Genomic DNA, 109712 nt, shown 5'->3' with positions numbered 1-109712 from the left:
AGTATCTGGAATAGCTTTCTGGGAAGCTAGTGGAGCTGCCACCATTAGAGGGCCTTAAAAAATACTTGGCCAAAGTATTAAGATGCTGTAGTTGGCCCCCAGATCCTGGCCAGCACCAAGATTCAGTAGTCCATAGATTCAGCAGTCTTTGATTCAATGGCTGGGTTTGGTGCAGCACAGTTCTATGAACTTGGCTCAACTGTGCGGACAAAATTGTTCCTGAGCTGTGAGAAGTATGTAAGTTAAAATCATACTAGATAAGAAAAGTGAAAATACAGACGGAATGAAGTTGATGAGAAAGTAATAGCTAAGAGGTCAAGCATTCAAGAGGAGTAACATGAAGTTGTCAGGAAGAGAGACAAAATCCTGGGATAAAAGTCAGAAATTGGAAGACCTCACCTCAGCAACATCAAGATTCAGCCCTCTGTAAGAAGCAGTGAAAACCAACCCATCTCCATCTGACTGACAACTATCTGGCCAGCAGAGACCTGGCCTCTTCAGGGTGGTAAGCTTGTTATGCTTAGCCTAGCAGCATGTTAGTCCCGGTTATTTAATACCTCTATTAACAACAAATAACTTCTGTGTGCTTTCAGGCTTGTGCATGTCCTGCCTGACGACTCTTATTGCACCCAGTAGAGGATGTCTGGACAGAAGTGAACCTGGAAGGGAAGGCTACAGTATAAACAGCTCATGAAGCCAACCTTGCATGGGTGGAGTTAGCAAATAATCAGATAGCAGGGGAAGCTGATGTTAGGTGTGTTCACAACAGTGGTGAGCCTAATGCTTTCTAGCTGGTGTGGATCCTCCTTGCTGAGAATTGCTGTGGAGGTGCAGAGTCCTTCCTGTTCCATTTGTGTCATGCTGCCTGCCTTGAGGCTAGCATGTTTACCCTGTGCTTTGTGCAAAAGGAAATAAAACTCAGATTTTTCAAGGATTATAATATTCTAGTGGGGATGGACCCTTCCTTCCCCATGGGAAGAGTTACCCCCAATCTGTAGATTAATCATGTAGTCCTATTATCACAGGCACTATAATAAATATGATAAATGGCTCCACCGGTTTCTTTCACGGGGGAGTTTGAAACAGTTGCTTGTTATCCCAAGAAGACACTGATGGAGGAGGAGGGTTTATGTCTACCAGAGGCATTTACCCAAGCATTGAGGTGAGATATCAGTGTACACTATCCCCCTTCCTGCATCCCAGCATCTGTCAAAAATAAAACTGGTTACAGGACCCAGAAGAGAGTTCTACCATGCCCAAACCAAAGGCTGGTCTGGATGACTGACAGACTCTAGCATTACAACATGCCAGGGTCCCACACAATAGTAGGTGAGAACACACATGGACAGAAATTATTAATGAGATACTATTGGATGTTAAGATATTAAGTGTTACAAAGACATCAGTATTTTCATCACACCTGTTTCCCTCTTTCATCCCACCAGGTCACAGCTATTAAGTTCCTTATCAGGTGTTCAGCTGTGACTCTGATATAATTGCCAGGTGGTTAACCAAAGTTCAGAAGTATCTTGGAGGAAGCAAATGACCAGTGTAGAAATAATGATATCTGCTCTTTTAAATGTGCCTGGCATGTATTTACTTTTGGGTTGCATATTCATAGTTGGGGAAATTACTTGATGGTCAGTAAACAATCTTGAACAGTGGCAGTTGTGCTTGTCCGGCCAAGTGCAATATAGTTCAAATGAAGAGCCTAACGCCATCACCAAAGTCTTGGTATCTTAAAACCAGATTCCCTTTCTAAAGAAGTCCATAATTTCTCTGCTCTATGCTTTGCCCCTAAAGGAAAGCAGGTATTTCACAAGGGCTGGATACAGCATAGCCAAAATGAAAACAGCAGCAGCTGTTCTGAATGTCACTGGGCTGCCTATGGGATCCCCATGGAGAGACCACAAAGCAAACTGCAGAGAGTATTGGTACAGTACATCTGTTGCTCTTACAGAAATAAAGATACTCCTCTGAGTCCACAGAATCTTCTACTTCTACAGGCAGCCCATCTGTGTGAAAGTGATTTCTGGGAGCAGATCCAGAGCACAGAAAGGACGTGCCTACGTGAAATCTCCCAAATTTTAGATCAAAGACCATTAGCTCCAAGAGGTCATCGCTTTGCACAACAGTATAGACCATTTTTAAGAAGCCCTAGACTCTTACAGCAAACCCTCCCCTCACACTGCAAAGGAAGCTAATTCTTCTGTGCAGTATTTGCTCTATTTCCCAGTACTTTGGGAAAGGAAAAATATTCATTACAAGGTTGCTATTCACATCTGAACTTTTCTGTAAGAACAAGGAGTTTTCCTATACTATTTCTTAGAAAGAAACTTCTACAAATACATAGTGTTCTGGAAATCATAACTCAGATATTAAAGATATGGTTCTTATTAACTGTGGGACTAAAACAAATTGTTATTCTCTGGAAAGCCATTGAAGCTAATGTGCTGACGAAGCCTATTGTTTTAATAACATCTTACTAAATAGTCTTGTTTACTCCTTAATGTGCATGAATTACTGGAAGTGAATGTCATACTGATAAAAGAGTGTCATAACATACCAGTAGAATGCAGGAACAGGACTTTAGTTGTAAAAAATATTTATATTTTTGTTAATATCACAATTGAAGAAAATGTGATATTTTCGCTATAAATTACTAAATAGGTTTTTAGATTTTTTTTGTGAGAATTAGCTTGCCATATTCACCACCAGAACCGTTTGTAACTTGGAGTCTGCATGCCCTGAAAGTTTTAGATATTTTGAAAAGAAAAGCAAGCTTTTGTCATGAAAACTAGAACTTTTCCTGTTAAAAGGAATCATCAGCTAATTTCTTTTCTCTAGAAGGAAAAAACAGAGCTTTTATTAATTTTTCTGTAATTGAAGCAGCCAAATGTCCAGACCCCAAACAGTCCCCTGCTAGAGTTCAGAAATCTAATAGTCCTTAGACCACCTGTCAGGACAGGGAGGGCTATCAAAACGGAAAAAAATTTCTGGCCCTGGGCTCCTAGCCGTTAATTATGTGGAAACTCTAATATAGTATGTTAGGAATTTGTCTGTTTTTTGTAATGTACGTTCCCACTTTGGTCACTACGAGAGATGTTGGGAATGTAGGCTGTTGCATATCTCTGTAAGCTATAAAAAGAGCAAATGGCATGCAGAGTCCTTTTCAACACACATTTCCTGAGAACTTCAGACTCACTTCTTGCACTGTGAAAAAAAACTCAGCACAACTTTTCTTCTTTCCCCTCACTAACTAAAACTCCTCTTCTTACACCTTTCCACCCAGCTTTCTCAAGTCCTTTTGGAAGGCATGCCTTTCCAGGAACCAAGCTGCTTCTCCTATCTATCAACCTAAAATGAGCTATTTGCTCTCTTTCATGGTCACCATGCCAACTCCTCTTGCATAATGCAGTTTCAGCATATCAATTGTTCACCACTTTCTTCACCAAACTCCTCATTTCTGTAGGATTCCACCGCAGAAAACAACCTATATGCAACTGTGGCCTGTAATTATCCCCAGCAGATCTTTACCAGGGCTACTTCACAGATTTGGGAGGTCTCTATGTATGAGAATTTGCTAGATACCCATAAGCAGCAGTAACGGCTTTTAAGATACAAGAGAAGCCCTATCCCATCTGCTTTCACTGTGTAGACTGCAATACAAGAAATCCACTACTATGCAGGAAGTCTGGCAATTCAGTACTGATGAAGCCTTTCACACTAGATAAACGCTTTTCAAAAACATGTATTTATTCAAGTTTTCCAAAAGTAGCTTTTTCTCTCCCCACCCGCACCCCCCAAGATGATTTTAGGCCCATGGACCTGATCTGGAAGGCAGCTCTCAGAGACAGCAGAGGCTAGGCACAAGCTTCCTCAAAGCCTCTGTGAGGTAGTTAACATGCAGTTAATCAACACCTACACTAGAAGCCTGAGTCCTCAGCGTGGACTCAGCCAGAAATGGAAGTCAATTAATGTCTGTTTGTTTATCTGAAAATATTCAGTCAGAAATATTCACCCTATTTTCATAGTCAATGGTGGAGCTTGCATGGTCTCCTGGTAAACTTCTGAGGACCTCAGCACCTGCGGGAGCTCCTGGTTTCAGGCACCCCACACAGGCAGACTGGTCAACCCACAGTCTGCTTTCAGAGCCCATGACCCACAGGCCAGTCACCCACACAACTGTTTCAGGACTTTTTGCTCTAAAGCTAAGAGCCTGCAGAGGCAAATTTACCTCAGCCTCCCATGTTAGCAGTATGCAGTAAAGTTGTGTTGGGTGACATGAGCAGATACATCTCCCTCTCCTTTCCTCACCAAATGACAGCTTCATCCCACTCCAGACACTGAGAGACATGCTAACAAACCCAGACCTGCCAGTCCAAAAGGATTAAAATGCTGGAAGTTTCACATATCTTGTGAAAATAATTGATAGATAAAAATCCAGTCAGTCTGTAGCAGTGCAATTGCTTTTGCACAATAAACAAAACCTTCTAAATAGCATGAGATCAGGCATCCTCTGTCACTATTGGGCTTGATATTGTTAGCCACTGATCTGCACTAGACATAGTTCTCAGAAAATTAATCTTACCTAAACACACTGAGTGATAAACTTCCACTGCTAGGAAGCTCCACTTTCTACTTCCTTGGAAAAGGTTCCCCATGCCTGGGAAAGACATCTTGGAGCCATTTTTGCATTTCTCTGAGAACAGCCTGATGTTCAGTAGCTGTCAAGAGGGCAAACAAATTGTTAGGAGTCATTAGCAGAAGCATAGAGCACAAAACACAAAACATCATGCTGTAACGTATCCTTATCTTGATCACTGGATGTAATTCTGGTCACCAATGACCAAAAGGATATTACAGCATGAAAAAGGTTAATGAAAGGAGCAGTAGACATCTCAGAGGTACAACATGGCTTCTCTATGAAGATAAACCAAAATGACTAGTAATCTCCAGCTGAGAAGAAGGAGGATTTTAGTACCAGGAAGAATTATACAGGGAATGATTTTTCAGTACTTTTCATGATAAAGGAAATAATAGGGAAATTATCAGGCACACGGTTAGTTAAAAGAACACTGCTCTTTCACACAATTAAAATGTGAAACTAATTGCCACATTAAGTTGTGAAAAGGACACATCTAGGGAGGAATAACCCTAGGCACCAGTACAGGCTGGGGGCTGAACTGCTGGAAAACAGCTCTACAGAGAAGGACATCAGAGTCCTGATGGACAACAAGTTGACCATGAGCCAGCAATGTGCCTGTGTGGCCAAGAAGGCCAATGGTCTCCTGGGGTGCATTGGGAAACATGTTGCCAGCAGGTCGAGGGAGGTGATACTCCCACTCCACTCAGCCCTGGTGAGGCCTCATCTGGAGTACTGAGTCCAGTTTTGGGCTCCCCACTACAAGAGAGACATGGAGCTACTGGAGAGAATCCAGAGTAGGGCTATGAAGGTGATCAGAGGGCTGGAGCACCTGCCCTATGAAGAACGGCTGTGAGAGCTGGGCCTGTTTAGCCTGGAGAAGAGAAGACTGAGAGAGGATCTTATCAATCTCTGTAAGTACCTTAAGGCATGTGTGTGAAGAGAATGGGGCCGGACTCTTTTCAGTGGTGCCATGTGACAGGCACAAAGTGGAACACAGGAAGTTCTACCTGAATGTGAGGAAAAACTTCTGTATTGTGAGGGTGACAGAGCACTGGCACAGGTTGCCCAGAGAGGTTGTGGAGTCTCCTTCACTGGAGATATTCGAAACCCACCTGGACGTGATCCTGTCTAACATGTTGTAGGTGACCCTGTTTGAGCACAGGGGTTGGACTAGATGATCTCTCTTCCAAACTCGACCATTCTGTGTGATTCTGTGATTCATAAAGGCATGATTTAAATTCAGGAGAGAGAGATACATTGATTGTTTAAAAAGCTGTTTGAGAAGCTACTTCAAATGGAGAATATCCATCCCAAATGACATCTCCAACATGAGGACAGAGGTGATCACTCAGGCAACTGCTGTTCATTGAAGATAATTGCTGAACCAGAGGTTTCAGCCCAGATAAGTGCCACTATAGCAGCAATTTGCAAGAACACCTTCCCTCATGAAAAATCCTTCCTTCATCAGCAGAAGTGGCGGCACACGGGACATGTCAATGAGGAGAGAGGAAGCAGCAGAGATCTCCAAAAGCAGGGCTATACCCTAAAATGGAGTATGGCAAAAATAAGTCTAAACTAATGGAGAGTTAAGCCAATGAACCCATATAATATAGCATCACACAGATTTCAAAGATTGGGCACAGGAATCGTCTAGGTAGCAGACACCATACCCCACTTACTATATCTTGGCCTCTGAGAAGACCTATTAACTTGGGCACAGCATAGACAGGCTATGTGCAAGCTTGTATCCACCCAGCAGGATATTACTTCTCTGCCACAGGGTGAGCAAGGCCAAAAACAACTTGTGCTGCCTCTTTTCCTCAGGCAGACACACAGTATGGGCCCAAGCTTCCTCTTCCGAGCCCCATCCTGTTCACCTCCACAGCAATGCAAAGCTTGATATGACGATTTAGGGAAGGAGTCCTTGTCCCTACCTTTCCCAACACTGCCTCACACAGTGAGGGGAGATTTTTCTCTTCCTGCATTCCACTCTCACCCTGTCCTTTCCCTCCAACATGCTAACAGAGAAAGACTACCTGCTTACACATGCACAGGTGTCTCCTTCCATACCTAAGGAACAACAGGGGATTGTTTTTGCATTTGAAGTGCCACAATCAGCCTTAGAGACAAGCTGCCACCCACGAAAACAGTTGTGCCATGAGTGCTGATGTATTACAGAGCTGTAGACATACCATGTTGTCTGTACCTCTCAGTAGAGCATGGTGGTAATACATCCTAGCTCACCTTGAAAGCAGAAACAGAACTAGAAACTAGAGCATTAGCACATCATCCCAACAAGCCAGTAAGACCTGCTTCTAGTGCAAAGCTTGGCAGGAGCACACAAGGATCTGTAGCATGGTATAGAGGCAGATTTGGCAGGAGCACATAAATGGTACATGCAGCAACAAAATATCCAAGTACACCATCTATATTGACAGGAAGGGATGATAGCAATCTTTTATATGCTTAGAGTAATGAAAAACCCTGTGTAGATACACTCAGAATGTCACCTTACTTCAAATGTATGTAACAGCATATGTATTTGTTGCCTTTTTTGTCAACACCTAGGAATGAAACATGAATAAAAACCCTAAATTTCTACAGCTTGGGTGCAAGAGGCAAGTTTAATGGCTGAGGACAATAACAGATTCCACAGTAACAAATTTCCATTCTAATATAATGTATTTCCGTTGTATTCAGAAAAACAGAAAAATACCTACAAGGGTCATTGAATTAATGGATTATGAGAGAGAAGAGCTAATTAAACTGACAGATGTTGAGTGTTGGGAATAAATACAAGCTGACAAGTTTTTGCCTTTTTAAGAGAAGAAACCTATTATCTTATTTCAAGAGATGGTTTCATATTCCAAACACGGTTTCACTGAAGAGTGAAAGTGACTTTGCAGTACAGTTTCATCTTTGTTATTTCTTATAGGCCAGTCAAGCACCATAGCTCTGAACTGTGGTCACACCCCACCTCAGTACCCGCTTCTCTCACTTGTCTAGATACTATTGGGTGTTCAGCACAGGAGCACATGAGCTACACTTCCAAAGCCGGGCATCTCCATCACAGGCACAGCATCACAAGCCATCACAGCACTTCTTTTTGGACTGGGCCCTCAGCACTGTGTGAATGCTAGCCAGTGCTCAATTTGCCATTGAAATGCAAAACCAAAGAGGAAAGGTCTGCACTGTGAAGACATTACACGGCTTGTCAGGGCCACTGCATCACCTGCAGACTCATTTACATTAAAGTGAAGAATTTGGGGAAAAATATACATACAAAATCAGAGACTTGGAGAATATCTGGGATGCTCCACTTCTGAGAAAATTACCTTTTAGTGTCAAAGATTAATGATGTTCCACCACCTTAATCTTTGTAAAAGTAATCAAAACAAGTTAGCCTAGAAGAGGGAAAATTCAAAGCTGTTTTGTTTGATTACCCACTGTGCATGCACATGTTGGCATATGTCAGGCAATGTGAACATCTCTAATGTAGGAGTATAAATAATTAATAAAGATAATGATAAAAAATTATTGAAGATGCACATAGAGATTGACAAATCACAGCATGTTAGCCCTCACATATTCATAGCTTCCACAGTGTCAGTGTATGTCACGTAATGAACTCCAAGCAAGGACCAGCAACCTCGTGTTGTTCTTTCAGACTAATGTATGCAAGTGAGTGCACCTGCCCCTGTCTACATTTAGGCTCAGCTTAATAACGACTTTGAGGCTCTGCATCTTCTGTATGTTGCCTGGCATTCTCAAGTGACATGACATACACTGACTGTGTAATGCACTAACCATAGACTAGGCCACTGCCCGAGCTGAGAAGGGTCCCTGGCCAGCTCTACATTGCCTCAGCAGCCATATGGCAGGCAAGCCCACACTGCCATGGGTGTGATCGGGCAGACAGGGTTATGTAGAGACAATGGACTCAGACACTGTACATGCAGACAGCAGTAAAATTTGCTGTTTTCTTATTTTAAAGAATTCTGGACTAACAGGAGATTTTCTTTCTTAATATCCATTTCCATTACCCAGAAAAGATTTTCTTAGTGCATTATAAAGGATAGAATTAGTTTGTGTTTTCTCCTCTGCTGCTCCCAAAGGCCATTTCAAGACCAGACGACATAGGCATGGCCAAAAGTTAGCTATCATTCACGCTCCAGCTGGCATGTATTTCTAGCTAAATATTGCGTGAATTGCAATTTAGACAATAAGACTGACGAATGCCCCAGGCAAAAATCCAATACGTTCAATGTCCTGCATTGCTAAACTCATTCTGGGTCTCCTCTATGCTTAAAATAGGTAATCTACACACTCTGGAAAGGTCAAGATTTATCTCCCATGTAAAATTGATTACAACTCAGAGTGAAACTAATCCACAATACCCAGACAAGTCTTTTGGTCAAACATTTTCTTAGAAATGGGAATACGCAACTCTTAAGGTCTCCAGAGCTTCCTCTGTCACCAAAAGAACTCTTCACCCTGCCCACTGAAACTGAGATGCTGAGTTTGGGGGATTATAAATCACGGGGAACACAGATAAGAGTGCATTTTATTCTAGCCCAATGTAGGAGTGAATATTATTAAGAAGTTTGATTCTGAGGCTCTGACTTCTCTTAAGCGGGTCAGGCTCCCTCATATCTACTTTCGACTAGCAGACCTGCACTACCAGGTACAAAACTGCCTACAGTAGGAGAGATGTAAAGCATCCCAAAAGGAATTCAGTGCCTTCAGGACACCAATTTGCTGCAGACTGTTCTAACTGCAAGGCTAGTATGAAAATGAAGAACTAGAGGGAGAAGAACACGACAACTGGCATTCATATTTTTGTATACCAGAGCTATTTGTGCTCCATTAGCATCTATTTTCAGAAGACAGATAGCTAGCTTACATCTTGACTTGGGGGTGGGATATAGCATTTCCTATCTATTCCCTATACAATCAACAGCAAGGGTCAACAGTGGCCAATTTAAGGCCTACAGCTTCTTCTGAAGGTCATAGAGGTCTTCACCCTGTGCCACTGACTAGACAGGAGTATTAGACTCCTACCTTAAGGCTCGAAGTCTGCTCTTTCCCTTTGGTGTAAGTTCAGGCAAAGCCATTATCCATAGGCACACACATTTCTAACCTTGCAGTGTCTCCTACTGTTGCCTCCATTCAGCTTTCAAGGATCCTAATTCATGCCAGCAAAATATAAGCCAGCAAAATATGTACTTACAACAGTGTTGAGAGACCTAAAAGTGCTGCAAGGTACTTTGGATCTAGCTCTTAGTGTCTAGTTCAGTCTATATTTTAAAAATAATGACCAACTAGGACTATGACTGCTTCCAATCTGTAAATTATAAGAGAGAGAGAGAGAGACATCACAGAAGTAGTTCTACATTCATGCAAATTAATTTATCCTAATTTGCCCAGATAACTGGAAGTCTTCTGAGTGAGAGTATTTGTGTGGAGAGCTCTCTCCACAGCCTTTCCTCCCTCTGCCATCTCAAATTGTATCTACACAGCAAAGTCAGCATAAAGTTTCTATCATCAGATTTGTTTTCTGCCTCAGCAAAACCTCAGGTGTCAGATCTGACCTTTGCTGCAAAGTTTGAGTTCTAAGAGATTAGCAGAAATGACAGTCAATCATAAAAAATAAAACCAGAAAATTGGTCTAATCTCTTCTTCACATCAGTAGCAAAGTGGCCTTTTTTCTATGAATTCATATGCCAAAGGATGGAAAGATACAGTTTAAAAGTAGTCATATGTAAAACAGCAGTTCTGCAGTCGATAAACAAATGAAGGAAACATGTCTGAAAAGCAATTGCTCCATTATAAACTCTTTGAAAAAGAGCCAAGAGATACCAAAGTCCTTGAGTAACTCTTCTCACTAAAAATATTCTGTTCAATTTGTGTTGTCTTTCTGGGGAAGAATATTACGAAGCTTCAGAAAATGTTACATTACACAGCAAGAAGGTGTCTGATGAGAAAATTTAAACCAAAACAAAATTAATTCCCTGTGGACACTTTAATTGTGGATAAAAACTACGTGCACATAGCAAAAGAAATAGAAAATGGACAAGATTGTGGCATGGTTTGCAGCATATTTAACATAACAGAAGATCAACACATCAGCCCATCATAACAGGCGCTCCATATACTAGCCACATGTAGACCTTTTCATGAAGCACTCGTGAAAGAAATGGGGGCACATCTCATTTGCAGATTTCAGAAGAGACTTCCAAATGCACTGCTAAGAAGTTTAACAAATGCTCTAAACCTCTTTTGTCCAGCTTTTGAACATGAAGGGGAATTAAATTATGTGCAGAAATGAAGAGCTGTACATCTCAGTGGGTGTAACTTTCAGTTACATTTCCTTTTAGTCAATGAACCGGCTGTCCATGTGTAACCATAATTTCTTCCATTAACTTCACCTCTTTCTACTAGTCACCTACAGGAAATACTGGAAATTCCATATGTCAACAAATATTTGGTATGTTCCAACTGAAATGGAATTTCTAATTCCTTATTTTTACGTCTTTCTTATTAGGGGAGGTGGCAGAGGGGGAGAAACAGGAAGCTCTCTTGAGCTGGACAATGGAAACCCTGGAATGGAAAGTCTAACACTATATAGTAACTGTACATCATTATTACCATCAATTCAACCTGAAAAAGGTGGAAATTGGAAAGCAGGTTCTAGCTAGTATTTGTTTTAAGTATTCACAGGTTCATATTAATTCTGGGAGAATTTCCATTCCAAATACAATTCTATAATTACATTTATGTCTACTCCAGGCATCTTCCTCTCCTCTCCCACATGCCAACAGAAAATTCTGTGAGCTTCCAGGTACAATTTGTTTCCTTGACTACATATATCAGAGCCAACTGAACTCATTGTAGGTTATGAAAGTTACTGTGTGTATATGCTCATTTGTACTTGAATATTACCATATACTATTTTTCCCTTTTGATCATTTGAATCAAATAGTGCCTGGAAAGAAGGAGTTACCATCTTATGATTGAAATTCTACTAAGTTCATGAGAGAGAAGCACTGAGAAGTTTTAGTCAAAACGTAATCTCTAAGAGGAAGTGGTAAAAGCATCATCTGCCTCATGAGAAAAAAGATATTGACTTTCCAAAGACCAAACTAATAAAATAGTGATTATGAAAGTACTAGAAGATGCTCTAGTAAAATAGTTCCAGATGGTTTTCATAAGCAGTATCCCTTCAGTGTCCCTTAATGGTCCATTAAATGTTGGAAAGAAAAAAATAAAGTTACTGCTCCAATCACTAGAAATCTTGGATTCTAAACCAACAAATAGCTGAATGGTGTAACTGAAATCATGGCAAAATGACAAATTTGCAAGATTAAAAGCAACTGTGTAGCCTCTTGTTACAATGTAATGGATAATGACTGCAAACTTTTGGGGCTGAAGTAACAGGCAGCAATAGGAAAAAGACTGTGGTGAACTGTGAAGACTCTACAATGTAGACAAGTCAATTCCTTCCAAGATCTGTCATTCATGGAATTCAAGCAACCATAAGGCCAGCAGTAGAAGAAAGTCTTACAGCAGCAATGTTAGCAAACTTTGATGGAAGGCACAAGTAAGCTGCTTGGTCAATGTAGCTCCAGCACTGTCACGTTTTCATAGTTCATGAACATGCTCATGTTCATAAGAACATGAGAAGAGCTGTACTGGTTCAGACGATCTAGCCTAGTATTTTTTCTGGAGAAAAATAAGGACTATAAGGAGTAGTGAAGAGTAAGATGCAGACCAATAGACACAGTAACTCCTCCTCAGATCGCTGCTGGCCTCCAACATCGTGCAGTACAGGGCGTTTCCTGAGCCAGTTATGGCTTGTCTGTTTATTCACCTCCTGTTGGATCTCTCTTTCAATCTGGACTCTGCAACACAGATAAATGTCATACTTCTGTAATATACTTTGGCAAGTAGTTCCACAGGTCTGCTATCCACTACTTTTTTCTGTTTAATGGATGGCCAGCACTGAAATTGTACTTGATAAAAGAATGGATAATAAGATGAAAAATGTTGTGCTATTTGCAGAAAATACCCCTCATCAGAAGCTGATGTCTCAGAACATGACCCTAGCTGCCCAGCATAGGACACAATCTCTTTTGCTCTACTCTTTGACCAAAGTAGCAGAAAGTCCATTGTTAGCTGCAAGACATGGAAAAATAAAAAACGAAAAATGAAGTAACCCAAGAAAATAACCTAAAAACACCAAAAAATAAACACCTGGTCATGTAAAAGAGACATTGTCCTAGGCAATGTATTCTTAGCACAGAACTGCAATGTGCAGAGGTGAATCCAAAGGACTCCACTGGAGTGCTGGAAATGGTACAGTCACTTTAACATAGAAAATCACCCAGCTGCTTAATCCTGCCAAGGCCATGTTTTGGAGCAGTGCTTCTCACATCATCTGAACTAGCCACACCTGCCTTTTCTGCCTCTCTTGTGCCAGAAAAGGCGTTTTGTGTTCCTAGATGGCATACAGTTCAGAAAATGGCTCTGCTTAACTGACAGAGATGAACAAAAAAGGCACTGTTATTTTTCAGCTTGGTTGGTTCAGCAGTTTGGTTCTTGGACCAGTTCGGCAAATGAGCGGCTGTGCTAGTACAACAGAAAAGAGCAGTCTTGGAGCAAGTGTGGGTGGATAGAGGGGGCAGGGAATAAATGTGTGTCAGACCATGCCAGAAGAAAGAAGAGAGAAATAGTGTCACACTGTTCCTGATATCCAGCTGCGCTGGATGTTTCAGCCAGACATGATGCCTGCAGACATATCCCTGGTAACTTCACGTTGCTTACTGTTTGTTAACCAAGAACCGATGAAGAATACTATGTGCTACCTTCAAGAGAAAGGTCACATTGTTTTAACACTTCTCAAGCTTCACAATCACTTAAATGGGGAAAGACAGCTCCATTTCTTTCTTGAGAAGGATGTGGTTAACTGTGTTATGCAATAACAGACCAACTCAGCATTATTATATCTGAATGCAAATAAGCTCTGCTCTGTGCAGTTTTGAAGGTTTACAAAACAGTGTTTGGGTTCTGACACCTCACCCCAGAGACTTTCTTTCCTACCAATAACAATAGACTTTGCAGGAGACACAAAACCTCTTTTACTCTTGAGAGAGAAAGTCAGCAGGCTGCCTGAGTCTAAGCATTTGGAGAGTAAGCACAGTTAAGGCATCTGTCTTTAAATATACAACTTCATTTGACACCTATTGCTACAGGCAGCACCAAAATACCATGAAAACCCAGAGCTGCACAAGCCAAAGAAACTAAACCAATCTTGCAGGTTTCACGTGGGTTTTTGCTTGTTACTACACAGGGGATAAGGCAAACAAAAAGAAACTTCAAGATTTAGACACCAGAATGTTATCCTGATCCCAGGGAAACCAGTACAATGCATCCATAGGTTTCAGAAGGGCTGAGATTCCACATCCTGAGTGCTGGAGGCAAAATCCATGTAGTCTGAATTAACCCTAGCCCAAGGACTGTAAATGTGTACAGCTTCCTACTGACATCTGTAGACAAACAGGCAGATGGGAGCCTGAAGTACCCTGAGAGCCCAGAGCACCCCGAGAGCTCCAGATGGGAACTCCCTGGGGCAAAGGGACCTCTCTGCCATCACAGGTCACACTCCAAGTGAAGAGACAGGAGGGGTAAAACTTTGCTTGCATTATTATGACAATTTTGCTCATTTTTGTTCAACCTCCACTACCTTTTGAAGCTAGCAAGAATAAAGCACGGCTGAATAGGCACAAAAGCCGTTACTCACTCTAGGTCAGGCCAACAGCCGTCAGCTTCAGGTCAAATTGGTTAATTTTTTTTTTATTATTATATGGATTTTTTTCACTTCTTTGCTTATTCAGTTGAGAAGGAATTAAGCTGCCAAAGAGGAAATCACATAGTTATTTTCAAAAATGACTTTTTCTTTTTCAAAATGTGTACTTTGATTTACCCTCCTGTTATGCTATTACCAGGTATTCTGATTTTCTTCCCTATGAAAGACTATCCTATCCCATCCACTAGCAACCTACTACATAAGTGGAAATATCCACCATCCCATATCCTTCCCACCCTGAGAGAAAAATATGCGGTGATTCCCTTCTCAGGCTATAGCTTGATTCCAGCTGTGGCCTGTTCAACAGCAGGTTCTTGTGAGAAGCAGGTGTAGGCCACAGAGCACAGAAGATGAGGCCAAGAGGAGGCTTCTTTTGGTGGGTTTGAGGGAAAAGGGAGTAAGAGACTGGAGAAAGAGAGAAAGAAGCGCATGATCTGATTCCCAAACTCCTGAAGCCCCACTGAAGCCAAAGTCCCTGACTCTCCCATAACTCCCAACATCCTCCAGAACACCAGTGACCTCTCAAAGTCTCTACACAGTTGGAGGAGAAAAAAAATCAGTTTTGATAGCACTGTACAATTGAGGGCAGCATAAGGCATGCCTGGGGCCTTTTTTTTTTTTTTAAGACCCCTCAGTCACAAAATGACCTTCATGATCTTCAGGTGTCCTAATACACACATTTCTGTAACACTTTAAGAACTACTATCTGAATGCTATCTACAAACTCCTACTGAAAGCTCTTTGAATTGCTAACAGTTTTAGCAACCACGCCTTCCTAGGCCCTCCGGGCTAATTGCCTGAATCATCTTCTGCAAAGTCTTGTCTTCTGGTGCTCAGAATCTACATTTTGCCTGAGCCAGGACAGGATCTTTTGATTTGACTGCATTCACTTATTAATTTTCTTATGAAAGGCATTAACCTAAGCATAAAATTTTGCTCCACTGAGGTTTTGGCAAAGGTTCTGAAATTTGTATAGAATTTGTAACCACTCAATCATTTTCACTTGGCAAACTGTCTTCAACTTAAAAATCATATGCTTATAGATTAAAAAAAAAAAAAAAAAAAAAAAAAAGTAACATCTATATTCCAATGAGGAAGAGGGGAAGAGGGCTTGCTAGGCCCTTTGACACCTGGGCAAATCTTCCTAGCAAGGATTGGCAAGTGATCATTTCAGGTGACAGAGACACTGCCCATTAATACAGACTCCCAAATTTTCAGAGCCAGGAAGAACTGGCCAGTGCTTTCTGCTCCCAGGGACATTGTGACATTCAGTTTCAGATGGTCTTCAAGTTTCATTTCAGCAGCCTTCCCTGGCTGTGGCCCTGAAGGCAGTCCTCCAGGACTACTGAATTTTTCCCACTGCATGTCTGTATCCTGGGGTTCCTACAACCTCTTCAGCATCCCAGATTCCAAGATTTGCTCATTGTGTGTCCTTTGCATCCATTTGTTCCCAGTTCAGTGGTTTAAGCAGGTAAATCAAGCACAAATTAAATTAGGCACAGTTCAGCATGTCCTGTAATCTGTGGGAACTCTCCATTGCCTGTGGAACACACAGCTGGCAAACGCCCTCTTAACATCTAGCCATCACACTTTGCTGGTCTGCTGGAATGAAGAACCCCAAAGAAATAGCCTCTGTTCATAGTCTTTGCCTTGGAAAAATCAGTGGGAAGCACTGCTCAACATAAAGTAATCAGATTTAACCAACACATGTTGGAGGCTTGTGAAGAAACATAGCTCACAGCTCTCCAGGCACAGAGTTAACAGAGGTGCAGACCTAAAGGTGAAAAATCTCATTTTCCACTAAATTCCTTGCTAGTTCCTACAAAGGATGGGAGAAGAATTAATAATTATAGTGTAATTCAGAACAATAGTTGTCAGAATACCTTTTTTGACTCTTCTTTCATTTTTTAATGTTGTGGTTTGGCATTATTAGTCATAAAATTTTGTTATAATCTTAAGTAAACAATGTCTTCTAAAATTTTAGTTTCAGCTCTGCTTTACTCTTAAGCATCACTAGGTGGAGGCATTGCACAACACAATGTTGATCACCCTCAATGGCATTACTTTCAGGAACAGGAAGAATTTTGTCACTTAATTTCATAGCTACTTTATATGGTAGAATTTTATTATTTCCTTGTCAGTTCTCATCATGGCACCCCTTGATCTTTTCCAGTCCTCAGTTTTTGTCCTTTTGGACATATCCCTTCTTTAGAAATAAACTAGTTCATCTCCTAATTTAGGCACCCAACTATATGACCAAACACTCCAAAAATGCCAAACATGCCAAAGTTACCAGGTTTTAAAAATGACAGCAGTCAGTGCTGGCACATTCTTGGCTCATTTAAATATATATAAAATTATCAAGTCATTCAGATTTGAGTTAAGGAGACGCATTTTTATGAAAAAAAAAGCTTGGCTTTTCTTGCAAAAATCAGCATGTGTTCCATTCTCATTAATCTCTAAGGAGAAGTAAGTCCTATCTACTCTGAAAATACAGGGATCAGAGCCAGGTAACTATCAGAACCAGATGTCACGACCCAGAAGAGAGAGTACACAGATGGTATGGGGACATATGGCACACAAATTCTTTCCCACTGCGAGTGTCCCTGTCAACAGAGCTCTTTCGCTTTTTCTCAGTATTCGTTCCTGTATGCAATATGTAGGGGAGTTAGCTGCCAATTTTTTTTTCTGTTTTAAAGGAGTAGATGAATCTTATTCTCTTATTCCTCACAATTATCCTGGTTATTCACCCTTTCAGAAAAGCAGGATTTTCTAACCTCCTTTTAGGTATCTGTAAATTCTTTTACTTCAGCAAAGATGCACTTTTCCCATTACTTCTCCTGTGGTTATGGCACACGCTTATCCAAAAGGTACAGACCTAGTTAATATAGTATGACTATCTTTCCATCTGAGGGAGAAGTAGGATAAGAGCAGACACGCCATATTTCTTTCTAAAAACAATTACTTGTGCAAGACACCCACTTTTACAGTGCAGGAGGAAGACTGAATTATACATATTTGAAAGAGAGAAAAAAAAAAAAAACACCCAAGAGGTATGGGTATCAGGAACAATGTGCTTGAAGAGAGGAAAAATACCTTTTAAGGACCACAAAGCAGCCCTTCCCAGCTCTCAGAGAATTTGTATACATTCATGTTACAAACTGAGCAAAAAAGTGTAAAAGATCAAAAATCATCACTACTGATCGGAGAAGAGATGAGGCAGCACTAGGGTGTGTTGCCATGGATAATGCAGGAAGAGGAAGCACTCCCCTAACACACATACTGGTGAGACAAGAGGAAAGACAGAACATACACTTTAAAATATGCCCACAGAAATTGCTTAATTTAGCAGGCTTAATTTAGAAAATCCAATGAGACAGTTTTCAAAATTCCCTTTCTACAACAGCTACTGTTGTGTCCAAAAATGTGAGGGTAAGATCAAATGAGTGAGTGGGGACAAAAAAACGAATCAGAAAAAGAATTTACATACCTAACTCACCTGATCTGGAACAATTCAAAACCGTCTTGGAACAGAAAATTCAGACTTCGTACCCAACATTACCTACATCATTTTGTGAGCTTTCTAACTTTCTTCGGGCTGAAATGCTGACTCCTGATAGTCACAGTATTTGCCAAACAGAGCTGTAATTCTAATTTAATTCCACAGCAACCTTGATGCCCTCTCAGAAAAAGTTACACATTAGTTGCACTTTATAATTGCTCATTTTTGCTTGTTCCCTAGTAAACACATCTGATCAGATACCTTTTTCAAATACATTTCAATAGGGGAAGTAATCCTAGAGTGGACTGTGGACAAAGGTGGATTGTACTACTTTCTATCTTACTTCTAGTGACTAGTATTTAGTTTGTCTCAATAAATTCATGAAGCCCTGGTTAGTATTAGCATATCTTGAAAGAGAACAAGCATATGCATCAAGTAGCATGCTTTACCTGTATTCTCCTGCTGCCTACATTGAAGTACTAATAAAGTACTGATGTTACTTGTATCTCTTCTGAGCTTAAATGATGTAATATACATGTTCCATAGGGATAAATGCGGATAAACACTTCTCCTTAGCCTAGACTTATATAAAAAAAAAATAACTGCATTCCCAGACTGCTTCATCTTCAAGCTAACTGCAGCTATGGAAGGATAGTAGTCAAACCACTATGGCCTCTGAACAAAATACAAGACATATCTAGAAGACAGACTGGGTCTCCTCAGTAGAATCTGAAGAGAACAAAATACAGGGGAAATGTGAAATCATCTTTATACTCTCTCTCTCTATATATATATGAAATATATATATTTTATCCTTGTAGGATACAATACACAGATAACTTAAAGGGAAAAAAAGAAAAAGTCAATCAATCAGAACTGTTTTGTCTAGGGCCACCGTGTAGATTCTACTAGGTTGTGTTAAGTCTGTCTGGGTTTGGGCTTAGAAACCATTCTCTTCGCCATCACATAGTCCATGGATTAATACAGTCACAGATATGTACATTAAAACATGAAGCAGGCCATATCCTTGGAATTAGTTAACATGAAGAAAAGTAGGCTCTGAAAGGGAAATTGAGAAAGGAGGAGGAACATCTCCCAGAAGTAAACAGAATCACTAGACACAGTGGAATTAGAAAACTTGGTAAATTGAGATAAATTAATGGTAAGGCAAAAAAAAAAGAAGGGCCAAAGCAGAATGCCAAATAAATCAACAGATACAACCCAATAAAAGAAATGCCATATAGTTCTGGTTCAAAAGTAGATGATGTTACATAGAATGCTTTTAATGTAGCTTCCATATAACATACAAACTCTGTCAGCATAAGCAGACTATAAACTGAAACATATCCACCACACTGTGGTGAAAAAATACTTCTTCCTGTATTATATTACATTTCCTTTTCCTTCTGAAGCTATCAAGTTTCCAGAAGCAAACATTTAGCCAACTAATTAATTTTTTATAAAGAGAAATCTGCACACCTCTCATTATGGAGATTCTTTTATTTGACTGCAAAAAGATGGACTGGTTTTTCTATTTGAGTTGCAAAAAAAAATTTCCAAGAGAAGAAAGCAGATACAAAATTCAGCTTCAAAATAAACTTTCATGATAAAAAAGGTAAGCACCTTCATATCAAGCTACATTCAAATAATTAGCTAACAATTAACCACAGCAACTGATACCTCTTTCCTATGCCTGTTTTCACCCAAGAAAACTAAAGCAATTAAATAATCATACAAAATTTGGCTGTCTTAGAAAAAAGACTGTCAGGTAGATTAATATTGATTCACATATCTTTATTTGAAGTCTGAGAGTCTACTTTAATGGGAGAATACTTGTCTCCAGTGTTGTTGTACCAAACCTGTGAAAAGAACTATGAAGAAGTTACCAGAAAACATCATAGCACTTTCACAGAAGAAACAGAAAACATGTTTATGTTGCTTTTAGAGTAAACTGTAGTTTTAAATGTTTTTCTGAGCAATTCTAAGTCTAGATCAGTTACAAAAAATTGACAGTAATGATTATCCAAACTATCCAGATTTTCTGTCTTTTTTAGAAGTTCCAGCCTACATATGATGCATTTCCAAAGAAGAATGGTCCACAGTCTGCTAGGAAAACAGTATTTGATTTGATGAATCTACCTTGATCCCTGTTTTCACGGCAACATCTTCAAAGAAGCCTCCAGTCAGTGGAAGCTGTGGAAAACCAAATTGCTCTGAACCACACAACCAGGCAAGTGGGACACTACCCATAAGAACATATATCTTTACACTCCTGCAAACAAAAATCTCCCATGATATGTTATTCTTTAACTTCAAATGTGCTAAAACTGCCTGGACCTTGCTTTTTCTCCCATCAATATAAATACAGCCTAAGAGTATATTCCACAGCATACACACTTCAGAGAACCAGCTGAACGGGCTTAAGCAACAGATTCCAGCTTGGCAAGTAGGCTCTGACATTATCTTTACTGCCAAGTTAGTTGTTTTTTTACACAAAAAGCAAGTAGAATTCACGTTTACATTCAGATGTCGCTCTTTAAGGCTAGAGAGTGAGAACCCCTGCCATTTCAGACCATCTTGAAAAGTAGCATCTTTTTTTTTTTTTTTTTTTTTTTTTTTTTTTTTTTTAACCGTAACGCACACAAAACAATGGACTGTGATCTAGAAATACCAAACTACTTCCAGATAGGTTGATATATCCACTTGCCTCTATTTTTTTTCCTTCCACAGGTAGGTAAGATATTGTTTCCTGTCATCAGTTCCTGGTCAGGTTTCAGAACTGGGATACTGAGAAAGCCAGATGTCTCTTCACATCATGGATCTTCACATCATGGATTGTCTAAGCATATCACTAATGCATATAGGGAAGAAGCTGGGTCTTCCAACATCACCAGGGCCCTCCTCACCAACCTCTCTGCCCTGGGAATTTTCTCACCAATCTGACAGCCAAGGTTCTTCACACCTTGGGACACTCTTACTTATACCAAAGCCTGGAAGTCTTCTTCACCATGTTTTCCTAATAGTTTTGTGAATATATGCATTTCCCTAGTCGCAGGCTGGGAAGGATGTTTGTTTTAACCCAGTGATGTATGTCCACAGTTTCTAAGGGAATTTAGTGATGGAAATAGCATCTTCTGTATGGACCACTTGTGACAACACATGGCAAAGCAAGAGTCTGCAGAAGAGGCACTTTGGGAGTGAGTTCAAAGTCCAAAGTCCAAAATACCATGATAAGCTAATGCTAGAGTTGATTGAAAATTTCAGAGCAAAATAATGTTTAAATGAAAAGTGTCCATTCAACAAGCCACTCATTTTATCTCACAGAACCACGCCTGGCTCCTCAGTAGGCTGCCTTATGTTTGGATACCTCATGCTTCCTGAGTTCACAATTTTTAGGGCACTGCAGCCAGACTTTCCTGATTTTCCAAATTTGTAGGCTCCCATGTTGTAGATTTTGGGCTTTCAGGATGCCAAACATAGTCCCTTAATGGATCCTCGCTTGTTTTCCTGAGTAGCAGCACAGCCTGGGAAGCTTCCGGTTTGCAAGAAATCTCAAATATTTTCAGTTTCCTGACCATGTCAAGAGACAAAGTTTAGAAACACCCCATTGACCAGATACTGCAGCATTATTTAATAGATGTGCGAAAGGTCGCAGATTCTACTCCATTTGCTTAAAACAGTTAGTAATCAGCTGTTCAGCTGATATACATTTAGTACTTCGAGGAGTTTTAAATATACCTGCTGTATCATGCATTTTCGCACTGCTTCAAATAGCAAGAATGAGGCCTGTTGCCCAAGAGAGAATCTCAAAGCTTGCAAAAGGCACATTCCCGTGGTAATGAGCAAGTCAGATTGTCACAGATGGGCAAGAAGAAGTGGAATGGAATGACTAGAAAAATGCAGATTTTGCAATCAGATTTTTATCAACTGCTGTTTCCATTAAAAAAAACAAATGGATATAGTGGATATTGCATTTATATGGACAACAGTCTACCACCATCAGCAACATTTATTTCACATATCTGCGTGAGACTAACACAACAAATTTTGTTGCTATCCATAGCCTGAACAGAAATAAAGTTGCCCAGTTTTTGTTTTAAGGTGTAATTTATAGGAGAGGTGGGTAGTTTGTACTCCTCAAGCAAAAAGTCCAGTCTGTAATACACAGAACTTGTGCAGGAAACATACATTTCAGAATTACCTTCTTAGTATTATTAAGCCAAGAACATCTTACTTTCTCTACAATGGAGAACTGTTTAAAGTTTGTGGCAAAAAATATACCTCAGAATAAGAGACACTTTTTCTGGATGGCATTTGATAGCGTACATTTTTCCAGAATCTTGTATATGCGGAACAAGATTTCTCTGAGAATTCTCCTTTCCATTGGATAGCCCCATGTTTTTGCTTGATGTATCTGATTGATTCTGGCATGCTGGTGTAGTCCTGTATTTTATCCATTTCTATAAGAATCACTTTAATCCCATCACGGATGAGAGCATTATACATAGTTAGTTGTTGTTCAGAGGCATCTTCTAACAGGCAGCAACCAGATGTTTCTGATCCCAGAATAATCATCAGTCTTCTGCTTTGCTTCAGGGTTTCATCAGCAACACTGACCAGAGCTGTAAGTTATGAAAGAATAACCAAAGTCTGCATAGAAACATTACAAATGATGCAAAATATTCTGTAATTTTAAAACTGCAAATATATGGAGGAGTGGCTAGCTCAGAGGATTGGTAAGTCCTTGGACCTCCTAATAGTTATTCATGGTTCAACTCCACTGCATGATATTACTGACAAAAATTGTTTTCCTCAGTCCCCAGGAGCAGATGCCCTTCAAAAAAATCTCAATAACGTAACTAATACTGCTGAATCCTCATTTATTTACGTTTAAGAAGAAAGCACTGACCCTTGCAACATCAGTGCCAAATGTTTGGTAAGGAAACATTCTCCTGTCCATTAAAAAATAAACATATATAACTTTATATCTGGTTTCAAAAACTAATTGGATTTTAGTTGTATGTAAAATCTTTTCCTAACCATGAAAGAACATGTAAGAAGACAACAGTTAAAACATACCTTCCCCTGGTAAATCATCCCTTCCTAATATAAAGAGATTATATCCACACTGTCGTTCCAAAACATCAGGTAGTATTCTAAGAACAAAGGTTTCCAGAGGATAGGAGCTGCTGCCTCCATTCCTTTTTGGATACAAGACATACGCATCATATATTTTCCCATCTAAAACAAACAAAAATATTCTATTAGAAAATAAAAAAACAGTAACATGCTTTATTACAAGGTTTAATTTTGGACTGTTTAAAAACAGCAATGGGAGGCAGATTCAGCTATCTGATACAGTAATGGCAAGACACTAAAATAATGTACAAATCAAAAGCTGAACAGCCACAGAACCCGACCTCTTTTCCCATCATGGGGGAGGAATCTGTCAGCAAGTAAGCTAGATGCAGGACCCTGGGACCTGCAGGAAAGATCCCCCAACCCCAGAGGTGCCAGGACATTAAAAAAGCATGTGTCTTGTTGCAGGACTTTCTTTAAAGCCTCTTCTGAAGGACACCGAACAGCAGTTATCTCCACTTTTGCCTATCCAGAGCAGGTGTAAAATGCAACTTTTTCATAATCATTTGTGAGGAGTCAGCTAGGCAGAGAGAGGAAAGGGCCTCAATAGGGCCTGAGGTTTTAAGAGTTAAAATTGTATAATAAACAGGAATGAAGCAAAGAAAACAAAGTAAAATCAAATCTAATTCAACCAGTTCATTTTAGCTGAACAAGTTACAAAGCATAGCATCACTGATTTTTTCATTAAACTCTGTTAATGTTTTCGGGAAACCGAAATTTTAACCAAAAATACATATATATACACTTTATATTGAAATTATTTTTCTGGGAAAACATTTCACACAGCCATGAATAAACGTTAGCTATCCCTATGCAAGTAATCCATCTTCTTTCAAGCTCTAGGGAACTTCAGCCAGTCTAGGTCGGAGGTGCTACCACAGCACTCACAGAGTGATACAGTAATGCTGCACTTATTCCCATTTTTTCACACCTGTCCAATGTATTGTCTAGACCACAGCAATAAAAACACAAAACAGAAATCACAAAATAGAGAACTGGTAGCACTTTTTCTCTTTGGTATATAACTATCATAGTTTGCAAGAATTAGAAGGGTAAATGAGGGTAATGGGTAACAGGTAACAGAGAAGTTACCGAAAAAAATCTCTGAGAAAATGAGAATCTGATTTTCAATAAGAATACTTAATGTAAATTTATAACCACCTAGTCTACAGGATGTAGCTCTGCTGACACCTATTGATCACCATTAGAGTGACCATAATCCACATGCAAAGACACTACTTCACAGAAAAGCAAAGAGCATCATACTAATTTCTTTCTGACCTATCCTCAACATGACTGCTGTGGGTATCGTGTAGTGTTTACTATCTGAACTATGGCACATATTTCATATATAATGACTAGAAAAAAAAAACTTAAAAATCTTTCAGAGTTTATCTGAAAATTTCTCTAGAAAATTTCAAATACATTCTATTAAATAACCACAATATTCCTGACAAGCAATGGTAATCAAAAAAAGATGGATGCTTACAGTGTCATACACTGTCATACTTACATACCTTCCTTCCTTACAAAAGCACAACCTGAATTACGATACCAAAGTACAATGTCAATCTTGAAAATCTTGCAGATTATTAAAATAATGACTGTTATAAGCAATAAAGTGATAAGGCCTCCAATCAGCCATCTCCGTAAATCAAGAACTGCACAAAAACATAAGACAAAAATTAAAAAGAAAATGCCAAATTTGTCCAAACGTAACAAAAATTTTTCATTTCCACCTATTATTTTAATAATGATTAATTATAAATACATTACTAAAGTGACTCCTCCCCTATGCACTTGTATGTACATACATACAGCAACTTATCATCTTTGTGTCATCCAGCTGATATATGAGCATTTGGTACCAAAAACCTTCTCAGGAAGTCAAGTGAAACACAGCTCTCAAAAGTAACAAAAATTCCTTACCTCTTTGTTTCAATATGATATAGGATGCAACCTGCCCAAAGGCATTTGAAGCATGACAGACAAATGGCTGTTCATAATCTTCATCATGCACTTCTGATATTATTAGCTTCACAGTAAGCACAGGGCGTCCATCATGGGAAGTTTCTTCCCTATCCAAAAAATGGCAAGCAGATCAATAAAATCACTGACTTTTCTAAAAGGGTTTCACCACAACTGTTTGACAATGGTCATTTTTATCTTAATCATGTCTACTACATTTCAGAATAGGTAAGCAGCTGAATTGTATGAGGGAAACCCAGACAGCAGTTGGGCCTCTTATGGACATTCAGCACACACATCAGAAATCATCATGATGTAAACTTATATGAAGCTGTGTTTCCCCATACGCAAGTTAAACCAAGTTAAGATACTTTTCTAATACAAACTATACTTATAGGAGGACTTAACATCACAAAAAAAAGCTTAGAAGAAAAACAGCTGTATTTAGCTTCTCATCCCCTGTAAAAGTATTTGGAGAGTCCCAGCACTTAGTGGAAAAAAAAAAATCCACAATGTGAAATGACATAAAAGGAGGCCTTAGTACTAGAGCCCCATCTTGTGGTAAGCAGCTCTGGGAGAGGGAGGACACCAAAGATGACCCACACCCCAAAACAATTCTCCAAGAGATTCCAGCTTCTGACAATGGTGTCTAAACCTCTATTTCACCCCATGGATCAGAACACACTCAAAAGAGCTAATGAGTATTAAGGGTTGAGCAGCGCTTTGAAGACACCCAAGTTACTCCCCATACATTGTCCAAAGGCACAAAAATGCCAATTATGCTGCACATTCAGTCAGTCATACATACCATCACGTGAGACTAGAGGAATGTTATTTTATAGTAACTATGTAAATAATATTTTAATCACCGGCGAAGTGAGGAATACCTCACTTTATTATATTCATAAGGGTCATATATAGGACCACATAAATGAGTTTCGCAGCAAAAGGTTGCAAGCGTTAGAACGTTAAGGAATCAATGATTCACTATCATTAATACAAATGACTGGATCCAGAGAATATTATCTTTCAAAGACAACCATTTAAGAGGTAGGAGATCTCAAAACTGACATCGTCATCATGACACCAATTTAGAGACCACATGTCTCTGCATTATGGCACAATCTTTAACGACATTATAATGATTACTCTGCTACAGGCCTGTCTCTTGGTGAGCGCTAACAAAACTCAGCATTTGTCTCCCTCCTTTTATATGATGAGCACCTTCGCTTATTTATTTCTCACAACCATAATCTTACTTTGAAGATATCATTCTTATTTCTTAATCAGTTTCTCCCTCATATTCAGTGCCTGAGAGTTTATAAACAAAGATTTTTTTTTCTCACAAGCATCACTGTGAAATGAGGGCTGACAAGTAAACCCTTCAATTTTTAATTCCCAAACTGTCATACTTAAGAAATTTTTCAGACTACCTTCTGTCCCAATTTCAGTTATCTTTTCCAAGCCAGGTCTATTTTCTTGCCTCCTAACTCCATTTAACATGCCTTTCATCCTCACCTTGTCTCCTGGTTGCCCTTTTCATGCTTTACTCAGTGTCAACCTCAGCTTCCCTCCCAATCCCCAACTTATCATGGGAAATTTATCTCCCTTTTCTCCTCTCATCCCACTGAGTTTCAGCACAAATGTCATCATGAGAATCTTCCATTAGCAATTCCTCTGATCTCAGTTTTCCTTCCCCAGCTCAAAGCTCTTTAACCCAAAAGTTTCAATTTCTCCTCTAAAGCACAGGTTCCACCTCTCGCAACCTTTAGAGAGGCAGATGCGAGAGGAAACTGGAGAATACAGAAAAGAGTCTGGACTTCGAGTGCCAGGACATGCCTGGATCAACTGAAAGTGGTCTCTACTAGGCCAGAGCTTGTGTAGTAAAAGCTATTAAAACTATGAGACTCTCAGTCTTTACAGAACACAGATCAGAAATCAAGATGGATCTTTACAATGACCGTAAAGAGTATAACCCCACATAAAGCCCATATGCCCACTATGTTTCAAGCTCCTACTGCAAAGCAGAAAGTGAATTGGAGGAGGCAAGCATTAGAGTTCTTAAAAATAAAAAAAAAACAATAAAAAAATAAAAAAATAAAAAAGCTATTTAAGTAGAAAATGTTACTAAATACTTTCATGTCAAAAGCAGAAAGTTCCACTTTTGTTGCTAAGCCAGTATTTTCTGATCTGAAAATATACTTACTCATAGGCCTTTGCAAAAATTCTGCTCATATAGACATCAATATACATATCGTTGCCTGTCCAAAACACCTCATATCCAGCAGCACCTGTTGCATTGCAATCCACTGTAACCTGTGAGCCTATAAAATTGTATTATAAAGTAAAAAGTTAATTTCTATATTCTAGTTAAAGGCCACAAAACCCTGTTCACAGAACCCCATACTGACCAGCTAAGGATGGAGAATGATGGGACAGCATCAGCTGCTTTGTGTATGATGTCTTTTTCCTCCCACTACCTTTCGGATAAGTTCCTCTAACAGAGATCTATACATTCAGTGATCAATGAGAGGTTCAAAAAGAGACTAACAGGAGCAGAAGAAGCTAAATCCAGGAGGATGTCCCCCCCTTTCTGTGGCATCACTTTCCCTGCAGATTCAAAGATGTGTATGTTTCAGAATCTCTTCCAGAGGTTATACAGAAACCACCTTATGGCAATGGAAACCAATGGAGGTGAAAGTGAATCTTGTGGTTTCCCTGTAATTTCGTTTACATTTGGGAAATTCTCCTGCATGTTTCCTAGGTTTTTGGAAGTCACATCCCTTGTCTCTTTTAACTCTTCCCCCAAACAGTCCTCTTCCATGATGTCAACATATAGGAGAAATTGAGACAGTCACTGACCTATTTTCGTCAAAAAAATGCAGAAGGTGGCACTCCACTTCAGCAAAAATTCTCCACTAGGATACAAAATCATATTACAGAGAAAATTACTTACCAAGTTCCACTTCAATGGAGTTGTTTCTTGGATAAGATATTTCTGGAGGCATTTTTGGTGGGCTCACTAATCAAAAGAAAGAAAATTCTTTTCAGAAACCTGGGGCAGCTGCAGCCTGTCTTAAGTTCTACAAATCAACAGCAACCTGAAAAGACCTGTCCTACAAACATGACTGTCAGCAATTTTATAACAGACATCATTCAACGCTCAAAATATTGTGTTTCAGATAATTTTGTTACTTCTGATGATAAATATTTGTCTCTCCACCTCTTCCAAAATGGAGTGTTACTAATCTCTACACATTGATGGTGGACTAGTTGTCCCATGGGATAAAAATCATGTAATATTATATGCACAGCTGCTGGGTCAGGCATGGGTAAACACCTACAGTATTACTCATCTCTCTAGAGCCTGGCTAGCCTGTCACTCAGCACCCCATAGATACAACCTGGAGAGAAATACTTTTAGAGTGCAATTCATCTATTTCTGATTTTTTTTATTATTATAAAGAGGAAATCCAATTTCTATAATCTAGTTAAAGGCCTTACACATGTATAAAGCAGTACAAAATTAATGGCCTATTTGGGATGTTTACATCAGGACTGGATATATCACACCCTGAAATGCCTATTTTTCTCTACAGGCTACAAAAGAAGATTAATCAACAGATGGAGATCTAGACATCTAAATTGCAAATGAATCAGTAAGACTAAATAAATTCTGACTTGGATCTCGCACTCAACATATGTATCATTTCCAGTGAACCCAGGTGGCTGTAGGACATTTTAGAACATTTCCTGATCAAGTATTCAAAGTTCAGGGAAGTTCCTCCATGAGCACAAATAAACAAAAAGAAATTATAAGCATCCTGTTAAAATCCTCCAGTGAACCATACAGGATTGCTCCAGATGTGTCCTTCCCTTTCCTTTCCAAAAAGTGTGCCCACACTATTGCTTGCATCCAGAATCACCCATTTTAGTGTAGACTTGCTCAGTCTTGCTTTAAAAACAACTGAGCTGCTTTCAGTCATTTATGACATAGGACTAACATGATTTGTTTTGACTGAGTAGCAAGGGCTGACATCACATTAAGGACGAAGTTCTAGAGACAGATTTTAAGACCTGAATGACCAATTCATCTAGTCTGACCTTGTTACTCATACTTTGTGTATCCACATCACATACATTATACATATCCTTACCAGATATAAATGTACTTGCATATGAAGTTGTGCATGTAAATGCACATGTAAATGTGCATCTGTATATATATTATATATATACACAAACTCAGCGCGCACACACACAAACTGAATGAGAATACAATCTGTAAGTAGACCTGAATCTGCTAGAATGTAGAAACAGTACTAGCATTTCATACCTTGATACCACATAGTCCTTTCAGTAATCCAGTATCAATCTCATAATGCTGTGCTAGCAAAGGAGTTCACATTTTTACAGTTAGGCCTTCTTTTATTTTTTGGTTTTGCAGTTGTGCTGGTGGCCCCCTGACAGAAATCAGAGTCTAGTGAGCTAGATACCTGATACTAGAAATCAGCAGTTCTTGTGATGAAGAGCTTAAAACTAAAGAGACAAACGTTTGAAGGAAACAGATTGCACATACAAAGCCATGACAGTGTTACAGTTCGAACTGGGGTTTTTTGGTTGTTCTTGTAACAAGGGGATGATGCAAGAGAGAAGCAAGACAGGCAAGACAGAGAGGGCGCAGCTGCAGCAGAAAGCACCATGCCTACCAAGCCTGGCAGGGCCCCTTTTTAGGGACCCCTGCAGCTGGCCCAGGCAGCACAGCTCTGACATGCTCCAGCACAGAACAAGGGAACTAGTCTTCAACACAGTGGCAGCAACAAATTAAAACATGCAAGTTCTCAGCCAGCATTTCTTTCCCTCATATATACAAACACATAGCTCTAAATGTTCCTATCCACAAATTTGGTTTTTAGCTGTCACTAGAAATCTAGGTATTTGGAGAATCATTGGTATGAACAGAACAGCAGTGAAGGTACTTACTTACCTTCCACATTTAGACTGATGTCTCGTGAAATGTTGTATTGTTTTCCATTGTAGGTATATGATGTTTCGCATGTATAGTTTCCTTTATCATGTAAAGTTACATTGAAAATGACAAGATCACTGTTTAAGGAGGAAAACCTTTTCCCTTCCAGTAGCTGACAATCCTAAATGTGTGTAGAGAACTCCGTTAATTCAAATCACCATCTCTCTCCATGACTTTTCTCTCTTCAAGGCAATCTGAATTTTCAAGGGACCACAACACAGAGATGGAGGCTTGCGAAGGCTGGCAGCAGGGGGCACATGAAAGAGAAATGGGACTAAAGCAAAACATTTCATTTTGGCCTTCCAATTTTTGATTCATAGACACTCTAGTTCATTTCCTATAGAAAACAACTTACAATATTCAAGACAGAAATGAGAAAGTGCGATGCAACAGTCAGGATTTGTAAAAGTATTCATTAATGAAGACTCCTTTAATAATTAGACTTCATGTTTCAAAGTACTTAAGCACTCATTGTAGTATATAGACTACAAGGCTAAGAAGTAGATACATTGCTGAAGGCACTACATTCTTATAAAAGAAAGAATCTTTAAATAAGCAAGAATAGTATTAAATGGCATTTATTTAATGGAACAATATCGAACACATAATGGATATAGAATGACATACTAAATCCATTTCTGCACAAGAGTCAGGACAGTTACAGTTTCACTGGCAGGTAAAAACATGCCACCTGCTAGATACATGGTTCAACATCTCCTACATCTGGTTGAATTTCTACCCCATTGTTCAAAAGCCAGGATACACCTTTAAAAATAAAAAGTCTCAATTTGTTCCTTCTTCCAATTTGTCTTTAAAACATTTTTCTCAAATTTAAAATAAATCCAGTTTTTCCACTACAATTCATGAACATCAATGATTTGTATTTTATGTAACAGACAGTTATGATGGTACAAAATACATCATTCTCACCTTATACCAACGAACATGTAGCATATTCTTCTCATTCCTGAAATAATCCAAGTGTGGACAGACAACCCTTGCAGATGATAGTGTGAATATCACCTCCTCTACAGCAAATTTTTCATTTAAGCATAAACTGTCAACCCTCTCAAACACTGTTACTTTTGTATACATTTTTCTGCAGCTTGTCAAATTCCTGCAATTAATATAACATAACTGAATTAAGCTACTTGCCGTATCTTCCAACCAGAAACTATATAGTACTCTTTTCGGAGAAGAGAGGACCAGAAGTCTACCATTTCTCTAATAGATTTACTTTTACCTAAGCGTTCTAAATGCGGGAGCTGGAAGTATTCTGATCATTGTTTCTACAATATTTAAGTTTCTTTTATAGCTCTCTTAGCCTCCGAAGGTTCATCTCCCTTTACAGTTATTGGTCTACTGCTCTGCACTCCCCTCACTTATTCCCCCAGAATCCTCTCTCTACAGTGACTTCAGAGAACCTAAGGAAAACTAGACTCCTACATTCGCTAACCTATAGTTTCTGTGAACATTCCCTCTCCTTTAATTAGTATATCCCTTAGCCCAAAAATTCTACTTGCTTTCTAAAAGTTTTTTCATTTGCAATTTACTTCAGTAGTAATGTAATTCTTTTAAACTTCACCTTATGACACATTCATAATCTCCAGAATCTTCTAACATTGCAGGGAGAAACCAAATTAAACTCTTCTGCTGATGAATTCTAGAAAGTTTGTCTCTAGGCACAGACGTCTGGTTACCAACTTTATACCATGTTAAATTGTAGTCTCCACTTTTAAAATTCAAGCTCTTTTCCAGAGAACATTCAATAGCGAGAGGCTGCCCAGCAGGCACAAGACTGTGCCTCAACGCCACATCATAGGCTCCACATTTCTCTAAAGGAAAACATTAAAGAAAACCTCAGATACTGTGAAAGAATATATTTAACTCATTCCTTGACTACATTTACAAAGTTCCTTCAGTTTCCACCTTTATTCTTAAATCAGTTACTAAAAAAAAAGAATTACAATTCCTTGTCTTGACTTGATGGTATCACTCAATTACATGTATAGCTACATTATTAGAATAAAATGCTGTTTTTGAATGCAAACTTTAAACTGCAGCAGAATCTCTTCATTTGCAGCACACTGTCATTTGTACATTTTAATTCAGATGCTATTAGAGTATCTGAATTACTCCAGTCTGTTTCCTCTGCATGCACACAAATACACATATGCACACACAAATTTTACTTTATTTGCCTTTGTTAACTTTTCTTCTTAACTGTAGCCAAGACACACGTCTTCAAGACATAGTATTCTTTCAATGCCAAAATGTTCAAAGAGGACACTGAAGTTGTAGTTGCACAAATCTCAAATATCCCACATTTTGTGAGCATTTAGAGTGGAATTATTACAAGCACTTACCCATGAGCTCATTTTCTTCACAGTGGACCCAACGAGCTTCATACAGGAAGACAGTTAGCAACACTGTGAGCACTTAAAAGGGACTTTGGATATCAATTTTGCGTAACAGGGTCACATTCCAGAGTTAGTATTCTATTTATCTAAAATTCCTCCTTTCATTAAAATATAAGATCAGCCACACAGTGTCATATGTGCGTCTGTATAGCCCAAATTTCTGTCTCTGAAAACAACCAGTGGCAGATGCACAAGAAAAGAAAATAAGGACAGATAAAGTAAGAATAATGCTATGCTTGTTTCCTTTTCTCCCTCTCACGTTCTGCATGAAAAAAGCTATTCATTGCCTTTTATCATTTCTCTGGCTATTAGGTATTTCTTGCTAAGGGAAACGGCAAACATTCCCGTATATGCTAAATGACATTCATAACTTGATAGACCTCCATCAGATCTTGCCTCAGTCATCTCTTTTCTTTACCCCAGCCCCCAATAATTTAATGACTTCCCATACAGAAGCTATTCCATATCAGCCAACACTGTCACTCATCTCTTTACCTTTTCTAATATAATTTTTCTGAGACTGACTGACCAGAATTGCAGAATTCAAGATGCACATTCACCATGAAGCTTTCTATTTTCTGTTCGATTCCCTTCTCAATAATTTTTGTTTGCCTTTTTGCTCACCAAAGACAGAGCTAATGCTTCCAGAGAACACTCAGAGATGTCAAAACAGCATTTTTCCCAAGTGGCTCTAACTAACTTAATGCTCACACTACTTAAATAAAGTATGCATGTTTGTGCTATATGTGTATGTTCCTCCCATGACCCTCTACTCACTAACATTCTATCACCAAATCATTCAATACCTAGAAATCCTCTTCATAGTCAGTATTAGTTCTGACCACCAGGGATAACTTTGTATTATCCACAGATCTCACCACCTCACTATAAATACCTCCACATTACTTATCGAAACACTCAATTGTTCAGATGTCAGTGCTGATTGCCCCACAACTTTGACAGATATGAAATGATGACCAATACTTATCTTCTGTAGCCACAGGAACTGATACAGCTCTTTTCTGCTGCTACGTCCCAACACTCTAAAGCAGCATCATGTTTTACGTACTTCTTTTCTTAGTTTTTTTGAAATCCCTCCTCACCTGCCCATGTCCTCCATTATTTTCAAGGAGTGGGCAAGAATTATAAGACACATTCATAACCAAGCCGACAATGGAACTGTCTACTGTTATTTGGGCAGCCAAATAATGTAAGTATCTTTCTGCATGATTACTCCAAACAGACTATTCAATCGGTCAGTGAGCCTTGGAGCTTGCCCATTCACAGGCAAAAAGAAACAAACAAACAAAAAAAAGAAACAAACAAAAAAATCCAACAGAATGTCTTGCTAGAAACCCAGGGAATGAAAATTCATGGAGTTTTGCTTTTAACAATCTGGCACAGTTGCAAGATTCTAGATACAATGACAAGATTATGACAGCTCATTTAGACCATTTGAAATGTTTTAAATGTGAACTACTAGAATTGTTGGTTGACAGCTGAAGGGCAGAAACAAACAGTTGTAACTAAGTTGCCTAGTAATTTTACAAAAATCTCGATAAAGTAGCTTGCAATGTTAATTATCAAATCAGTCAATTTTCCCATATGAAAAAAAATCATGAGGATATATTCTGTGAAGTTAAAATTACAAATCAGTTCATAAGATAATCAGAACACAAAACACTCCGAATTGTATGTTCCAGAGGTTCCTGCTTTTAAGATTGTTTAAAAAAAAATCATTGGCATGCACGTGGATTTGACTTTTACACTGATTTTCACAAAAAAATATTATTACTTGTGCAAAAAAATAAGCTTTGGAAAAAGATCCTCCATAGCCACCAATAAACTTACCTGCTATGATTAAAGACAGAAATGCTGTTATGATATTGCATGAAAACAATGTTTTTGCTGTCATGTTTCCCTGCAGAAAAGAGGGGAAAAAATTCAATCGTTGGTTTCCTGTAAAAACTTTCACAACTGAAAGTCAGTTTTGCATTATACAGTTTCTGTTAGCAATCCAGTGTCTTTGTAACAACCATATGTTTCTTATAGAGAGATTTCAACAAACTTTATGTGTTTGTAGCCTACTAAAAGGAACTATCTACCTCCCGGGAAAATACAATTATCTCTAGGATTAAAAGGCAATAGTTACGTGGCAATCTCACTACAAAACGTTTGGTTTTTAGTATGAAGGAAAGTGAAGACTAACTTTTTAACACAAAGCAGGACTACACATAAGAACATCCATACCAGAGAGATCAGAGGTCCCTCTAAACCAACTTCCCATCTCAAAATGTGGCCAATAGAAGACAACTTGGGGGAAAAAAAAGTGGACAAGAGCAAGAATACAGTGACATTCCCCCAGCATGGGAATGTCCCCCTCCCCCCCCCCCCCCCCCCCGCCCCAGATTCCATAAATTTATTATTTAAGGTCTTTTTATGCCAGCATTAGTCTATCATATTTGACAGCCCCCAGCAGATTCTTTCCCACGAATTTGTCCAATACTCTTTGAAACCATAGAAACATTCTGTAGCAAAGAGATCTAAAGTTTAAATATTGTCACAGAAAATAATTATCTTTGGCTTGTTTTGAGTCTGCAACCTGCTAGTTTTACTTGACAGCCCCTAATAATGATATCATGAAAGAAAATGAACTAACACTTCCTCTTTATCTTCAGTCTAGTACTCAAGATTTTTATAGGTCTCCGGCATACTCCTCCTCAGTTTTTGCTTTTTCAAGCTGCAGTCTTAGACTCTTTAACTGTCCTATCCGTGGAACTTGATTTTATATTTGCAGTCATCTTTGCCACCCTCTTCTGCACCTTCTCCAGTACATTACAACTTTCTGAGGTGCGGAGGGGAGGCCAGAGCATTATAAATTTATAAACTGGAAAACTGATGTTTTCTGGTTTATTTTCTAATAATTTTGTAAAAATTTCTAACATTTTATTTTCTCTTGTAGCACCACTGGTTATTGAGCTGATATTTCACAGGTCTGTGTAATAAAACCCCAAGATCTTATCTTACCAAGACTGGATAAACCCAGTCAGTCCCTGTGCACATGAAGTTATGATTTTGCTAATATGCTCTCATTTTAAAATTTCTTTACGTTTATTCACATCAAATTTCTTCTGCAGTCAGTACCAAGTCGTTCACTGTCATAAGATCCTCCTGCGACTCCTTGCAAGTAACACCTCTATGTTCTATTCTGAACAACTTCCTATTATCGGCAAATTCTGCCACTGCAACAGTCACACACATCTCTTCCATATCATTAAGAAATATGCTGAGCAGAAGAGATTTCTTTGGGAATGTTCCTAGTGATCTTTATCCACCTCAAACACTGAACATTTAGGTTTTAGCTACTTATCTATACATGTAAGACTAAATATCTCATGACAATCTGGTTTCCTTGAAAGCCCCTACTGAATGCCTTTTGGATGTTAAGACACCATCCTTCCCTTAACCATTGTGTTTATTCACACCTTCCATTTATTAAAGTCACTGTTGACTCCTTCCATATATAATTTATCCACACTTCTGCTAGTTCCATTCTTTACATCAGTTTCCACCTGTCAGGCTACTGCATATACCAGGATCACTGGTCTGCACTTTCCTTATGCCTTTATTACCAGTTCAACTATTTCAGTCTTGAGCTCCTTTAGAGCACGAGACTGAGTACCAATTAGTCCTGGTAATCTGTTACTGATCATTTGTTTTATAATTGTCTGTTAATGACATTTCAATTTGAGACAGATCCTGCCATGGAAAATTTCCATAAGGAAACACTCTGGCACTAAAATTCACTGTCCTCCAAGATGCAAAAGAAATTGTTTTTTCCCTGCAATGTTCTTATGCTCCCATAGCTCTCCTATGGAGTATGGGAAGATAAACTATCCCTTTTTTTATACCTCAATCATCTATTGGCCCTCAGGACTGCTTCTTAAGCCTAATATGTTTGAAGAAAGTTGTATGCCTGCCTTACTGCCCCCCCCTTTTTTTTTTTTTTTTTATCTTTAGCATACTGCAGTTTATACTGGATTACGAAAAGAAAAATACAATTCCTTAAGCTGGAAAACAAATAGGAGGACCCCATCCTGTTGTGAAGAATCTTTAGCTGATCACCAATTTATACTACAAACAAAGATGGCACTTCTGGTGGCAGCGTTACTTCACCAAACTGACTCAGAAGTGTGCCACGCATTGAGTCATCAGCACTGCTTCTTACAGTGTCTGCTTGCTTCCTTCTACCCCTTCTCTTCCCTCCTCCCTTACTGCAAATTTCAGTTCTAACTACCAGGCATGTCTTTTCTTGTGCAGCTGTACAAAGGAATGAGTCCCTGCAAAAATGTTGAGCACAAAAAGAAATGTACCAAGCCTTTAATCTCAGAGGGGGAGGTAGTTATGTGTGTTTGCATAAAAGACCCAACTTTCTTCCCTAAATGCAGAGAACACAAATTCTCTAGACTCCAGTTTTAAGGAAAATGATGGCAAAAAGAAAAAGGGAAATGGGATTCTTAATTTGATCAGGTCTTTTCTTTGTAACTTCTCCAATTTTTTAAAGGTCTCTTTCATTATATTATTACCTTATTCTATTGCTCTGTCTCATATGTGCTTTCTCAAGCAAATTTTGGCCCCTACCAGCAGATCCAGAAAAAAATGGAAGAGTAGTATTTTGCCATGTTATGATAAAACAGTCTTCCTGAATCTCGTTTCTCTAGAAATCCATTGTTCTAACCATTTAAAACTTCTGCTTGTCCTGTTGCCAACATGGAAGAGCTGCAAATATAAAAAATAAAAAATAGCCCCATGTAAAGCCATATGCATGCCTCTTGCTTCTGACCTTTCTGAAGAAAAACCTTCCTTTTATGTGAAAGGTATACCCTCTAGCAAAATTAGGCTCTGCACTGTGGATGTGATCACATAATTCATGATGAAGTTAATAAAGCTGTGACTGCACAGTCAAATGTAAATGTATTTCCATTCCACCATGATAAAGAGCTAAATTTCTCCCTTTTGTTAGTAATTTTTCCACCTCTTAGCCTGCAATCGACTTTACTACTCAGGACAGCAAAATTCATCTTTACCAAATTTTCCAAAGGGGCAAAAAAAATTCTTTGTACCTGAGTCCATGTCCATAAAGTTCCAACCTGGAAAGAAATATTTTCATCAATTAAAAAAAAAAAAAAGTATCTGAAAGAGAAGGTCTTCACTTATACAGTCATCTGAATTACAGAATCCATTATAATACATAGTAAAACATAATTTATGTCAAATTGTGTTCGAATTGATACCATCATGTTTTCCTCTGCTCTTTAATCCTTTCAAAGTAGCTCTACTCAATAAAAAGAATACTAGTCTCATCAGAATTTTGAAGAGTCATGGCTTTCAGTAATTTCTGCATACTTACAGCGCAGTTCTTTGAATGCCTCATAATCAAACATATGGATTGATTAAAACATGAACAAGTCCTGTTCTCAAATTTGAAAAGAAATAATAGAAAATGAGAGTATGACACTATTCATTTTAAATCAGCCCATAAATATTTTGAATCAGAAACAAAGAAATATATATTACCTTAACCACTTCTATTAACTGTAAGATATACTATGATCCATCGTGAGAACTTAAGAACTTTTCTGATACAGAAAAATGTTTGTAACGAATACACATTTCTTACATGTTTATGTCTATTTAACCGGCACTGAAGAGCTGGGTTAGCTCATGCATTCAGATACAATTACAGAACTAAGACGCGCATTATTGATCTAGCTTTAGCTATTTTTCCATGAATCACTGACACTGCTTATCAGATAAAGGAGCAAAACATTTCTCAAAATCCTTCGTTTTAAGTTCTTACCCATTCCTTGAAACATTCACTTGAATACGATTATCACTTCTCAACACCACAGGAACAGCGTAACTGACTTGCCAGTCCCATACCTGCACGTTAACTAAACTCACAGCCCTGCGACACATGCCAAAAGTGGTTATGTTCTAGGAAGATTCATGAGACTCAGAAGTCCAGATTTAAATTCATTTTAAAAGCACTTGCATAAATTCTCCCAGAAACTGAGTCATATCAAAACACGCATTACTTGCCAACGAAAATGGTGACCTTTTACAAAACATTTCACTCAAAATTGCAAGCTGTTTTCAGCTCTCAGTTTACCCAAGGGACAGCACTCTGGTCTGACCCCCTCTCCCCACCCTGCGCCCTCCTAAAACAGGACACCGAAACAAAATCAGGATCATTAGTGCATCTCTACCGATTTCCGCAGAGGGAAAGCTCGACTGTCCCAAATCGGCTAACAGACGCGTTACGCGACTGACAAAAGCGCTTGATTTCTATTTCGCCGCGGGCATTTACGCTCCCACCGCAGCCGGCCGCCCCGGGATGGCGGGCGGCGCTGCCCCGCCAGCTCCAGGCAGCCGTTGAGCGCCTCCCGCGTACCTCGGCGGGGGATGGGGGCGCCCCGCAGCTGCGGGGGCGCGCGGCGGCACCGCCACGGCCGTTACCCCTGCGCGGGGAGGCCCTGGCGCGGCGCCCCGCCCGCCCGCTCTCCCTCCCCCCCCCCCCCCCCCGCAGCCGGGCCGGCAGGCCGGGCTCGCTCCGAGGGGAAACCCCCGCTGCCTACCTGCCGCCCGGCACCGGTCCCCGCCGGGCGGGGGCGGAGGGAAGCGGGAGGGGCCCCGCTGCCGTGTCCTAGAAAGAGCGGGGAGCGCGCGAACCGCCGCCCGCGCGCCGCGGAGCCGCCGCCGCCGCCGCCAACGGCCCTGCCCCTGAGGGGAGGCTGCGCCCCGGCCGCTCCCCGCCGCGCAGGCCGCGCCCGCGGACCCCCCCCCCCCCCCCCCACACACACACACGCCATCGCCGCCTCGACGGCTGCGGGCTCCCCTCGGCCGGGGCGGCGGGCGGGCAGGCAGCTGTCCGGCCGCCGCGGGCACCTGCAGCCGGGGGCTGAGCGGGGCGGTGGCGCCGAGGGAAGGCAGCGAAGGCACAAAGCGGCCGCTATTGCCCCAGGCAGGATGTTGTCCTGGTTTACACCAGAGTGGCGTCTGTTAAAGCCTGGCTGCGAAAAATAAGGAATTTGGACAAAAGCCACTTCTTCCCCCCCACACACCGTCCCTTTCCATTTGGTTTGTGTTAGAGTGTCACTTAAAATACTGTGGAATTAAATAAATCGTCATTTTGCTTTAGTCCTTCACGTTTTTAATCAACTTTTTTAATATACTGGGTGCAAGGTAACAATTTCTGCAGCACCCCTTCCTGTTGCAAAGCTCAGGCGCAATGACACAGGGCAATGTCAAAATCCAGCATGCCCACGTATGTCATCTTGCAAAGCTCTAAGGATGCATGGTCTGTTTGTAATTTGCCCTGGGAGGGCTCTAACACAACTAATTAGAAAGCTTCTCTGAAAACAGCTTGCAGAAGACCGCTGATGGTGACTTAGCTTATCTTTCTGTAACTGAGGGAGCAGCAACCGTTGTGGTTATGAAGAGACCAGACTTGCAAATAGCACTTGGTATACTGTATTTTTCCAAGATGTTGTATTGGCTGAATAAGATTTCCCTGAAGTGCTTTTGCCGTCGGGTAGCCCCATGCTGCTGCCTAATGTATTTGATAAGTTTTATGCAACCAATGAAGAGAGCAGGGTACCTGCAGTGAGTACTTCAATCCTTCTATGCCCTGCACGTAAAGAAATTAGAGCGAAAACGTTCCCTTAAGGAAGGGATGGAAACTGGCCAAGATGAATTTATACAATTGCCTTTCATTACCGCAACCATCTTTCCACCTTCACCAGTGGTTCTGTTCAGTTTTTCAGCTGTCTTCCCCAATTTATAGTGTTGACAGCTTTCCCTTCTCTATTCATCCCCTTTAGATGTATGTGCAGGGCTTGCATTAGCGTTTTAGTTTGTATCAAGAGAGTGCCTTTAAAGCTCACCTGCCTCTCATCCTCACTCTCTGCACTTTGTATCACCGAGCATCACTGGAGCTTATCAAATAGATTCCTTTGAGATGAGGCCAAACGTGGAGATAAGCTCCAACCAGAGGGGCATGCTGTCCACAGTACCTGAAAACAGCGAGTCTGAGAGAAAAAACCCTGAAACACGTATGTGTTGTGTGGACATCAGGTCCTTTGCACCAGCTGATTTGTCCTGCCAAAATCAGGACACTACTTGCTCACATAGATGTAGCCTAGGTACTAATGTGAAGCACTCTCGCCCTACTTTGGGACAAGTGATAACGACAAGAAAATGTGACTGATAATTTTTAAAGCAAATGATAAAATGCTGTAATTTTCTCTTTTGCCAACTCCTGGTAAATCATTCCCTCTACATAAAAAATACACTATAATCACACTGTGTGTCTATGTCATAGGCAAGTACATTTCGGGCAAAGCTATGTAATTTGTAGTCATAATCCTATTTTTCAGTTTTGGGCTGCAACACACATGCTTTATGTAAGGATTCTCATCTGAAACTGAGCAAGATAAATGGAAGAACTAACAATTTTAAAGCTCTTTATAGATTTTTTTCTGCCACATCTGCCTTAAACTTTATTGTACAAGATAAGTCTTTGGTTAAGATATAAAGAATATCGTTGTACATAAAAAACTATCTTTGTTAAATTTACAAGAAAAAAGGTCAATAAATATAATAGCAGATAACTATTTTAGACATATTTAAAACTGCATGAAACAGGCTGTTTTAATACCTATCATCCAAAATCAAAAATATTAAGAACGTAAGGCTATCTAAGCGGATTTGCAAGTGCAAACTTAACGTATGATTCCATTTTACTGAGCAATCCTACTTTCAGTTTTCATGCCGAGCAACTATGTTAATATTTACATCTTGCAGACGTCCATCTTACAAGAATTTCTCTGAAGTTGTAAGTAGGGTAGTTAAACATACTGCAGTTACCAATAATTCCCCAGCAGAGCATAGGAAGTGGTTTGTTCTTCTAGCAGGTACATACTTATTTATTATTTTTTTTTAAAGCCCCCTTTTTATGATAAAATATGTCCTTCTCCTGTCTGCCCTGAAGCAATGATTCACTAGTTTTCATCCTGCCTCCAAGTTCGCTTTCTCCCACTTTATATGCAGATTTGGAAGGCTCCACATTCATCTAGGGGAATAGATGTCTCAGCAAAAAATACTAGAGAAATGGGACATGGGATTGACTGGTAAAAAAAAGACCTGTTTTCAAGTTCATAAGTGTAAGCACTGGCAAAAATCAAATGGAGTTTAGTTTCACCAGATGAAGTAAAATATTTAATAAAAGATTCTTTTGCCATAAACATGACCAGTGAAATAGGACTTCAAAGCAGTCAGGATGAGGAAAATAATTTAGTGTGGTCACAAAACTGTATGAATCCTTCCATTTGCTTTGAGAAAAGTGATGGTGAACACAGGAGAGAAGGCAGCAAGGCTGACAGAAATGAAGATTTAATAGAAATGACCAAAACTAAGATGAAAACAAAGTTACAAGTTTTCTGCAACATTTTAAAAATATATATGATACATATATATATATATATATATATATATATATATATATACACACATATGCGCTCTCTAGAAAGAAATTATACCAAATGTCTTAAACAAGCTATAAAGTATGTGAGGCTTTTCTTTCTTTTGGCAGTGAGAATAGCTTAAAATAGGAAAGGAAAATTGAACAAAATACAAAAGGAACGTAGCAGTGCTCAGATCTATCACATCAGTCTGTTATTTTGCTTTGATATCCTTATCCCTTTCATCATAGAAACCAATTATTATGGAAGACTGGAGAAAGCTGAGTTATGCTGCAAAACCAGAATGGCAAGGCTGACTAAGTAGCAAGCTAGTGGAAAGATGACAAGCAGATGCTTGGACAGGGAACAGCCAAAGCATGACAGTAGTTACTATCACGCAGGAGTCAGTAAGAACAGCCGTTATTTTCATACTGGTATTTTCATTAGTTCTCTCAGCACACACACACACACACACACACACAAAAAAAAAAAAAAAAAAAAAAAAAAAAAAAAAGTTTTTTTGTGTAATTTACCAATGACACAATAGTTGGAAGAGAATTACATGACTCTGAGGTGTGGCTCATAATAATGTTTACTGATGGACTCATCATGCAGTCAGAAACTACACCAGTAATTTCTTACGTAAAAATAAGGGCTTACTATCCAGAATCACAGACTAATGAGAGGAAACGGGTGGTTCATCTTTCTTTTAAAGACACCCAAATGTTTCTAGATCTCTCTTTAAATAGAGAAAAAAAAAAGAATTAGAAACATAAGCTGAATGCACAACAGATGTTCCCTAATAACAAGACAAATAAAAGAATCCAGATCTACAATAAACATTTTCATTTTTTTCTAAGTCACGTATTCATTAAAGCTTGATACATTGCAGTTTCTGATGACGTTTGACCCTGAAAAGCATCATTAGACAGTGACCTTAAAAATTATTTGATTTTGTATACTCTGAACCATTCAAGTTATAGGAAACAGCAACAAGCTGAAGAGCAATTTGACAGAAAGAAGAACTTTTAGAAATATGATTTTTTTCTAATCTCATTATGAGATTATGGATTGTTTGCTTTATGAGACCCCAGTCCTGCAAATTATTCTCTGCTCTTCTTTTGGCACTTAAGCCAGAAGCAATGGCATTTATGTAGTTAAGTGTTAAAGGGCCACAGACCAAGTCTGTCTCCCAACACTCTCTAAACTGAATTTATGTCTCTATTTTGAAATGCAATTCTCTGATCATACATAAGTGGCCCAGGTTCTGCATACGCGCACGAGCACCCTAGTGGAAGTAACTCCTATTGAAGGTTGGTCAAATTCGTATCTAACACACATAACCCGAATCATTCACATGAGTAGGTTTTCATAAGCTTGGCATCTAATACATTTGGGCTCTTTAGAATTGCTGCCTTTGCCTGTGTTTCTATTCATACAGATAGACCTTCTCTGGTTCTTGAAGTTAAGAGCCAAGAAAATTCACAATGCACAAATGAGGCCATTTACCATGTTCAAGTATTAAGTCTTGCCTTTAAAAAGGATTTGCAAAGGGAAAGAGGTCTTTGAGATGGCTACAACAATGTGAGTTCACGTATGTATTACAAATGCCTTTTTAAAAGCTATGAAATTCCAGGTGTTCCTTTTTTGTGTGTGTTACAAGGCAGTGGGTAAATCAGGATCTCATGTGCTTTAGACTAGTGCCCTAACCAGCAGACTGCACAGCACAACAAAGTTATTTGAATTTGGCCCCAAACTGGTCTTGATCCTTTTAGCCAAATGGTATATACTAAAGCAAAACAGTAGCTCATATGAAAGACTGAGGATGTGAAAGAATTCAGTTAAATGCAAGAAGTCATTTTAGGACAACTGAGCACTAACATTAGACCTCACTCTTGTATGTAATGATGAGGAATTGCAAAGTCTGAAATACAGAATATTTCCTTTATCTTCTTAAAATATGCCAGCATGGTCACTGTGAATAGTATTATTCAAATAAGCTCCTAGTTTGTTTTCTGTACCATTCACTACTGCATTTTGTCTATCCTAGAATCATAGTTTCTTACTCATCACTGTACCATCAAGTGCCTCCCATTCAAGCTGTAGCAAATTCCCTAGCAGATTTCATGCAGTGGTTGGCATATCTCAATTTCTGAGGCAAAACTCTGTTTAGAAGAGAGTAAATTGAGAGAAAGTAGAAGAGGAACATGTTTTAGCATATCTTCTATTAATTTCCTTTCTCTAGGACCCCAAATTGTCCTAATTTTCATCTGCACAAATCTTTTTGCATGTCTCTTATCAGACATGCCTCTTCTCTAGCACTCCGTCCTTATATTCTTTACCGTGAGTTTCCCAGTAATCCAGTGAGGCAAAACTTGAATTACTTCTGCTATGCAAGAGACTTGTACAAAACTCTTGTCTGTGTAGCACAAGATACATATTGAAAGAAATCCATGAACACGAATGGAGAACCAAGAATTTGGGAACAGTATGGAGCAGGTTTTCTAATACTAAGTTTGAAAAAAAATCACAATAAATATATGAGGCACATCACTGACAGAGGTAAATTTATCTTATGATCTGTAAATGGAAGGGAGAAGTTAATTATTTACCAAGTTTAGCTTCAGTCATATTATTTTTTGGATAAAGAATATAATTTTCTTCTGGGGGAAGGAGGGAAAAGGGAAGCCACAAATATTAAGTGTTATCAGAATAAATCATCAGCCTAAAAATAACTACCAAAACAAGTGGGATAGCACTAGTCTAGAAATATCAGTAGCGGTTGATAGAATGACATTCCATTTCACTGATGAACTGCAAAGAAGCAGGTTTGCAACAGAATTCTTGTTCTCTGCACCTGACCTAACCTTTTTCTTTTTTTTTCTTTAGATATTTTTCTACTTGTTTAATCTGCTCTATTCAAACCTAACTTTGACCAAAAAAAGAAAAAAATCCCACCCTAACAAGATAAATAGAATAATGTAGATGAGGAGAAAGCAATGTTATGTTATCAAAAGCCTTAATAGCTTTTCAGGCTCCTTATCCATATTTTACAGGACAATAATATTCAATTTATTCTTAAGTGGGTGAGTAAAATGCTAGCTGAGACTGAAAAGAGGCACTGAAAAATGAAGCACCAGTAGCTGACTGAATATGTCTTTGTTGCTTATTTCTTTGGGACCAGTAGGAAACATGGCCTGGCAACTTTAACTCAGTGTTCATCAAATGCTTGTGCTGGAACTTCCCAAAATATTTCAGCCTCTCTCCGCACTGACAGTTCTTCACATGGATGCATGCTTTTAGCTCCATTGAAGACCTAGACTGAGCATGTCCCTGACTCTTCTTTGGCTGAACATTGGGTTTTCTTCCAGGGAAAGTCAAAGGGCTGAATCCACCTCGTATCCCAACATGGGGTGAGGACAGAGCTGTAAGGTGCGCATGAACTCAACAGCACCCAAGAACTAACATGTTCTGTAACAGACATAGCCATGGAGAGCTCTTGAATGATGTATTTGCCCTTCTGCAAATCTCCGGACTTACCTGCCTGTATGTGCATTTGTTCTTAGCCATCCCCAAAGCAATGCTTTGCCTGTTGTGCTATGAAGGTGTCCAAACTGCTCACATTCGAGCTCCCCATCATGATGAACTGCAGCATACTGCGACATCCCTGTTCCTAAGCAAATTCCCCTCTCCCTTCCTCATTATATTCATGTTCCAGGAACTTCCACATGTTAATATAACTTCCTAGTCTCAGGAAGTTATATTTTTCACTCTCCCCCATAACAAACATTGTTTGACCACAAAACAGTAACTGCTGACAAGCACGCTGAATAAAGAGTAACTGGGTAATGGGCTGGGCTCCTCAGCTATGGATCTGGATACACATATGTTTATAAACAGACAAAACCCAGAAATACTAGTAATTTGTTAATTTCACATGTGAGAGAGGGTTACTGCAATTGAACAAAACTATGTTTTCCTGGTTGTTTCAATTCAATGTTCTCCGTGAACACAAGAAATCATTGAATGAAATTTTTGATTTAGATAAAAAACAATACAGAACCCATAGTATCACACTGCTTCGTTACACTAAAGAATAAAAAGTAGACGTATGAATGACGGTTACATAAATGTTTTCTGAAATGCTGTATTATTCTGCTAAATAATTTTACCTGATTTTACATAAATAATTCCCTCCATCAATTTTAGTCACATTGTTTAGTATCAGATCCTTTCTCAATGGAAGAAATCTTTTGTCTTTAAATGGATTACCTTCCTAAATGCAGTAACAATTATTTACTGAAACACTCACAGTACAAATAAATAACAATACAAAAACTGAAATATTCCTTCTCAAGAATTCAGGAAATAATTTAACTAGTAAGCAAAATAATTCTTTTAACATTAGGAGATCACTGAGGTGTTTTTTTCTTTGTACATCATAGATAGACTGCAGGATTTGTTCTACAAAGTGTCTACAACCCTGCCACAAATTCTGCAAAGCCAGAGATGTCTATCAAGACGAAGCATATGGGAAAGGGGACTGGGACTCAGTGATGCACTCTGGATGCACTGAGCGACCTTAGCTCATGCTTACTTTTGGCTACACATGAATCCATTCTAGTCAACAGAAATGATCACTTTATTATTCATATTTGTGTGGACATGTATATAAAATAAAGATGTCCTTTTTTCTTTTTAAGTGTAATTTAGGAAGTGAACTAAGTGAGGCAGAGAAAATAACTGAGCATATCTAAACAACTAGAGACATAAAAGCCTGATATACAAAGTCCCCTCTTATATAAACATTATTGATATCTCTGCCTTTTAAACAGGATGGCATTTACTATTTAGGGGCCTGAAAAGAAAATGACTTTCATTTGAACCTAATCACTATGTATTTAAATAATTAAAAAAATATTATAGTTCCAGACCTGTTTAGAAAAGAAGTCATATGATCTATTCATTTCTCCTTCTATCCCCATTTCTAGTTCTAAACATTGTAAAAACAACAAAAAACTCCACTACAATTAAAAATGAAACGGGATAGTCACAGCAATATCTTATACCCTATATCAGTGAAAGGGCAAAGCATCTTTCTCATCTCTGAAGCAGTACAAAAAGGACATATAATATTCGGGCTTGACACAAAAGCTAGCAAAATTTTTTTTTTAACTAACGCATTTAAACACACTGTTTAGCTTGTCGCACAATGAAAATGAAAAATCTGAATTAGTATCTTGATATATTTCACATCTACTTTCTTTCACCCTGGTTTCCTAAATTCTGTTTTCCAGTAACTTTCAGTGAAATCGGACTAGATGGCCAGGGCAGTAGTTGCATTCAAAAAAGCAAACTTTCTGCTGCCTGATGTACCAACAAAACACAAGTAGTGTTAGACAAGGGTAATTCTCATCCCCACTATCCTCCCCTCCCTCTGCTTCTCGCCCATCTTCATTTCTCTAGTTTCACTGCATATTTTTTTTTCATCATGTAGGGAACTTCAGTCAAAAGAGAAAGACAAAATCAGGCATAACCTGGGAGAAAACACCGCTTGCACCCACTGAAAAAATGGATCCTGCAGTGAACACGCTCTGTAGAGAAGGAAGATGCGGAGGTGGCGCAGCGTTCGCCTTCACGCTGTTCTCAAACTTACTGTTCTGCAAACTTTGCTCCAGACCCGCGAAATGGAGGCAGCCATGCAGGCTGCGCTGGCTTGTGTGGGACGGGAGGGAGGATAACGGCAGCTGGATGTCAAGGATAACAGCTTTCCCTTGCTAGCCTGGCAGCCAGAACCTGCTCTCCGCTGCACCAGTGGGACCTGCCTGTTACATTTTCCTCTGTGCTGCTTACGCCTGAAAGATACTTTGAATAAGCCTGCTAGTCATCCATCATACTCATTTCAGTCTTACTATTTCAGTCTATCAAGTGGCAGACACAGCCATAAGAGAGGTTGCCAGTAATTTTTATTTCATTGCAGTTCTTCCAGCTCCCAAGGAATCTCCAGGAAACTGCATTCTAACAAAGAGGACACACATATCCTGTAGGCAATTAAATTCTCGTAACTGACAGCCATCACCTTCTTCCAGGCCTTTAAACAGTGTCCAAGAAAATGGCTCATGAGGCGGGGGAGAAGGGGGGGGGAAGTTCTTTCCACGCAATTTGGATCTGTTTATCAAATCAACAGAACCAAGACTGCAGTGATGTCTAAATGAAAAACTGGAAATTATAGCCAGATGTCCTCCTTTAACTTAAGGAGGTGGAACCATAACTTTCCTGGAACAAACATCTCTCATCACACAGCTAGATTATTTCTTAAATTACATCTCTCATCACACTTATTTCTTAAGTTTACTCAGAGATGCTCATCTCTGAGGGGTAACAGCCTCACCAAAATTAATCCTGTTAAAAATCAAAGTAGAGAACTCTGCTTTGTATGTATTTTGCGTTACCCTGAATTAACACTGCAAATGTCATCTGTTTTTTTTTTTTTTTTTTAAGGGTTCTTTTTTCAAAGATTTTTTCTTTCTGCATTTAGGAACAAAATCCAAAACAAAAGGAGACGGAAAATCTTTACCATACGATACCTGTGTAGGTTCCCAAACGTGCAGCTGTGAGAACAAATGAAAGCAAGTTCTCACGCCGACGTACACTGGAGCATTTCCCTGCAATGATAAGCATATGGCTTTCACGTTCATACCAAGCCAAGGTAAAGTGCATCTGCTGCTAAGTCTCTATATTACCTAGCTGCCAGGGCAGCGCACAGGCCAGCTACCCTCTAAGGGATGGCAGCAGCAGGGGCTCCCCCTGGCAGCAGGGCAGGGTCCTATGGACAGGGCCTGTGCCACGATCCTGCAAGGAGAAGGAGAGGCTATATATCTCACAGGAACAAAACAAACCTTTGTTTTTTGTTTTGTTGTTGTTGTTGTTGTTGTTGTTGTTTAAAAAGAGCAGAAAACTATAGAGGAAAAGCATTTATGTGGCTAGTAGTATCTTTAATACTCTTGCAGGACAAAAATGTGAACAATGAACCTATGCAGGCCAAAACATCATGTCATACACAAACACAAAACCTGTAAATTTTAAGTTCTAGGAATCGTAATCCCTTCAGCAATCTAAAATCTTATTCCTGAGCTTATTTCATATGCAGAAATTAGATCAATTTATTAATGTCTGCTTTAGTGTCCTAATGAAGTCAATCTTTTTTTTCCTTCCCAATTTTTTCCCCCTCCTCTCTCTTACATCCAAGGCTTAGGTATGGTTAATTTGCTTCCCTTTAAATTCATTACCAGTGAAGACATCCAAAAAGTACACTAACTTTACTCACCTCTATGGAGGAAGATAGCTCTCCTTGGGCTGAGAAGTGCGAACTGAAGAATTGGTAAGAACTGCTGGAAAAGTCCTCTCACTAACAACTCCATTTAGTGAAACCAGATGTCTCAGCAGCCAACCAGTGCAGACAATTAAGAAATTTTCTACTGTTTTTACAGGGCAAGAAATCTCTCTCTGGCCAATAAAATACCCAAATATGCATCATCAGAGTAAGTCTTTATTTGTGGCTCCAGTGTATTAGTTTCTCCCACTCTATTAGGGCTTCTAGGTTCCCGTCCCAGCTGAGATTTTTGAGTTGATCATACAAGTATTTGTTTTGCTGGCAGATCTAAGGTTGATCTAAGCCTTTAGGACAACATAGTAAGGATTTGCAAGAGTCAAAACTTCTCATGCAATGAGCTTTTGCCAAACGAAGGCTGTGCAAATTTCACTAACGCTACCATAGTGGGCTACTCCTGGGGCTCTCTTTGCACTGCTCTCTGCAGACAGTGCAGCTGACAGCACAAGCCCTTAAAAATGCAATACCTTTTTGTGGGTGTTTCTTCTTCCTGCCTGAACATAGCAGTCATGACTTCCTCATGCCTTTACTTATTGCAAAGCAAAATCGTGCAGCAGAAACTGCAAAGCCTATGAATCCACTGGAGCCTCAGCACCGATCCTTCAGCACATTCTAACTAAGCACCAGAACATCTCCTGCACAGGCAGTGGCACCACTGCCAACGGAGCTGGCCACAGAACCTGCAGAGGGCAGTTCCTGCTCTCTTTTGCTGACCCCAGCAATAGCCCTGCTAGCATAAAGCTCTAGAGCCCGTTACAGTCCCCAGCAACCAGTTCCTACACTCCAGAGTGCCTAAGGTTGATCTGATACGCAGATCCCCAGCATGTCAGGGCATTTTCCAGAAACTGCACGTGAATGAGAATAGCAACTCGAACAAGCAGTTCAACATTACTTTGCTTTTCTATGTGCACAATCCTTGCCTATGCAGCATAGTTTTCATGAAGACGCCTCCTGCCAGTTTTAATTGCAAAACAATCATGTTCAGCAGTTGAGTCACTCTTAAATAGTATAAATAATCTACTCTAGGACACTTTTGTATTTCAAAGAGGGGCAATTAATTTCAAGGAGACTGAATTTTGCAAATTACTATCAAACTTCCCTGGAAGGTTAACAAAAAGACACAAGGACAGCCACACATAATTAGCTCTGTTTAATGGAACAACACAAAGATCAGGGCAGCACAGCACCTCAAAAATGCTTCCTGAGGCATGTGGCAGAACAGGGAGCAAGGCATCAGTCACACATGGGCAACCCCCTGCTGCAGCGCTGCCTTCCCAGCCAGTCTCAGAGGGTGAGGTGAGGTGGGAGCCTTTGCTAGGGGACTGGACTCCTCTGCCAGGGAATTGATCCGTGTGGATCACTGTCTGCAGAACCAGCTCTTACATCCCTCCTGCCAAAGCTCTTGCTTTCCTCAAGCGGATCAGAAAGCCGACACTTCTCCAAGTGGACAAGCAGAGAAGGCTTTATCTCCCCTACAGCCAAGATACCCTTCACATCTCCTTTTGGTTCCCCCCCCCTCCATTTCTGCCAGCCCTTCAGCAGCTCCGACAGGAGAAAGTAGCTCAGCTGCTGGGGACAGCGCCGGTCCTCGTGAGTGAGGTGGCTGCCTTGGGACTGCCCTGGCCTCCCTTCACTGCCAGGTGGGCATCAGACAGGGCAGAGAGAGCCCACAGCTCCTTTCTGCCCAGACAAGGCAAGGTGGATTGTGCTAAATGTGGTACCGAGACCAGAATAACCTGATGGTTAATGAGACCTTTTCTCCGCTCACACCCATTTCTGAGAGAAGGAGCTTGAATTCAGGGCTAATAAAACTATTGTGTTTAAGACACTTCAAAGCAAAGCTGCTGTTAGTTTTTGTTCATTCTCAACCTGCTTTAGTGCAAAAAGAAGGCAAAAAGAGCAGTGTTGCCATGAAAAAAATATATGTATATAAATATATATATGTATATATATAAAGAGAGAGAGTTTTATTGAATTAGAAAATGGAGTTTTCTTCAAACTGTCTTTACACAACACATGTAAGAACTACAGCATCACTTGTATAAACATATCAAAAGGTACAAATATAAAAACAGTATTTTGGCTCAGTCAAATAACTTCCCACCAAAGATAGTGATACCAAGTAGCAGTTTTTCATACCACAATCCATTTAAGTCAGAAAAAAAAAAACAGGTGGCCCAAGTTGCTGAAATTCTGTTAGCCTCCATATTGCAAACTGTCTTGATGGAAATGCAAACTATGCAAACTAGAGTATCATACCTTAGTCCTCAGAGTACAAATATGGTACTTCCAGTGTCTAATCTTCACATTTGAAATAGGGATCTTCTTACAAAATAGTTGAGACTAAATTGTACAGCTTCTGTCCCTCACTAAACTGTTTTATCAATTTCATCTAACTGTGAGCTGCAACAATTAGTTCATTAGGCCTGCTCAGATGCATCTCAGTTACCAAAAGTTCTTTCACTCTACAGTAGACTGTCACCAAACACACACCATATTGAAAAGCAGATTCTGTGCAACAGCCAAGTCAATGTGGCACTTTATAACCAGTAGTGTTCCTCCCTTAACACTTCTGTCTTAAACTGAACAAAACATACAATGAGAAGATAAACATACGCATTGGTCTATACATAAACAACATTCAGCAATAAAGCATTCCACACAGTTTGAAATTAATCTTTGACATTTCAAATGCATTTTTTTACCCTATACTCTGAATTGAAGAGATTCTTATTCCATTCTGGCAAAAAATAAACTTTAATAGCTGCTTATAGAGTTGCAAAGTCTGGTAGTAGAAAAATTTAGGAATAAGCAGCTGTTGGGAACTTTTACTTTCTGGCCGGTTTTCAGTTTACCAAGGGAATGGATTGAACGGTATCTAGCATGTCCATGTAGCCCTGTTTCTCACAATAGGACATGGGATGAACAGCAGCAGAAAAAGACTGATGAGGCCAAAAGACCTTTTCAGGAAGGCTGGATTTCTTGCCAACAGAGGCACAAAACATAAAAGGCATCAGCTGTCAGAGGCAGTTTCAAGTTTCCAGCATACACTCAGGTAATCAAATAACTTCAGGTGGGAGAGGAAGCTATTTCCACTGCTTTTGTTACCCATCAGGCAGAACACAAAGGTCAGGTGAGTCAGATGATTCACTGGACAATTTTTCTGGGATAGTACCTCACATTATCCATTTCTTTTTGCTTAGGATGGAGGTATAAAAAGGTAAACACTTGAGGCATGAGAGAAGTAAAAGTCAACTCTGCCATGTCAAAAAGAAGGAAGCAGTCTTTAAAGACTAGAAGAATTTTGAAGGATGCAGAACACCTTTTTTTTCAGATCAAGAAACGGAAATATCAAAAGACCAACTCAAAAAAGTTGGCCTAATGCTGTACAAGCAACAGCCTTCCAGGACTGCTTGGAAAATGATGCAGTCTGACACAGCAGTAAGTTGGTTGTTCCAGACTAAGGGAACTGTACGGGAAAAGATACGCTGGAATTGGAGAGGGAGAACAAAAGATGCTGCAAGGCAGAAGCTGACAGGATGTGAATGCAAACAGTAATTCAGTGGCAAGCATTGATTAAAGGCATATCTAAAACTTTGGGTGTGGGAAGCTGATATCTCTTGTGCTGCAAGTGAGGCACAACAATCTGCTGGGAAGTCTCCTCTTGAACGTCTGTACTAGGGCACATACAAGGTACTAGAACAAACAATCTCAAAGGAGTTAGTGTACACAGCTGCAGAGTTTTGTTGTTTAAAAGCTAAATTACGTTTAGTCTAGGGAAAAGCTAGAGCTGTAAAGAATCTATTACTGTGACATGTATCAAGAAAAGTCTCCACAGATCTCTGTCTTACCCTATCTGCATATTTTTCAACTAGTACACAAGCAAGATTTCACTTTAAATGTACTAAGTAACCATTTGGCTTTTTCCTAACAATTAGCAGAGCTATTATGTTTCCTCCCTAGAAATACATTACCAAATCAAAAGGCTATTTCTTTTTATAAACAAACCATCGGCAAAAATCACTAGCAGCAAAAACAAGTCAATGCCCATATATATTAGTTACAACCAGCATTCTGTTTTCAGGTTAGCATACAATTCAGCAGACTTTGAAATGTGCTAGTATTATTCAGAACAGCTACATATGCCTTGTACTCCAAATATGCAGAGTGTAACAGTCAAATCTTGAAGCTCTCCTATACAAATTGATCCCATAACTTAAAAATGTAAACTATTAAGCAGAGACTGAAAAGCACAGGCAATTTAGCTTTCCACATCTCCTCCTGTAAAATCCAGAGCTATAAACATGGCTTTAAACATATTTGCTGATTTCCTAAAATCAAATCAAATCAAATCAATCCCCTAAATCCATCATTGCAAACTACATCACTGTCAATACACAGATCAAGCATAAGTTCATAGTTAACAAAAGTGTAAGATTCAACATGCACAGTGAATTTTAACAACTTCCTCTTCCAAACAGCTATCCCAAACAATGACAGAAGTTGTGACTTCAGTCTGAATTCTTTCTGTCCCAGGCAAATCAGGTACAAAGTCACTTTAGAGTCCTGATACAATCAGGGAAGAGGGAGGTCGGGGTGGGGGGGAACAACAAAAACAAAGGGGTAAGCAGCTCCTGGGGACAATTCAGGCTAGCTCTGACTTCGAGGAGTACTGGGCAGCAACGCTATTTTAGTATTATTTTCTAAATGCATGTAAGCATGGCCCTATTGCTCCTTTCCTTCTCTCGTTACACTGCTGACCCCTCAGGGAGCCACATAAACTCACTGACCTGGGAGAAAACTTAGCCCAAGGAAAATAACACTTTCTGCCACATTAATCTCTTCAGTCAGCTTCCAGAGTCAACAAATGCTAGAGCCAATACCCCAGCTAGGACCAGGAGAGAAGACCTGCTCTCTTTCAGCAACTGCAACCGATGAGAACAGCTCAGCTGTGCAGTCTGTGCTCTGAAGCACCTTGGTTTGGTCCCTAAGGTGGGGAAAGAAAAACGAAGCTAACCATTCTGTACTGCCCTCTAGAGAATCTGTGTCATTAGCTCATTGTTCCATATGTGTAATAAGGACAAATATATAGAGCCACCTAACTGAAAAACAAACATCCTTTGGGGATTAGATCTTTATATCTCAGCACAACACTACACTGATATTTTTGTAATGTTTGAGTAAAACAAGTGAAAATCACACAATTCTTTAGAATGTAAAGGAGTCACAGATCAGGGAAGAGAGTTTACACTCAGGCTCAACAGCTCTTTTGCTGGGAGGTAGGACTTTCTCTTACCTTTACTCCTGGAGGATATCACAGTAATGCAGCAACATAGATGAATTTCTCTTTGAGCAAACTGAACAAAGCAGCAATTAATGAACTTTTAACAAACAAAAGTTTCATGTCACTTCATTTAAAAAAAGAGAAAAATATGTTTACTGGCATCACCCAAGTCACACACAATATCACAATTTGTATTAATATAATTTCCTTCATTTTCAACCTTTAATTGCTAAAAAGTTTTGGTTTTGAGAAGGGTGTTTTTTTTTTTTGTTTTTTTTTTTTTTTAACCTTTGCAATTTTATTACCAGAAATTTTTCACCAAAACACAGCACAATTCTTGGAAAAGTCCTTATGCACTTCTTGCATGGTTTTCATGCCATCACTGTGCTGCTGATAACATTTCAAGCTGTTCTGTTGATCTGACCAGAAGAAAGGATGATTCACGCTCATAGACAATGTTGTAGTACCTTTAATCCAGAAAGTTTGGATGACATTCTCTGTACAAACAGATACAAGTGGTCTCCAATGAACCCATCATCATTTATGTGAACTGCATAGTCATGAGGCGTCATTCTTCTGATGTAATTTGGGGAGAATTAAAGTCTTTTGGTAACAAATGCAATCCTGAGGATGATCCATTTTTTCTAGATGGCATGTGGTAACGCACTTGTTTCCAGAATCTGGTACTTGCTGAGTAAGAATTTTCCGAGAAGTCTCCTTTCCATCGGATAGCCCCATGCTTTTGCTTAATATATTTGATGGATTCTGGCATGTTTGCATAATCTTGTATTTTTTCAAGTTCAATCAGAATTACTTTGATGCCATCATGGATAAGAGCATTATACACAGCTAGCTGTTTTTCAGATGCATCTTCTAGGACACTGTAACAGGACGGTTCTGGTACTAAAACAATTATCACTCTTCTACTTTGGCGTATTTTTTCATCAGCAATGCTGACCACAGCTGTAGAGAGAAAAAAGGTCGTGCTGTATGTTTTTATTTGTTATTGTCATGTTGCAGCTGCTTCATTTATTGTTTGATATATGAGCCAAAATACTTTACTGCATAATTAGGGATGCGGTAAGTGCAAGCAAGCAGTTACAGTGGGTTAGCCAACAAGTGGCGATTTGGCTAATGCAACACAGTCTAACCGCATCAAACTGCATACCTATGGTTCTTGTTTTGCATAAACCGACAACAGTAACTAGCTATCTACTATTCATCTAGTTGACATTTCATTATCCCAGTAGGTGCAACTGCAAAAACCATCAAACAAGAAACAGGTTCCAAAAACCCTACACCTAGATAAACATTGGCTTAGGTAAAATCATGCTTTTTTTTCTTAAACAGCTTGTTCTAATATGCTTAACACATTTTCATTACATGCAAATTTCAAAGAAACACAGAATCTTCCCTTCAATGGCAGGGAAACACTAAGTATCACACAAAGTCCATGAGAACAGGCCATTACATCTTTCACGGTGCACTTCAGTAAGAAGCACTTCGGACTCTGTATCTGAGGGAGCCCTTCTCTGAATGAGTACCAACAGTCTTGAGATACATAGAAAGTGATCCAGACATAAATGACCTGATCTAAGCTTGTTCCTTACAAAAATTGCTTAAACTAAAACTTCTTTTCATGATCTATTTGTCAAATTTATTCTGTCTTTGTATTATCTTTTTGAAGTTGTAAGACTGAAAGATTCAGAAGGCTTTTCTCTGTACACCTCACAAATATCAGTCAGTGGGAAAAATTTTGCAATTTCAAGTGTTAGATGCTAAAAATTTAAGTTTTGTCTGCGACACAGACGAAACGCCCACTAGGATTTTCTTAAAACTCTTGCAAAACAATACTTTGTAAAGAACTTTCACTATAGACAAGTATCCCTCAATTCAGATGCTCTTTCCTGATAACATATTGTTACTTTGTATTCATTTTACTTCACCTGTAGTGTCTGAGCATCTGTTATCCCCTTTATTTCATTCCTCCACGTTCACTGTAATCCTCAGAGCAAATGAAAGTGAAAGAGAGGTGCTTTTGTCAAATAGCACCCGACAGCAACAAGCTCTTTTCACACCACTTACAAGATCCACTTTGCTGTCCTTCCTGCCATTAGTCATCATTCACAACTACTTCAACTCTTCTTCACCTAAGCATTGTTCCATTCCCAGATGTCTAGGTTAGCCAAATATTAACAAAAAAGAAAACAACAGCAAAACAAAAACCTCCAAACAAACAAACAAAAAAACTCCCATCTCACCACTTAAACAAAAAAACCTGGAAAAGCTAACTGATGACAAGGAAAAGGCTGAGACAAACAGGACTTCACAGGAGTACCCATTGCTGTATTCCTCATTCTCCAGAAAGGATAGGAAAATCATAGCTCATGCTGGACATATTTAATTTCCTATACTCAAGCTATATTTGCAGTTCACTTCTGCAGCCAGTGAGAAAACTCAAGTATCATATGCTTTCAGGTAGCTTACCTTCCCCTGGTAAATCGTCCCTCCCAAATATGAAGAGGTTATATCCACACTGTCTTTCCAAGACATCCGGTAGTATTTTCAGAGCAAAAATATCTGATGAAAACAAGCAGCTCACTCTGTTCTTTGGATACAGGACATAAGCATCATAGATCTTCCCATCCGAAACTAAAGAGTCAGCAATAGGAACAATATAAAAATGGATTCTGAAGACAAAAAAAAAAAAAATCCCTAAAGTCTACTTCTCCACATACATACTTAAAGCATTGCTTTGGGTCCTAATCTTACTATTATTTAAGTATATATAATTATATTGAGCCTGAATAACTGCAAAATCAGGCCTTGGAAATTCAGTATCCTGAACCTAAAAAGGCAAAAATAAAAAAGATTTGTAAATTAAGTAGGTTTGAGTATTCTTTACTCAACTCTAGTATCTGCAAAGTAGTCATTCCAGTAGGATAACACAATATTTAAAATTCAAAATACCTGGTAAGTCGTAAGTCATTTTTGTAGCTTGAAGTTTCAAAACACAACCACCACTTAGATGTGAAAACAAAAATCCAAATATCTAATATATTTCAAGAATATCAGAAGTATATTAAGTATTTGGAAGAAACTTTTCAGAAAGGCTTAATTCAAGAGACTTCACAGAAATCCAGCAGATACCTCTATACTTCTAATAGATGTTATCTGTCGTTCTAGCTGTGCACCTCCTTTCAGATATTCACGATGAACCATACGCCAGCATCCTGCTGTCACAGACAGCACACCTATCAATGTTACTGCAAATGCCAGGAGTTTACAGGAAGTAAAATAATCAGAAGTGTCCTCAAACAGGAAGAAGTAAAATTTGCTGTGCTTCTTCCATGCAATTCCATTTTATTACTGCTTTTTATAAGAATAGTAATTAAAGGAAATCTGAACAACTGCTGTCAGAACAGCCTGTGCATTGAAACCTCTGTAGTGAAACTTTAACAGAATGAATTATGCAGAAGTCAGGACTCAATATCAAGATTTCTAGCAAGTTGCTGACTCCTCTCTGTAGATGCACCGCTCATTTAAACTAATTCTAAACATCCTAAAAGTGTGTCATCTTTTGAAAAATCCCCCAAAGTACCAGTCACATTCCATCAGGTTAACTCAGCACTTTGTAAGGGAAGATAGAGGTAATCTATTCATTACCACACACAACACACTCTTAAAGTAAATATGTACTGCTACATAACATACCTCTTTCACCCAGGAAAGGATGGCAGGAGTTCCGATACCAAAGCACAATATCAATTTTGAAGAGCTTGTAGACAAAGAGAGTAAAAAACACTAAAAATACCAAAGAAACTCCTCCTCCAATTAAATAACCTTGAATATTTGGAGCTGCAATAGAAAGTGGTAAAAAAGGAGAAGGGGGAAAAAGTTATATATTGGAACTGAAAAAAAGAGGAATGTTAAAAACTGGTAGCTGTGTCCTCAAAAACTGTGTAGTCATTAAAGGATTCAAGAATGCAATGAATGAACAGGATTGAAGATTCTTCATACACGCTTTCAACAAATACTGTTAGTTGACAAGTCTACTTTTATTTTTCAGAGAAAAGATACCTTCGAAATGTGACAAATGCAGCTATTCTTCAGTCAAAACACAAAAATATTGATATTTTGTGTGATTCTAACTCTAGTGCAGGAGTAGAGTGAGAATTCTCATACAAAATTTGATCAATCAAAAAGTAAGAATGTCAGAGTTTGGGAAACAGCTTACTGACCATGATCCTCCAGCCTTCCATCATGTCTAACCTCTATGAAGACCTATCATTGATATTTTTTTAATGGAAATGTAGTTTTTAATTCATGTATATTAAAAGATTTCTGAAATTTAAATCCTACCCTGAAAAGGAAGACCTTAACTTATAGTATGCAAACATGTTTTTATTTATAGTCAAGACATGTAAAATGCTATAGCTCAGATCCATTTTCAATTAATGATTTGTTTATAATGTGGCCATAAAAAAGTAAATCTGAAAATGATTCTTGTCAAAGGATTGACTCAATTGACAAATCCATCTTTGTAGCTGAACAGACCAGAGAATCTTATGTAGCTAAACTTAAAAAACATGATAGTTATAAAATCTGGTGGTTTGCTTTTCTGTGCACCTCTTTCTAAATACAAACAATGAATTTCTTTGGTCTTGCATTTGAGTTTTTGAAACTCATTTTAAAGTTTACCTACTTTAAAGAAAGATTTCAGCCGAGCTGGCAACAAGCCTATCATCCTGTCTCCCAGCACAAGACTGGGGTATCCAACAAGTGGCAAGACATGCCCAACCAGGATGCATAAGCCTATCCGGGAGACAATAACGCAAGACATTTATCGGCAACGGAAACTCCATAACCTTCCCAAGCAATCTATGTTACTGCTTCATTATCGTTACTGTTAAGAGTCTAATCTAAACAACTTATTTTTCTCCTGGTAGTCTGAGCCTATTGCTTGTTACTGAAGGACAGGACAACCAGACGCACAAAAAAATGTTCATTTTCTTTAGGCACACTCTGTTCTGGACATATCTATGTCTTTTTTAGAGAATTTGCTATTCTCAGTGCCCTTCTACACACCTGGTATCTATGCCTGTTTTAGAGAATTTGCTATTCTCAGTGCCCTGCTACACACCTGGTTTCCTCTGACCCACAAGCTACTTGAAGTACAAGAATATAAAACAAGACTGTATGGGAAGATGCAGAACAATTTTGAGGAGACAGGTGACAGAAGCTAGCCAGGCCATTCTGTGGAAAAAGGAGCATCAACATGGTGTGTTGACCCACAACCATGGTCACTTGGCTGGTCCCAAGCCAGGGTGGTGCTACACCTGGGCTTTGAACCAAAATTAGAGATGAGCTCAGTAAGTGTACTGCGCACATTTATAGTACTTAAAAACCTCTTCTGGTGCCCCCCCCCCCACCCGACATTCCTCGCTCCAGACCAACAGTCAGTGGTGCCTGGGATTCCCCCGCACCTTTATTGCCTCCTTCGGAAACTTCTGGGGAATCACCTCTTAGAGGCAGAGGTAATAAACGCTCAGTATCGACCATAGTGTGCCTTGTGTTTGTCTGTCTGTCCCTGCTGGGGGTCGAGGCTGTGCCCCGTCTCACCCTCACAGAGGCACAGTGTTCCACTGAGGAATGTACTTACTTCACTTTGGTTTTGAGTGTTTCATTAACCTCTTCTAACATACCGAATGAGAGAACCTAAAGCAGGGTAAAAGTGCTATTTTGTTTCATTTTGACAATAATGGGAACATGACATAATCTCACTAAGAAAGGTCTTCAGTTGTATCACTCACTCAGCACGAAAGTACCTCATACTGTTTTAGCTGTGATAAGTCTGATGTCAGACTAATTCAGAAGTCATTGATCACCATTTTATCAAAACTGTGTACCTTACCTGGGCGTTCCAATTTGATGTATGCTGTAATTTGTCGAGAATCATATACAACATGACAAAAAAATTTATGAGCATAGTCCTTTACTTTTACTTTTGAAATGTTAAATTTTGTTCCAGATACAGCAAGTCCATGAGGCATCCCCTCTCTGTCATTAAAAAAAGAGTAAGAATGAAATGCTAGTAAAAAAGCTGAAATATCAATGCTTAATATAAGATAGACTTGTCTGTCTACAAATACAAGAACGTTCATTTTTAACTTCTGGAAATCTAAGAGGCTGGTGAAGCACAGATCAGTAATTATCAGCCCTTTGAAAAAAGGCTTCATGACTAGAGTTGACTGGGCATTTTCCAGATACATGATGTTTTTTTTGTTTTGTTTTTTTCCTGGAAGACTAATCAAACTATTAATAACCAGTAATAAAAATGTAAGCAGAGCCTCTTCCATGATTCCTTATACTGATGATGAAGCGGAGACCTTTGTAAGCTTACAGACAGACTCCTTGAGCTGACAATGTTTATAGTAGCCCACAGTCAATGGCATCAACCAGCTTAGAAAATAATGATGAAGGAGCTTCACGAGAGCTTGGTGACTGGTGCCTAATAAAGACAAACACAGTGATGATACCTTTATTTCCAGTATCTACTGCCACAAAAGGCTTGGGGCCTCTTGTGGCAGTATATCATATAATATAATATTCTGTTAAACATTATCTGGCTGTAAGATAGGTTTACAGGGATATGATGGAGAGGTAGTAGTTGAGAGGCGCCTACAAACTGACATTACGCTCTTTGACAATATAGCTTTATGCACTGACACACAAGGAGCAAAATTCATTTTGCAGAACATCCTGAAGAACCGGTTTCTGTTACATAAATAATTGCCAGTGACGTCTGTCACAGGATATGAAAGCAAACATAATTATTTTGCAACATGTTCACATTTATTCAAGTCAGTTTTACCTAGATCAGTTTTACCACTCTTGGCAGAATCCAGAATGTTGAACATGCCTACAGTGTGCTTTGCTACTAGCAAATGCTCACAAATTCAGTTGTTGGGAGTTTTTTTTTTTTTTTTTTTTTTTTGGAAATGATAATATTCCAACATTACTGCTACTTTGCAGATTCATTTCACTGATCCTAGATCACTCAAATTATTAATCCTACTTAGAGCTTTCACAGGATGCATTTTTGTATACCTCTACTTCTGGAGTGGGAAAACTAACAGGCAAGAAGATGATTAGAGATGGAGATCACCTCTAAACATCTAAAAATTTTAAGGGAGAATTGCTTTGAATTAAATATACATAGTGCTTTTCAGAAAGATGCAGTCAACAGCAGCACCAAGTTGGTTTCAGAAGAAGCTGCAGTTATAACAACTTCAAACATAGCTTCATAGAGTTGTATATATGACTTAACTGTTGAATTTGAAAAATTTTATGCCATAAAGAATAACGGACTTATTGGTGCCTTAGTGACCATAAGGTGGGGCTCCAACATTTATAAGTGAACATCAAATACGCAGATCTACAACAACAAAATCATCCACTCTAAAGGAGCTTAGGGATAAAGTATAACTAATATTGCTTTCCTGAGGGGAAAGTATTGACTAACTTTTCATACAGCTTGTTCCATCTGGACTTCTGAAAACATCTAGTACACCATCCTCCTGTCCTAGAGCGTCAAATTTGTTCAGGTTTGAGTATTTTATTCTTTATTACAGAATAAGTATAAAGAATCACAGAATGGTTGAGGTTGGAATTGAGCTCTGAAGACTATCTAGTCCAACCCTCCTGCTCAAGCAGGATCATAAAGAAAGCATTTCCTAAACCATAGTATATCTACAGTACCTTTTTGGAAACAGCAGCATGGTCCCATGTGCTAAATGTGCACAATCTCAGTTTGCCTCTGAGCTCCCAGCCCCCTTCTGGATGCCAGATACAGATGAATCAAAGATTCATTTTAAAAGCAATCTGCAAATTAACTCTCCAGCCATTTCACACAAAGATGACAGCACTTGGTGAAGACAGTAATGCTTCTGCATAAGTCTGAACTGATCATCTGAGAGTTTTCCCCTCTTCTTTGTTTTAAGGGTTATATTTAACAACAGTGGTTGACATAATGAGAAAGCAAAGAAAACAATACATCCACATTCTGCTATAGCATCAACCAGTTGTTGAGTAACAAAGAACTCCTGCTCTCTTGAAATAAATTGCTTTTTTTCTCCCTAGTTTGTGTTTAGCTTTTATCTTTGAACAATCTATCCCTCCCACACTAATGACAGAGACTAGGCTTTGATCTATAATAAAAATGATTGCATAAAATAAATGCAAAAAACCTTACAAAATGATATGTTTCATAACAGCATTCTAAAAATCTACACATGGTGGCTTCATTACATTTATATCAGATACATTAGTATCTATAACAAAATATTTCCATTTGTTAAAACCAAGTGATAAGAATACAATAATTTTGATGCAGATGTTTAAATAGTTTTTCAATGACTACTGACATTGACTACTAGTCAACTTTATAGTCGATTCACTGCTTGACCTTGAAATACACTTACAATTCAAAGTATAAGAATACTTACTCATAAAACTGCTCTTTGTAGGTGCTATCAAAGCTATCAACATCCTCATCATTAACCTTCCAGAATGGAATTAAGCCATTTATGCCACTTGATATATTACATTCCATGACTAAAGGGGAACCTAAAAAACATTAAAATTTAACAATTAACAGTCTTGTAACAGAGGCAGAATTAGGTGACTGGGGAACAGTTGGGAAAAGGAGGAAAGAAGGAAAAAACCCACTTACCTTACGAAAAGCAGAGTCCTTAAAATTCATCTATTTGTACTCCACACTTGGGAGGCTCAATTCAGTTGCCAACAAATAATGTTTAGTGCTGTTTGGGATGTCCTGGTTACTCTAGCTTTTCAGATCTGGAGTCCTATCTGCCAGTTCTCCATATAGATGTCTTAGATGCATTATGCAGGTAACTCATTTCAGCCCTGGAGGTCTATCAGTATAGTCAGTGGAGTCTGGAGTTCAGTTGATAAGGTCCAGGTGTCAATTACAGTGTGAGTTGACTACCACAGAACTGAACTCCAATACTCTAGCTCACATGTAGGCAGGAACATTTAGACACTTACATATAAAGTGGAGTCTCTATTGATGACAGCCTCTATGATGAGCTGAGGCCCCTAACTCGCATGCAGATACCCACATTTAGATACCTACACTCCACAGCTGAATCCCACTCTTAATGAATATGCATTTCTTTACTCCACATCAGAGTCTTTTGGCCAACACTGTCCACCGGGATGGCTTCTGAGCAGCTCCACACTCTGCTCCTACAGCAAGCTCATCTGTTACTCAGCTCCACGGGCACAAACAGTACAGATCTTACAGAAGGCGTCAGCAGCAAACAAGAAAGCCAAGTTGCAGAATTTATTTATTGCCAGTGTTCCTTACAGAGCTCCATTTACAGGAAGGTAAGCAGCTTTCTTAGAGTCCTGTCCTTTACCCATGGAAGTTATGATTTAATAGGAGAAGGTGGGCTCTCTGTTCACCTATGTAAAGGTCTCAGTGTTTCTTTCAATAGAATCATATCAGATCTAGATGCTTCCACCAGGGGTAGTCTCTATCAAAAGTACGAAATAAACCCTTAGCTCACTTGCAAAGTAGTTACTTGAATGTATACATTTCACACAGGAACCACAGATGCTCCTCAGTCTCTTCTCCCATAGCCTTCTGCTTCAGTATTATGTTTTTCTAAAGAATGGTTTGGAGTTTGAAGACAGGCCTATTACTTCCACACTTTCATGTAGATATTAAGAGTTTTTTTGCACACTCTTCTGTCATTTCTCATTCAACAAATGTTTCCATGTTCTGCCCTACAACTAGGCATTTAGGAGAAGCAAAAATTTTTCTCCAGCACCCCATTAAATGTACCAGACAGAAAATACTACTCCTATATGAATAGCAGTGTTGTGTGGTTTTTGGTGGGTGGTGCTGTTTGTTTGTTCTTGCTTTACTTGCTTTGAAGGGGTCCCCTTGTGGTAAGGAATCATTTTTCTATTTTCGTTACTCAGTAGCCAAAAAAAAAAAAAAAACACCCATTCTGTGAGTGAAGGCCTAGTGCCTTTAATTTCACATGTAACTGCTTTCTTATCATCAGGAGGGCAATCAAAGCCACAGTGGTTCACATTAGCTGGTCTTAGGCAGCCAGTAATACACTGGCAACTTTTAATAATAGTGTACAAGATATAGTGGAACAAATGCTCATCTAAAATGAGTAGTCTAAACAAGTGGTCCCACAACAGGTCTTAATACAGGCCAAGTATCACAGCCCCTGGGCTGGTAATTGTTTGAGTCTCCATTCTCTCAACAAGTACTATCAAAGGATTGAAAAAATCCTAAAGGATATACCTTTAAGAAATAAAAGGGCCTTTGAATTGAAAGGTCAGATTCCTTCTGAGTACAGCTTGCACTGGTAAGAATTTCTCCAATTAAATGGGAACTTACGATTGATTATCATTAAGAATTTGGGAGAAGATTTACAGAATAGTTTAATGGGAGGGAGGGACATGGAAGTCCTACTGTAACATTACTTCATTTTTTCCAGTTACAATTGCTATGCATAAAGCCTAGGAAACAGGTTGTGTGAGGTTAAAAAAAAAAAAAAAAAGACTGTAGTAAGTCTTCCAACTTCAGTCTAAGACCAATAAGTTTCCTTTTAGTGGGAGACCAAATAGAGTTTTTCAGCAATGTAATTCTAATGAAGTCAGAGAAGCTGCAATTACTAGCAGAGAGCAACAATGCTCAACAGCAATTTCTGAGTATTTCCAACAGAACTAAATGAGTATCTGAAGGCTGCAGGACTATAAGACTATGAAATAACACTGTGTGCATCAGATCCTGAATTTTCTCTTTCAGATACACTTTTCTGTTTAAAACAAAGCATTCTGGACTTTGGAGGAACATAATTTCTATTACAGTTCATTCACTGTTTCGGTCAAATTTTATTCATCCTTACCAGAATCTGGCAGCTTCAGAATAAAGGAAGAGGAGAAACTACTGAACTGGTCAACTGGCAACTATCAATACGTATATATGTAACTATATTACTACAAATACTGAGGATATGTCAAGACATGGGTCCTGGGACAAAGGACAGATGGCAAGAATCAGAAGATAAATGCATCCCACCTAACACTGATGGCCAAGAGACTCCCATCTCAGGCATAGTTTTATCCCTGCAAATTACTTACGGGAATTGTGTTCTACCATCTGTCTCCCAGCTATCCTCAGTCCACATACCTGCCTCCCAATCTTGCTGAGGTCAGTGGAACTGTCAGCATTCAACTTCAGAAAGACCGGGAGCTCAGCTTGTCTACTAAATATTAATGATCTCTTAAAGAGTCACTACTTACCAAGATCCACTTCAATTGTGTTATTCTTTGGATAAATAAACTCTGGTCTCACTTGTGGTGGGCTTTCTAACAGAAACAAAGAGAAAAACAAAATCTTCAGGTATTGAATATTCCACAGTTTATTCCACCTCATAGTTTTACAATAGTTTTGTTTTACTGCTTGATAATATTGTAGTACCATATTTACTATCAGTTTTAAATTTCTAATAGAAAAATATCTAATGATATTTGCTGTATTCTCTACAAATTATTTTAGCTTCCAAGTTGGCAGAAGCTACCATTTATCCCAGAAGGACTTTAGTGTCCCTCTCATTAATTAAATGTAGAATTAGAATTTTTACTTTAGATAGGTGGTACAAGAATGCCTGCTTGTCCAGTCTTATTTAAGTAGATGTTCACCTAGGAAAATCAACCTAGAAAGTTGATTTCTTTTTCTTATCCATCACTCTGATAAAGTTGAGATTTTGCTGTTGTTGTTACCTGCTCTTACGTTACTTTTTTTTTAATCAACTGCCAGTAAATTTGAGATTTTTTTTTTTTTTTAACTAACAAGACAGACACTTGACCTCCAGCCATCTTTTCTGAGAGGAAAAGGAATCACAATGATCAGAGTGACAAACAACAGTACTGGGAGAGTTTGGCAGTCAGCCCTGCATCCTGTCAAATACAGAAATGCACAACCAAGTGCCAACAGTCAACTAGTCCTTTCCATGTGAAGATTTACTGAAGATTAAAGGATTTATATAGCTTGCAACATCCCCTTTCCTATAAGCTGAGATTCTAGCCACCTTCCATAGCAAGTTGACTGACAAGGCCATGGGAAACAGTTTTGCTGTCATGGTCTCAGCATGTTCAAATTTTTCTTTTTGTTGTTGTGTTGTTGTTTATTTTAGTGGGTCCTAATTTGTTTTTGCAAAAAAGGTGCAATTTTATATGTTCCACTGACAGATATTCCCACTCTTTACCCCAGTAACTGCTACTTCCTACTAACTTTCATTCCTAACCCCATATTTCTCATTTCCCTTTCTCAATTCTTCCTCAATAGCACTGCTCAGCTAGGCAGCAACAAAAAAGTCAAATGCCAGTAACTACAGCTGGGAGGAGAGAAGGGAATCTATTGGCTGTTCAGCCAACTCTCCTTCCCACATCTCTCTAAGTTTGTAAAAGAAGAACATGTACTCAGCCATGTACCTGCCATCTCTCTTCTTGTGTTTTTTTGCAATCTCTCAGCAAAGAAAGATAAAAATGCAAAATACTCCTAAAGAATAGACCACTTCTGCCAGGAAATCCATCACTGTTGCTGGAAAGCAGTTCTGCCTGTACCTCCCTCCCAATTTAAAACAAACAAAATTGGTAAAAAGCACTAAAACAAAGCCAAAAAATCCTGTTAAGGATTGCTTTTATTTCTCTCGACTCCCTTTTCATCTGGAAATCCATGTAGAAGGATCAGAGAAAGTCTGAATACCCAGCTTCATTCAAACAGAAGTGGAATGCTTCCTAAAGGTAAGTGCACTCAAGTGTAATCTAAAAAAATTCAAATTTAATCCAAAGTGGGTGGCAGAAGAAATTCATGTTGCAACACGCATTACTGTATTTTAATTTTGGCATTCAGGACGAAATTAATTTAGAGAAGATTTGCAGTTATAATTTTACAGAGCAAAACGTGCAGTCTAGTAAACTGACATGCCAAGTAAGATTATGCTTGTATAGAAGTAACTACAGCAGCGCCAAAAAGAAAAGGAAAAACCCTAATGCACTCACCTTTAACTTCTAGACTGATGGTTCGTGAAACATTATACTGTTTTCCCATATATGTATATACCATACGGCATGTATAGTTTCCCTTGTCCTGTACAGTTACGTTGCGAACAAAGATAGCATTTTCACCCTCTGCCAAGACAAGTCGCTTGTCCTCTAGGAAGCCAGGCTTACATTCCTAAATGTATCAAAAATATCTATGATTCTGTGAAATTAATAACTATACTGATTATTAAAATACATGCCAAACAAATAGCCATTTTTTAAAAAACAAAGTGGAGGGTCTTATCCAATGGTCGCTATGCCCTAACATGAAGTCTGCTGATATCTTGCCATATTTGCACCTTTTGAAACACTACAACCAATCCTTTAAATTTTTATATGTTATATTTTAAGAGAAATGGTATCCATTATTTTACCACATTCACCTAGTGGTTTGCCAGTTATCTACCTCACCTGTACAAAAGGTTATTATTGCTATAGTAGAATTTAAGACAATGCACGCCTACATTTCCACTTCATTGGTATACATCAGAGCTACTGTAGCAGTGACCCATGCTGTTGGATACATTGCCATTTCAGCAGAAATAAAAATGCAAAGAAAAACTCCCTCCTCTTCTCTGACTTGAGAGTTTGGAATCATTTCACCTCAAAAAAGACGTACACCAGGTAGAGCATTGAGGATATCTCATATGCAATATACAGTAAATAATAATAACATAGGTAATATACAGTCTTGATTGCCCCTGATTAGAGGGAGTTGGGGCCTTTGATACAGGTGGCCTTTGATTAGGGTGGTCAAGCACCCTGTAAGTCAGTGCTAGGGAAAGGCCTATTTAAAAGCCAGGCCTAGAGCGCAGCAAAGAAAGGCAGCAGTTTGTGCAGGAAGGCATCTTTGTTTCCAGTGGAAGTGTGTCCACTTCCACAAACATGGTCATGACAAGCCACAGAGCACATTTGACTGTAGCTGTTGGAATTGCTGCATCAGCTGTGTCAGAGGCTTCAACCCAGACAGACCCTCTAACAGCAGATGCAGCTCTACAGGTCTCAGGCTGCAGGGAGTGCTGGGGGCCTCTCTAGAAGGCCTGGGCAGAAGTCAGCCCTTCTGCAGAAGGTGTGCTGTTGTTGATGAGTTATGTCCATAGGTAAAGGAGATGTGGGAGGAAGTCAGCAGACTGTGAAGCATCCATGAAAATGAGCAGAAGACAGACCGGGTGTTTTTGGAGACCATACTGCTCCAGGAGTCCCAGTCCTCCAAAGCAGTGGAGTCACTGGAGGGCTCTGTGCCAAGTGAAACAGTATATCACAACACTGCAGAAGGAGGCTGGAAACTGGTCGCTTCTTGTGGGAGTCCCAAAGACTTGCACTTGCAGTTCAAGAATGGTTTAGTGCCCTCTAGGATGAGGAGGAGCTGGGCATGGCTTCAAGGGGAGCAACTGGGCCAACAGACCCTGTGCCTTGTGGGAACACTCGGAAGAAGTGATGAGCGATTGGTGTAGGTGACTCCATGCTGCTGGGGACAGAGCACCTATCTGCCGACCTGACCTCTTGTCTAGAGAGGTTTGCTGCTTGCCAGGGTCTTGTATACAAGATGTCATCGAAAGACTGCCAAGGCTTTTCCACATGTCAGGCTACTACCCTCTGCTGCTCTTCCATCGGGGCACTAATGATAACCAAGGGCAAATTGGAAATGATCAAACAGAATTTCAGAGCTCTGGTCAAGGGGAGCCCAAGTCGGGGAGCCCAGGTCATTTTCTCCTCAGTCCCACCAGTGAGAGGGAAGTATGGGAGGCATAGATGGACTTTGCAAGCTAACAAATGGCTGCACTGCTGGTGTGGGCAACATGATTTTGGTTTCTATGATCATGGGACTCTGTATGAAAATCAGTAACTGATGGCGAGGCATGCGTGTCTTTGCTGACAGGTTGGCCAGCCTAGTAAAAAGGACTTTAAACTAGGAAAGATGGGGAAAAAAGGGAAAGCTACAAAGACAGGTTAGTTAACAAAACAAGGCTCAAGTCAGGAGGCCTCCAGCAGGTCCATGCAGCTGAGAATGTGCATACAAGACATGACGATGGAGGATCCATATGCGCCCCTCCTGGGAAACCTGTATGCACAATTACCTCTATTAAATGTCCGTACACCAGCGCATGCAGAATGAGGAATAAACAGGAGGAGCTGGAGATCTGTGTGCAGCCAAAGGGTCATGATCTCACTGGAATTACAGAAACATGGTGGGATAGGTCACGTGACTGGAATGTAATCATGGACAGCTACATGCTTTTTAGGAAAGACAGGCCAGGAAGGTAAGGTGGCAGAGTTGCTTTTTATGTGAAAGAGCAACTGGAATGTATTGAGCTCTGTCTAGGGGTGGATGAAGAGCAAGTCAAGAGCTTAAAAGTAAGGGTTAAAGGCCAGGCTAACATGGCTGACACTATTGTGGGTGTCTACTACAGGCCACCTGATCAGGAAAAGAAAGTCGATAAGGCAGCTTCTACAGACAGCTTAAAGAAACCTCACGAACAAAGGCTCTGGTTCTCATGGGGGACTTCAACCACCCTGATATCTACTGGAAGGACAACACAGCTAGGCATAAACAATCCAGGAGGCTCCTGCAGAGCACTGATGATAACTTTTTAACAAAGATAATGGAGGAGCCAATAAGGAGGAGCATCCTGCTGGACCCTGTACTAACCAACAAAGAAGGACTGGTTGGAGACATGAAGGTTGGGGGTAGCCTTGGCTGTAGTGACCATGAGATGGTGGAGTTCAGGATCCTTCAAGGAGGAAGTAAAACCATTAAGTAGGATCACAACCCTGGACTTCAGGAGAGTGGTCTTTGGCCTCTTCAGAGAAACTACTTGGAGGAATTTCACCGGTTATCATGGGTTAGGGTTCCCTAGAAGGAAGGGAGATCCCAGAGAGCTGGTTAATATTCAAACATCGCTTCCTCCAACCTCAAGAGCAGTGTATCCCAAGGAGAAAGTCCAGCAAAGTGGGCAGGAGACCTGTATGGAGGAGCAAGGAGCTCCTGGCAAAACTCAAACAGAAAGTATACAGAATGTGAAGGAGGGGATAGGTCACTTGGGAGGAATAAGAACGTTGTCAGAGACTGCAGGGATGCAAAGAGGAAGGCTAAGGCCCATCTGAAATTAAATCTGGCAATGGATGTCAAGGACAACAGGAAGGGTTTCTTCAAATAAATTAGTAGCAAAGAGAAGACTGGGGAATACGTGGGCCTGCTGCTGAATGGAGTGGATGCCCTGATAACGAAGGATACAGAGAAGGCAGAATTACTGAATGTCTTCTTCACTTCAGCCTTTACTGCTAAGGCCAGCTCTCAGGAATCCCAGAGCCTGGAGACAAGAAAGTCTGGAGAAAGGAAGATTTTCCTTTGGTCAAGGAGGATTGGGTTAGAGATCTTCTGGGCAACCTTGACATCCACGAATCCATGGGCCCTCATGGGATGCTCCCACAAGTGCTGTGGGAGCTGGTGGATGTTACTGCTAGGCCATTCTCCTTCATCTTTGAAAGCTCATGGAGAACTGGAGAGGTGCCTGAGGACTGGAAGAAAGCCAATGTCACTCCAGTCTTCAAGAAGGGGAAGAAGGAGGACCCAGGCAACTCTAGGCCAGTCAGCCTCACCTCCATCCCTGGAAAGGTAATGGAGCAGCTCATCCTGGATGTCATCTCTAAATACATGGAGGAAAAGAAGGTGATCAGGAGTAGCCAGCATGGCTTCACCAAGGGGAAATCCTGCTTAACCAGTCTGATAGCCTTCTATGAAGGAATGACTGGCTGGATAGAGGGAAGAGCGGTGAACGCAGTCTACCTTCAGCAAGGCTTTCTGTCTCCCATAACATGCTCAGGAAGTGCAGGCTAGATGAATGGACAGTGAGGTGGATTGAGAACTGGCTGAAAGGCAGAGCTCAGAGGGTTGTCATCTGTGGTGCAGGTGTAGTTGGAGGCCTGTAGCTAGTGGAGTTCCCCAGGGCTCAGTACTGTCTCGTCTTGTTCAACTTATTCATCAGTGACCTGGATGAAGGCACAGAGTGCCTCCTCAGCAAGTTTGCTGATGATACCAAACTGGGAGGAGTGGCTGACTCATCAGAAGACTGTGCTGCCATTCAAAGAGACCTGGACAGGCTGGAGAGTTGGGCAGAGAGGAACGTCCTGAGGTTCAACAAGGGCAAGTGCAGAGTCCTGCACCTAGGGAAAAATAACCCTATGCACCAGTACAGGCTGGGGGCTGACCTTGTGGAAAACAGCTCTGCGGAGAAGGATCTGGGAGTCCTGGTGGACAGCTGGTTGACCATGAGCCAGCAATGTCCCCTTGCAGCCCATGCCAGTGGTATGCTGGGTGCATTAGGAAGAGTGCTGCCAGCAGGTCGAGGAAGGTGATCCTGACCCTCTACTCAGCCCTGGGGAGGCCTCATCTCGAGTACTGTGTCCAGTTCTGGGCTCCCCAGTACGAGAGAGACATGGAGCTACTGGAGGGAGTGCAGCGCAGGGCAATTAAGATTACCAGAGGACTGGAACATCTCCCCTGTGAGGAAAGGCTGTGAGAGCTGGGTCTGTTGGGGGTAGTGTCAAGAGGATGGGGCCAGAGTCTTTCAGTGGTGTCATATGACAGGACAAGAGGCAACAGGCAAAAACTGAACCACAGGAAGTTCCGCCGGACCGTGAGGGGGAATTTCTTCCCTGTGAGAGTGACGGAGCACTGGCACAGGTTTCCCAGAGAGGTTGTAAAGTCTCCTCCTCTGGAGATATTCAAAACCCACCTGGACATGATCCTGTCTAACATGCTCTAGGTGACCCTAGAGCATGGGTTGGACTAGATGATCTCCAGAGGTCCAGCCTCAACCATTCTGTGACTCTGTGACTCAGGCCCACACAGATATCTAAAACCAGCATCAGAATGAAGAGTTGAACTACTTTAGAATTTTACATCATCATGGGCAAAACATACTTTTCCAAGCCTGCATAGTCTATAGAGTATTTTTCCAGAATCAGAGCAAGAGGCATAAGGATACTACATCATAATCTCCCGTAACATCATGTTATGTGAAATTGATATAGCTACGCAGAGCCTAGTGTTTAACAAAACTTACAAGTTTTTAAACTTACCAGCTAAATAATATAAAAAGAGGATAAAAGAAGTGGAACTGGATTATTTCATGAATCAACAAACTAAAGCAAGGTGCGATTACACATCTCTGACTGAAAGACTTCACAATCAAAATGGATACCTTGTTTCTTTAAAATATGCCTCTTAGAATTCTGTACATTTTCCCAATAATGTGCCGAGACAGATGCACCTTATACTGTAGAGAATAAGTCTCTCCTTCCAACAGTTGTTTTTCAGATTTACTGCATAACACATTTTAAATAGAACATTTTCTATCTTTTGTATCCCAAATATAGGTGCACAATACCTTGTACCAGTGTACTTCAGGCTCGTTATTGTCTTCATCTCTAAAATGTTCTAGATCAGGGCATATAATCTTTCCAGTATTTGTGCTCATCACTTTTTGTTCAAACTTCATTTTTTCATTAAAACATAAACCATTATCATTCTTAAAAACTGTTAGATTTATAGGTTTTTTGTTAGAGTGGTTAAGTCTCCTGTAATGAGAAAAGCAGATGACTCAAGTCATTAACAGTAAGGCCACTATTTTCAAAAAGCCATGAAGTCTAAGGAGAGCAGACTTCAGGACTTAGAGGAATGTCAGCACCTCCACAAGGTGCCTCTAATACTCCTGTTACAGCCTCTCTAGCTCTTTCACACCATTCTTAGCTCATCACTCTCTGCACCAGATCAAGAGAGTTGTGAATAGAGGTGGTATCAGCTTTGGAAGCATTAGAGGAGCAGTAGGCATGTCCCACAGTCGAAGGTCTATGGTACCCACAGCACCAGCCAAGCCTCTTCATTTTTTAGTGTTACATTTGCCAACACACAGAAGCTTGCAGTTACCCGAAACATAACCACACTAAAACAACTTCAGTCCCAAACACAAAGTGAACAAGTGAGGAAAACAGATTCATCTCCCTGATGACATTCCTTGAAGGGACACTTCAAGGAAAACAGATTGTAACTCTTCAAAGAGGAGAGACAAAGCTTTTGAATACAAGACGTACCATGGTGTAATGCCAATGTGAAACTACTTCAAACTGAGATCTCACAGGACACTAACAGGAATACCTGCAGTACACCAGGAGCTCTGCTGAACAGAAATGACACTAGAAACCAGAAGTCTAAGCAAGAGATAAAGGAACACTCTTTGTGAATTCTTGCTCATGCTCCATTTCTCAATGCTGTGCTAAGAGAGAACTTCTCAAAAGCCTGAACTCCATGTTTGACACTTCTAGTTACAACCTCTATACACTGCACCTTGGTAAGTAAGTTTTATAACTAAAGTTTAAGTGCCTGATACACAAAACATAGCCTATGGTTAATGCAAGAACTTTTATATGTTTTGCAGCATGCTGACATTATACAAGCTAGACTTAGAAAGATGTAAGGTGCCCAGGGAAAATAGGTCAAGGATAGAATAACTAGAAACAGATCAAGAATGACCAAACTTATATTTATTACTTAACTAGCCAGCTTTGAAGGGATTACATTTCTTCCAGTTTTAGATTCAATATTTACTCTGAAACAAGAAAGTGCAACAGCCTATGATCTCTGCATACACAGTAAGTTCTTACTGATCATTTTTACCTTAATCACAATCCAAAACCCCTCAGCATAGCTGGTGTACTGTATGCCCATTATTACACATGGCTACACACTGCTGTTGACCCAACAAATTTGGGGTCACCTCAGAAGCCTATATTGGCTGTTTTCAGTGTACTGCAGCAAGATCATGATGAAAAGCACAACTTCTGTGCACTTTCCTGAAATTAATTTCTCATTCAGCACACAGTTGTTGTGGGAAAGATTCGGCTTCCTGAAGTGGTGAAGTCTTACCCACTAACCTGGGTTTTAGATACAACAGTTAAAATCGAAAGAGTTGAAAAGAATCTATTTCTTCTTGTAACATGTTTTCTTGATCTTCACATGCATTACCTCATTTTTGCCTAATAACATCTGATAAAGCTTTTGAAATAAGACAGATAAAAATGGGTTCTCTGTCTCTTAATATGTACATTTCTAAAACAATTCCCCCAAAGTTGCTGATCCCTCCAGGAAGTGTGTATGTGGTGATAGTATATACAGTTTGCTTTCCTTAAACCCTTCCTTGATTAACCATAACAAACAAACAAACCAAACCTTTTCCCTGATCTGTCAGAAACAAACAGCTTGAACTAGAAAAAGCTGAAGTAAAGATGTTTTTCCTGAGGTAACACTTAATAAACCACACACACATACATCTCTTTATAAATATTACTATGCTTTAACATAAACTCTTCTATATAAACTAATTCACAATGGTAAATTCTACCACTGTGAAAGAAAGAGGGGCAGCACATAGAAAAAAACAAACGAGGAAAACAGTGCTTCTATCTTATCCAAGTTCTCTAGAAAAAAAAAACACTCAAGTTCCATGAATATGTTATCTTACTGTATACATTAGCAACACAGTTGTTCCCCTCCTCCATTACCTTATGTCACATTCATAAAGCCCAGAATCTTCCAGTGTTGCAGGAATAAACCAAAGCAAGCCATCTCGCTGATGAATTCTGGCATTTTTCTCTGTGGTTACTGGCGTAACACTACCATTTTTATACCATGTCAGATTGTAATCAGTGTAATGTGCTGAAAATGTAATTATTGGACAACTAACAGCTGTAGGCTCTCCAACAAGCACAAAGTAATCACAAATAATGCATTCTCCTGTTAAAAGAAAAGAAAATGTTAACAATGTTTTTAATCTGTACTTTTAAAAATGTTTTTAGAAGCATTAATATCCATTCCCAGTTGCACAGAATTGGGAAGTAATCTTCCTGTAACAATTTACCATCAAAACAGAGAGAGACTATTCTTCATTTGTTTAGCTCCTTCTATCTGAGTATCTAAATTAGGTGTTTTACAAAGATTAAGCTATAACTTCCCTAATTAAAGTAGGTAGCAATATGCGCATGTAAGTCCAATAGCCTTACTGTAAATCATGACATATAAAGATAAATGTGATTTACCAGGCAACACAAGCTTCAGAACTTATCTTTCCTATCCTTGCTTATTTGAGCATGCTAGTACTTATGCAGAATTGCCCAATTGCTAATGTAGCTACCAACTATAAAAGAATAGCACGAACAATAGCAGTGCAGAGCTCCTCACAGAACTCTACTCATCACGACTGTGGGGTCAAAAACAAGTTAGGAGAAAAAAAAAGACTAAGGTGTTTTTGACCAGAAAAACAAGATGTAAGGGAATTAGATCAAGATCTCAACACATCAATGTAGTCTGTGAACCAACAAGTCATTACAAGAACCAAATTCAAGAATATGCAATATATATACTATAAGGTCTTGACTATGATGTATTATTTCCTTAATATGTTTGCAATTTCTCTCCTGTTTATCAAGAATTTCCTTTAAACTACAAACATGGTTGTGAACATCCCATTCAGCTATAAGCCAAGAATAAACAGCATTTTTATAACTATGGCTGTGTAACAAGTTAACAAGATATAACCATGCATCCTGGCGAGGGGTTTTTTTTTTAAACATTAGGCAGAAAATACTGAGGGAAGAGGAAGGACAGATACTGCAAAAAGTCATCAAGGACACCAATCTTTAAATTAAAACTATTTGGAGAATACCAATTTATCATAAAGTAAACAAAACATTTGGCCATAAAGCAGATTTTAAAAGCTTCCAAACGTCTGTGTACATGTGCAAATCTGAATTAATATGAAACTGCAAAAATTCTGACTGAACAGATTTTACAAGTCATGGTGAGTGACTGTATGAATGCAAAACCAAAGTTTTCAAATTCAACTTCTTTCACCCTTCCTCTACCCCCTTCCTGTCAACTAACTTAAAAATCCTTAAGCAGTTAGAATCATAGAATCAGTAAGGTTGCAAGTGACCTCTGGCGATCATCTAGTCCAACCTCCCAGCTCAACGGGGTCAAAACCCCCTGCTCAGCAGGGTCACTTAGAGCATGTCAGACAGGGCTGTATCCAGGTGGGCCTCGAAGATCTCCAGAGAAGGAGACTCCACAACCTCCCTGGGCAACCTGTGCCAGTGCTCCGTCACTCTCACAGTGAAGAAATTCCCCCTCACGCTCAGGAGGAACTTCCTGTGGTTCAATTTGCCTCTTGTCCTGTCACATGGTACCACTGAAAAGAGTCTGGCCCCTCCCTTCAGGTACTTACACACATTGATAAAATCCCCCCTCAGTCTTCTCTTCCCCAGGCTAAAGAGGCCCAGCTCTCACAGTCATTCCTCACAGGGCAGGTGCTCCAGCCCTCTGATCGTCTTTGTAGGCCTGCGCTGGACTCTCTCCAGTAGCTCCATGTCTCTCTTGGACTGGGGAGCCCACAACTACATACAGTACTCCAGATGAGGCCTCCCCAGGGCTGAGTAGAGGGGCAGGATCACCTCCCTCCACCTGCTGGCAACAGTCTTCCCAATGCACCCCAGGAGACCATTGCCTTTCTTGGCCACAAGGGCACATTGCTGGCTCATGGCCAACCTGTCATCCACCAGCACTCCCAGGTCCTTCTCTGCAGAGCTGCTCTCCACAAGGTCAGCCCCCAGCCTGTACTGGTGCATAGGGTTATTTTTCCCTAGGTGCAGGACTCTGCACTTGCCCTTGTTGAACCTCAGCAGGTTTCTCTCCGCCCAGCTCTCCAGCCTGTCCAGGTCTCTCTGAATGGCAGCACAGCCCTCATGTGTGTCAGCCACTTCTCCCAGCTTGGTAGCATCAGCAAACTTGCTGAGGATGCACTCCATCCGCTCATCCAGGTCATTGCTCAAAAAGTTGAAGAGGATGGGACCCAGTAGTGAGCCCTGGGAGACGCCACTAGCCACAGGCCTCCAACTGGACTCTGTGCCACTGATGACGACCCTCTGAGCTCTGCCTTTCAGCCAGTTCTCAATCCACCTCACTGCCCACTCGTCTAACCCACACTTCCTGAGCTTATCTAGGAGGATGGTATGGGAGACGGTGTCAAAAACCTTGCTGAAGTCAAGGTGCACAACATCCACTGCTCTCCCCTCATCTACCCAGCCAGTCGTTCCATCAGAGAAGGATATCAGGTTGGTTAAGCAGGATTCCACCTCGGTGAAACCCTGCTGGCTACTCCTGATCACCTTCTTTTCCTCCATATGTCTGGAGATGACATCCAGAATGAGCTGTTCCATCACCTTTCCAGGGATGGAGGTGAGGCTGACCGGCCTAGAGTTGCCTGGGTCCTCCTTCTTGCCCTTCTTGAAGACTGCAGTGATACTGGCTTTCTTCCAGTCCTCAGGCACCTCTCCAGTTCTCCAGGACCTTTCAAAGATGCTGGAGAGTGGCCTGGCAACAACATCCGCCAGCTCCCTCAGTACCCGTGGGTGCATCCCATCTGGGCTAATGGATTTGTGGATGTCTAGCCTGCCCAGAAGGTCTCTAATCCTTTCCTCCTCAATCAAACGAAAGTCTTCCCTTCTCTTGGACTTTCTCCCTCACGTCCAGGCTGCAGGATTCCTGAGGGCTGCCCTTAGCAGTGAAGACTGAAGCGAAGAAGGCATTCAGTAATTCTGCCTTCTCTGTATACCCTGTCACCAGGGCCCCTGCCCCATTCAGTAGCGGGCCCACATTTTCCCTAGTCCTCCTCTTGCTGCTGATGTATTTGAAGAAGCCCTTCCTGTTGTCCTTAACACCCCTTGCCAGACTCAATTCCAACTGGGCCTTAGCCTTCCTCACAGCATCTTTACATACTCTGATTACATTCTAGTTCCCTATGGAGATCCAATAATGTTAGACTACTTATACTAAGAGTAGCAAGACAAACACTGTTAGTTTATTTCATCTTAAACTCTACTGAAAAATTAAATCTGCCATTAAAAATAATATTAATTCATTGCAAAAGTAAACTGAGCCCTATATATCTGTTTTCAGGACTAGACAGAAAGCATGTCTTTTACGAAAGGCATTCAACAGCTAATTTTAATTTGAGGACACTAACCTCCTCAGACTTTCTCTGTTTGAAATACAGACAGGACTTTCAAAGCCTCAATATCCTCAAATTAATGTCGCTAGATTTAAACATGTTTGGGTTAAGCTGTCCCATCTCTATTGCAGCTTCAGTCTAAAAAGAAGCACTTGGCTTATCTTCAATACGCTGAAGCAAAAATAAGCAAACCCCAAATCTACTATTTGATATTGGTAGAAAAGAACTCTTTTCTACTGGATACACACAATTTGTCTCTAGCAGGTTTTCATTTTTAGAATGACAATTTTAATATGTTTAACTTACCAGCATTGAATGGAGATGTCACTAGAATTAGATAGACAATGAGCAAAAATGCAGATATCATCTTTTGCTGCAAAGAAAAAGATTTTTCCATTAGTATAGCAGGAATGTTTAAGCCACACTGTCCTCAGCATCCTGCACTATTTTTTGAAAATTCAAAAGTATTAGTCATTTTGGAGAAGGAAAAAGTAGTTCTGGTTATTTAGCCCTGCCCTTCAAACATTTCAGCTACAGCACTGATTGGTCCCAACAGAAGGCTGCTTAGTTTTCGGCCTTCTCTTAGAATGTTTCCAACTTTCTACTGGAGTAACTCTTGCTAAATATGTTATTTCTTTTGTCAGTCTAGCTAAATGCGTGTGCTCATGCACACACACACACGCATGCATGCACACACACAAACACACACACACAATAAGCTTTAGCACAAAGATACTTGTATGGAAAAGTGCGGAAGAATGTCGAGGAGACAGGCGATGGAAGCTAGCCAAGCCATCCCATGAGAAAAGGAGCATCAGCTGGGCGTGCTGACCCACAGCCATGGTCACTCAGCTGGGCCCATGCCAGGGCGGCGCTACACCTGAGCTTTGAATCAAGACTAGTGATGAGCTCAATATGTGTACTGCGCATCTGTATAGTACATAAAAACCTCCTGTAGCGCCCCACTGCAAAAGTTCCTCAGAGCAGAGACACTCTTGGGGCTGCCCTGCGTCTCTCTCACTGGCCATCATGGGAGCTACAGGGAACCCTCCTGCATTGTTAATAAATGTATATTTACCTAATTGTTAATAAATGTATATTTATATTAACTAGCCTTGTGTCTCTTGCAATTGAGCCCCTAAACCATCCTTACAATATGCTAGCATAAAGTGGTTTAAACTATATTGTATAATATATATATCAAGCGTGAATATGCTATTCTCAGCATTTTTACGGTAGACAACTGCAGAGGTTTAAGAGTTCTTTGAACTGTGCTACTACAGTTGACACAGCACTATTGCTCACAGCAGATGAACTTAGCAGAACAAACACAACGCAACCCTAAGCTGAATTGGCAGGCACCTGCATTCACTTTGAAAGTGACAATATTGCCTGACAGAATCTATGTGGGAACCATAGTTATGAATGTGCTGTGGTCACACACAAAACAGCAGCAAAATGTTCAAGAACTGTAAGTTCACTTCACAGCTCAAGTCTTCTTTGCACATTCCTCCAACCAAGACATGACTGATCAGAAACCCACTGCCCTCAAGGCTTGGTATGTGCTGCTACAAAACCTCTGAATCTTACCACATGTCAAGGAAAAGCAGGCCCATATAAGAGTGTGCAGGACGATATCATCAGAGACCCTTCCCAAGCCATCTACTGTCAGCCAGCTGACAAACACCTAATCCCATCCCCTTCTGACAGCTCTTCATAAGTCAAGGTCTGCACTTAACTGTCTTGCTTTTCCTCCATTCAGGTCTATTCTCTCTCTGCTGCTCCCTCTCACACCAAAGCAGAGTTCTAGTCTATTGCACAACGTACACTGCATAGGTTTTAGTTAATTTTTGTCTTCTACACAGCTAGAAATGGGTTGGAAGGGGAGGAGGTATTCCCTGAAAAACATATACGACCCTGACTTACTCAGAATTCACTCTATCCAAGACAAATAAGCACATTACCTCTTTCTCTCAAAATATTTCACATAAAGAAGTAGGTAGGTAGTAGGAAGGGACACACAGCACAGAGTTCAACAGCAGCATGTAATAGCCTCCAAGCATTTACTTCTTTTGAACAGTTTATCTGACAAAGCACTCATACCATAGTCCTTATTTAGTTGCCTTATGTGTTTTTCCTGTAACTTGCCAATGAGATGATCATCATTTTTGAAATTTTAGTTTACCTGCAAGGAGCAGAGAAGGGGGAGAAAGAACAGATTTAACAAAATGCATTATTTGGACAACAGCATAAACATACAAAAACAGATTTTCTATAGGCATCCTAAACGTACAAGCAAGCCCATTTCTCTGCCTACAGTGCAGACACCTAAAACAAACTTGCAGTAAAGATTTACCCAGCAATCTAGGAAAAACTTTGAGTAAGTTATGTTTCTGTCAAACACAAGCACATATAACACAGGTACCAAAGCAAGTAATCAAGCCAGATTTAAGTAGTCATTTATTACAACAAATTTAAGAACTGAAAAGAGAAAAGGAATACCTAAGTTTAGGGTAAAAACAATTAAACAATCCAACTTTACATTTTGGCACTTTTTACTCATCTCTAATACAAAGAGTGGATGTCTTTCTAAATTGTATGCTAAATCTCAGCTTGTTTAAAGTTCTATTCTTTACAAAGTAAACATTTTTTTAAAAAAATCAATTAAGACAGAGGTAAAGCTTAGACACTCGAAAAAAAAGGGATGAAACCATCTTCTGCACTTGCAATACCTGATTACACAGAGCATTTCTGTTCCAGTCAGTATGGTCTTAAGTGACCCCACAAGGTTTGTACAAACATTCTTTTCTAAGCAGGATTTAAAGTGAAGCATTATCCAAAATCCGCAAGTGTGAAACAGCAAGCTTTGCTTAATAGCATAAGGCTTGTTCACATACCTGACAGCTTTAGCCTAGTACTGCCCTCTCAGTCATAGCAACATGAAATGCCCTCCTGCCTTGTAACACAACCGAAGCTCAGTTATCTTACTTGCATAGAGTGAACGGCAACTTCACTGACAAGACTGCCATATATACATAGTTTGCAAAATTGTTTTGGCTCAAAGCTTGCTGGACTGAAAGGGAGAGTTTATGCAAAGTCTTTTAAAAAATAAACAAACAAAATCAACCAATCCTTCTTGTGGTTTGAGCTACTGAAAAAAAAGGTTTCTTCTGATTTCGTAAGTTACTTTCCTAATATTTATCTTCCCATAGTTGAAATAGAACTTACTAGTTTAGTTTCTACAATGAACATCTTGTAAACAGAAATAGAAAATATGCGGACCTGATTTAAGATATTGACTTTTGCTCTTTACAGGTTGTCTCTCTTCACAGAACCTGTCCTTTACTTGCCATAGGCACACTGCCAATTTTAAATGAAAAAAGCACAGGTTTTAAAGACTTATTGGATCCTTAACTCTGTATACACCAGAATTAGTGAAAGTGTCTTCCAGGAAGCTGTGCAAAACACATAAGTGCATCTTTGTTTTCCGGATTTTCTGTTTCCAATTTATAAAAGTTTTTACTTGTAAATAGTTTATAAATACACAGACATGACTGACTGTTACAAAGGCCAACATTTTGCCTTTGAAAAATACTTAAGACAGTTCAGAGAGCCTCTAAACCGCTCAGTTGTGTATCAGCACCTGCTAATTTATTTAGGTGGCTTTCAGTTACTGACTACTATTTATAGGGACTCTATAGCAAGGAGAACAGATTCGTTCTTTTAGCCATAAAGAGAAACACAGAAAACCTAACTCAAAGGTAACTACTTGTCATCTTTGCAAACAAGATAATAGCTGAGAAGTATAAAGTGCCCCAAATTAGTGGCACACCTATAAGGGAGAACTGCATTAACTTTTTTAAATTTAAATACAATTTTAAGTTTAATTGAAGCTGTGCAAAAAAAAAAAAATGTATGGACACTTGCTCCAAGGTACAATAATCAAACACTTGAAGGCAAGATTCAATCCACCAAAAACAATTCATGCAGCTCGTATCTTGTTCCTTGCTCTACTCTCTCTTGTCATCAAGCCACTCTGATCTAAGCAAAGTAAGACAAATTATTCTAGCAAACCATAACTTGTTTCCCATCTACTAGTTTCTTGCAGTTCCAACTTTCCTGTTAAACATAGTCGAAGTAAAAACAAAAATGCAACTGACCACTTCACAGGGGCAATGCATCAACACTGAGTCCAATGAAAAGATGCACAAGTACTCTCTGAAGGTGGGTCTAGATGACCACTGTGGTATTATGACACTGAAACACTAATCATAAACTGCAGTCTTTAACTCAGATACCCCTAAGGAAAATCTGTTATTCAAGATGTTAAAGATAAATCAAAATGAAGCCACACAAATAAAAGAAGAATGCCCACAAAGAGGTCTGCAGTAGTTAGATGTTTTTGAACTAAATTCAAGTCCAACTTTGAGACAGATAAAATATAAGCCACTCTAAATCTAAACAAAATATTTATTAAAGGTCCTGCCTTATCTTTCATCAAAGCATAGATGAAGAAAAAAAGATGCATGTATCTATGAATCTGGCCACCACTTGATTGTAGCACCATGAAAAGCTACCTACTCTACCCATTTCTACCTCCTGTCAAAACACAGGCAACCAGAGCATTCAAATTACCTTAAGAGGACTGATCTTATTAAATCAATTTAAAATAGTACCTCATTTCAGCCTCAAGTGAAAGGAACCCATTTTGCAGTCAGAGCCTGGAAGAGTTTTCCATGTCATTTCAACTCCTATTACCTGTTAATACAAAGCAATGTGTACTCGATAAGAATATTTAAGTCCAAAGTAAATTATTATTCTCTAACATTTTTCAAGTACAATTAAAAGACAGGTAAATGGACTACCAGAAGTGCTCATGCAAATAAAAGCATACATTTCAACAAGAAAATGGTATTAAATTAAATATTAAAATTCATGTATTATTCTCAGGACAAATTAGAAAAAATGTCTACCAAAAAAGAAAGCAACCAGTAATTCTTAAAGGTTAGTTTAAAATATTTTAAAACATTTTGATTTCACAGTTTATATGAAAAGTAAGTATGCTTTCATTTGGCAACTCTAATTTGTTTTTGAGAGTCTAAGCACATACAAACAGTCCAAGTCAAACAAGCGTGAAGCTGCCAGATTTATGATGAACAAAAATGAAACACTTCAGCATTTTGCTCAAGTCCCTGGTGAAATTATACGGTCCAAACACAGAGCTGCTTCTGAGAACTAACTCAAACCTTGCTTCAGCTCAACTCTGCAATTAGTAACTCATCCCGACGAAGCCATCGCTCCGCTGGCGGCTGTTCGGCCCCATCTCGGGTGCGCCCGGCACAGGCCCGGGACGGGCGAAGCAGCGTTTGGTACCGATGTTTCTGCCGGCAGCTGTGCCAGGGCATCTCGCGGGCCCCAAGCCTCGCTCCTCGCGTTATTCGCACGGTTAAAAAAAGTGTCCTTTTTGATCATGGTTGTGCAACCTAAAGTTTCTGCTGTGCCTCAGGGGAGGTCAAGTAGATTTAAATCGAGCTTTATCCTGCTTCCTGTTACACATACTTTAAACGACTGTGGCAGAGATCGGCAGCTCGCCCAGTCCTCGCTCCGGGCGCCACCGCCTCCCACCTGTGCGGGCACACCGCGAGACGCCGACAGCGAGCGTACCTAAACGACAAATGGAAGCGACTGCTGAGGCGGCAAGCGGGCACCGCACAGCTCCCGCGGAGCCCGCACCTACGCGCCACGGCCGGCCCGCGGCCGCGCCGCCCCCCGCCCGCGCCGGGCCGCCCTCCGCCGAGCGCCCCGAATGGCGGCGCCCGCGCCGCCGAGCCCCGCGCCCTTCCTCACCTCCGTCCGCGCCCCGCGCCGCGGCGGCCGCCGCGCCACATAGCGGCCGCGAGCGCCGCAGGCCCCGCCTCGCCCCCCGCCGCCGCCGCCGCCGCCCCGCCCACGGGCAGCTCCGGCCGCGCTGCCCCGCTGAGCCCCGTGCGCGCCTGCTCGCCGGCGGCCGGCGGCTCTCCGGGCTCTGCTGACTCGCTGCCGCCCTCGGCCCCGGCCGCAGTGCCGGCGCCGGGGCCGCAGCCGCTGGCCTAAGCGCGTCCTGCGCCTGCCGGGGCCGCGGCCTCCGCTGGGGCTCCCGCGGAGGGGCTTCAGCCTCCCTTCCTCTGCGGCATCAGCCCGCTCCTCCTTCTGCAGCATCAGCCCGCTCCGTCCCCCGCGGCGCCTGGTCTCGGCTATTCTCGCAGCCGTCAGCGGGCTCCAGCGCTGCGTGCTGCCAGGTTTCCCCGGGGCCTGTCACGGACCGGCGGAGGTCGTGGAGCGCGAGGTGTCTCTTACCTGCTCGAGGCGCTTGGCTGGCGAGGTGCTGCCGGGACCGGGCGGCTGGCGCCCGCCTGACGGCTTAGCTGGAGCGCAGGCTGGACTATCTGAAGTTTCCAGAAAAGTGGAGTCTGCCCATGCACATGCAGAGCGTGCCGGACTTATCTACACGTGCACGGGGGGCCTGTGTGGCTCACATGAAGCAAGTCCTTGGTGATTCAGACACCTCGTTCATGAGGTGAATCGTAGTACATGGACTCCTGGTTCTGTCTGGGATATTCAGGGCAGAGACATGAGCATCCAGTACAAGCTGACATTGCTCAACTTCTCCATTTGAAGCAGAGCCTTACTCACTTTCAGTCCCTTAAGTGTTTACTTTCAATCTGAATTCATCAGCTGCCCCTTCAATTGTGGCACAGTATCTATTTTTCCAACAATAGTTTCTTCCTCCTGTGTTAGGATGGTGACTTTATATAGTTCTCACTTGAGGGCCAAATTAAACATGTTCAAACATAGAAATGTAATTTTTTTCAGACAGGAAAAAGTTTCTGTGGAATTACTTCCTTGCATATTTTCGTTAATTCAGTGCTTTCTCCTTGCGTTTGGTTCCTATGAATTCAGTTTTAGGCATTACTTATCCCTATGTCCACTCTTACTCAAAACTCTGTAAAAATCCACATGCATTAATTCTATTTACATGCTGAATAAAGTAAACATACATGTTAATATGTGTTATAAAAACAACTCTAGGAAGCTTCACCTTGGGGTTTGAACAATTCCCAAACCAATGTGAAGGGAATATCAACTTAATAAGGGTTTGGAAAAAATGAGGAAATGAACATTTTAACATATTATCTGGTAGATGAATTCCTCTGTTCCAGACTCACAGAATATTACCCAAAGAGAAGGCTTGAGCTTTTTCAGGTAGATGAGCTAAATCCCTTCCATCTTGGTTTCACTGACAGTAATTACAAGAAGAGAAGGGTTCTCATTCTGAGCTTCTTCCATGGAGACAATATTAGGATGAAGAGCTTGCTTTAGCCATGGAGTTCTCAAAGAGGAAAGCTGTGAAATGCTTGTTAGATGGCGTATAAAGAGTGAGAGAAACCTTTATGTGCTAGATGAATAAATTTCTATTCCTGTTGCCCTGCGTGTTTATAAGCCTTTGCAAACTATCACATCAGTTTTAGCAGTGAAAATGAATGCTTTTACTGCTTTTACCTTAACTATTTTTGGGTCAAGGGTGATTTTAAGGTGACTGGCTAACATTGAGACACTTCATTTCATAGGCTATAGCAATCTTTAGAACCAGCATGTTGGAGCGCTCCAAGTGTTTATATGCCCAATACTTTGTTGCACAGTACCCAAAGGGTATCAGCAAGGCTTGTGATTAAGCTGCATGAACTAGCCTGAGAGCTGGTGACTTAGGAGAGTTCAGAGTAAGAAGTGTCTTCCACTAGCTAGTAACGACCAGGAAAGCTCTTGACTGTGTAGCAAGGATATAGAAAACATACCAGAAACACAGCAGACTCGAGGAAAACAGTGACACCTGGGGATAAGTATATAATACTTGAGAAGTGTTGAAAGATTAAAAAAAAAAAAAAAAAAAAAAAGTCATCTGCACAGTCTGGCACACATCACTATTTCCATAATTCTGGTATCTCATATTTGTCACAACCACACTTTTAAAGTAAGAACCCAAACCACTCTGTGGCATTTCATTTTAGACAAAATATTCATATAAAACCTCAAATACACATCTTTAAAAGAACACACGCAAGTGTCATCACTGCCAACTTGTGATTCAAAACTGAAGTATGCATTTTTCTCAGAGCAGGGGTTATTTCCTAGAGTTTCCTAAGAGCATTCTAGATGAATTTATTGTGAAAAATCTAGTAAGCATCAGTAAGACTCAAGTTAGAGAACAATTTTGCTAATGTCTGTTCTCATTCCACTGTAGAACTGTTTTTCCTAATGAGTTTTACAACTCAACCTGTCACCCAGTTATACAGTTAGCTGTGTGAGTGTGCCTAGGTGCTGACTTCACATGTAATTGGGAAAAGCTTGTCATTGCTTCCCAGTCCAGGACTTTGGGGCATGTTTCAGAGCTCGGACCTCTGGTCTGATGCCAGATTGCCGCTAGACTGCATTGTTCAGAAATCAGTCAGCGTCAAGAGACCAGACAGAGGTTTGTGTCCCTCAGTATCCGGTGATAACTGGCCAGTGTGAACTTTGGAGAAACACAGTAACCGATTCCGGTTGCCCCTTAGTGAGGAGACACATCCACTTCTCCAGCTTCTGACACATCCACTACAGATGTTGATAGCAATGTTTATGTCACAGTTGTTTAGTCAAAGGCACTCCTGGTTGCCTCACTGAAGTTCTCCACTGGTCTCTCTGACCTTGAAACTTAATACAGAATGATGTGGAAAGAAAGCAAGCTTTTGCCAGAGAACCTATTTATACTGAGTTAAATCTTGCTGCAGCTTACTGTAGCACCAAGAGCTATAGACCTTTGAAAACACAAAACAATTTTGAGTCTTCTGTAATCTGAACAAACCTATTTTAACACAACATCAGAACTTCTGCCTGTCAGGATTCTCATTCCAGAAATTATTAAATAAAGGGATGGTGGGTTTCCTATTCAGTACAGAGTGCTCAGCCAAGCCCAAAGTCCAAACTGAAACTGAGAAGCTACATATCTTAATCTATCCTTTCCCCTAAATCACTTCATATAGAAAGCTTGTGCTTCTTGGGAGGGCAGGATAGCAGTTCAAAAACAAAAGACACAGACATCGAATTGTACTCATAATAGTGCTTTTAATGTTGCTCCTTCAAAGATATATCAAATCTCTTCCCTCCACATGGCAATAACCTGAAGCATATTTTCTTGTGTTCAGGCTTGTTCAGGTATAGTGTCCAGTGTTTCCATCCGAAACAGAGAGATTTCCTCATTTGGGCAAGTATATTTGTCTGCACTTAGAGCAAATTTATACCGGATAGAGCAAATTATCTCCAAGTGATGTTTTAATTAGGAAAGAATAACAGAGCTGGAACTGTTAACAGCTTAGGAAAGAGAAGGCTCTGGGGGGAATCTTACTAATGTGAAAGGAGACTGTAAAAAAGGTGGAGCCAGACTCCTCTCAGTGGTGCCCAGTGACAGGACCAAAGGCAGTGGGCATGGACTGAAACACAGAAAATTCCACTTTAACACAGGAAAACACTGCTTTACTGTGAGGGTGATTAATTACTTTAACAGGTCACCCAGAGAAGCTGTGGAGTCTCCATCCTTGGAGATACTCAAAACCAGACTGGACATGGAAACCTGCTCTAGGTTAGCCTGTGATTTCCAGGGCCCTTTCCAACCTCAACCATTCTGTGGTTTTGTAATGAAGTGAAAAACATGAACATACCAGTTATCTGAAAAGATAGCTTCAATAATTGCAGTCTTCTTTAAAATAAAAACAGATATTTAAGTTTTCTTTTTTAAAAAGCTAGCAGATCTTTCATTAATTCTGCATGTTTATATGCACAAGTACAGTTTATGTAAAGGAATCTCTATAGTTTTATGACTACATAACCCATCATATGGGATATGGATGGATGTAGTTGTATGACTACATATCACATAACCCAGAATGCGTGCTATGCTGGGAGGAGCACCTTTCTCCTCCCTTCCAGCCATGTAAATACATCACTGTAGATTTCTTTATAGGGTGTGTCTCAAATTTTATTCTTTCTGAGACCGTTTTGCATGTCTCCTGAGGACAATGCTGACAACTGTTGGGAATTTTTCCTTTTTCTCTTTAGCATGCAGAAGCTCTAGTCTTTCCCAACATGACTAAGCAGGTCCAGCAAACTGCTTTTTTTGGCTTTACTACATTGCTACATAGTTAAACCATTATTGGTTGCATTAGTGTCATTACTTCAGTAGTTCTGGTTTGGATTAAAACAGTTCTCAAGAAAATCACGGAATGGCTTCAAGGTTGTTATTGGTTTCCTCAGGACTTCATTGAGATGGAGGCTGTGCTGGCAGTAACAAAACTCATCAGAGCCAAATAAAGTGATGGCTTTACTAACCAATAGGTGAGTCAGTGAAATGAAAATCGTTTCACAACTTGATATCTCTGCATGGCACACAGCCACCTCAAGATCTTATCCTGTTTTGTAGGTTAAAGCTCTTGGAGTCAGCAGAAGTGCGACTGAAATGGCTGTAACTAACTTGCTGTGAAGTCTGTAAGATGGATGCAGAGTTTATCCTTCATGTACAGCTAGTGTAAGTTTGGAATGTCCTCATCTGTAATGAGCAAAACCTGTCTACTATTTATCATGGAGCAGCTCTCTAATTTCTGCTGTGGCAATCTGCTATGTACAATGTGCACTCAGAAATTACTCTTAAATAGTATACAATTAAGAACAATATGTAGAAGATGAACCTGGAGAAAGGAGCAGCATACCATAAAATCTGGAGAAACTGTATAATGGCTTCATGTCTATAGTTAGGTTATTCAGACCCTTGCTAGAATACATCTAAAATTGCATGAACAAAAGCAACAACTATGCTGGAATAGCAAGGTGGCCTGAAGAAACCATATGAGAATATTTTATAAATTACAAGAACAGTACAAAAAAGATACGCATTATTACAGCAGATCCTGAAACATGATGACCAAAAAGAAAGAATCTTTGGGAGCAGTAACTTGCAGTGGAATGAGCTTAGAAAAATAAACCGCTGCCTCAGGAAACACCAGGATATAGTGCTGGTTTCTCTCTAGATTAGAAAGAAAGTTAAGTTGCCTTAAACACAGGCAGAAAGCACTTTGCTGCTTTCTCCTATCACCTGTAAAAGCTGTGACCTCAAAACAACTCAAAACACAGAAGAAGAAATACTGAGCTATTTTTGCCTGTGCAATCACTTTACTTGTGGCAAAAAAAGCAAGAAAATCAAAGTAGCAGATGAGTGGAAGATAATGCTCAGGAGAAAAGAAATTTCTCTACAGCAATTGATCTCCCATGGCTGGAGCGTGAACCTATAGTCTTTGAAGGATAATTTACTGTCTTTCACAGGAATTAATTCTAACAGGCTGAATGTGAATCACTGTGATAAGTATTGCCTCAAATACTTCTAGGGACTAGGCAGAATACTTTGATCAACATTCTGCCAAGCAGTCTATTTTCTGTCTGCTGTATGCAAGCTAGTGGTGCTGTGCAGACGTTGCCAAGGAATTCTTTCAAAAACTTCGATTTTTCTTTTTTATTACCTTGTTTTCGCTAAATTGTCATAACAAATAAACTTGCAGACAGTAATGCCATTGTTAGTGGCTTTTAACAGATTACTTATAAGTAGCTTTATACACAAACTGAATATGGATCCAATGTTAGCCTAATTGCAAGGAAATCCCAGGAAAAAAAAACTTAAGTAAGCTTTACTGGTGAATGCAGCTGGAATTACAACATGCTCCCTCACTCAAAAATTTAATACTTTTAGACTTCTTGGGGAAACGCCTCAAAAGTTGTGTTTATTATTGCCGTCCAAGAAGATTTCTATTCCTCTATAAATAGAATTTGTCCACTGTTCTCTAGTACTTGTAAGGAGTCCAAAAGGCAGTCTTGACCCAGAAATTTTTCGTTGCAACCGCTGTGTATCCTACCATAAACCCAAACAGTAAAAAGAGGTGCCAAAGGCAAAGAGGAAGGACGATAGAGTCAGGTTGAAAATAAGAAGGAGACACCAGATTTCAGTCACCGAATTAGCAATACACACAGAGGGAAACAAACACAAAAACACTTTCAGTAGAAGGCTGTTGTAGTTGTGTCGTGCCATAGCTTTTGCTTGGTGCCAGCATATTAACTCTAATTAAGACTGACCTTAAAAATGTAAAGGTTTAACGGCCATGTGGCAGAGTCTTATTGCAATTTTCACATACAAAGCTCACCTGTGACAGAGCCCTTCCTGGGTCATTTCCATCACTCACTGTAGCACATTTATCACAACACTCCTATTTTCTTACTATGTGCTTAGTCATCAGTAGCATTCGTAACACCATAACACTTTTCTTTCCTCATGTCCTTCAAACATAAACATTAGTTCAGACTTTGTGAGAATAACCTTGCAATTCTCTTTCATCTTACTGCAAGAATACCCACTCATTACAGCACAACAGTTTTTCTGAAATCCTGTCCTTGCTTTACAGCCCACAGCAGAAGTGAAAACAGTCTACAGCTTTCTTCCATCCATCCTTCCTTCCTTCCTACCTTTTTTCTAGAGCTGTTCTAGGTTAAGCAGTGCCGGTTGCTCCTCCCCTCTCCCCCACCCCTGCCACGCACACATACTCCTCTCCTTAATTTTTCCATCTTCCTATTACCCAGGTTTACATCATATTCATCTTTATCATCTTCCTTTCAGGCCGAGTCCTTCAGGAATTTCAGCCCCCCAGTAGGTCTTTCCCAAAGCCCAACGTGAGCACTGGTAGAGTTCATTTCACCAGAGGCTCCCAGTGCTGCCAGGAACCATCCTCTGACCTGCCAATGGATCCGGCCCTTAGACCTGTCTGAACAGCCTGCAGCGTCTCTAATAAGTTTTGTGCATTTTAAATTATTTCTTTTATTGTAATTCCTGCTAATGAATCTTTTCCAGAAGAAAATAAAGACAGTTTCCCTCTTGGCATGCATTACATTTTGAATTAATATTTTCTTATTGCTTCTAAAAATACCTGCAGCAGCTTTTTCTGCTCTCTGCTGAAAATTTCCATTGCCTGGAGAGCTGCTGTTTTCCTCAGCCAGGAGAAAGCAAACAGTAATGTGGAATATACAAGTTGTTCATGAGCTGATTTTCTGTTGGTGGAAATGAGTTGGCAAATGCAGGCAGTGGAGTCAAGCAGTCCTAGCTCTCACTATACTACGCTTTCTCTCTTAGAGGCATTCATTCTGTGTTTTTTGTTGGTATAAAACTCAAGTGGATCACAGGTATACATTGGCATTCTGGAGACAGGAAAATAAAACAAGAAAAAAACAGTATTTATTTTCAACAGTCATTGGTTGCTCTCGTGCTCAATTTCTTTTTTCATTTCGCCTATTGGCAGTCATTCAAGGACTACCTTGGTAGGGGAACAGAGGAAAAAACATTGCCATGGGTATCCTTATACTCAGATAGCAACCTCTGTTCCCACGGTCCTTGGTTAACTGTGTTAGCAGCCAACCAATGATGAGAAAGTTGCAGTAACATACTGCTACTATGTTCATGGAATTATTTGGCTATGAATTGTATTTTGCCTGGATTTGGGTAATCAAAACCAGCTGTCCACTCATAATAAAAACAGCTGCAGATGGCACAGTAAACTGTGATGTTCCAAAATAGATGACATTCATTTTGAAAATAAACAAATTATTTCCTTCTCTGAATTTCCTTTATTCCCTATGTCCTCTGTCTTCAGGTTGCATCTGATTTCTCTGTCTTCACAGAGATAGATAGGTGCATAGCCAGGCTGTCAAGGCTCCATTTGCCATGAGTAAAGCAGAGCAGAGAGAATAGCACATAGAGACAAAAGACATAAGAACTGCCTAAGTCTGCGCCAGAGAGATGAAACCAATGATAAAGCTTATCCAGCAAAGATACTTTGAGTACACCTAATACTACATCTTGTGGCTTCTGCAAGGACTACCATCTGGACCAGCTTCCCAGCCTGTGGAGGTAGTAACCATGAAATAGCGTGTCTAGCATAGGTGGAGGACATAATGCAGAGCACACAGGGCCCTGCAAAGCCAAGCATGCACAGTACCTTTGGATGCTGCGGGATAAACCCACAGGTATACTGAAGGATAGCTCAAGCGTAGAAGACAAATGAATTGGGAGAGAGCTGTGCTCATGGCCTTTCCTGATAATGCTCTTTCAGAGCTTTGTAAGTATAACCATTTTGCTAATACACTTTCTCAGGGTAGTTTGCCACCATTCAACAATGAATAGATTGTTTTTCAAGAGTATTTAAGAATGAGTAAGAGACAGTTCAGCATAAACTGGTGGTGTGCTATTGTGGATACCAGTGGGAACAAACAGTCCCATTACTTTTCTCAGTCCTGTCCTATGGTAAAAGACTTTTCAAAATCTCCCGGATGGTTCTGCCGGGAATTGTGAGCTCCAAAGAGTGAAAACGGTACACCGTACCTTGGCCCCAGAACATGTCCCAGATTAGTATGGTCCACACAGAGGAAGAGTTGCTCTACAATAATAGCTTATGTACCTGATTTGAACATGACATTGTCTGATAGGAGTAAATTTGGTGTGATGAATGTCTTCTGATAATACTTTTAGGAGGAAGTTAAATATGACATATAAATAGTATTTTGTTAGCATAAGCAAATGCTCAAGAGTTACTGATTTTGCTGAGCAACGGGGTAAGGAAAGTGGGAGTCACTTGTGTCTTTCTTGCTGAGAAGTTCTGGCTTTGATTTTGCTTTCTTAGATGTAAAAAAAACAGAGTCCATAAGAAACCTCCTGAGCCAGAATAAGATTGTATTGTTAATGTCAAGCTTTTATTTCAATGACCCAGAGAGAAGCTTCTTAACTGACCTATTTACAATAAATCAGATAAAATAAAAAATCTTTGGGTTTATTTCTATGAATTGACATTCAAAGTAGTAAAACAACCAATCAGTTTAATATTTAATGTTGGTGAACTTACAGAGGTAAGGTTAAACTTAAGAACATACTTCATACTAAAATCTCATTTTCTTGGCTCCTTGTGGTACAGTGTCAAGTTAGTTCACACGCCATAGAAAAATTCTGAAGTTCTAGGTTCCTATATTGCACAGTATTCATACTGACAACATCTGAAAATACTACACAGAGAAATCCTTTAAATAACTTGACTTATCTTCACTACAACTTCACTATAACTAAAGCCTTCATTGTGAAATGTCAGACACACTCAAAGATGATAGTGCAAGAAGGCCATTACCAGTTTTAGTGCTGACCAGCACCCTACTGGAGGAAAATGGTTCCTTTGAAGCACCTAGACAGTTACATGTATTATTTATGATAAGCTTTCTTATAATACTGCATCCTGGTCATGTCTCCTCCCATTATGTAAAGCAATGGGCAAAAGGCTATAACATATATCTTTGCCTGAAAGAATATGGAATACATATAAAATTAAAGGGCATTACAAAGAAGTATTTGTATAAGAGAACAAGAAAAGCAATGAGAAGAAATGATTGCTGTCTGTACAGGCTTCCCAGGGATACAAGGCAGTGTGTTTCAAGACCCCTGTTCTGAGAGAAATCTGACTATTTAGATTTTGATAATCTTAATTATTTAGAAAGTGTTACTATCTCGACCTTTGTTTTAGGCCTTTGAAGCTCTTCAGAGCAACTAGATTTGTTTAAAGAAGAGAAAAGCCAGATTTGAGCAAGACCTAGCTGCATGGCACAGGGACAGTCAGAGACAACCTTTTGAAAAAGATGGTATTACTGTACTGAGTGAATGCCAAAAAGAACATTTGTATCAAGAAGGAGAAAAGAGTTGAAGAAACAAGGATTTGGGAAAGAAAATAAAGTTGGTAAGCTGAAAAACTATACTATACTTAAGTTGGTGGACAGATTTCTGAGGACATTATCAAGGAGACAGAGAAAAGTAACAGAAACTTGATTATCAAGTGTAGTGGAGCTGTGCTTTTAAGTAAAGAAAAGTTCCTTCATAATCCTCTGCAAAAGAGCAATCAGGAGTTTTAAGAACAATTTTATGGCAAATGTTTGAACTAGAATCTTAATTCAAATCAATCATTTAAATGTCATTAGACTGCTGTAGCAGAGGGGTGGAGAGTTACAAAGAGTAGCCACAGCCATGACTCAGAGGTTAACCACTATTGCACATGCAAGTGGAATTAGAGTGAGAAATGTCACTAAGCCTTATTATTCTTTCCATTTCTTGTTCAGAAAACTGAGCTCTCTAGGAGATTTGAGGGGGTTATGTTTCTACATGAAGTATGAAGAAGCTATTAAATAATCCGGAGGAGGCAGTTTGGGCAAATACTGTTGAGGTGGTCTTTTCTCAAAGCAGCTTAAGGAATATCAAGTTGCTGATGTGGATTTGTCTGAGGGAATTTTGTCTCTCTCTTTCAGAAAAAAGCTTGGTACAGGATGTAACCTTGAGGAATCACCAGTCAGCTAGCTGCTTTCTTTTCTCGAAGAATAATTGCTATCTTTTACTGCTGTTATGAAATCAACTTTTGGCAGTTTGACTTTTTGCATGACACATTAGTGAATTCAGAAAGGAGTTTAAATACACCAAGCTCCAGAGCAACCCCATTCACTACTGCTTGCAGCAGCCTAGATGTTTCTCCAGCTCAAAACAGCCACACTGAGATGAGGAAGATCCAAGACTGGGAGATTGAGAAATGCAACTGGTTTAAGAGAACAACAACCAAAGAGAAGGTGCAGGCCACTCTTAGGCTTTCTTCTGTGGGGCAGTCCTTAAACCTGGCACAAAATCAGCATCTAAAAGGGTCCTAGTTTAAACAATGTGGATGACCAGAATGTCTAACTCGAGACCAGGCAGAAAACCTGGATTAGAGATTACTACTTAGCTGTATCAGACTGGCAGTCTGAGCTGAGAGTAGTTTAAATCATTAAACTGTTAATAAAGAATCATAGAATCACAGAACATATGGGGTTGGAAGGGACCTAAAGGGTCTCTCATGAGTGCTAAGCACAGAATTTGAGAATGAATTGAAAAAAGCAGCACAGAGCAGCTGAGCTTTTTAATACTTGTTTCTGATGTAGTAAAAAGTTCCAGTTTTTGTAATGATTGTTCCCCCCCACAACACACACACACGCACACACAGGTCTCAGACCACTCTTTGGAGAGCTGAGAAGGTGATAGCACAGGACACAGCATTTCCTCCATCTCTAAAGAAAATGGGGGGATGAGGTTTGAGCTCTGAACTCTCCCAGGCTTTGTTATACTGTTGACTGCTGAGTGAGCTTCACTTCCTTCTGATCTCGGTTTCTTGCTCTTCAGCAGAAGCGTGAGGGAGGAAACAAATCAGACCATCAGTAGCCTGCTTTTTGTTTTCTTAAATAAGACATGCTGAGTGTGGAAAATCTTGTTAAATGTAGCCAAACTGGAACAATAATTTTTGTTTGTATGGTTCAATAGTTCAGCCTCTGTTTCTCCACCCTTCATTTGTACAGTGTTGTGCTATGTTGCTCAGCAGGCATTGCAGTGGATGGTTTCAGAATGATGGAGTACTTGGGAAAATGAACAAATAAGGCAGAGGATACAAAGGAGTGCAAGAAAAAGAACAGACCTAAAGGAAAGATATTGAATCTATAATTTTGATGGGTTGTGTCCAACTGTATCTTGTTGTAGATTGGACCGTTTCTCTATTTTTAGAAAGTTAAGTGCACAGATCGAATAGGTTACAAAACTGGCATTTCCTCTTGTGATTTCACTTAGTAAAAACTTCTCAAAACTTGTTTCACTTTCTTCAAAAGCAACTTTCCAAGGACACATTTGAATTTACAGAATGTATTGCAAATCTGGCACATATTTTTATGTTAAGTTGGAAACTTTGCCTACTAATACACAAATATGGTGGGCAGGGAGAGGAAGGAGCTAGGTCTTTCACTGTACACCATACTTTTTCACTTTTCACTCTACAGAGGCGGCCTTATGCCCACCCAGGGACTTCTGTGCCTGTTAAGTTCCTTCTTTTAACCACTGTGCATCTCAGCCAGTAACCTCAAAGCTCTGGTTATTAGGAAAGCTAGAGGAGAGAAAGGGGTGTGGTACAAGAAAAAGTGTAACCAAAGCAGATTCATGGTGTTCTCAATACACTGCTGTAAAGGGTAGGACAGCTTTCAGAGCCTAATACATGAAAGAAAGTTAGGGCTCAGCTGGCCTTCACAGACCTGTTGTAGCCTATTTTCTCACCTTCCTTACACTGATATTGATAGTATTTAAGAATCAGAATTTTCTAGGTTTTCTGGAAAAGGACGGTATCAATGGTTTTTGCACAGGATGTTGGAATAACATAGAACTTCCTCCCTCATACCCTCCTCACTGAGGAGGATAGACAGAAATCAGATAAAACATCCTAAAAGAAAATTCTTCAAAGGCCTTAGCTGGCAACTGTTAGCAAATCTGAGCATGCACAAAATGAAATATGCAAAGACATAAACTGGCCAAATCTGCATAGGAATGTAAACAACACGTCCCTGATAAAGATTATATTTCTGATCCAGGCTTGAAAGCACGCAAATACTAGATTCTTTTTAAAGGTGTTTTTCTCTCTTAACCTAATTTTTAGAAATTTCTGAATGAATTTGGGTGACTTTTCTTCTTTAAAACAAACTTCGATGATTATAGAGCACAAAAAACCTCAATCTAAATTTAACAATATTAAAAAGAGCTGAATCAGAAACTTACTTATTATGAGTTTCTATCAACTCCACCTATTATACTACTAGGTGGTGGTAGTAGTAGTAGTAACATAACTCGCCTTCTGAAGTCTCGTGTCAGTCAGTTGTAACTGATCATAACACTCTCATCTGCAAAGCAGTTGCATCCAAAATGGGCTTTTCTACCTGTTTTCAATGTAATGGCTACTTCAGAAAAAAAGTCTTTGAAAAATACTTTTAGGAACGCCTGCACTGAAATAAGCTAGACAGCAATGCTGTTTAGGACAGTTGTTTGATCCTGATAATGCAGGTAGTTGAAGTAGCCTCCTGCAGTGCTTATGAGAATGTACCCTAGCTGCAAAGTTGAAATGGTCTATAGTTGCCATTAATACTAATGATTTTCAGTGCCGGTTAACTAGATTACAAATACTGTTTGATTCATTATAAATATTTTTTGAAAACCTAGAAAAAAGCAGACTACACAAAAACAGCTCCTCACTGAAAATGTAAAAGAGTAATAATGCAAGGAGGTAACCAGAATACTCTATAAATTTCTCATTAAGAGCTTTTCACTAAGAGTGAACTTAAACAAAAGCACTCATGTGTACTACATCAAATATAGGGCATACCAGCAATCAGTGCAGCACTAGAGCTGCTTAGAGTGCTGCAGGGACATTACTCAAATGGTACTATACATTCTGCTAATACCTCTGTGGTTTGCCAGGCATCCTGCCTCTTCCTGTAACACTCATTATAGGAAGAACTGTAATAGTGACAAAGAATAAAAATAGTGTCAGCCCTTCCAGACGTTGCAAGATTATTTTCTATTCAAGAGATGATTTAATTTTATCATTTTTTTTGTTCCACTTTTTAAAATTACTGATAATATTTGCAGTGTAGATCAAGCAGGGTGCTATTGCCTGATTGTCCACAATAGATACATATTAGTTCACATACATGCTATACTCTGGGGCAAGCCTGGGTCCTGCCTACATGTGCCGTATGAAAGTGACCCATATTAGCATGAGCATCTGCCCATGGGCAGATGTTTCTTTTCATTCCTGAAGTTGTATTTTTCAAGCTTTCTATATTCTGGAGAGATGACAAACACTTTTAGTCCCTGAGTTCCATGCATCTCACCCCATTTGATTTTTCCCGCTTTTTATTGTTTAAAGTGATCTACTTGATAATGAGTCTCCTGATGCTAAGATAACTGAAACAGATTTATGGTGTGCACTCCACTTCTTTGGCAGTGTTGTCAGCAGCTATGAAGAACAAAAATTATATTCAGCCCACAGTCTTGTCCTGACCAAATTTATAGCATAAACTAGCTAAATTAAAAGAACTTGACTGACATTGCAAAGTCAGGGCTAGCAAATAGATGGCAAGTGCTATAAAGAAGCTCACGTGAAAACAAATGGTTTCTGAGCAGAGCTTGAATACAAGACATAATGCATGGGGAGGCTCTTTGAATTTCCAGTGAGATTAGAAATATTCTTGACTACATCATCATCCTTTCTTGCTGATAGAGCCAAAGTCTTCCTAGAAGGTATAGGAGAACGTGGCTAAATAATTATAGTGCACACATGCAAAAGGGAAAATATTAAGACTGCATAAGCAACTTCAAGCAACAAATAATTTTGAATAATTAATTTTACAATCTTGATCATTTTAACCCTGATAATGTTAATCCAAGAATGGAAGAAATGTGCTACTGGGCCAGATCAAAATATCCTATTTGGCCCAGTACTATCTTGAGCCATAGCAGTGGGAGATGCTGTTTAGGGACGACATAAGAGTCTAGTCACTAACTACGGCCCATTCCTCTTATAAACCCTTGCATCCAGAATTGCTGGTAGCTATTGGTGATGGATCTCCCCTGTTTTACCATTTTCTCCTTTCCTCCTGCTTTTTTACATTTGGAAGAAGGGCACAGATGCTGCCCCTCTCTTGGTATCACCCTCCCCCCAGCACTATAACAAATGAGTACCTGCCCAGGGGAGAGGTGCTACCACCCTAACCCTTTCCCCTACTAGACTTGAGAGCACCTCTGGGTCTCTCCTGTGGCCCAGGAAGGAAAACAAGTGGCAAAAGAGGGTTTCAGACACAACACTTCCGGGGGTCTTGGCACCCTGATATCCTGTTGTTGCCCATAGCACCATCCAGGTAAAGGGATGAGCATGAACAGGCCACCCTTGTTGAAGCTGCTGGCAGTGCTGAAGCGGAGTCCTTGGAAATGAGACAACAAAGGACCCCTAACATGACAGTGGGGACATGACCCATTCACAAGGGTGGTCTACTCTGTCCCCTGGCTGTGCACCCAGCACCCTGAGCTGAGACCACTGGCTCAGACCCTTGCAGGCATTGCAATCCCTGACTTTGGGGCAAGGATAAACTATAGGCCCAGTCCCTCTTAGATGGGAGAAGCCTCCTCCACACATCTGAGGAGGCTGCTGCAAGGTCCCCAGCCCCAGCCAGTCACCAAGAGAGCCCAGTGTGCAGAGCCAGCCACAGGGGCACAGGCTGACAAGAGGGCAACACCACTGCAGAGTTAGAGAGTATGTTTATGTATATCCCGAAGAATATCTGTTCTGGAGCTGCTAATCAGGAATTTGTTTAGCCCTTTTCAAACCTGCTGATACTATCTGCCCCTACAACCACCTGTGGTAACTATTTCCAGGTCACTACCAACTGTACAAAGCATTGTCTTTTTTTTAAGTCACTCTTCAGTTGCAATGAGTATCTCTTAATTCTAGTACCATAAGATCTGGTAAATGAAAGTTTTGCAGTCGTCTTTTCCACTGCCTTCAAAATTTTGTAAACCTCAGTCATATTCCCTCTTTTCCACCACCAGCCACCTTCTTTCCAAAGTGAAAAGTTTCAGCCTTTTGTATCCCAGCATGGGACTGATCTCCTTCATCATCATTTTGCTGATACATAATTCTTTGTTATTCCTGTATAATGAAGTATGGACACCAAACAATACTCAATTGTTCAGACAATACCACTCTACAGATTCTCCAAGGTTTTATATATTGGCAAAATTATGCTTTCTGTTTTATTCTCAATACATTTGGTTAGGTCTTTTAGTTTCCACTGCACACTGAGCTCTTCAGAATACTGTCAGTGATTACTCGGTAATTCTCTCTTGAGTTACAAGTGGCAGTTCTGATTCAGAGCTGTGTAGGTGTGGTTTAGATTATTTTTTCCTAGATGCATTATCTTACAGTTGTCTACGTTGAGGTTTATCTGCCACCTTTTTGCCTGCTGTCTCAGTTTTGTGAGATGCACCTATCTTTGCTGCAATATTTATTTTCTTGGACCTCTGACTTCAGTCCCAGTCTCCTTTTTTGAGCAGTCTCATTCCCTCCTCCTTCTCCAAAACACCCATCTCCAGTCTCCGTGTCATTTCCCCATTTCTAGAATCTCTGTAAGGACAGCTGTCTGTGCATCTCTCCCTCGCAGTCTCATTTCCAGCCTCTCCTCTAGCCTCCCACTGCAGGCATCTTCACAACAAGCCTCTCTCTATTTTCATCCAGTTCTTAGTTTCCTCTTCTCCAGTTCTTACACCTGTTTCTTTGTTTATCGCTGCATGCATACCTGTCTCCTGCCAAGTTCTCCCCTTCCAGTTCATTTCCCCCTGCAATAATGGCTAATATCTGTATCCCTAGGTAGATGCCACTCTCCATCTTCCTCAAAAATATCTCTTTATCAGATTCTCTATCCTACCCACCTAACCTGCTTTCAGTTATTCCTTCAAAATGCTCACCTGAGTACGAACTACTCACTCCAAATCTAACTTTAATTGAAGGTAGTCCATTTCTTAGCCTTGTGCTCCATGTTCAGGCTGCCCTGGCTCTCGTATCTCGTATCCGCAGCCATGTCCCCCAGCCTCTTATATGAGATTCATCACATTCTTTCTTTCTCTGCCATATTCTAACCTTCTGGCACAGGCTTAGTCCCCATGTGTTCATAGAGATTGCTTCCTGCTGCCTAGTTACCCACATACGGATGGGCATGGGCAGCTGAGGAACAAAGTTTCCGTCTCTCATTGGTAGTGTCCAGTTTCATTGTGGAGTAAATACAGGGAAAGTCAGGTTCTGTCCCTAGATCGGAGGATGTAATTACTCTACAGACTTGTTCCATCTGTGCTCAGCACCAACAAGGTAGCATGTTGGCTGAAATCTTAACATAGGCTGAAATCTTTGGAGTCATAGATGACTGTTAAATCTTAAAAGTCTCTCCTGAATGCTATACTGTGGGAATTTTACATTGTCCATCAGCTCGCAGTATTTCTCCAAATGCACTTAGTAAATGAGCTATCAACACTGAATGTTTCATGGTTTCTAAGTTTCAAAGTTCCTGAATTCTCATAGTAACCAAGTGGGACTAAATGAAACCAATTAGACCTGAAGAATAGGAGTCCAAACCTAAAGCAAAAAAAGAAGAGAGGAAATATCTGAACTAATTAAGAACTGAGGATATGAGTGGGGAAATGCCATTTGTTCATAGCTTTATCGGAGAAGCAAAATAAAACATAGAAGAGAAATAAGTTAAAATGGATAAAACCAAAAAATTGTTTTGAAGAAGTTTTGAAAACTTAGTCCAAAAAAACCCCAAATCTTTAAAATTTCATATGAAGTGGCAGATGAACATATAAAGTACAAAAAAAGGAATTTGATATTAAGATAATAAAAAGAAAAGTGGAAGGAGTCTCCTTCTCTGGAGATATTCAAGGCCCACCTGGATGCAGCCCTGTCTAACATGCTCTAGGTGACCCTGCTGAGCAGGGAGGTTGGACTAGATGATCTCCAGAGGTCCCTTCCAACCTTACTGATTCTATGATTCTATGGTTCTATGAATAATAGAGGTAAAGAAGAGAAAAACAGAACAGAAAGAAGATGACGGCTACAAGAAGAACATGAACTATTTTGAAAGGTTCCAAAGTATTGCTCTGAAGTACACAAGATGTAATTTTCTGAGAAGCCATCAAAGGACATGCTTGAAGAGGAAGTGAAGCATGTGCCTTGTGGCTACCTGACCCAATTATTGATGGAAATTGAAAGGAAATGACCCGATTTAGTAGACAAGAGATTTACTTTCATAAATCACATAATCGAACTTACCCCCATTTTAAAACACAGCACAAAAGCTATCACTTCTTTGATGTATGTTTGTGCTTTCTGTTGGAGATAGATTGCTTGGGTGTTTTTTCATAGCTACAGTGCTAAACAAGGCAACATTTTTGCAGAAGGATGTACTTCACAAAATCTTTACTAAAAATGAGGGACTATGTTTTCATTATACGTAACACATTGTGAATTCTTTTTATCTTACAGGCCAAATTCTGGTACACTGTTCATTTTGAGTAGAGCAATGTTCTATCAATAGATGAGCTGATTTCAAATATAAATTTTTCGTACTTTGATTTTACAAGAGGTAGCTGTGATGGATGATCTCATTTAGTCTGATTCCAGGAGCAGAGAAAAAGTACTCTGAGAAAGTTTTGCAAGTTCTGCCTTTGTATGCCAGTGAGGATGAAATAAAAGTTACATAATTAAAACGTAAACTATGATGGTCATTTTAATCTAGAATTTTCTTCCAGAATTACAGCAAACTGCATTAAACAATACTTACAAATAATTAAATGAGATCATTTTTTGCACAATATGAAATCCAGCTGTTCAACAGAAAGGGATATTGTCCAGGCTATAATAGGCACTACTTAAATCATGTTGTGATATTGGCAATACTCAACAAATTTTGGCTAAATCTTGAAATGTGTGTCTCAAATTTCTGTCATCATCCCATCTCTCATGCATCCTTTTCCTTCCCTGCCTTATTCTTTTCCTCTTTCTTTCATATGTTAGCACTTATTAACCTAAGCATAGCTTATAATTTTAAACTATTTATAAAACCCTTATGAGTTGGAAATTGCCATTTTCACTGTATGAGTGTATCAAATTATGAGGAACTGAGATTGTTTTGAAGTTTCCTGAGATGGTGTTGGCTCTCTCTTTGCCCTTCTCTTCCTCCTTTCCAGAGAATTGAAAAAATATATAACAATAAAGGGATGTGTTGGATGTTCCTGTCTTAATTCCTTGCCTCATGTACTGCAGGGAGAAAGAGAAGATACTGCCAAACAGTCTTCCTCTGCTTTCAATTTGTGCATATTTTTAGATTTGAACAATGCGTTCAACTTGAGAGCAACTCCCTTAGTGCCCCAAAAATTTGTATTGTGCCTAAAAATTTCCCAATTCTCATAGCATTCACATCCCCTAAAGAAATCCCATTAGTCTTCTTACAGCTCCAACATTTGGAAAGTGGCCAGGAGTTTCTTATCCGCTTGTGCTCTATGGTTTTACTTCGACTGCAGATCTTGGGACTGTCCCTGAGCTCCCAGTCACAGCTGAGTGCACTCCCAGTCACAGCGCCCTTCCTTCATGCAGCTCCCTCCACACGCACATCCATCTGCTCTTCATCACAGTTCAGCTTTGTGAGAGAAACTGGAGCAGTTCAAGAAAAATCCAATTAACTAATGAGAATCTTTGCACCTCCCAGCAGATAAATTGTAGGTGCCCTCTAAAAGCCCAGCAGGCATCTCTGTTGTGCCTTGACAGCCCAGTACTGGCCAAGTTTACCACATCCTAGAGTGGCTAATAACTTCGTCATATCCTTTATGAAGGATATGAAGGATGAACGAGCAATTTGCTGTACGTGAGAGCAATGCTGATTCCGCTTGACACTATTCCAGTTTGATGCTACTGTAATTAATGGTGTGCGATTTGGGGCGCACAAATTCTTCTTAGATGCAAAAACCTATCTTTGCTTCCCTAATAGGGAGTTACAGCTTTGTCCAGTCTAAAGAGCATCATGTTGCAGATTTCAAAGCTGTCTTTCTCATCTTTTGCCGTGTTCAATGCCCCGTTATCTTTTCTGCTGTGTGAACATACAGCTTTAACAATAAAACTAAAAACTGCTCTATAGACCTGCATCACCAGTTATATTAACACAAAAAAATTAATGGGCCAGAGAACAGGCTCTCTGAGGTTCTTCTCCATGTGTCTAAACAATTTTTACCCTTAGAATGGTGGCCTTAGCTTTACTTCTGACTTGGCAATGTCTCTGGCCCAGAATAGTCCCTATACCATACCCAGGTGTTTCCTAGGAGAGCACTTACCAGTGCAAGCCAAAACTGTGCCAGTGAGCAAGCAGGTGGAAGAAACAGTCATGGGACAGTGTTTGTGCCTACGCCCGTGCCATGAACCTGTTTAATTCACTAGCCCATATTTTTGAACACCATCAGATAGGCATCAAACAAATTCTTTTAGATTTAATCACCTCAAGAGAAAGAAAAAGAGCAATAGATGTGTACTTAACTTTTAAGACGTTTCTGGTTTCCTTTCTGAAGTTTGCTTGATGCACATCAAAGGATTTTAGGAGGCTGATAACCTGTAGCAGCCGAAGCAAGAGCCTTGCCCTTGTTGCTGTGAACAGCAATTATTCTCTGTGCTGTACCACCATAAGCAGTAACAAATAAGAAACTCAGTAAGCAACACAAATCAAAATGACAACCCTCATCTGTTTCTTGAAGCTTGGTAATGAGCCAGAGGCCAGCTTTCTCTACAGCCTGTTTAAAAATGGAGTGGAAAGGGAGTCATTTGGTTTGGTAGGAAAATGTCAGGAAACGATAAAACTCCCGTCTTACCACTTGCCCCCGCCAACATCTTTGTACATCTTAAACAAGCCCAGACAGAACATGAGCCTGTCTTGTTATTACTGTTCAGAGGTCCTTTAACAGGAGTAATTGAGGAAAAAAAAAAAAAAAAAAAAAAAAGGTCAGTTCAGTTCCAAACAATACAGCAGATACTTTTGCTCCGGATGTGACATAATGCGCTTCTCAGGCTCAGATTTATTCCTCATGAAAATAAGAAAACCGAACCAAACCGAGCCAATGAATCCCTTTTCCAAAACAGCAGAATTCTAGTGCTACCCGGGCCACTTCTGCAACCAGACAGTACACTAGCCTCTGAAATTTCGGTAAGTTTGAATGGGATGCCATGCACAGAGCTGCCTCTGCCAAATCAGAACATTAATTTGACATGCACATACAGCAGAAATACAAGTCCAAATCCTTAACAGAAGCATTCAAGATACATACTGTATCTAGACTGACCATGGTTTCCCTGAAGCAGCAATCTGAAATGAGTCATTGGATTGATTTTACTTGCTGTTTAACATCCGCAGATACTTGAAAATTGTGGAACTTTGAATAATCTTAAAAGAGGGGGTTTCTGGAAACAATATCAGGTACAACAAAGATTTTTACATCACTGATTAAAAAACTCAACAGCAGTAGTCAAGAAATCCTGTATATTAATTATGTGAGCTATGGGTCTGTACTGCGTAAGTGATAGCACTGCTTCATCTGATGTAATAACATCAGCTTTTAACTGCATTCCTGTACTTGTTATAGATAGGATTTTAAATTTCTCTTTTTTATTTGCTTCTACATTTGAAAAGAAACTTTCATTATTTCAGATAATTGGAAATTACACTATAAGTGAACTAATTATAAATTACAATATGAATTATTTCATCTACAGGACAGACTCATGAACCATTAGCTAATTACTTTTCTTGTTGAGAGTAACAGTTTGAAGACATTCAGCATAATAACCTGTTTCTTCACTACCTGCTCCTTGGCAGATGCGTAGAGTAAAATATTTTTGTAAATCTTCGGCTAAGCAGTGCCTTGCTGATGAGAATCTAATCCTTGTAAAATAACTCATTTTGTATCTTATAATTTTTTTTGACATTCTTTTACATTATTTTTTCTTCCACCCTTTTAAGTGGGATTTATGCAATATACAGTACTTGAAGTCTAGCTTCAGTTCCAGTACTACAGCACTCACAGTGCACAACTGTGCAGGTTTGTTGAATATTCATCTAAAAATATCTGATTCTTAAATTCAGAGAAGAGGACAGCAGAAGTTTCATGCAGGAAGGTTTAAGGTCAACTTGCTGGTATTTTCAAGGGGAAATTTCAGGTGTGATCAGTGCTTGAGCCCCCGAGAACACAGAGTGAATGATCAGCACCTGCCTTGTAGTAAAATAAGACTAAAAGGATAGTTTGAAACCTTTCTTGCATAGAAGGTATACAATATTTTTTAAACAGTCTAAACTCAGACTGAGTTCAAAATGCATATGAGATAGCAGAACAAAGCAAGAGGCTTCTTTGAATCCAACACATTTCCAAGGGCCCTCAGCCAGCCTCAACACAAACTCACATACTGAAAGTTGCAGCCAAACTCCCTTGAGTTAAGGGCAGCAGGCTTAGTCAGAAATGTCATTTTCCTGAGAACAAAAGTATTTCAGTATCTTTGAAGGGCCCTAAGTTTCAGCCCATCAGCTGATTTGAACATTGCAGCAAAAAACTCTGTGTATTTTCTTAGCACTTACAATGTATAAACTGTATCAATAATATAGTTTATAATATATAGATCACATATTTTGAACTGTATATCTAAATAATGCCTATCTGAGCAATACAGGTAGAAAAAACATCTATTACAGAAACAGGTCATTTTAAGTATTTGTTTTAAGAAGCTGACATTTTTTGCATTTTCTGGTGTTTCAGACTTACTTAGGAGTTTCTTTGCTAAAGGTTAAAATAACTGAACATGATGACTACACTCCCCTTGACCACACATAAGGGATAGAAGCTCTGAAAGATCATAGGCAGGCAGGAAGTCTTCTGGCTTTCAGAAGAAAATGGTAACTTTGAGACATGAAAGTACAGAATGTGCAGTCACTTCAAGACTTGTAATGCCTGCATCTCCTCCCCATGCCCGTGAGTCCTGACAAACCGAAGAACTGACAAAACGCCACATCACAGCCCTGTTAGAAATAAGCTGAGAATTCCACCAGGGCTCTTCACTTCTCATTTTGCAATACTCCCTCTCATTAGGTTCTTTCCTACGCTAAATAAATTCGGTATTTCATCTAACCTCTTCCAACTTCATCCAAACACTCGGGGTTTTCCTTCTTAAATTACTGGGGCACAATTCAGCAAAAGGAAGGACTTACTGTTCTACTGTGCACAGGTAATCCAAGTACCTGTGTATGTGTGATTTGCTCACAGAAGCCCCCACAGAAGGGGAGAAGGAGAATTGTTATTATGTTCAGCTTCTTTCCCTCTTTAGGTTAACAACATTTGAACACATCTTTCTATTCTATTCCAGCTAAAAAATGATGGTTTTACTCTCTCCCTCCCCCATACTTTGTTAGGTCCTTCCTGTTAGACAGTTTGTGCTTGAAGTTCACAGATTATTCATCCTTGGAGCTTTTCCATTCTGTTTCACAATCTTGGTTTAGCACTGTATTATTAACTGCACATGAAAATGCACTCACAGCCCATATGGTGGGAGTGCTCAGTGCTTAAAAGACTACAAGAGTCTTTTATCCTGTGTCCAGTTCTAACAGGATATATACACTAGTTAAAGCGTCATAGCGTCCGTCCTAGGTTATGTTAACACCACTTGCCCTCAAATCCATGTCTGCCAAACAAGTGTGTGGTCACACCACCTCTGAGCCCTGTCAGCTGTCCACCTGGAAGCCACCTGGAAGCTCTGCTGAAATGGCAGGCTCTGAGACTGAATCTTGTCCCATTCTGTAGCTCTTGTATTTTACCCATTTTCTGCAGAGCTTGAACACAGGAGGACTACCTTCTGCAATCCCATGGTTCTGTGTCCCATATTATATCCTTTCTCTAGCAGATGGAGCAGAGACAGCAGGGCAGACTCCTGGAAGAGCTCTGTAGGAGAACCTAGCTTGCGCTATACTCATCTTCTCAACATTATGGGCATACTCCATACAGTGTGCAGAAACTATAACACAAGCAACAAGGTATCAGATATGTGGAGAAAGCTCATGGAGCTTGGAGTGCTAAGGAACAACTACAAAATCTAGGCAGGTAACAAGAGGCTCACAAAGAAAATTTCTCAGACCAGCAGATAGAGTCAGTATCCCCTCTTTAATATATGTCCCTGTATAGAGACACCAAGTAACATCTGTATAAAAATAGAAGGTAAAATGTTGGGTCACCACTGCCTTCTGTAATCTTTGGTTCCAACTGGTGATAATTACCATCTGTGTCATTTTCAAGAAATGTTTACAGCCTTAAGGATGCCAAATCTTATGTGATCAAGGAAGACCATTTGTTCTGCCTTTCCTCTGTTCTCCAGCCAGTTCTCAGTGATTCTGACAACAGTTTCTAGTACTGCAGACATTCTAATTTTTAGCTTTTTGTTTAACAAAATATTACTTGGTGAGAACCTATGCTGCTGTTGCTGTTCTCTAAATACAATATTGTTGGGCAGTCTGATTTTGCAGGCTTGCAAGTGGTGCTTTCTTGTCTTGATTTTATTTGTGGTGAGCCCCCTGGATTTAAAATAGTGGGAAATGGCAGTGACCATTCTAAAACTCTGCTTTCCTGCAAGCTGTTCAAACAAAATGATCTTTAAACAGCAGCTAATTATCAGGATGTTATATAGCAGATACACAACATAGAGCTTTTAAATTTGCAATACACAACCACTTTTTAATCTACAGTTTAATACTAAATCTAAAAACCTCCCTTATAAAACTCACTGATGCAGGATTTGGAACTCTGACTAAAGATCCTATTTCCTATGTGAAGTGCTCTGCGGTCAGGAAATAGGACCTCATTTGTAGAACATGAGCAAACAGAACTACATCAAAGATATCTCAGTTCTTCATCAATTTCTTCTCCAGTAAGATACAACCCACAGAATGCTGAGCTTTGGTTAACCAACTAGGTCAAAAAAGCAACAAAAGTGATAGATTATATAGGTTATCTTTGGAGATTCAATAGATAAAGTGGTCTTGATTCTACTGAAACTGGAATGGAAAATGCAATTGGAAACTCCACTAGCTCAAATACTACCCATCATTCTGTGCTTCAGATTCCCATGGGGATGGCACTACTTCTTTTT

At 39.9% G+C, this 109712-nt stretch overlaps 2 protein-coding genes across 5 annotated transcripts; both read right to left on the bottom strand.

The window, feature by feature from the left end:
- Positions 1–20629: 20629 nt before the first annotated feature.
- LOC134142271 (interleukin-1 receptor type 1-like) lies at positions 20630–39443 on the bottom strand. Its single transcript, XM_062579179.1, has 12 exons — positions 39210–39443; positions 37695–37721; positions 34423–34492; positions 31737–31986; positions 31082–31268; positions 30110–30272; positions 28079–28144; positions 27329–27446; positions 25084–25232; positions 24672–24815; positions 23095–23256; positions 20630–22637 (listed from the first exon to the last, which is right to left on the bottom strand). Exons 1-12 carry the CDS (start codon positions 39441–39443, stop codon positions 22255–22257), a joined length of 1953 nt encoding a protein of 650 aa, XP_062435163.1. The 3' UTR covers positions 20630–22254.
- A 12014-nt stretch (positions 39444–51457) lies between these two features.
- Positions 51458–84872, bottom strand: LOC134154955 (interleukin-1 receptor type 1-like). Of its 4 annotated transcripts, none has more exons than XM_062601622.1 (13): positions 84829–84872; positions 83658–83739; positions 81085–81166; positions 79288–79354; positions 75482–75713; positions 73312–73501; positions 67880–68054; positions 66119–66184; positions 63274–63394; positions 60681–60826; positions 58481–58624; positions 57254–57418; positions 51458–55729 (listed from the first exon to the last, which is right to left on the bottom strand). In XM_062601622.1, the coding sequence occupies exons 3-13, from the start codon at positions 81085–81087 to the stop codon at positions 55335–55337; spliced, it is 1704 nt and encodes a 567-aa protein (XP_062457606.1). In that variant the 5' UTR covers positions 81088–81166; positions 83658–83739; positions 84829–84872; the 3' UTR covers positions 51458–55334. The 4 variants fall into 4 exon arrangements, with proteins under 4 accessions (XP_062457606.1, XP_062457607.1, XP_062457608.1 ...); XM_062601623.1 differs by lacking the exon at positions 84829–84872 and adding an exon at positions 84541–84637; XM_062601624.1 differs by lacking the exons at positions 81085–81166; positions 83658–83739; positions 84829–84872 and adding an exon at positions 80946–81070.
- Between the last annotated feature and the right edge of the window lie 24840 nt (positions 84873–109712).

Source organism: Rhea pennata, chromosome 1 (genome assembly GCF_028389875.1).
Source record: "Rhea pennata isolate bPtePen1 chromosome 1, bPtePen1.pri, whole genome shotgun sequence".
Taxonomy (NCBI): domain Eukaryota; kingdom Metazoa; phylum Chordata; class Aves; order Rheiformes; family Rheidae; genus Rhea; species Rhea pennata.
Note: the sequence above shows the minus strand (reverse complement) of the source record. Positions and strands in the feature narration are given on the sequence as shown.

What these genes read in the sequence shown, in the direction of transcription:
- LOC134142271 (XM_062579179.1), bottom strand. Translation starts at nt 39,443, where the DNA reads ATGGCGTGTGTGTGTGTGGGGGGGGGGGGGGGGGGTCCGCGGGCGCGG. An exon ending in GATTATGAATGTGTCATAAG is followed by an intron (nt 31,269 to 31,736) that starts GTGAAGTTTAAA and finishes TATTAATTGCAG; the next exon opens with GAATTTGACAAGCTGCAGAA. An exon ending in TACATGTTCGTTGGTATAAG is followed by an intron (nt 30,273 to 31,081) that starts GTGAGAATGATG and finishes ACACACATTTAG; the next exon opens with GATTGTCAGCTACTGGAAGG.
- LOC134154955 (XM_062601620.1), bottom strand. Translation starts at nt 79,378, where the DNA reads ATGGAAAAATCTTTTTCTTTGCAGCAAAAGATGATATCTGCATTTTTG. An exon ending in GACATCTCCATTCAATGCTG is followed by an intron (nt 75,714 to 79,287) that starts GTAAGTTAAACA and finishes TTCTTTTAACAG; the next exon opens with GAGAATGCATTATTTGTGAT. An exon ending in CTGAAGTACACTGGTACAAG is followed by an intron (nt 68,055 to 73,311) that starts GTATTGTGCACC and finishes TGATACATTTAG; the next exon opens with GAATGTAAGCCTGGCTTCCT.